The sequence below is a fragment of the Abramis brama genome, assembly GCF_963993115.1.
Source record: "Abramis brama genome assembly, chromosome: 21".
Lineage (NCBI taxonomy): Eukaryota > Metazoa > Chordata > Actinopteri > Cypriniformes > Leuciscidae > Abramis > Abramis brama.
Genome location: NC_139983.1, coordinates 13,996,667 through 14,115,158, shown reverse-complemented (window position 1 = coordinate 14,115,158; position 118,492 = coordinate 13,996,667). Strand labels below are relative to the sequence as shown.

Here is a 118,492-nt window from a genome sequence, read left to right as displayed (position 1 = left end):
CACCCCGGTCTGCCAGTCCAAAGGCAGTGCCAGAGTATTATATTATATTAATTACATTATATAAAATATATATATAATATTCTATAATATTCTAATATACTTAGAATATATGAACAAATTTATTTAATTCAATTATAAAAATGTAAAAAATATACACTATACCAGAGTATTATATTATATTAATTACATTATATAAAATATATAAAATGTGTGTATGTATACATACAGTAGATGGGTATAGATCAAATGCATAATCACATAATTAAAAAGTATAACAAGTAATTATTTTAATAAAATTAAATACAAATGATAATCATGAGAATATACTTAGTAGTCAATAAAATATAATGCAATGTAATGTAATATGATAGATGGATATTGGATAATATAATAATATTGCCTATGAATACATACAATTAGTTATATAAAATAAAGAAATTACAGTAAAGAGAATATACATTATATACACTATACCAGAGTATTATATTATATTATATTATATTATATTATATTATATTATATTATATTATATTATATTATATTATATTACACTACATTATGTACACACAACTACTACATGCTAAAATGAGCAAATTAACACTAACTACAGTTGTTGGAATGCCTTAGTTCGTGCTATTATTTGTTTTGTAGATAATTCATAGGCCCTTTTGTATTTATATCACGCATCTGCAGCAGAAAAGCAGTGTGTGTGTGTGTGAGGAAACCGTACTGCTCTGACGTAATTTACAACTCTCTCTCTCCTCGCTCTGCATCAGCGTGTGCGTGTATGTGATGATGATGCTCGAATGTTACATTGTAGCGCTCAGTTCAATGTCATGCGTTTCCCGCCATTGACGGCTGGCTGGCTGATGTAGACCAATGATAACCGCGTCTGTTATGAATCGCTCATTACCCTAAGAACATTGATTGTGTAGTGACTAGTGAATCAGGTGAACAGTACTTTCATCTCCAAACGGTGATCGACACGTATAGAGAAACGGAAACAGGATGATGGGTTTACATGAATTTATATGGATGACAGGTATACTGATGGCGCAGGATCAGGATTTTTGATCGAGACAGTGGGTGAAGATGGCGACTGGGACGGGCTGGCAGCCGCCGTACAGTATCAATCCTCCCGCTGCTGCTGCTTCTGGATCAGGCACCAGTCCATCCTCCACAACCAGCCATTTACTCTACGAATCTGCCCTGACCATGGACTACTCTCAAGATCTGCACCTGAAGATGAGTAAAAAAATAGCACAACTCACTAAGGTTGGTATGATCGCATTTGCTCATATTTTAGGGAAATCGTCTGAATTTTGATTGGTTTCTCAACTTTAACATGAATACACTGTATTCTGCATGATGTTTAATCCTTATCCCCCATAGAGATGATGCCCTACATATTGCAATTTTTTAACCGCAGTGTTTTTTTTCCCTCCTGCAAAAATCTGTTTATTATCCCAGATAAGATTCGCAAGCTCTATTTAATCTGTTTAATTTCTATAAAACAACGTATTTTACATAATCAGTCTAGATTATTAACATCCACGTTTATCAATACTGCACGTGCCTTATTCATTTTTACTTCTGATTTCATTTCATTCTTCATGCCCCAACACGAGAGCAATCTTTGCTTTAAATTCAAGACATTGCGTGTTTTCCATTCACTGTTTTTGTTTTGGGTCCCAGACCTCGATGTATGCGTGAAAACAACCAAATTAACCTCTTATTTTCCCTTTCAGATGATTTTCATTTATTCTTTCGATGTAAACAAAATCCAGTAGGCATGCAGATACAAGATTTTACCACAAAGTAGGCATGCATTTCACAGAAATGTGACTCTTTATTCTAGTGATGTTGTTTGTGAACACAGCAAATACTGTTTACTATGCTATACTCTTTACACTAATAAGATAAGGTTAGCTTGTGAAAATTGCATTTATTTATGAGATCCCATAGAAGTAATATAAGGACTTTTGGAGCATGTTATGGAATTGAAATTGCATGTGTTTATATCATACGTTTCTCTTAATTCATGCAGTATAAACATGATGATTAAATGTTAGGTGTTTTCGAGCTATTGAAATGCCCTCTGGTTCTTTTTTCTTTTTTTCAGGCTCCGACCATTTTAAATGCACATGATCTAATCCATGTGGTATTTTTAAGAAAACTAAATCAAGAGCTTAGTTTCATGTGTTTTAAACTGACAGGGAATGTATTAATACACTGACTAATTAGACTAGGTAGGGCTACTTTGCATTACCACAGTTGTGCAGAATAGGGAGTCCTTACAGTATGTTAATAACATGGATGCGACAAAGGAATCAATTAAAGATGAAAAGGAGAACAGCAGCGAGCGAGCAGCAAGTGAAGACGGCTTGCTTTGATGTGCAACTCTTTAAGCACATGGAAAAAGAGTCATGATTATGAAATGCTTGGCTGGAAAAACTGTTGGCACCTAAAAGGAAAACAGACTCTTGTTTATTAATTAAGAGTTTGGTCTAAATCAGAAAGAGTTTTATAGAAATACAAGGAAAGTGATTTGGTTTACAGGAGCTCTGAGGACTATCATGCATGCAAGAAGGTACATAACAAAAACCTCTAGTCTAAAAAATAATAATTTCAATATTTGTACAGGAATGTGCAAATTGGATATACTGTAGTGCATTGAAACAGCATAAATATGAATATATGTCCTTATTGGAGTGCAGTTTTCCTCTGTTGCAATCTTCTTATGTCTGTTTTAGTGACAGTGATGCACAATTTGTATAGGAATATAACAGATTCAATGATGCAAACTTTATCAATTATGAGACGAATTCAAGTTCTGCAATAAAGCAGCGCATTACACAATAGTGTCATTATTCACCTTAAGTCAGTTTATTATTGATTCAATTCATTTCAGTAATAGTGTCCGTGTTTCAAAATCCATCAAATATGAAACAAACTTGATTCAGCTATAACCCTTAAATGCATGAATGTTTCTGGATCTCTGCCTGTCGCGATGATATAAAACTCTCCTGATATTAGAGTAACAAAAACAGAAGAATAAAATAAAGCATATTTTGTTACCTTTTGGAGCTTGGAAGAGTTCAGTTTGAGCAGATGTTTTATACCATCATCACTGTCTCCGTCAGAGCTCATTTCCCAATACATTCAGCATCTGGCTCATATTCACCATCTCAAACATATTCTCAAAACTCATTTTCAATCAGTATTTTGATCGCTGACAGCTTTTTCACCAGATCCACTATCAAGTGACAGTGACACTAATATATGATTTTGTTCAGTACTTGTTCTGCAGTAAATCACTGAGCCATTTCAAGTTTTGCTGATGATATTTCCTATTCTTTTGTTTTCTGCCTGCAGTAACTATGAGTGAAACATCTCTTCATTGTGTATCAGACATTGCCAGTCATCAAAGAATCAATTATTGTTGTGCAGAAAAAATATATTTACAGACACTGTTACACACCTTGGGTCATTAGCAACCCTATACAGTTTTTACAATTTTTAATAATTTTATTATTTTTAATGAATAATGAATTGATTGAGGAATACTAAGAAGGTCGATGTCTAACTTGAACTAAATGAATGAGGAGGAGGGTAGTGAATGATGTCCCAGGTCACTAAAGACTTGAGGTATGCATTTAAGGGTTAAAGCAGTTCAGAAGACAATAGAGTAATCATACATCTCAATTCAGTTCAAGTTTTCACCAAAACTTCACCCTAAAATTAAAATTCTGTCATTATTTACTCACCCTCATGTTGTTCCAAACCTGTATTTTGATGAATGTTTCAACACTTTTTGTTCATACAATGGAAGTCAGTGGGGTCCAAAACAACACTGGACCCCATGAACTTTTATTGTATGGACAAAAAACACTGATATTTTTCCAAATATCTTCTTTTGATGAACTCATATGTGGAATATTCCATTTAAAATAAACTCAAATTTCTTACTGAAGCTGCTTTTTTCAGCAAACATGAAGAGCGATCACATAATCACAGATTTTAAGGGTACAGCTAATGATAGATTTTTAGAGGGACTGAGATGAAAGACAGAGTCTGTCCAGAAATGGCTATGGATGTTCTGCAGCTGCATAAAAACTGATTCTTCATCCACCCATGTTTCTCATAGGTCATTTACGCCCTCAACACGAAAAACGACGAGCATGAAGATGCCATCCAGTCTCTGAAGGAGGCCCACGATGAGGAGGTGCAGCACATCCTGACGGAGACTCGAGAGAAGATCTTTCACTACAAGAGCAAGATCGGGGACGAGGCCGACCTGAAACGGCGCCTGCAGTCCCTGGAGGAATCCGTGGAGCTGCACGAACACATGAAGCGCCAAGCGCTGGCAGAGTTCGAGATGTACCGTCAGCGCATGGAGGACACGCAGCTCTGCACGGAGGCCCAGCACACGCAACGCGTGGTCTCCATGTCCCGCGAAGTGGAGGAGATGCGGCACGAGTTCGAAGAGAAGCTGCGCTCCTTCAGCCAGGTGCAAGCCCAGTTTGAGCAGGAAAAACGGCGGGCATTGGAGGAGCTCAGGTCAGCTCACCGACAAGAAGTCCAGGAGCTTCTGGAGAGCCAGGAGAACCAGAGTGCATCCTCAAGCCTAGAACAGGAGAAACTGGCCGACCTGCACCGCACAGAGCTGGAGTCGCTCATGGAGCGTGTGGAGGAGCTGACGCAGGACAAGGTTCGAATGGTGGAGGAGTACGAGGCCAAGCTGAGCAAGGCTCAAGGGTTCTATGAACGTGAGCTGGAGGCCATGAGGAGAACGCAGCAGCTCACCACAGAGAACCTGCTGGCCTGGAGGAGGACGGAGGTGGAACTGAGGAAGGAGTTTCAGGCGCAGGAGGCGGCGCTTCAGAGGACCCTGTGTAAACTCCGGGCCGAACTACACAGAGCTCAGGATGAGGCGCGAGAGAGCAGGGACAAGACCAACAGACTGCAGGCGTCTCTTAACAATGCAGAAGTCACAATTAAGGTAATGATTTGAGCATTTTCAGTCAACGGAGATTCATTGAAGGGTGCTTCTTCAAGGGTGCAACTTCAACTTGTATGGTGTTATTAAAACTGTCAGAATTTGTTTTTATTTGTGTTGTATTAAAGTCATATTAGAATAGTCTTGGAAATGTCTTACAGTGTCTTCATGATTTAATTTGATTACATTTTATTGTATATTTGATTGTTTTACCCTTTCTCCAAACCCAAAATTTAAATCTATTAAATCTCTAAATCTATCATAAATATGACACATTTTTTAAAACTATAATCTAAACAAGAAATGAAATAAACAATTCAATGTACACCATTCAATGGTGGATTTAGTTGATCAAAAATATAGTAAAAACAAAATGCAGTCAATAACAAACGATAATAAAAACAATAACAAAAATATTACAATTGAAAATAACTTTTTTTATTTTAACACAATTTAAGATATAATTCGTATTATTCTTTTTTTTGGAAACGTGATACTTTTTTCAGGATTTTTGGATAAATAGACAGATAAATAGATTTTTTAAAAAATAGATTTTTTATTTTTTACTGTACCTAAAAATAGTAGGACATAGTAGGGTAATGTGATGCATGAGCTAAAGACAATTAAAATATTGTGCATTATTTCCCAAATGTAACTTTGCAAAAGTGTGAAAATAATATTTAGTTGTGTTTATTTGGAATATATAAAATGCCAGCTATGAAATTAGGACAAAAGACACAGCTGTATTCCAAAATGTTTAAATTTGCATTACACAGTGCTATTAAAAACAATACATAATTTGAGATGTGGTGGAAATTAAATAGTTTGTCATGGTTCAGAAAAATGACAGAATTCTCCCATGATGCATATGCATTTATGTACAGTATACTGTACATTGTTGGTGGCCAAATGACATAAAGCATGAGTGTTAAAAGGGCCAAAAGTGGCAATACTCTTTAAAATGTATTGGGTGCTTATTTTAAAATGAAAAGAAACAAACAACATTGAGATGTGCTTTATAAAAGATAATAATAATGCATCTCAAAAAAGTCATTTGAGTTTATTTTTCTTTGACAGGAGTTACACAAGCAGCTGGAAGAGGCCATACAGGATGGAGAGATTTGGGTGATGCAGCTGAAAGATACAGAATATGAGCTGGATGGGAGCAGAGATCGAGTTCAGCTGCAGGCCAATGAAATCCTTCACAAAGCCAGTGAGAATAATGTCATGACCAAATTACATTTTTCTTCAGCATATGACTGTGAATCACTCAAGCTGCAATGTGAGGTTTTTTTTTTTTTCAGAGAGGTTACAGTTTTGTGATAGCTTGGCAGGGATTGGTTTAGCTCTGAATTTTCACTTGAATGCTGCTCGGTTTTTGTATTTGCGATTGTTTCCTTCATATCCACAAATATGTCATAAGGAAGAATGAATCTAACAAAACACCTCATGTGTTTCATTAACAGGTCAGATAGGATCTCTTCAAGCAACCCAAATGAGCCACGAGGCCACTATCAGGGACCTTGGCTCCGAGCAGAACCGGCTGAAGGAGAAGATCCTACAGCTGGAGGAGGAGAGAGAGAGGCTTCAGAAACAGATTCAAACACTGGAAGAACAACAGCATCAGAAGATCCTCAATCTGGAGAAGGCAAGTTATTCTTCACCTTTTTCTTTTTCTTTATAATGGCAGAAGGGAGACAGGACTGAAAAGCTATTTGGAAGCAATTACTTGCAGAAATGTTGCAGTAATTACACTACCGTTCAAAAGTTTGGGGTCAGTAAGATTTGATTTTGAAAGAAATGTATACTTTTATTCTGCAAAGAGGCATTCAAATGATCAAAAGTGACATTAAAGGAATGTATTATATTACAAAAGATTTATATTTCAAATAAATGCTGATCTATTTGTCAAAGAATCCTGAAAAAAAATATGAATCACAGTTTTCCACAAAAATATTAAGCAGCACAACTGTTTTCATCATTGATAATAATAAGAAATGCTTCTTAAGCACCAAATCAGCATATTAGAATGATTTCTGAAGGATCACGACGCTGAAGACTGCTAAAAAATTCAGCTTTGCATCAAAGATTAATTACATTTTTTTGTTTTTTTGTTACAATTACAAAAATTACATTTACATGTACATAATTAGACACTTTTATCTAAAGTGACTTACAGAAGACTTACAAAATTACATTTTAAAATTGTTTATAATAATGTTAAAGTTGTTTTAAATTATAATAATAATTTACAATATTATTTTACTGTACTTTTGATTAAATAAATAAATAAATGCTGCTGTGGCGAGCATAAGAGACTTCTTAAAAAAAAAAAATTTTTTAACCATATGTAATGCTTTTGTATGCTAATTTACTTTAACTTTTAATGTCCTTTTATAGGCTACATTGATGCAATATGACACATTCCCTTCAATATTCAATTATTGCTTTATCAAGATTATTCGATTTTTTACATTTAGTCTCCCCTAATCTTGAGCGTTTGGTAACATCCCTGGGACTGGATCTATATAAGCATACAAACCAAATCTCATGTATACAAACTGTTGCTAGCATTTTGAAGTCAGTCACTGCCAACTGGGAACAATTATCAGGTATTCAACACAAGATATCGAGACTTGACAATGTGTAAATGAAGCTGTGCTATTTTGGCAGACGCTTCGTGAGGAAAAGCAGAGCTATGAGATGGAGTTGGCACAAATCAGGGACAAATACGAGGAGGAAACGGCCTGTCTGAAAGACAGCCAGGCAGAATCCTTAGAAGAACTCAAGGAGAAACACAGAGTCCAGCAGGAAAGTGCTCGCAATGCCGCTGAGAGAGAGAAGAACCAGCTGCTCAGTGTAAGAACATATATATTTTACTATGGGTGTAGTGCTTAAGCTTGTGCGTTTGTTTATATGAATTCAGATCTACTCTGAGCTTTACGTGTTTGCTTTATTAGCGGTTTCACTTTAGATATTCCCTCCCTTGTGTTCTCTTTTGCTTTTTGTTATTCTCTGTGTTCTGTTTAATAAAAAATAAACTGCAACGACTTAATGCAAAACAAATGAACAATATGAATATTCAGTCCTACTAAACAAGACTGGTGGATTATCACTGTTCCCAAACCATCTATTTAAACCCTGAGAGCTATGCTAAATTACATTTTCTGCTCCTCGTTGAGTGGTGTTGATTATGCAAACAGCCGTTTCTCAGTGCAATGATGACAATGAGATAGTGATATTTTTCCCACTGTTTTTGTGATGCTTCATACAAATAGCTCTCAATCATGACAAATATTGAGACTAATCTTCTTGTCATCTCATGACAATCACGGCAATTTATTTTTTGAAAATGTCTCCGTGCTCAACAAAGCTCTTTTACAGCTTCTGTGTAATTCGATTGAAAAAAGACTCCATCTGTCTTCAGCAGATTGTCCTCCTGTCTGGATTCACCTCTCATTTCAGTGCTCTGCTATGGCTTTTTTGAATGTTTTCTTTTCATTTTTACTCTCCCAGGAGATGAGACAACAGTTTGATATCCGCCGTCTGTCATTGGAAGAGCAAAGAAACCACCTGCAACAGCAACTGGAGACCATACGAGAGGAACTCACTACCAAGCTCAACATGGCCAACCAAGAGGTTTATATTAACAATGGTTTATATTTTTTGTTTAGATTCACTTTTCTGCTGCGTTTCCTGCTATTTTAAGTCAGTGTTCTTATAGTTAAATTTAAAAAAAAAAAAATATATATATATATATATATATATATATAATATATATTATTATTATATTTTAAGTCAAGTCGAATGATATCCAATTTTCTCATATTGGCCATTTTGGGCGTCGGCCATTTTGAATTTTGTAATACGCATTAGCGTATCCTTACGAACCCCAGTATGGGTCATCGGCACAATGCCCTGAAGGAACCTGAGAAGTTTCGAGCCAGCGCCACCTAGTGGTAAAATCAAATATTCATATGCTTATAACTTTGGATTTGGTTGACATATTTTCACGGGAGTCATCTCCTTAGATTCCTGAATCCTTGCCGAGTCCAATGATACCAAACATGTTAGGTTTCACCTTATGGTTTGTGCAGCATTGTGATTTAGCGTTTAAAACTTTTGTGAATATCTTCGAAACCGTTAGTCCGATTGAGATGAAACCACTGTAAGAAATTTGGAAACATAGGTCGCTGGCAATACACTAATTCCCAAATGTCAAAACTTTTATGGTGTGTTCACACCAAACACGAAGTGTATATTCGCATTGCGTTACTCGCTCTAGATTACTTGCGGGATGTTTTTCTTGTTTTTCGCGTCACTCGCAAATAAAAACATCCCGCGAAAAGGAGTGTGTCGTCATCATCATCAACAACAAGTGCCAAAAAAAAAATCCAATTAAAGATTAGATGAGATTAGATACCTCTTCTCCCAGAGGTAATTTTTTATGTGCTCATACACATAAATGTCTATAACTCCAAAACTAAGTAAATAAGATATTTTCACCAAATTTGACACACAGATGTATGGGCTCACTCTGAGGACACATTAAAAAAGCGGTGGAACTGCGCCACTTGGTGGTGCTATAATTTAAAAAAATGAAATTGCCACTAACTACAACACATTATTCTGACATAAATTGCTATATATCATAGCAATGAAACTCGGTATGTGTCATCGGCACCATGCCCTGAAGGTACTCAAAACGTTTTAAGACAGTGCCACCTTGTGGTCTAAAGTTATAATGAAATTAAAAAAATGCTAATAGCTATTGAATAATTTTAGCTTATTGTAATTAAACTGGTCTGAATAGATTCCTTGGTTCCTGCTGAGAACATAGATACCAACTTTGCCATATTTTGCCAATCTTCCTGTCTTCCATTTGAATTTTCTTTCAAAACCTGTTTTTTCTAACTCCTCCTAGACTGTTTGTCTGATTTTCACCAAAATTTAATCATATAATTTTCAGACCATGCTGGCAATAAGTTATGGATTACGTGTCGATAGACGAAACTGTTTTTGTTTGCATTTGTTATTGTCACCTCACTCTGACCACACCACATCAATTTGGTCACAGCGCCACTTATTGGTCGAAAGTGAAAAACCATTAAATCATCACTAGTGACTGTATTTATGATATTTCAGCCTAAAACCATCTTAAAATGTATTTAATTGCTCGTTGTTGCAGTTGGTCCATCAGGCAGGATGGAATGCGTTAGAGTTTAAAGAGAAAAGCCAAAACACCACAAAATTCATTGCTAATGCTTGTTTTTTCAACAAAAAAAGATTTCACTTCCTGAAGAATAATGTCTTTTGTAATATTTAAATAATAATTAATTTATTAAATTAAATTTCTTCTTCTCTCAGGTGTCCCATTTAAAGGATCTTGTGAAGGACAGTGAAGAAAATCTGGATTCTGCTGAGAGCCACATCTCCTGTCTTAAAGACAGCCAGGAAAAGCTTCTCATCGAGTTGGATGCCACTAGGGCGAGAGTGAGAGAGACAAGCAATATGCTCACGGATCTACAAGTAAAGCGCTCCACTTTCTTTTACTCCATTTATTATGAATTATGTGCATTTTGAGTCAGGCTCTCGTTTGATAGAAAAATAGAAGCGTTTAGAGATGTTGATATAAAATGTTCACGTTTTTTCACGCTTTTAGAAGTGTGGAAACCACTGACGCATCTCGCTGTTTAGAGGGAGAAGCGGGAATTCGGTGTGGCAATCACTGCAATAGGAGACGGATAATAGAGCGTGGCGGGGATCTTAAAAGAAAAATTAAGCCTCATTCAATTTTTAAGACAGCCGCTTTTGTTTTGCACTAAAGCCTGCGAAGTGGAGGAAGAGTCTAAAGATGCCATTTGTATAATCAGCTCTACTGGAAACTGCTTTCTCTCTTTGCTTTTTTCCATGATGAATCATTATCCACTCACAGGAGGAGATAGAAACCCAGAAACAGCAACATGAAGCCAGGGTCATCACTATCAAAACAGAGGAGAAACAGAAAATGGACAAAATCACAGAGGAGCTGGATCTCAAGTGGACCGATGCTCTAAGGTGCTGCACAAAACATACGAGTCATGCATTACTGTAGACAAGATGGAGCTAAAAACAGAGCGAGATTTTTCTGAGCACAGTGCGTTAAATTGAATAAACTGTGACTGTACACAGTGTTTGGTTTTTAGAGAGTTCACACGGCAAATCAAACCTAAAATAGGAGCAGTCTGTCCAGCATCAAAGCCTGTGACAAATCCTCTTACACAGCCATGCATTTGGATTAAAATATGCTAATTACAAGAGTAAGAGGTTAACATCGAATCGCAGAACAGCACACAGTATACAGTGAGCTGAAGGTTACTGAGACATCTGTGAGGTTCTTATTAACATTTACCATCTCACTTTTCCATGCTGTTTAAGTAATGCATTCTTGAATCTGTTTCAGTTGCTCTTTCTCTTTCTCTTTTTGGTTTCAGGGATGAGCTGAAGGGTCTTCGGGAAGAGCTTACAGCCGAACATCAGGCAGAGAGACAGGTGGCCCTGACACAACTTTCCCAGCAGAGAGATCTGGAGATGATGGCAGCCAGGGAGAGCTGGCAGAGGAAGGTGGAGGACCTCCTGGAACAGGTAACTGAAGGTCACACAGACCAGTGACTTTTTGTCATATCACCTTGTAGCCCAAGATTGGTTGCCCACTGAAGCTAAGCAGGGTTGAGCCTGGTCAGTACTTGGATGCCTTTCATTGAATAGTTCTTAAAATAACTATTTTTGTTCTCAGTGTGAAGAACATTTTAATAATAAAAATAACCCTTTTACCCTATAAAGAACCTTTTATGCAATGGAAAGATTCTATGGATGTTAAAGGATTAGTTCACCCCAAAATGAAAATTTCCTAATAATTTACTCACCCCAAATGCCATCCAAGATATCCATGTCTTTCTTTCCTCAGTGGGAGAGAAATTATGTTTTTTGAGGAAAACATTTCTGGATTTTTCTTCTAACAATGGACTTCATTGGTTACCATCATTTTTAAGTCCAAATCAATGCAGTTTCAAAAGTCTTTGAAGTGTTTAAACGGGCTGGACGCGATCACAGCTGAAGAAGAGGTTGTTATCTAGCGAAACGATAAGTCATTTTAAACAAAAAATTATAATTTATTGACTTTTTACCTTCAATAGTTCGGATTGAGCTGATCAACAAACGGACAGGGAACTACGTCATCACATTGAAAGGTCACGCCGGCGCCGGCAATACTATTTGAACTACTATTCATATTCATCAGAATGTTATTCATATACTATTCATATTCATATTCACTGAATACTATTACTATATATATAATGGCAAACAATACTATTTGAACTATCCTCCTACGTACGGTCGCATTGTAAACAGTGGGGCGGTACTTCTGCCGGCGCCAGCGTGACCTTTCAACGTGACGACATAGTTCCCTGTCCGTTTGTTGAACGTTTTTTTATGGAACCATTGATGCCAACAAAGAACCTTTATTTATAAGAACTAGTGCAAAATGCCCGTGCAAAATCAGTTTTTGTGTGTGTTTTTAGTAATTGTTGGTTTGGTGCCCGTGAAAGAGACTGTGAACGCATTGAATTCAGGGAGCAGGCTAGGTTACTACAAATGATGGCTGTGAATAAACTATAATATTCAGAAGTAAACAGTGTAGCTGACTGAGTGTTTATGAATACCACAACCTTCTTAGTGCTAGTGCAAAATGCCCGTGCAAAATCAGTTTTTGAGTGTGTTTTTAGTAATTGTTGGTTTGGTGTGTTTGAGTGCTCATTGTTACAATTACACAGCAAAAGTTCAGTGACATTTTTATTTGTGCATGGTAGAAAGCACACAGTGAACTCCAAGAAAACGCTATGCTTGAGGAAACAGTTTGTGAATATGCTACTACAAATGATGCCCGTGAAAGAGACTGTGAACACATTGAATAGGATATGTTTAGTTGGTGAATAGCATAGGCTACTATTACACAGTAGCGATAACTTTAAGCGCACCAGAATGAAATATAATATTCAGAAGTAAACAGCATAGCTGACTTACAGATTCAGTTAACATCCACAAATGAATAAGCGCGTCGATTCAGGGAGCAGTGCAAAGTGCCCGTGCAAAATCAGTTTTTGTGAGCTGATCGCCGTCAAAAAAGTTCAGGAGATATTCCTTAGTGATGGCTGATTTCAACAGTTTCAATATGATAGCATTTTGAAAAAAAAGTGTCATGAATTTATTGCATTTTTTGGGAAAAATAATCAGTTTTTATAATAGATCTTTGAAAATCCAAATCTGGATTTGAATTTTTTATGATATTATAACCTAAAGATGCTATGTGAAAGTTTGAAACAGAAAATAGTGGTTTTCATCATTTTTACTCAAATTAATCAAAATGGATTTATTACGTTCTGGAACCAAACTATAATATTCAGAAATAAACAGTGTAGCTGACAGAGTGTTTATTTTTAAACCACAACCTTCTTGGGGCTTCTTTGACCGATACAACCCTCTCATGTCAGAATGTTTATTTTTAAACCACAACCTTTTAAAAATGATATATTTAACGATATCTTTAGCATTTCTCATCCAAACAACGTCAAACTTGGTACTGCACTTACTCATGCCCGTGGCAAGACACCTGTCGAATTTAAAATCCATCGGACTAACGGTTCGAGAGATATGCGGTTAACAGACACACACACAGACAGACAGACAGACGTTTCTGTAATTTATAGATAGATGTATTGTCCACATTTTAGATTTTAGAGGTGTATGTACTTTTGTAAAAAATAAAATAAAATAAAAACATTTTCCAGAAGTACACTTGTTTTGTAGGTATCTTGTAGCATAAACAGTCATATAAACAATTGTGTTCTAAAACAAACAAGTGTAACAAAACAAACATTTGTAAGAACAAACAAAAAATGTAACTAAACAAAACAAACCATCTGTAAAAACAAAAAACATTTCAAAAAATCTAACAAAAATACAATAAATCAAAGCAAGTGTTTGTAAAAAAATAAAATAAAATTGTATTCAACACTTTTGTAGCATTTTTCCCCAGAAATACACTTGTTTTTCAAGTTTCCTGTAGCATAAACATATGTTCTTACAAACAAACAAACATTTGCAAGAACAAACAAAAAATTTAACCAAACAAAACATCTGTTAAAAAAAAAAAAAAACATAAATAAAACACAAATGTAGCAAATGTTTAAAAAAATCGAACAAAAATGTAACAAATCAAAACAAAATGTTTGTAAAAACCAAAATGTAGCAAAACAAAGGTTTATGAAAAAACAGGCAAATCTTCTGTATTTAAATTATATTAACTTGTGTAACTGGATCATTTATTAGGGCAAAATAATTTGCAGAGTACTTAATATATGTTGAAATGCATATATCAACGATCTAGTGTTTCTGACACCAATACCATGAGCATTTCTGAAGTTTTGTTTTTGCAGCTTAGTTGGAAACAAAGTCTGACTGGACTGGGAAGGGAGCTTTGCGTTTTGAACGTAGAGTATTATCTATTGTGTATAGTTTTTTTATTTTAAAAGATCAAGGAAATTCATTTTTTCCGTCATATATATCTCCTTGAATATATTAATTTGGAGTGGTATGACATCTGAGAACATAAGAATTCCCATTGCTGTGGTTCTTATTTGAGTAACTGTCAACAACTTTCATCAGTCATTTAGTTCAGATTGAAGTGATTTTCTTTTTTAAATTCTGATGCTTTCAAGTCTCTTTTGGTCTTGTGCAATATCATGCAAACTTGCGTGACTGAAAATTCTAGATTTTCCAAATACAAACACAGTCTCTAGTGTGCAGCCTCATTTCCCATGATGTTTTGCATGTTTGGCACTTTCTGTAATGTGACAGACCGCCTCCTGTACTCTGTCTCTCCGTCGCTCTCAAGAGCCATGTCACTGTCGCTTATGTCAAGAGCCTCCAAAAGTTGCTGCGTCAGACATCTGTCAGCATCTCTAGATGTGTGTTGTCTGTCTTTAGTGCTTCCTCTGGTCAGTGCCCTTTATATCATGTAAAACTAGGGATCTATAATATCAGTGATTTTATATTGACATTGGCCAATATTTGCATTTTTTAATTGTTTTGTTGTTGGCATCAGACCATAATTTTCATATGTTGTTGGCATATTTTTCTGTTGATATGAAAAATCGGGTCGATTTAGCAATATAGTGGGTGCATGATGCATATTACGATGTTATGATCAACTACACTGAACAAAAATCATTTTTATAAAATTATTCCTCCCCGGACCCCCCCAATACAGTAAAACTGCACATTTTAGAGTGGCCTTTTATTGTGGACAGCCTAAGGCACACCTGTGCAATAATCATGCTGTCTAATCAGCATCTTGATATGCCACACCTGTGAGGTGGATGGATTATCTTGGCAAAGGAGAAGTGCTCACTAACACCGATTTAGACTGATTTGTGAACAATATTTGAGAGAAATAGGCCTTTTGTGTACATAGAAAAAGTCTTCGATCTTTGAGTTCAGCTCATGAAAAATGGGGGCAAAAACAAAAGTGTTGCGTTTATAATTTTGTTCAGTGTATATGCTTTTCTCCGTTCTAAGTTCTAGAAGGCAGCTGTCTGACTCTGGGATGGTGAACGGGAACATGGTTTGTGTAACATTATCAACACATTATTAGCTGTTTGATAATGTGGTTAAGAAAAGACTATTTATATTAATTGCCAGTATATGTGCGTTGTTGTAAAGAGCATTATCATTTTGCAGCGTTTACCTCAGTAAGTTGGCTGAGTGAATCTCTTAGCTGGTGTGAGTGAGTGGAGGCGGGGCTAATTAGCATATTCATAGTTCCGCGTATACTAAATGAAGCAAGGGTGTAGAGTTACATTCAAGCTATTTTAAGGCATGTACAATGTTTTTTCACAGGAAAAAAAAACGTTTAAATATGTCATTTTGGTGATTAAAGATGAGTTTTAAGGTATCAAATTGACTACAGGCGGACTTTAATAAATGTATATCTTATATTTGACTTTTTTTACATTTAGCAAAATTTGCTAAATACATAATATTAATATATGATTTAATTATGATTAATTAAATATGCCAGTAATGGGCTAATGTTCAATAACATGAAATAAAATAAACAATATATTGACTTGACGTCTAAAGCAACATTTTGTAAAATATATTTGACGCCATAAATAAATTTATGTCTTATAAATGTCTTTATTTTGGCCACTTCGGAAATATTAATATGTGATTTAATTATGATTAATTTGATTAATTAATTTGATTAAGTCTTTTAATCAATTGACAGCCTTAATTTAAATGTTTATATGCCTGATTTGATTTAAATTCTATTTTTATCTTGTTTTTTAAGGGGGAGGAAGCAGTAAAAGTTTTTAATATCGACAATTAATTGGCCATAGACAATAATTATCAGCCAAAATTTCCATGAAGGGTGCATCCCAAAGCAATGAAGTCTCTGAGATACTATTAAGTTCATCTGTACCAAAGAGGTTACAGTTTGGTTTTGAAATCAACTTCAGTGTGGTCCTTCAACCTCAAATAATCCTGTGACCTATAAGTCCCTCGACAGTTTGTTAAGACAAATCTGTGTGTGAAATCATGTCTGGTGTAGTCCAGGCACTGAAGTCTGCCTTAAAAGACTCTTGCTTTGCTCTCATTTTATTACCTCCGTGTCTATTTTCGGCCTGCCGTTTGCTGCATGCGGAGATGTGCTCGCCATCTCCTGTTTATTCTCTTTCTTGGTGATTATCAAGACTTCTCTTTATTATTTCTTTATCTTAGGGCCTTATCTCATTTTTATGTATCAGTCACATTCTTTTGGTAGATAAGCCGTTTAGATTATATTACTTTTCTCATTTAGGGTATCCCTGGGGTAATACTACACAGCAGATCTGAATTAATATATTTTGCTAGCATAAAACAGGTAATAAAACTCAATAAAAAGGCCGCACCAGCAGTCAAAACGATTGTAATAGCATGTTACATGCAGTTGATGTCATATTCCATCTGTATAACAGGGCAATTTCTGAAAGGATTGCTTTTTTAGATTGCTCTTTGCATTTTTCAGTCTCAGTTTATTGACTCTTGTCCCATACTGATTGATTTAATAATAAATAGTTTTTATTCAAAATATCAGCTTTTTTTCCCCTGACTGTTGTCTATTTCACATTCACCCAAATCTAAGTCATCCACACTCCACAATTTGCATCTCTGAGGGATCTGGCTTCCGATCTCAGTCGTTTGAAGCTGTTCTCTGTTTCTGTTGTGTCAGATCTCTCTACTGAAGCAGAGCCTGGAGCTACAGATGTCGCAGTCGAAAAGCGCGCTGCAGCAGTTACAGGCGCAGTTCAGCCAAGAGCGCGATCACCTGGCGCAGGAGTTGCAGGAACTGGCACTGGAGCATCAGCACAGAGAGTGCCGTCTGCAGGACGCCCACTGCTGCGCCTTGCAGGACATGGAGGACGCACAACAGATCGAGCTTAGGGTACCTACATACAAACACAGGCTACACAGATGCAAATTCACACACAATGACATGAGCATGTGGAGTTACACTTCTGGGGACGCATTACAGAAAGATCCTAACCTTAGAATCCTATCTTATCTGTTTGGTAACCGTAGCAATTTCAGTTAGGACCTAATTTAGGACAAAAGCTATTACAAAATGACATTTATTAAAGCAACACCAAAGATTCTTTTGTACCTTAAAATAATGTTTCCAAAATCGTTTCAGTGGTTCATCAAGTCGTAACAGGGTGAACGGCACTTCTGCATTCGCTTTGCGACCCTCTATTGGCTATAACCGCACTATGCAAGTTTGCCAGATCGGGTCGTGTTTCTGTAGTTCGAATGAGACATAAGAAACTACAAATTTGACTTGCTTTACGGCAAGCGTTACAATAGCAAAAAAATAGCTAGCAATGTCATTATTTTGTTTTTCTTCGTTTCTGATGCCGCAATACATCATACTTTCATAAAATCATGCAACATACTCTACCTTGTCTGTGGACATCGTTATTTCCAAAGCCGGTGCTGGATAAACAAATAGCGTGCGTGCAACGGTTGGCTGCGGTAGGCTAAATTATTTACGACAGCGGTAATGGACAATTCCGCTTTCAACCTGTAGGGGGACCGAAGAGGAAAAGTGCTTTGGTGTTGCTTTAAGTGTATAATCTTATCTTAACTACAGATAGGAAAAGAGTATTACAGAAGCATCCTAACTCGACAAAAAATCCTAAAAACTGTCTTAACTTTAGGACAACCCCAATGGTGTCCTAACTTCAAAATTATTTAAAAGCCAACTGTAAAAATCACAGAATAATAGCCCTGTCTGAGATTGACGTCACATTTATTAACGATACAAGGTAAAGAACAGCGATGTTTGATGGTGGAAAGACTTTGTGAACACCCAAATGATGTGCTGCACTTTGACAACAAAACTACAGACTCCTATGAAATATACTGATAGGCTTTGCCTTTTCTATCGAGCTTATCAAAACAAACAAAAAAGCACCACTTATTTTGTTTTTCCATTTTAATCTCTAGAGTTTTTCCGTTTTTGTGCGTCGTTGGTTGCTTGGTAACAGACCTCAGAGCTGATTACCGAACTCCATGGAGGGGTTTAAGATTTCATAACTGCAGATAAAATGAGATTTTGTAAGATAGGATAAGAATCCTAAATCAACTTAAGATTAGCTTCTGTAATACAAATTTGTGAAAAATCCTAAATGAATCTTAACTTTCTAACTAAAGATAGAAAGTTTCTGTAATTTGCCCTCTGTTTCCCAAATAACTCTGATGTCATGCGCCTTTCATCAATTATGGACACTTGCATTAGGGCTGGCAATGTTAACGTATGCGATTAAAAACAGCTATCAGAAAATAAAAAACAAATATCTATTTTTAATCTATTGACAGCCCTATTTAATATGTAAGGATTTCATTTGTGTATTTAAAATGTAAAACAATGAATATACATAGTTTTTTTCCCACCACACTGTCATTTCCAGCACATCATTGGAATGTTTCCTGAAATATCTTTGGACATTTTTGGAATAAAATGGCTAAATCCTTTGTCTCGCTAAGGCTAGTTTCATAGCACAAATTTGATGTATTCTAAATAAACATTAAATAATATTGTTCACACTTATTAGCATAATTAGAGCTTGATTGGAAATGTTCACTTGATATTTCCTTTTTTGTTTTTCTTTACACATCATGTTTCAGAATAAATATTAAGATGGTTTGATCTTTGTCATAGTTTTTAACATTATATATAACTTTATATTAATATTTTTATGTTGGATTTTGGAGTTAATAATTAAAAAAAAAAAATCTATGCATAAAAGCTTTTTGTGTCCTTCATATAACAAAAACATAGATTATATCAATAATGAATATCAAACTCCATACTGTTCACAAACATGCACACAGCTCATTGATTATACACTACCGTTAAAAAGTTTGGGGTCAGTAAGAGTTTTTACTGTTTTTGAGAGAAGTCTTACAGTATATGCTCACCAAGGCTGCATTTATTTGATCAAAAAATACAGTAAAAATGATTATTGTAAAATATTATTATAACTTTATTTCTTATAATTATCACTGTTGAAAACAGTTATAATATTTTTGTGGAATCCGTTGATAAATCAAATCCAGGGTTATTTGATGAATAGAAAGTTCAAAAGAACAGCCTTTATTTGAAATTGAAAAATAATAGTTTCTTTCTTTCTAAAAATCTTACCGATCCCGAACTTTTGCACAGTAGTGCACAATACCTGTTTTTCATCTAGACATGATGCCTCCTGCCTGTCATCCTGTATTGATCGTCACCTTCATTGTGTCCTCTTCCCCTTCATAGTACATGTCTGTTTCCTTTACTCTCTGGATTTGTCACCCCTGCATTATCACCCCACACTGAGAATCTCCACTGTGCATGACATCCAGATGGTAAATTACCCAACTTTTTGTGCTTCCTTACCGTCTACACACATTATGAATCTGAAAACATGTTTCTCATCCAGGAAACTGCAGCTGTTGTTTCATTTAAAAATTGTGCGTTACACAGAATATTTTAAGATGGAAAGCCCAGACATTTGAAGCAGACACGTGATGCAGAGTCTAACGGGCTTTTCTTCATCTTGCGCTGCGGCCAAGAAAGAAGCTTTTTTTAAGCTGATTTGGCCACATTTCGGATTACCAAGTAATGGAAAAAAAAAAAACATTAATAGTTGCTTTCATTTCCGTTCTTTTATGTCAATCCTTGAGTGACTTTTTGGGTGGACTGTTTAAATGTCTTCTTATTCCTCCCAGACGTGGCATAAAGAGAAACTATCCATAAAATAGCAGTGTCAACAGTAAAACTGGATGATTCTGTAATAAGATGATTCTGTATGGCATCATCTAATTTCTAACTAACCCACTATGTTGAAAGTCTTCTTAATTTTTTTTCTTCTTCCCAAATTTCTGCAATGAATTCAGTGGATAGTAATACAGTATGATGATCATCTCCCTCTTAAAATATAAAGGCATCTGTAAATATATAGGCTACTATACTAAAAACTAGTAGTAAGAATAATATTATATGGATAACATGTTTAAATACTATTAAATAATTAACAAAAGCAATTATTACAATTAGAATATATTAGACATCAATTTTTTTTAAATTATTTTTAAAACTATGGCTCTTAAAAGAATAAAATTAGCATGATTCATCTCAGAATTTTACATTGATAAGAATGTTCAGCCTTCGAGATGTAACGACGTTGATGTCATCGTAACATTATAAACTAATTTGTGTTCATTTTGACATTCATTTGCACATTTGTGATTGGTCTTTTCTTTCCTACTTAAATGTACATGACAGTTCAAAAATTTGTCAGTATGATTTTTTTGGAAGAAATTGTTATTTTCATTCAGCAAGGAATGCATTAAATTGATCAAATGTGACATTAAAGACATTTATAATGTTACAAAAGATTTCTATTTCAAATAAATGCTCACTGAAAAAAATGATTCATTGACTAGTTGAATTTACTAAAAAAAATTATGTTAATTGGATCCACATAATTGATTTTAGCTACATTTAAACAAATGCATTACGTTGAACTAATTCAGCTTAATGTATTTGTTTACATTACATCAGCTTAATTCATTGAATTTACTAAATGTTTTTATCGTAAGTGGTTCCACACAATTGATTTTAGCTACATTTTAACAAATGCATTAAGTTGAACTTAGTAATGCATTTGTTTAAATGCATTTTAATGCATTGTTTTTTTTTAGCAAATTCAACTAAGTCAATGAATCATTTTTTTCAGTGCTGTTAAACTTTCTGTTCATCAAAGAATCCTGAAGAAAATCAGTTTCTAAAAAAATATCAAGCAGCACAACTGTTTTAAACATTGATATTAATTAGAAATGTTTATTGAGCATCAAAGTTTTTTTTAAATTGTAATAATATTACAGATTATTACTGTTTTTATTGTATTTTAGATCAAATAAATGCAGCCCTTCTGAGCATAAGAGACTTACTGACAAAAAACACTTACTGACTCAATTTTTGAATGATACTGTACATATGTTTTCATACGCAGAAAAAAGCGGCATTTCAAAAACCTAAGCTTCCCTAAAACTTTAACATTGCTCTTTTCCTGTCTTGCAAACTCTACTATTTCCTTCATTAAATGCAAATCTGTTTCCTCATTGACACCTTTTGTTCCCTTCGCATCATGCAGCATCCATATGCAAAATATGGTCTTTAGTTTTATGCATTGCATGTGTGATTCAGTCTTTTTAATTTTGCGTAGGATCTGGAGGATCGCCTAAAGCAGGAACAGAGAGAAGAGTTACACGCTTTGAGAGAAGCCCACAGACAGACCCTGGAAATCCTTCGGCAGCAGTCGGACCAGGAGCTGCAGACGCTGCGCTTTGAGCTGGAGGATGAAGGCAAAGCCATGCTGGGTGAGTCATGCGCTCAAATTAACTACATCACCACACACCAGCCTACAAGATTTGTGCCTTTTATGGGGTCATTAAAGTCTTGTAGTATATTCATATGCACTGTTATCATGAAAGTAAAAGTCATTTTCACAGCCTTTTATATCCTAAAGCGACTCACAGTGCACTTATTACAGAGGAAATCTGTTTGCTCTAGGGTATGATTATAATAGCTTATAAAGTAGGGGCTTGAACCTACAACCTTTTGTTCACCACCCCAAAGCCATTATACCACATTAGGCTCTTAGTAGGCTCTAAATGCAAGAAAATAACTGTAAGGAGGATTTGTTTTTGTGTGTGTGTGCTATAGCTTCCCTGCGGTCAGAGCTCAATCATCTCCATGCCACTGCCATCGAACACCTGAGACAAGTCCACTTGAAGGAGAACAATGCCGCCAAACGAGAGCTGGACGACACTATTGAGCGCTGCAAAGAACATGTGAGCATTTTTGAAAGTTACAAAGCTTGATACATCAATGCTAAACCCAACAGGCAGACTTGATGGATGTAGACTCTTGATTAATTTCAAAATGAGAAATATATTTTGATTAATTTTTTTGGTCAGTCTTGCATTTTGTAAGAAGTAGACCGCCATACAGTACATGAAATGCATCATCTCCAATTTTCAGCCGCATTGTTTTTAAAACCTTGTATTTTTCTAAACAAATAGGAAAATAGAATATTTTAATATGTTGTGCATGTATGTGGTATTTTTGCCCACAGATGTACAATATTTGAGAGATAATTTATGTCTGATATAATCAGTGTTGTTATCGAAGGAAAATTGTTTTCGTTAATTGAAATAAAGCGGGAATAAAGTAAAATATAAATATTACATAAAAAAAAATTAGACATTGAAATTGAAAAAGTTGAAGTACTAAAAATAAAAATATATTAGTTTAAAATTAAAACATGTTTAAAAAAAAGCTAATTCAAAATATTAATTAATATTAAAATAGTATTGAAATAATACTAAAATAACATCGTTTAGAGTTAGTGGTTTGTTCAGACCTCTTTCATCATTTACTGTGGTTTCAAACCTTTATGACTTTTTCCTTTGGAACATATTTTGATAAAAGCATAAGTCTTTGTATTCAAGACATAGTTATGGTTTCTAACTATAGTATAGAGAGGCTTGAAATGGATGGCAGGCCATTATAAAATGTCTCTAAGCTAAGCTGCACTTTACAGAAATTTGAAGAATAACCACAATGAATAAAGTATGAGGTACTGAGTTCTGAATTATGGGAGAGCTCTTACCGTGACTTTCACCTCTTTCCCATTTTCATATTTGATTTATAATCTCCCTCCCTGTCTGTGTCTCTAATACTCAACTCATAGTCTCACTCTCTCTGGTTCATTTCACTTCAGCTAATACTTCAGCACAATTGAATCTCTTTTTATGTGACCTATATGCATATTTTGAAAGCCCCTGGGTCTGGCACAAAATCTTCTAATGCTTTTTTAAGAGAATCATTCCAATGCAATGGATTTATGAAAACTGCATTTGATGCCTTGTTGAGACGCACAGTCATCACTCTGTTAAAGTCTATCTGCTCTTTTGGATTTTGTGGATTGCCTCTCCAGGAACACGACCTTCTAGGGCGTTTATCTGACCTGAAGCAGGAGGTGAGCTGCAGAAGGAACCGGATCGCCGATCTGGACCATGAAATCCACTCGCTCAATGAGACCATCAGCACCCTGACCAAAGAGCTGGAGCTCAAAGGGAAAGAAGTTCTGCGGGTGCGCAGTGAGGCCAATATGCATATCAGGTACCAACTTTTTAACACCATCTGAGGATATATTAACGTTTTATGAGTCTGTTTTAACTTCTAGAATTACAGGACTGTCAGTTACGTGACTTGGCAGTAAGTGGACATACTTATTGAGACAACCTGAAAAATGGGTTTTCAATTAAACTTGGCTGCATGTACGTTTTTTTTTTAAAATATATATATATTTTTAAACCAATGCTACCTGACTAGAGAAAACAGGGAAAAGGGCTGTTGTCTTCCCTTTTGCCAGATAGGTAGGAAAACTTCAACACCCATAATGCTCTGGGCATGTTGCCGTCCAAGGCCACTCCCACCAGTCTGTTATGGATACGCTTGACCAGAGTCAAATACCGCCTTGCATAGTAGGAAATACGTCTAAGCAAACTTTTGGTCATGATGGTGTCGACTTGTATAGTTCCTGGGTGCAAGAATTCAAAGAGTAAACGTTTAGCGGGAGTGATTTACTTTCGGTTTCCAGTGAAATCTGAGAAACCTCCGTATTTGTTGTCAACATTTCAAACTGGATGACCATGAACACAGTGTTTTAAGTTAAATGGAGGGGAAAAACTGAAAAAATTGCCGTGAAAGCCCTGGAGCTGTCAAACTAAATGTGAATTTCTCATTCCAGGTAAAATGAAGAACGAGTAAACATTGTTCATTTACATATACTGTACTACTGATATTGTAACAATACAAAGCAGGTTGAAATTTGATGAAGTTACACTTTAAGACCAAACTTAAGCATTAGAATTCCTTCTTAACCACAGATGTTTAATGAATTTATTGGGTTGTTTCAAATATTTAGTTTAGTAAACAAACCTTTAGGAAACCTGTTTCCTTTGTTCTAGTTTCCCGCCAGTCATTTGTTACCATGGACATTCATTAACGTGCACACCTGACTGTAGTTGGTTCATTTCCAATGTAGTTTCTATTCCTTTGTCGGGTATTGTGTTCACGCTGTCACGTTGCCTTCTCATCGTGGATTACCTGTGTTTGTTTTGTTTAAATAAATACCTTTTTGTTTATTAGAACCTTTAAGACTTAGAACCTTTAAGGCCAGTAAAATGCCAAAAAGGCCAGAAACATAAAGGAACAGGAAATTGTGGCACTCAAGGTAATACTTTCGTGTTAAGGTTAGAGTACAAATGGTGAACATTACCGTCATCCCAGCTTTTAATAGCCTCATTCTATGCAAAAGCGAGCAACAGACATCTTCTGCGTGTGCAGAATCTTTTTTGGCTTTCATGAGCTATTAAATTCTAAAATCCTAAAGGTCAGTCTAGCTGAAACAGAAGCTAATTTAATATGAGAGGAAAGCGGATGGAGCTGTTTCCCACGCAGGAGTCCAATGCCCTCAGGCAGAGCTCTCTTCTCTTGATATCATCAGCTGCATTCTTCTGTTCCGGCTGTATAGAAGTATCAAGGTCAGTGGAGGTGTCTAGCTGATACAAACAAACAAATTTCCTTTGGTTTCATTCAAATGAGGATCTAATTTATGGCACACGAAAAGAAGAGTTTCTTTGGGGAACTGAGGGAATTTGTTCTAATAAATAATGGAGTTTGTGCGCCTCAGATTTGTATTTGTTGCCCAACTTATTTTCTCTATTAGAAAAACCATTTTGATAACCTTTCAGTGAACAGTTCTTAAAAGTCTTATAAAGAACCTTATGTAAAGGTTCCATGGATGTTAAAGGTTCTGATGTTAAAGGAACCATAGGTGCCAATAAAGAATATAAATAAATATATATATATATATATATATATATATATATATATATATATATATATATATATATATATATATACACTCACCTAAAGGATTATTAGGAACACCATACTAATACTGTGTTTGACCCCCTTTCGCCTTCAGAACTGCCTTAATTCTACGTGGCATTGATTCAACAAGGTTCTGAAAGCATTCTTTAGAAATGTTGGCCCATATTGATAGGATAGCATCTTGCAGTTGATGGAGATTTGTGGGATGCACATCCAGGGCATGCAGCTCCTGTTCCACCACATCCCAAAGATGCTCTGTTGGGTTGAGATCTGGTGACTGTGGGGGCCATTTTAGTACAGTGAACTCATTGTCATGTTCAAGAAACCAATTTGAAATGATTCGAGCTTTGTGACATGGTGCATTATCCTGCTGGAAGTAGCCATCAGAGGATGGGTACATGGTGGTCATAAAGGGATGGACATGGTCAGAAACAATGCTCAGGTAGGCCGTGGCATTTAAACGATGCCCAATTGGCACTAAGGGGCCTAAAGTGTGCCAAGAAAACATCCCCCACACCATTACACCACCACCACCAGCCTGCACAGTGGTAACAAGGCATGATGGATCCATGTTCTCATTCTGTTTACGCCAAATTCTGACTCTACCATCTGAATGTCTCAACAGAAATCGAGACTCATCAGACCAGGCAACATTTTTCCAGTCTTCAACTGTCCAATTTTGGTGAGCTCGTGCAAATTGTAGCCTCTTTTTCCTATTTGTAGTGGAGATGAGTGGTACCCGGTGGGGTCTTCTGCTGTTGTAGCCCATCCGCCTCAAGGTTGTGCGTGTTGTGGCTTCACAAATGCTTTGCTGCATACCTCGGTTGTAACGAGTGGTTATTTCAGTCAAAGTTGCTCTTCTATCAGCTTGAATCAGTCGGCCCATTCTCCTCTGACCTCTAGCATCAACAAGGCATTTTCGCCCACAGGACTGCCGCATACTGGATGTTTTTCCCTTTTCACACCATTCTTTGTAAATCCTAGAAATGGTTGTGCGTGAAAATCCCAGTAACTGAGCAGTTTGTGAAATACTCAGACAGGCCCGTCTGGCACCAACAACCATGCCACGCTCAAAATTGCTTAAATCACCTTTCTTTCCCATTCTGACATTCAGTTTGGAGTTCAGGAGATTGTCTTGACCAGGACCACACCCCTAAATGCATTGAAGCAACTGCCATGTGATTGGTTGATTAGATAATTGCATTAATGACAAATTGAACAGGTGTTCCTAATAATCCTTTAGGTGAGTGTATATATACTGTATATATAGTTTTACATGTGTTAACGGGTTTTGTTTCTACATAGGGCTCACGAACAGGATCTATCCAAGCGCCTTGAGAGGGAGATTGACGAGCTGAACGCTTCTCATAACAGAGAAACCCAGATCATGCTGTCAGATTTTAACAAAGCTCAGGAGCTGCTAAAAGACAAGATCTCTGCTCTGCAGATTCTGTGAGTCCCTTGATCTCCGTTACAGATTGAATATCAAATTAAATTGAATTTCAAAACACATCATTTTAATGTAATATTCTTATGAATATTTCAGAGACAAAGACAGCTAGATGAATCACTTTAGCTCTGTTCCAAAACCAAGCGAGCTGCCTTGCTGTCTAGCACAGTGTAGGACTTCTAAGGCTAAAATGGTACCTTAAATGTAATTGCTTCACATGAGATGAGACCTCAGCACTCCACCCATGAAGTTCTACGTATTGTTGATACTTCTTATAGTATTGAGCCATTAGCTTAACAGCATGCTAACGTCAAATCACACACATTGATTAATGTGGTGGTGGTGGCGCAATGGATAAGACACATGCCTTTGGTGTGAGAGACCTGGGTTCGAATCCACTGTGAGACACCAATGTGTCCCTGAGCAAGACACTTAACCCCTAGTTGCTCCAGAGGCGTGCGACCTCTGACATATATAGCAATTGTAAGTCGCTTTGGATAAAAGCGTTGGCTAAATGAATAAATGTAAATGTAAATGTAAATGTTAAAGTAGTGCCTTACATTTTTTAAGTACAATCAACTTGGCTATTTAAGTCATTTCAACTTAAATTACATTAAACTGACTTTAAAAAAACGAGTTGAATCTTGTATATCTAACAAAAAAAAGTTAAACATTGCTTAACTTATTTTGATGAGTTAAAGTTATGGAAAAATGTGTGTTATAACTTATTGGTCATATCATTTTTTATAGGAACAGATAGGGTCACTTTTGGCCCACAAACGATGGACGTTTTGATTGCAATAGAGTCTGATGTTAGCATGTTGCTTAGCATACAAAAATACTGTACATAACTTATAAAATATTAGGTGAAATGTTTAAGTAGATTGAACTGTTGCCAGAAGTGCCTGAACATTTTGGCTTGGAAGGCAGCTTGCTAGGTTTAATGCCAGAGCCATTGTTCTTACTGCAGTATAATTGTTAATGTGTATGTGTGCGGGGTGAGCAGGTTGGAAGGTACGGAGGAGAAGTTCAGGAATAGAGAAAGCCGACCGGAGGACCTCCAGGTGATTGCTGATCTCAGAGAAATGGTGTCTGAGAGAGAAACCCTGGTCAAGAAGCTTGTGGTAAGCGTTCACAGCAATGGGTCGCAGAGGTACAGCACCACATTAAAAGTGATATGTGTACTACTGTACTACTTCATATGTGTTTTTTTTACATGTCTTAAGACAAAAGTCAATATCAGTTCATTGATTTTTCGGTCTGACTGTGCCTCCTTTGTTCCAGGATGACAAGAAGTTTTATCAACTGGAGCTGGTGAACCGAGAGCCTGGCTTCAACAAGGTGTTCAACACCAATCCCAATGTCGGGGTCATAAACCCCCTTATAAAGGTTAGAGAGAGATACAGCCACACTGATAAAAGAGTACCACATAAACTGGATTTGATCTGATAGTAAAAAAAAAAGCACAAACCATAAACCTTTTTAAAAGCACTCCATCTATACAGTTCATGGAATCCATGAATATAATAAAAGAATACTTCAAAGGATTTGCCGTATGGGAAGTGTATTTTACACAGGTACCGCTGGAATGGGATGTTCTGCAGAGACTATTTATAGCCTTCTACTGTTCTTTTAGTTGGTCTAACTTACTTTCTTTCTGTTGCATTAGTTGTGTTTGTGCATTTGTCATTGTCTGTGTCTTATATTCTTATATCCATGTTCAAACATCAAGTTCTACCCTGCTTTCCAAGTCATAAGCTCTGTTCCAAAATCTATTGTGCTTCCTACATAGACAGCATCCATCCTAACCGAGATAAAACATTAAAGATTATCCATTCAAAGCACTCTACAAATCTAATCATCACGCAAAAATTGTTCCACACTGGAGATATATATAATACCTGGAGAAAACTATCCATTAGCATCTACCCAGTTCCACTAGAAATTGACATTAGCATGTTTTTAACGCTGCAACACTCATCTGTGATAGTCAATTATTTATTAGATATATGAAATATATATATATATATATATATATATAGATAGATGTTGATATATATTTTTAAAAATCTTACCCTGAACTTTTGAATGATTAAAAGTTACTTATGCTCACCATGAAGGCTGCATTTATTTGATCTAAATACAGTAAAACGGTATCATTGTGAAATGGTAATACAGTTTAAAATAATAAATTAATTTATTTGTGATGACAGCTGAATTTTCAGCATCATTACTCCAGTCTTCAGTGTCACATGATCCTTCAGAAATCATGCTAATATGCTGATTTACTGCTCAAGAAACATTTCTTATTATTATCAATGTTGAAAACAATTGTGCTGCTTAATATTTTGTGGAAATCTATGATACAGATGTATAGATAACAGTATATTTATAACAGCATGATGTAATTTTAATTACATCAAACAATTTCGTTCTGTTTTCCACCAATACTTTTTGTATTCAATTAAACATAAGTCTATTTATAATAAACATTTATTTCACCTAATCCACCATCTTATTTATTTTACATTTGACACGCACTTTAGCAATTTGTGTGTTTTCTGGGAATCAAACCCATGACAGTAAAACTACATAAACTGATTCATTTAATAGTTATCTTTTGAAACCGCCTTTGCTTCAGGACTGCACATGCGATGCCTTAAAATGCCGTCCGGTTGGGTAGCTCAGACTAGGTTTTGTAACAGGGCTGTAATCTGTCATTTCTGTTTCCTGTCCACATTCAAAATGATGTCCATTACCTTGTCATCATTTAGCTTAAAGCTACAGTTCGCCACAATCCCTTTCTGTGTGTGTCCTTTTAATGTAGCATAAGTATAGAAAACCTGCGAACAGTTTCGCCAGCTCTCCGAACCTAAGCGTTGTTGGGGCAGAAGGGATGGCGGGCGTCTCCGTCCCGCCTGCTTGCCTAGAGTCTGTCCCCAACTCCCCCATTCACCACCATGAGCTCAGGTCTAACAAACCTCAGCCCCCTCCGACCCCTCCGCCTCAGGCTGACTCCACCCGGAGGTGAGATTGTCCTCACGAGAGACATGCTTAAACCACAGAACTGTCTTGCCATTGGTCGGATCACACAGTCTCAGTCCTGTCCTGCAGTAATGGTAGACAAACCGTCAGTCTGTTGTGTTGATTAGACGTTTTAATACGAGAACACGGCCATTTGTGTCCGGAGTGAATTGTGGGTATGCTCATCTCACTCTTTAATGCATCTTGCCGGTGAAAGGCACACGTTAAAAATGTTTGTATTTTATGCTACTTTGTGTGCATGATCGATTGTGCGTAGCAATTCTGTTTCAATGTCCTTATTGTGGCAAGTTTGGCAAGAACATTATCACAAAGCGGACTGAAAGTTCACGTAAACTGTGTGTGATCACACAATGGCATTGGAATGTCAACGCGAGCATGCGGTTGATGTCATCACATAGCAGTCACGAGTATGCCTCCGCCCATTAGCTGTACTCCGCCCTTCACATCTCATGCATTTTGTTGTTTTGTGGTTTTAAAATGAGCCATTCAAATGATGAACGGCTATTCCTGGTATTTCTGTCCATGTTAAAATCAGGCATAGGAACATGATGTACACAGCTGAGAGACGGGAGATAATATTAGAGCGTTTCTGGTAGAGGGGCATATTTTATTTATCATTTCAAAGGAAACAGTTCAGCATGGCGCCTGTGATTCTTTGATGCTTGAACAAGGAGAGCAGTTTCCTATTGGTCAAGAGACACTGCTGTAGATACAGATGTCAAATTTTAGGATTATTCTTGATGTCACCAAAAAAGCAAAGGTCTATAGTAATGATGACTCTATAGAAATAATGTAAATACACATGGACAGTAGCCACCAAAAGTATTTAGACTCTTATAAGAATTGGATGTATTGCCACACTTTTAACTGTCTGAATGTTATTACAGATGATATAAAAATATAATTTTTCCATAATTAACTTATTTTTCTGAAATAGTGTATGCAATTACTTTAACCCAAAGTTAAAGAATGTATTTAATATTGCCTATTTGTGTCTTATTTTGTGTGATGCATTGTAAAAACTTTATGAACCCAGCTAACAGGGAACATTCTCAGAACTTTGGCTAACATTCAAGGTTCTCTCAAAGTAATGAAGAAACGTTCTTTCAGTAACATTAATAGAATGTTCATTCAAAGTTATCTGACCTTTAATAATGTTCTCAAAATGTTAGCAAAAAACATTGTTCATGGAATGATGTTTTTCTGAAACGTTTTAGTTGGACTTTCATCTAACTTTTTTTTAAAGGTTACTACTTCACAACATTCAAAACTAACATTCCTGTAATGTTTGCAAAGTTATAAAATGGAATGTTCACTTACAACATTTAAAATACTGGACATTTTGAATATTCAGGGAACATTCAGAAGTAATGTTTTCATAACTTAATGGGAACACTAGCAAAGTATTCTTAGAATATATTTTAATATTTTAAATATCTTTCTTTAGTACAAATCCCACTTCTAATCTATTGCAATGCCATTCAAAGTGTGGCTTAAGTGTCCACATACTTTTTGCGGCCACTGCACACAAATATAGCTTTTCTTAGATGGTATCGTCATGCGATAAAATAGCAACTCAATGTGGAAGTGTTTGATCAGGATGTTCAACTTCACTTTCCTTTAATGCTGCTGCAGTGTAACTGGTTGTGTCTGACTTTTCTGTGTTTTGTGCAGCCCTCGTAAGACTGAGGATTCAACTGTAGCACCAAAAGAACAGCAACCACAAGAGCTATTTTCACAGTACTTCTCCTTTTAAATTTTTCAAGACACTCAACTGAAGAGCATGTGAAACTGCAGTTTTCAATAGTCCATTTGTCTGTTCTTGATATCTCACTGTGAGTTTGTTATTTTCCCTTTTGATATGGGCATATACTTGATTTAAAATGAAATGCACATTCATTTCATATACTATTCATAAGTCTTTTCTGGATGGACTAAAACTGTTGGAATACCAATGTCTTGCCAGTTTTGAAATAAATTGCACAGACACTTATATATTTTGTATTATCCTGTCTTGTTACGAAAGAACAAACCAAGTGCGAAAGAAAAAATAATTTAAATAAATATAACAGCATGGTAGCAGGACTGCATGTCTTTGAACTCTATTCCCGCCATTCACAGAATTTTCTGTGATTTATGACACAATGCTTGTTTTCACTTATACAGTAGGGGGTGCTATTAAACATCTTCTGAAAGAGTAAGGACTCTCCGGGTCAAAACACAAGCGATAGAAGCATTGCTTACACATGTGCACTAACGCGATCATCAAACATTCAACAACTTATAAATCAAAACTGCCTAAGTTTACTGAATGAAATGTCGACCCAGGAAGAGGTATGGGACTGTACAAGCTTTGGGGGTGTTGATAGACTCGGGCTGCGTCCGAAAACTGATAAATGCTGCCTTCGGAGTTTGGAAGGCATCAAGGCACGTCCGAATGCAATGTTAGTTTCACTTCCTGTCTCCTGAGATACCTTCATTTGATCGATTTCTGAAGGCAGCAATGTATCATTCGCTGCCTTAATATCCCACAATCCTGTGCTTTCCATTCTGTGACAGTTGAGCTAGAAAAATAAAGATGGCGTCTGAAAGTTGCGGCTGGTCGTCAGTTTGTGTGTAAATGTATATTTCTGATCAACGTTTTCCACTTATGTAATTTCTAGCGAGGAATTACTATTGTACTCATTAAATATTATAGTTTTCGGACGCAGCCTCGGTCTACTCGGTCCGTTTTGATTATTGTTCTAAATCCAAACCAGACGTAGTCTTTGACAAAAACGAAATTTTCTCAAGTTTTGATTAAAAAAAGGAATGAAGCTTGAATAAAATGTTTTGTTCGTTTGTTTACCTCTTTCCCCGCCAGCATTAAAAAAAAAAAAAAAAAAAAAAAAGTTGCCAGCCTCCGCCAGCATTTTTTATTATTTATCATTTTCACCTAAATTTCATGGCCCCCAGAATATTTTGTTTTATGAGTAACTGACCATGCAATGTATCAAAAAAAGAACAGACCCTCTGCTTAAAAAAAAAAAAAAAAGCTTCACACATTATTTTTTCATCAACACTTGAATGTGGGTAAGTTTCATTAAAAAAAAGCAACGATTTGAACAAAAGGCTGAGAAAATCGTGTTTTTGTCAAAGACTACAATGTGCATAAGCAATGCTTTTATCACTTGTTTCTGATTCTTTTTTACCTGTTTTGATCCAGAGATTCTGTACTCTTTCAGAAGACACATAATAGCGCCTCCTACCGTATAACAGTGAAAACATTGAAAGATGGAAAATTTCGTCATTGGCAGGTAAAGAGTTAAAAGCAGAAGCTCTGTTCTTTTGATATGTTGTATGTTCAAATATTCATATGACAAAATATTCTGGGGGTGATGAAAAGTTTGTGAAAATGATCAAAATGCTGGTGCTGGCAACAACAAAAATTGGCAGGAAAAGAGTTACCGGAATAGTTTACCAAAAAATAATGTTTTTTTTCTTTCTGTACCAGCATTGTTCATAGTGACAAGCTGTCAAATAGGACAAAATTCATAATATTTGCATTATATTTCAAGTATTCTGAATACTATCTGTGCATGGGAAAAAGTTTTTTTTTACTTTTTTTATGTGTGTGTTCGTGTGTGTCTCAAGTCATTTACTCAAGTCACAGGTTTGTAAGGAGGGAGAGTATAAAGACTATTTTGTAGGTGAACTATCCGTTTAAATGCACTTTAAATACTTTATACAGCACTTTTTATGGTTTTCCACTGTACTTTCAGTGACTTCAACAGGATCTGCACATGGTTTATTTCTCGCAACTTTTGTTTAAAAAATTCAGTCAGTTAGAACATTTAAAACAAACATTCTTTTTATTGATTGTCCACATTTAAAAACATCCTTAAAATCCCCCTTTTTAGCTCTCTCTCTCTCTCTCTCTCTCTCTCTCTCTCTCTCTCTCTCTCTCTCTCTCTCTCTCTCTCTCTCTCTCAGATCATGTTCACAGGAAGCGTAAACAGTAAACAGACAGAGCGTTTAAGTGTAATTTACCTCGGTGCCAACATGCTCTGTTCCTCTGCATGTGAATAATATATGATTTCTGGCACTGACCTATAAATTTTGCATTTCAACACAACAATTACGAAAATGTTGTTTTCTTTGTGGGGATATTTACATAAATGACTGAGGGGTTGCTGTCCTCTTGTAGCCCACCCTTGGGAACAACTTTAGTCAGTAATTACAGCCATTTTGATGTTAATTCTTTGTCTTTTTGAACAGTTCAGATGACTGCTTCCTTATGGGAGGTCTGCATTCATATACGAAACATGAATCTGAATTTACCTAATTTTGGATTGGTCAAATATATGCTTATTGTTGTAGGAAGAATGCAACAAACATAAATAAAAAAATAAAAAAAAGCAGTGCCCTCATATCATCAGGAATCTGACATGCGCTGTTGCATCGTCATCGGTAGTACATTTTCAATTCCCTAAAATCGTCTAAGATCTTGTGCAGCTCATCTTGTGATTGGCCGGTTGTCATCTTTTGGTGTCACATGAGCAAGACGATAATGTAGATGAGCAGCAGGCAGATGAGGATGAGGGAGAAGTTGATGATGAGATCTTGTAGGTTGCGCTTGGTCTGCGGGTTCACTTCGATGTTGGACGCCCTGCGAATCGCTGAGCGCGTCATGTGCTGCACCCTCTCCATCCTGATGTAAAGACGGCAGGCTAGTGGAAGAAAGACGGATGGAGATTGCGGTGCTGTGGTGTTCTTGTGGTGCTTTATGGGAAAAGAAAGAAATTCTATTTTAAGAGGATGTGATACAAGTTTTAAAAATAACAATATAGCAGCTGAATAGACTTGTAAGTATTATCTTTGTCCTGATGTGGGAGGCTCAATCTTTATTTAACCTTCTGATGCATGATGTTCACTACAGTGGACATCACAAGCTTTTTGTAACCTTTCAGATTGTGATGTTACAGCCTTACCATAATTCTGTATCACTGTCCTCATGCTTTTTGTATTTTTAACCCTCATTCTCTCCTCGGGTCATTTTGACCCGAAATTATTTTTTCTTTCAAATTGAGTGTTCATCGGAATGGTCCAAGACCTTAGGACTTTTGTTGCATTTTTTTTGTCAAAAAATAAATAGAATCTGGCACAATCCAGAACAAACACAAATACAAATGAAGGCATGAGACTATAGAACATACCCAATGCAGAACACACTCACATGCATACACACACACATACACACATATACAATCAAAATGGCTGATGCATCATACCACTATTTTGATATTTACTGCTATTTTTTGTTGCAATAGAGAGATGTGCAACTCTTTTAAATACATAATTTTGGGGATATATATAGGTGAATGTTTTTTATATAAAAACATGCATAAAATAAATAATCTTTTTTTCGGGACATACATATTTTCGGGAAGAGGAAATTAATTTATTTATCAAATAAAATTGTTGCATTTTATCTTTATATATTATAATAAATTTAATTTATTTCTTTATACTATATAATTGTTCTATATTTATTTAAAACATTAAGGAATGTATTCCTATAATATCAAAATAAAAAATTTTGGTGAGAGAAAAGGTTTATATGTATATTATATAATTGTTAAATAAACTGTATTGTACAACTGTACAAAAAATAATATTTATTTCTTTAAAACATAAAGCAATTTTTTTCCTTTTTCTTTTCCTTCCTAATTTAACAACTAATAATTCATGTATAAGGGGGTTAATGCAATTGATCTACAAATTAAAGGAAATTAAAAATGCCATGTACTGTAGATATAACAAATACCCCTTAGCTCTTTATTCATAAAGGATTCTTTAATAACAATAACAATGGGAACCTTACAATCAGATTATGTAATTGTTTTTATTCATATTTGTCTTGTATATTTGCCAAAGTGATCTGATTAGCATGAACACTATATAGCAGCACTATAGTTTAAAAGATAGTTTAAAGAGCATTCACTGCTGTACTCTTGTACCCTCTTTAGGGCACTCGTGTTAAAAGCTGTGAAGGACATGTATTCGTCAGTGACAGCCACTTGTCTAACAGCTAACACTATTCTCTTATCAACTGGCTCCAGATATATGTGCTCAATACCTCCAAACTGCACATGCTCTGGACTTCGCCAAAAGATCACGTACAGTCAATCGCGTCACTTTAAATGTTGACACTTCTTTAAATTATATTACAGTCAACCATTGATTGTTGGTGCATTCTTTCGGGTGCTCTTTCTCATTTACTGATGTACGGGTTGATTATATTCCAAGTAAGACATTCCTGAATAATTTTCCAGGAACAGCATTCCTATTAACAAAGTTAATTGACCATTAAAAAGACAATGGTGGTGTCTTTCTCTATCGGTCTCTCTATCTTGCTTATCCAGCCTCGGGGGAAAAAAAAGCATTTCAGAGGGAAAATGTCAGTGCTATAACGTATTTGGATTGAACTAGAATTACAGAGACCCTGTGCAGTCCTTTAGTGTTGGATGAACAAACATTAGCTAGATGACAAAAATAAAAATATCAAACCAAAAGCAGAGTGGGTCAAGACTTAACTTGATCTCATTTTAAAGCCACCAAAAGTCAGTATTTATCAGGGCAGGGTTTGCATTCCAGTCCTGTGATCCAGAGACTATTATAACTGCTTAGCTGTAAGTAAACACTAGCATCTGTGATCTGACTGTATTGAAGTTGAATACAAAAGCAACTAGATTCGCCTTTTATTCAATTTCAAAAGACTATACAAAAGTGTACTGGTTGCGCAGTAAAAATAAATCGAATATCATCAAAGCACATTTTTATTCCCGTGAACCTACACTCTTTAAAACAAAGGTTCTTTATTGGCATCGATGGTTCCATGAAGAACCTTTCATATCCATGGTACCTTTCCATTTCACAAAAAGGTTCTTTAGATTATTAAAATGTTCTTCACACTAATTAAAAACTGTTCACTGAAAGGTTCTTTGGAGAACCAAAATGGTTCTTCTATCCTTAAGGATCCTTTATTTTTTAAGGGTGTATATTACAGTTCTTCATCAAATTATTGTTTGACTTTGACCGACTGTTTTCTGTTTACTGATTTGCATGCAAACAAATTTTATGATAGTGGTATTCCAGTACAGGATGCAAATGTTTTTGGTGTTCTTGCTTGACGGATCATCCTCTATGTCCTTCAGCATTGATATTTTTCATCTCTTCCGCTATTTTCTGATGTTAACCACATGCAATGACTAGCAAATCTTCAGAATATTACTATTTTAATATTATACCTAATTTTTAAATATTATTTTAGCTGTGATAGTGAATAGTTCAAGGGTTTTCTTCAAGTTTAAGTTTCAAGTTTCTTACCCGTTTAAATGGCAGCCAAAGAAAGAAGCAGTCCTTTTCAAATATAAGGAAAATTGTGAACCAGCTGGAAAATGTTGGATGTCGAAACACAGGCTCTCAGGACACGCTACAAAGTTTATAGGAGGAACTGAAAGGGGTGGGGAAAACAAACGGGAGGGCGGTAGATGCAAAGGGAACACATCCCCATCTCAAGATCACAGGATGGGCCTGTTTGTAGCGACTCCTCCATCCAGTGTTTGTTGTGATGACACACGACTGATGAAGGAAGTCAATGCTGGATCATTATCCTTCCAAACTCTAGTTTATAGTAAATAGAGAGGAGTGATAGAGCAGGACTGTTAGATTTTGCTGTGAAACAAATAAAAATGTATATGTAATAAAACAGAATGAATCCAAATATGACTAATACAAAGGTAGTTTAAGGCTCAAAGCTTTATCACTGTCTAAGGAACATAAATATTATTAATTATTTTAGCCATATTACATTTTTTCTCAAAAAGTGCCTCTGCTTTGCTAATATTCCCTTTCCTGCAGTGTGTAATATAGCTGTTTGTGAATGTCAAATGTCTGCAGTTTTGAGATCAAAGTGCACGATAAATAAAGCTATTGGCCCTGTCCCAAATGGCGCACTTCATGCGGACTTTCGGTCTCGTGGACTTGAATTGCGCGTGCTCGCTGAGTCTACGAGTCCGTAGGCCGTCCCATTCAGCATTTTACCGCTCTGAAGTGTGCTCAGCAGCGCCCCCTTTGTACCCTTGAAGCGGTCTTCTGCGAAGCCCGCATAGAAGCAGGCTCCACGCACTTTAACTACCCAGGAATCCTTGCGAAAGGCCAATCAGACAACAGATGGGAGGAGATTTCACTCACGGATAATTGTTGACATGGCTGAGAAGAAAATATTACGGTTTTTATGACCTAAATGTACATTTTACCAGTTGTTACCTACAGTTTATACAAACATTATGGTCATCGACCACCAGTGGTTGATGTCTCAAACATAATAATAGCGCGTTTAATTATACGATCGCATTATGATTCATTAAATAAATAGAACCGAATGTCAGGGCTTTACTGAGTCATATGTAAACATAGTATGAATATTGAAACCTGTAAATTGAAAAAAAATATGTTTAAATTATGTTTTAAAATTGTAATCTTAGTTCAAATGGAACATTATGTAGCCTATTATTATGTACAACTGTAGGCTATACATCCTTTAAATAAACATGATATATCTATTGTTTAATGCCCAGGTGATATGCACAATATCAAAATATAGAACTGTAAAATTAGGATGTGTAGATGACATGCAGATAAGACGTCGGAGCGCAAAAATGTGATTTCTCCTGGCCAACAACCAGGCCGTTATTTCCGGCGTGCCGATCGAGTCTGTCCCAAAAATACCTCTCAATGCGCCCTCGTGGACTCGCGCCAAGGGCCCTATAGGTCTGCACTACATGACGTCACCAAAGTGTGGACTCTGAGGAAGTCCACAAGTCCGGAGTGTGCCATTTGGGACAGGGCTAACGTCTCCTAAAGGAAAGAATCGATTCTGAACTGCTGGAACGAGTTGTCATTAATTCCTGTCTTACTTCCTGTTACAAACCTACATAATAATGTAACACATTTGCATAATTCTAGCCTATGGTCCTTCATTGGCTGCCCACGAACAATGTCTAATTTGACCCGCCCTCAAACACTGTATTTGCAGCTGAGACGGGAAGAGTTTGGTTTCAGGTTGTCGACATGTTGAGAAGACGCTGTTTCCAGTGCTGTGAATCCATTTGCAGGCACTTCAAAAGGATGAAGACTCGTGCTGGAATTGATATGGTAAAACCAACGCCATCATTCGTATCACTGTGTATCAAGCACTGAGGAAGCCTCCGGAGCTGAAATTCAGACACAGTAACAGGCTTTTTGTTTCCGACATTTGCTGTAAATGGTAGACCAATCACAACAGACTGGGCCATCTGACCAATCAGAGCAGAGTAGACCAATCACAACAGACTGAGCCATCTGACCAATAAGAGCAGAGTAGACCAATCACAACAGACTGAGCCATCTGACCAATCAGAGCAGAGTAGACCAATCACAACAGACTGAGCCATCTGACCAATCAGAGCAGAGTAGACCAATCACAACAGACTGAGCCATCTGACCAATAAGAGCAGAGTAGACCAATCACAACAGACTGAGCCATCTGACCAGTCAGAGCAGAGTAGACCAATCACAACAGACTGGGCCATCTGACCAATCAGAGCAGAGTAGACCAATCACAACAGACTGAGGCCCCGTTTACACGTACATGGTTATTTTGAAAAACGGAGACATTTCTCTTCGTTTGCGCCCTTCGTTTACACGCAAACGGAGGATTCGCCAATGAAACCGATTCTTTCTAAAAACTCCGGCCAGAGTGGAGATTTTGAAAATCTTCGTTTGCCCGTTTGCATGTAAACTGAGAAAAACGGAGTTTTAGGCAGCGACGTCACAGAATGTGACTATTTTCGGGATTCTGATTGGCTAAAGTGGGCTTGAGCTTCTCGTTACACTGCCACCTACAGGTTTGGCATGCTCTTGACAGCATATACACAGGTTCGTGTGCACAATGTTATTTTTGAAAACGAAGAGGGGTGAAATGTCCGTTTATGAAAATAGCCATCCACGTGTAAACGTAGCCTGAGCCATCTGACCAATCAGAGCACAGTAGACCAATCACAACAGACTGACCCTTCTGACCAATCAGAGCAGACCAATCACAACAGACTGAGCCATCTGACCAATCAGAGCAGAGTAGACCAATCACAACAGACTGAGCCATCTGACCAATCAGAGCAGAGTAGACCAATCACAACAGACTAAGCCATCTGACCAATCAGAACAGAGTAGGTCTCAGAAAGAAGGGGCTTAGAGAGAGTGAATCTTCGAACAAAAGGTTTTTTAGAATGAGAAATGAGGTGATGTGAAATGAATATTATGAGAATATTAAAGTGTATTTTGACTTTTAATGCATGTAAATCAATTGTAGGAGACCTCCGAAACAAAATTAGGAACCTTTAAAATACCATAATAGGGGCACGTTAATGAATTTACTAATATATTTATTTATTTATTTTTATATTTATTTATATACAATATAGTTTTTACAGTGTGATCATTATGATATAACATCCTGAAAAAAATATTTTCATCACTAACTTACATAAACAATTATATATATATATATATATATATATATATATATATATAATATAATTATCTTACATCTTATTATTACATAAACAATATGATTTTACATGTGATCTTATAACATGCAAATGTAAAGAAAGTTCCTCAAATGTAAATGATGATGCATGTTCACATTTATTCTGGGTTTTAATACATGCTGTTTGCATGAGTGATTTTATGCAAAACTTTTGGGGCTCGTATCAATTTCAACAGCAAATATATTTTGAAAATTGCTGTAGGGGATACGAAACTAAGATTGTTGATGCTGAGAAAAAAACAACAACAATAGGGCCGTGCGGAGACTCCTTTGTGTTAAGGAACTTTGCAGGCTTTGGAGAACCTAAATCAAGCACAGGATAAATATTTGAAAAGCACACTGCTCTTATCTAACAGCCAAGGGATGCGTACAGGAATGTGTGCTGGATGTGTTTTCCCTGGACTTGACTTTTGCTGTCTTTGGCATGCCTCCACGTCCCGCCATGCCGGGGCACAAGTGTGCGATTCCACAGCGTAAGCCCTGGTAGCTCTGCGGCCTCTTCTACAGTAAAACTACAGTAATGAACGAGAAGGTGTCAGTGCAATGATGAGTCATCACAGATGGATGAATTAAGCTCAGGATAAGGCCGACTTTTATCCCATCCTGCTATAAAACCCGAAACACCTCTAGAGTATTTATCAATCACTCTCTGTGGATTTACTTGATGCTGATTGCTGGTTAAACGCAGTTTTAAAAAAGGAATAGGGCTCAGGATGCGCAAGAGATCATGTGGTGCGTGTTTGTTTTTGCTCTCGGTTTTCAAAGCTTCATCTGTTTTCTCACAGCTGCAGAGAGCAGAACTTGTGTCAGTCGTCAGTGAAGATGCAGAGGACCCATCATCATCCAGTGCTGTCAACACCTCTTGGTTATAGCAGATGGATGGCTCTGAACAGAAATGTCAGGTCAAGGAAGGTGCAGCTTTTCCACAGGATAAGGGATGAGGCCTGCGTCGCGTGTCTGACACGTAGCAATGACATTCTGCAAAGGTGGCGTCTGGTGCGCCGTGGCAGAAGAGGCCAAAAGATTAAGTTCTGGGTGTTTACACGGGTTATTTCCACAGGGGTTCACAGCTTTGGTCTGAAGCAAAAATGCTGAAATGTTGATTTATTAGAGCTTTGTTGATCCATGTTTCAGACTAATGCTTTGCTTCAGGTTCTAGATTTGATACAAAAGTTTCCTTGTAAGGGCTAAAACAAACATATTTAATTAGTAACTATTTATTTTATTTAAAATGTTCCAACCCATTAGGACCCAAAAATGTATATTATGAAATATTATGAAAAAAATGATTCGTTGAATTTAAAAAAAAAAATGATTTTAAGTGGTTGCACACAATTGATTTTAGCTAACAAATGCATTAAGTTGAACTTAATCAATTTTAGTTCAGCTTAATGCATTTGTTTAAATGTAGCTAAAATCAATTGTGTGCAACCACTTACCATAAAAAAATTTGATTAAATTCAACGAATCATTTTTTTCAGTGTATATACACTGTTCATGCGTTTTAAGAAATTCATATTTTTATTTAGCATGCAAGGGTGTGTTAAATTGTTCAATAGATATTTATAATGTTACAAAATATTATATATTTTATATAATTGCTGTTGTTTTGAACTTTCTATTCATTAAAGAATCCTGAAAAAATGGTTTCTACATCCAAGATACATCCTGCATCATGGTTTCTACAAAAATATTAAGCAGCACCACTGTTTTCAACGTTGAAAATAATAAGAAATGTTTCTTTTTAAATGTTTCACAGGTACTGAAGACTGGCTGATGAAACCTGGCTTGGTTACACTTTATTTCAATGGTCCACATTAGATATTCTCCTAACTATCAGTAACATGTCAACTAACTCTCATTAGAGTATTAGCAGACTGTTCGGTTAGGGTTAGGCGTTACGTTTCGGGTTAGTAGAATAAATTGACATATAGCTGCAAAGTTACTTTAGTCAGAAGAATTACTGGTAGTTGACATGTAGTTGACAAGTTACAAGTAGAATGTCTAAAGTGTGCCATCGTAATAAAGGGTTACCATTATTGCCATCACAGGATAAATTACTTTTTAGAATATATTAAAATAGTTCATTTATATTGTAATCCAATTTCGACAGTATTGCTGTTTCTACTGTATTTTGCATGAAAAACATCTTACCCCAAACTTCTGAACTATATAATATAATACTTCATGTTTTCTTCATTGTTGTCATTTTTAACTTTACAGTTTGAATCTTACATTTTGGGACCCATTTAAGGATTAAAATTGTATTAATATGGCCATAAACTGCATATATCTAACAAAAAATCCAAATTATGAACATTGTCTGAACAGAAACATTTTGCTTTTTTGGTTACACTTTATTTTTAGGTGACATAGTATGTACTTAAGTAAGTACTGAGTAATATTAATTAACGTTACTTAAGGTTACAGTTTGGTTTAGGGTTAGTTACTTGTGCATAATTTACTGTTATTACTATGTAGTAACATGTTTTTTAAAGTTTTTAAAAAGGTGTCTTAAAATGTAATTCATTTGTCCTCTCGTAAGTCCATAATTTAGTGCATACAAGTCATTGTATTTGAAACAATGTTTATTCTCGCTGCAAGTGAATCTGTTTAATCTAGTCTGAGTCATTTCCCTACATAACGTTTTATCTAGTTATGGTTATGGATTTTAAGAATGAGTGCATGTCATGCAAGCTGCCTCGTATAGCTTCCTTCTACCATGTGAAATGCTATGATGATGTTCAACTAAAATAGATGCACACAGCCTTTGTTATCAACATCAGAAGATATGAGAAGCGTGCTCTCGTGCCTTTTAAAAATTTGATGAGCCTATTTATTTTCCATCGCTATATGGTTTGTTTCATTTTATTTTTTGCATTTAGCATTGTTTTTTCCCCTGCTGTTTCATCATGTAGTGGCACTAGAAGTGAATTATTACATCCAGGCCGAAATTGGAATTGAATGAGATATGTTATGAACATGAAGAAGTGAATATCTGCGTATACGTGAGTTATTAGCAGGGTTTTCAGGGACACAAGCAGACAGATTAACACAGCTCTGTAAATTAAAAAGCTCTCAGGAGGGATTTGGAGTGAATGGAGAATGCCTTGAACTATTTTTATACACGTGCACATTCACATCTGCCCTTATAGGGGAACTGAGACACAGCTGGACACAATATTTACTAACCAAGAGATTGCAAAATAAGCATTTCTTCATGATTATATTACTCTAATTATTGGTTACTTTTAATCAGTTGCAGTAAGATGTTTGTCAAAGCACCGCGAGTCTTATTCTAGGGATTTTCTTCAACCGCTTGTTGGATATTGCAAACAAGGGTCTCCCAGAATAAACTTCCTTTGTTCCCACAAATCCTCCACACTCTAAATAAAACTTGCACAGCGATCTTAGCATGGCTGTGGTGGGCTGATCCTGGGAGAATCCCCCTAACCAAACTTTCACTGCAGTCCCGCAGCTCATGCAAACACTCCCAGTCTTACGTGTTATAGCAGGTGTGAGGGATTTTCAAACATTTGCAGAAGCATGACAGACCTAGCTTTAAACGTGTTTAGAAAATGACCTCACGGGTGCTTGATTATAACAACTTCCGTAAAAGTATATGCTGCCAGTACATTTTTGTTACATCAAAATATGATAAGGATGGCCTGTCAAAAAGCAGGGCTCTGTGATGATATGAATGTATAGTATACACTTCTCATGTGCCACTCATTAAAAATGTTTCCCCAGACCTCATGAATTTAAGCAGCGGGCCTGTGAAACAGTGTGGAATGAGTGTCATGCTGAAGGGATTGGCCTTGGCTCAGAGTAAATCCAGATTATTAATCCATTGATTCTCGGTCTGGACAGTGCTGTCGTCGTCCTGTCTTGGATTGTATATATATATATATATATATATATAGTTTAGAGTCAGTATTATTTTTTATTTTTTTTAAAGAAACTATACTTTTATTTAGCATGGCCACATTAAATAAATCAAAAGTGACAGTAATACAACAGATTTCTATTTTAAATAAATGCTGATCTCGTTTATTCATCAAATAATCCTGAAAAAAAGAGTATCATGTTTTCCACAGAAATATTAATCAGTTTTCAATATTGATAATAATTAGAAATGTTTCTTGAGCAGTAAATCGGGATATTAGAATGGTTTCTGAAAATTCAGCTTTGATCACGGGAATAAATTGCATTTTGAAATATATTTCAGTAAAACAGCTATTTTAAAATGTAATATTTTACAAAATTACTGTTTTTACTGTATTTGATCAAATAAACACAACATTGGTGAGCATAAGAGACTTCTTTCAAAACATCAAGAAATCGTATATATATTGAAGTTAACGTGAAACAGCATTCACAACTTACATCACTTTCATAATTCAATATGTTTATGAAAATATGTGTGGAACTTGATTTTATCCATCTGCATTGGGAATTGATTGGATTATAAAAAGTAGGTCCTACATAAAATTAAGTCTGCAATTTTGACTATTGTGGACAATTAAACTGCATTCATAAAAAATATTTTATTTTATTTTACTATAGGTGACAACAGTTAAAAAAGAAAGACTATTAAAAGGTAAATGGGGTCAATTCTTATTGACTCATCATGCTCAGCTACTGTACATACACATATGCATAAATCTTACCTATAATTGACATCAAATTGTTTCATAGATGGCATTTACTGATATCGCATCATTGGGGTCTCAAATACCAAGCAAATAATACATCAGTAACGCTAACTCTAATATTCATGCTCTGCTCTTTTGATCTGCCTGTGTGATATTTTAGGCCTGGCGAGGAGACAACTTGGACAAAGACAGTGGAAAAACATTTCTGCTATTTATAAGGTCTGATTAAGATTCAGAGCTTCTCATGTGATAAAAACATAAACAAGTACATCTAGTTCATTGTCACATCACAGGGTCAGTCACAGGGGGCTTTGTGGATTTAAAGAGCAGCCCCTTCTCAACGGGACCGGCAGCTTAATTAGACACATCACTGAAAGTCCTCTTGTTTTCAGACATCATGGTCCTCCTGCCTCATGCATGTTTTGCATGCTGCATGCATGCATTAACCCACAAAAGGCAAATGATCAAAACCACTATCTCTACTTTATAATCAACATGAAGGGAGTCCTGGTCCTCAGAAAATGTCAGCTTGTTTTTTAGGTTATATAAGCAAATCTCTTTTGTAAACACGGAGCGTTTTTGAATCGTTAATGTTCTGTAAAATGGAGCTTGAGAAAAATTTGTAAAGATGAGGGATATAAAAGAAGATATTTTGAGATTATTATTTATTTTTTTGTCCATTTTTAGGAAGTCAATGATGACCAGAACTGTTTGGTTCCCAGCATTCTTCAAAATATCTTCTTTTGTGTTCCTTTGGAATGCCATACGGGGAAAATTATGGGAAAAGTTTTTTCAGGTGGGCTTTCCTTTTAAATAATGCCTAAAGCCCACAAACTAAACTGAGGCTTCATCTGATATCGCATACTATCTTGGAACTTATTTTGAATAAGTAATTACTTCGCAACCACTAAAAAAGTGTGTAAAAAGAATGTAAATACTACATCTGCCACTATCATGTGACCACCAGTGTCAGTTGCATCGCTTCACTGCCATTCACAAATCCTCTCCCGTGGCCTCATGGGATAGTAAAGTGTCCATATGCACACTTCAGAATCTCAACGGAAGTAGTAGGTCATCCGGGTACTTTTTGCCTACTCTTTTACGAGTACTGTGAATTCGGACATACTTCTTTTGTCTTATACTTTTTTTCACCAATACATATATATGGAAGTATGGAAGGATTTTGGAAGAAAAAGTGTAAAAAATGTATAAAACAAGTTATATGATCAATAAGTCATGACAACATATGTTTTTACATTGCTTTAACTCTTCAAAATAAGTTGAGCAATTTTCAACTTTTTATAAGTTATACAAGATTCAACTAATTTTTTAAGTCAGTTTAATGTAATTTAAGTTGAAAGGACCTACATCCAAGTTGATTGTACTTAAAAATTTAAGGCAGCAACTTTTTTTACAGTGTAGATCAGAGAGAAAAAATGTCTTATTTATCTCCATTCTGGATGAGACTAGGAATATATATTTACTAAAAAATGATATATGTGTTGTTGGGACACAGGAAAGACGTGTGGTGTTTACAATAAATGTACCGAGAAACTGACTTATGCATGTAAGCTTTAGCAAACCAATTGTACAAGGGGTACTACTAGAAATTATACTGTAAAGATTGATAAATATATCTTATCATGCATACATAAAAATACACATGATATCTCTGACTTTAGTTAAAGCAAAGGTTTTGTGAAGTATCGCCACCTAGAGGGGAAGTCAGGTAAAACACGCATTAGCTGAATGAAAAACATGCTGTTTGATGCCACTGAAAATCATTTAAACCAGTTTAGTTTGTAAATATCATACTGTAAATGTGATTTTTGTTTAGTTTATAACTAACTTATTTTCAGCATGACAGATGATGTCAATAGGGCTTGTAAACCCATTGCTTTAAGCTGAATGAACCTCATGCTGTAGAGTACAACCTGGTTCACTACATTACTATTCTCAATCTATACTTGTATGGTTCTATATATTATCTTAGATATCTGGCACTAAATACCTTTAACTGCAACAGTAAGGCACCAAGTGTACTTTGTTATTGATAAAATTCACACTTTTCCTTCATTTGGAACCGATAGCAATTACACTTTAACCATTAAATAAACACTTCCTTGAATCCATCTCCAACAACTATAAAGATAAGAACTTCTATACTTTACAGCCAAGTGACCTTCAGTCTGCTTAATCTGTCTGCATGGTTATCCGCCAATGATATATGACACATACTTCGACGGTATTCTTACGAAACACCTGTTTCTGTCTGCTTTCTTGTTCGACACACCTGTGCCACACGGACCAGGTGACCACAGACTTGGAGGGACTGTTAAAGGGCCACCATGATTGCGTGTTACTGATCGATATTTTAGGTTTTTGGGAATATCCCTACAGTCATGTGAACATTTAAGCTGTAGCTTCAGGGTGTGCTTTGGTTCCAGAAGTTCGGTGCATGTGAAATGGAAAAGATTTATGGCAAAAGGAAGGAAATTGCAGGTTTAAAGTTTGTTTCAGCACTACTATTTCTGCTTATTTGTCTCAGAGCCTCATCATGTGATGAATGGCTTCTTGATGCCTCAGTTCACCCCATGGTAAGATTCTTAAGATTTGTTCATCTGTAGTCTGGAACAGTATTGATTTTTTCCCCCCCTCAATTTACTTGTGCTAATGTCTGAAATATTGTAATTGTAGACAGCCAGAAGTGGCTTCAAACAGTGTACGGATGCCATTTGCCAAAGTGAGTAGGACTACTGCCAAGGTTTTGTAATCAATTTACAACTTATTTGCTTCTTTCACTTCGGTTTCTGCCTACTTATTGGTTTACAAACATCTACAATCTTCCTGTCTAGATGTTGTGTGTCAGCTCGCAGCACCTTATTCAACCTGGATTGGATCTCATAACATAACTATGAGCTGGGAGTCCCTGAATCAGTCTGATGTGGTGTATATTCTTCAGTGGACCGGTCCTAGTCTGTCTGGGATTTGGGCACAAGCAGAGGTACTGAATGATTTTATGTTTATATTTGTAATATTGATGACTAATAATTATTTGTTGCATTTACATTATTATTGAGTGAAATACAGCATCATGCATTTGGAAACAAAGAATATTCAGGTTATGTTTAATTTTAAAAATCAAAAGAAAAAACAACAACATATTTTTGCATCTATAAAGGCTATTTTATGACCATTAAGATATTTTGCATTGTGACATTATTTCAATGACAACTTCTCCCAAATCTGCCCTACTCTGTTCATAATGATTAACATGATTTTTTTTAATCATTAAAATTAGCTTAAATTCAATTCAGTATAAAGATATTAATGTGATGTATAAATGTATTTTATATGTAGTTAGATTTGTATAATTTCTCTTATGCTCACTAAGTCTACACTATAAAAAAAAGTTGCTGCCTTAAATTTTTTAAGTACAGTCAACTCAGATGTTTACGTCATTTCAACTTAAATTACATTAAACTGACTTAAAAAATGGTTGAATCTAGTTAAACTTATTAATTGTTTTGAAAATTGCTTAACTTATTTTGATGAGTTAAAGCAACGTAAAAACATGTTGTCATAACTTATTGATCAAAACTTGGCATGAAATATCACCGGTACATTTCTTTACAGTTTGTTTAGATTAATCATTTTGGCAATGCTTTGTTTTTTTCCTCATAGAATGTTACAGAATCAACATACACCGTCAAACAGTTGGAACCTTTTACCTACTATAAGTTCAGGGTTTGGGCCGTGACAGCAGAAATACACGCGTGTTCTCCAGCAAGCCGTTGGTTCCAAACAAACCCTTTTGGACGTAGGTTAAATCAACAATTGATCAACAGTCTTTTTGCATTATGTTTCAAAATCAGTTGTTTAAAATGTTTCTCTTCCAAAAGTGCCCTCCAGCCCGTCCATTGAGAGTATTGAGAGCGTGTCTGGACAGAGTGTGGAGGTTCGCTGGTCTCTACCCGAGAAACCAGGAGGACTCATCTTGGGCTTCAACCTCAATCTCACATCCAATGAACAAGTCATCAGTGTCGCAACAGGAGGAAATGTATTCTTCAACACATTCTACCCAACGATCCATAACACTACATATAGGTAGTGTGCATACACAGTCTCATTTTTATAGTTATGCATTTTAAACTTTAATGCAACATAGAATGCAATATACAATGCTTTTAAAGGGTTAGTTCACCCAGCCATGGAAATTCTGTTATTAATTACTCACCCTCATGTCTTTCCAAACCCATAAGACTTCGGTTCAAAATAATCTCCAAACGCGAGTTCGTGCGTCAACTCAACTGTCAACTCACGTCAACTGTTGTGTTGACTTAAGAACAAATGTTGCTGTGTGAACGCACTAATAATTTGTAAATTATGTTGTTGTTGTTTTTGCGCAAATAAAGCACTTGTGTCACTTCATAAAATAGTCACATGGATTACTTTAATGAAGTCTTTGCTACCTTTCTGGGGCTTGGAAGTGGTAGTTGCGTAGCTGTCAACAGAGGGACAGAAAGCTCTCAGATTTCATTAAAAAGATCTTCATTTGTGTTCCGAAGATGAACGAATGTCTTACGGGTTCGGAACAACATGAGGGTGAGATTTTTTGGGTGAACTATCCCTTTAGGTAGGCCTATACATTTTTACATTTCTGTGCACCCTTGGGATTCCAAACCATGGGCTTGGTATTACTTGCAGTTTGATGTTATTATTTTTTGTTGATATAAAATCATGCTTGTACTTACTGTGACTTACACAGGATCTCAATAGCTGCTGTAAATCAAGAGGGCCAGGGTTCAGTTGCTGAAGGCAGCATAACAACGCCAGCACAAGTTGGTTAGTTTAAGCTCACAGTGAAACTTTCCTGCAAAGATGACCCTAATTTTGCCAAGTATAGGATGCTTTCTTGGATTTAAAAAATAAAAATAAAAAAGTCCTGGAGCAACATTACTTTTGCTACAATTGTAAATTAATAATAAACATGTTCTATTCTAAAATATTTAGTGATATTTTTATTTCTGCAATTTCTTGTATTATAGTCTACAATTTGGTGATTTAAAAAATAATAATTCATATAATAATAATACATTATAATAAAGTATTATTTCACTGTAAATATAGGCCTACATTACCGTTCAAAAGTTTGGGGACTGTGTGTTTTTTTAAAAGAAATTAATACTTTTAATCAATAAATTGATCAAAAGTGACAGTAGAGATCATTTATAACGTTACAAAAGATTTCTGTTTCAAATACATCTTTTGAACTTTCTAATCAACAAAGGATTTTGAAAAATTCGGGTTCCACAAAAATATAAGACAACACAACTGTTTTCAACATTGATAATAATAAGAAATATTTCTTAATAATCTCTCTATTACTGTATATTATTACCTATACTAGCATGATTTCTGAAGGATCACGTGACACTGAAGAGTGGAGTAATGATGCTGAAAATCCAGCTTTGCCATCACAGGAATAAATTACATTTTAAAATATATTAAAATATAAAACAGTTATTATTTTAAAATGTAGTAATATTTTACATGGTTAGTTTTTACTGTATATTTGATCAAATAAATGCAGCCTTGGTGAGCATAAGAAACTTCTTTCTGCCATAATCACGTTTTGTCATCGTCATTCATTTGTTTTCACGAATTATGTTCAACTATGCACTCATTATCACCTGTATGTTTGCTCAAGTATTTGAGTATTGTATTTTGATGTATTTGAGCTCTGAACCTTCGTCTTCGTGCACTTTATACAACACTAGTTGTGACACTTTCAAAGTTTTTTGAAAAAAACCCCAACTTTTAAATATTGGCACCAACACTGAAAAAGCACATCAATTTCCTTTAAACCAAACTTAAAATCTGAGGATGTTAATCCAAGAATTACTTGGCGAAATCACGGAAAGCTTCATGCAGCCGAAATACTTCAACTCTTCTGCTAATGTTTCTCAATGCATCGTGTTTGCAATGACTTGAAATAAACAATCGTATCGCTTCGTCTGTGATGCTTTTCAGAGCAGAATGGAGGCCGCTGGGTCTTTGCGTCCAGATGGAACTCTTTAAGGATGAGAGAAGAGGATGCAGGTTTCTTCACTACAGCGCTGTGTCTCTCAGATAGTCTAATCCAGAGCAACATCACAGGTCCATTCCTCTGCATATCATTACATTTTTAACATCTCCACCATACAGGAATGCCCATAGGAAAGAAGAATCACAAATGAGAGTATACTTCAATATCTCAGTTGTTTCTCATAGACAGTAAGAAGATACTGAGAAAGACCCAAGTAAACTAAAGTGTATCCCATTTCACAAAAGACCAAATTATCTGAGTTATACTACACACAATAGCTCTATACTTTATCAACAATTACCTGCATGTTTATTTATTGTAATGATTTAAGAGGAACAATGATACAAAGTTGATATTTAAATTTAAAGTATAGCTTTGGAATAGCAACCTTTAAAGGTACACTGTGTAGTTTTTTAAGTATTTAGCTAAAATCAATGTCTTTATTCATAAATATGTCATCATTGGTGTAAAATTACCTCTGCCAATGATCTGACTTCTCCTCGTAAGCAAAGAATTTCTTATCTTTATTTACATTGGACGGGTAAGTCCAAGGAGGCTTCCATGTCGTTCCGCCATTTTGAAAAACTATAATAGCAGAGAGACAAAAAGCACTAGCCTACCTCAACGCGTTTCCATTCAGAGCCAGCGTCACGTGACTGAAAGCAGCTGAAACGGACAAGGAGATCAGTGAGAGGCGCTTGTCACTGCCCCGGCAAATTTGAAAGGCTGCACTGCACGGTACTTCATAATGCAGGATCATACTTATGCCGAGCCACAGGAGAAGGAATCCTCGTCGCCAAAAAAGCGACGTCCTCTCCCTACCGTTGAATCACCTGATGATGATATCTAACAATGCACATACATCGAAAAATAAACGAATAAAGAATGTATCACTTCTAATTAGCATAGTTCATGCTTTTTACAGTCTGTGATTCATACTGTAACATTCGTTTGTTTGGTGTGTGTCAAGTTGCAGTTTGTTTGAAATAACGAACCTCATCACCTGAAAGAAAACTCGATGAAGTGCTATTGGAAGACATGTTGTCATAGCTTCTTGGTACATAACGGCCACTGTGTTGCAATTGAAAAAGCGAGGCGCTAGTGAGCACTATTCGTTTGAATGCAAAATACAATTTCACTGCTAGATGGGAGAAATTCCTACACAGTGTACCTTTAAGCAATACGAATTTCCTTTAGACGTAGATGGTCCTTGCTTTCTGGCCTCTCATTGTTTTTTTTTTGTTTTTTTTACAGGGGTGGCAGTGCACTACAGTTCCAACCATGTCTACTTCTCTGAAGGGACTCGTATCTGGTCGAAAGGGGCTGGAAATCTGACTGACCACTCAGATCTCAAACTTCTGCACTCTGCCCCGCTGGAGGTCACAGCACTGACTGTAGACTGGCTTTATCAGAGGATTTACTATGTTTCCAGTGGAAGGGTGTGTATTTATCGTTTATCGCACTTTAAAAACAACATTTAAATGTTCTGGAACATCCTACCCCATAGACTCCCATTGTGCATTACAATTTGCACATTGTGTGTATTTACCTTTAAATAGGGGCTAAAATGACAATTTAGACAACTCTAAAGATAAACATCATATCAAATTTCATTTTTTTTACAAAAAAACCCAATATAAGCATATATAAATTTTACTTGTGTTTACAAACTAAAAAGCAATTCGAAATGTAACAGATGCCATACAGAGAGATGAATTAGTTTGAAATTGGAATTTTATTTTAATGCTGTCATCAAACTTTATTTCCCACAAAAATCAAATGCAGGTCTACTATTGTGGATTGGATGACTGTTCCATTCCAGTGGATATAAATCTCAACCTTTCCAGTGACATTGTAAATATTATTGCAGATCCGTATAATGGGTGAGAATCATAAACATTATTAAATACTGTTTGGTTAAGCTTGAATGTAAATCAATGTCTCAAAACATTGTATAAACCCTCTGCATTACAGTATTTTTTTTTATCATATCCTTTAGAGACAAGATTTTAGTTTATTATTTTGTTGGTTTTATAGGAATAGTTCACCCAAAAATGAAAATTCTGTCATCATTTACTCACCCTCAGGTTGTTCCAAGCCTGTATGGAGTTCTTTCTTCTGTTGAACACAAAAGAAGATATTTTGAAGAATGTCGGTAACCAAACTGACTTACATAATATTTTTTTTTCCATACCATGGAAGTCAATGGGGCCCATCAACTGTTTGGTTACCCATATTCTACAAAATATCTTATTTTTGTGTTCAACAGAAGAAAGAAACTCATACAGGTTTGGAACAACTTGAGGGTGAGTAAATGATGACAGAATTTTCATTTTTGGGTGAACTATACCTTTAAGTAAAGAGTAATTTAATAAAATTGAAAAATTGTATTGTCAGATGGCTGTTCTTGCTGCTGAGCAGTGGAATATACCGTTGCCCCCTTCCAGACGTCTCTGGCCAACAACATGAGATAAGTCACATCGTAAAAACACATTCGGTCTCCAACTTTGTGGTCAGTTTCCCCAATAAGAGACTGGTTTATCACGACAAAAGTGATCAAACGCTCAACGCCACATCTATGGATGGATTATTCCCCATTACGCTGTACAAAAACATTAACTTTGAAGCAAACAGCATTGTTTATGAGGATGATTTCTTCATGCTCACCAATGGATATGCACTTTATAAACAAGTTGGCCAGAGTCAAGTGGCCACCTTCAATGAATTCGCGATGGACTGTGATGCCATCCATATTCAAAATGATGGATTTGGTAATCTCTGTGATCTTAGCGCATCCGCGCAACCTTATCCTGTGCCACGAAAGCCAAGACATCTACAAGTCCTGTTTGGATCAGATAAAGCCAATGTCTATTGGGATAAACCTGAAAATATGACTGGTGCAAGTGAGTGAGACCAAGTTAATAGCACTATTGGGTTTTTTATTAGTAGGTGACTATTTTTTAAAATATTTTTTATTAATTTATTAAAGCAAGGTTTATTGGTTTAGATTAAATTTTGCTAAACATTACAATTGCTGTTGTCCATTAAACAAATGCAGTTTTGTTCCACACAGGTCCATCTGCCTGGCAAAATTGGACTTATGCTATAAACTGCTCTGTGAATGGTTTGGTCGTGATGAGATTTAGTGGAAAAACTGGCACACATGTAACCGTCCCAGATCTGCAGAGCTCACAGCGGTACAGCGTCACAGTCAGGGCTTGTTCTCCTGCTGGATGCTCCAGATCAGTCTCATATGAAGGAACAACTCTTCAGCCTGGTGATTATATTGATGCATTTTATCATTTACTTTAATGTTTTTAAAATGGCCACTACATAAAAGTCATCTTTGTTTTCAGCCGATGAGCTCCCATATATTGCTGCTGCAAGTGATGATGAAATATGGAAGCAAGATTTGGAGAGCATTGAATTAATGGAACCAATAGTGTCTTATATTGGAGATGTGAAAGGTAAGAAACCAGAAAAAATCATATATAGACCATAACAGTGGACCCAAAAGGTATTTGGACTCTTTTGAACAACTAAGTCACAGTTTAAAAAAAATAATTTTCACTGCATTAGATACAAAATATCAAACTATGTGGCACCTGTAAATAAATTATGCTGCACCTCTCAGATCTAACTTCACTTTCTGAGGCACTTTTTCCAATATTTTTTAACCTGTTGGTCCCACACAAGTGTCCTAGCAGAATAACCACAGGTGTGTAGTTCATTATATTAACCATAAACGTTCCATAGACAGTGTTGGGGGAAACACATTACACATTCAGCAATGCAAGTTACCATATCAGATTACTTTTTCAAGTAACTAGTAAAGTAACTCATTACTTTTAAATTTACAAAAAAATATTTGAGTTACTTTTTCAAATAAGTAACTCAAGTTCAACCATATAAATAAGCAAAGATGACCTTATAATGTAAAGAGTGCTGAACTTTCTTCTCCTGCATCTTATTCTTCTGCAATCCAGATCAGCCGCACAACTAAAAGTTTTGTTTGAGCGTTCAATCACAATGAAACAATCAAAAGTAGTTTATTTTCTTTTTCTTTTTATTTATTTGCTGTGGGTCAGATGAGGGGCTATGGAGCCCCTAAAGGGACAAAAAAAATAGGAGATGGGAAGAAAACTTATCTTTTAATGCTTTTGCGTTCTCTCGCAAATATTTTGTGTTCCTCTGAGAAACTTTGCTATTGATTGCAAAACTTTTCAGTTCTTTGCGAGCGAACTCAAAGTTTTTTGGGTGAACGCAACACAAAACTTTACTGAGAGATTGCAAAAACAGTGACATTTTTTTTCTCCCATCTCATATTTTTTCCATCACCATGTTTCTTTAGGGGCTCCGTAAGGGTCTGACTGTTTAAAGGAAATTGAAATTGGAAAGGGATGTTTGTAGTGTTTTATTGTGCTGTTTTCTGTTTCTTCAAATAAAAACACTTAAAGTGATCCCACATTACCTATTCTACCTGTTGTTATTGGTTTTTTTACATAGCAAGTAGCCTACATTATGATATGTGATCTCATTTAGAGCAATCCCATTTGGTAATATTAAAAATGGTGTATCTGGGTGATCCAATCCAATTTTGCTTTGAAAAATTGGCACAAAAGTAAGATGGATTACCTTATCCTGGATAGAAATAATATGGGATTTCCAAATCCAGACAGTTCTGATCCAGATTAAACTTTTTAACAACTGCGCCCTGGTGTGAAACCTTTATTGGGTTTTTTTTATTTTTGTTTTTTAATATTATAAAACAAACAAGGCGCGAGACCCGCCCAGGTGAGAAAAGCAATACGCAAATGCTTTAGGGAGTTACTCAATTTTGTAATGCAATTTTAAAAGTAACTTTCCCCAACACTATCCATAAAGTTTGACAACCAAAATGTGTCGAAGACCTTTTGCCTTCTTTTTGAACAATATATTTAATGTTTCATATTTTGAAACCCAACAAACATTTTGTGATGTGTTCTTATTGATAAGTGTGCTTGTGATACACTACCATTCAAAACTTCGGGGTCTGTACATTTTAAGTCTCATTGAATTTTCTTTATATAAAAAAATACATTAACATTATGAAATATTATTACAATTTAAAATAAATGTTTTCTATTTTAATATACAGTGAGGAAAATAAGTATTTGAACACCCTGCTATTTTGCAAGTTCTCCCACTTGGAAATCATGGAGGGGTCTGAAATTGTCATCGTAGGTGCATGTCCACTGTGAGAGACATAATCTAAAAAAAAAAAATCCAGAAATCACAATGTATGATTTTTTAACTATTTATTTGTATGATACAGCTGCAAATAAGTATTTGAACACCTGAGAAAATCAATGTTAATATTTGGTACAGTAGCCTTTGTTTGCAATTACAGAGGTCAAACGTTTCCTGTAGTTTTTCACCAGGTTTGCACACACTGCAGGAGGGATTTTGGCCCATTCCTCCACACAGATCTTCTCTAGATCAGTCAGGTTTCTGGGCTGTCACTGAGAAACACGGAGTTTGAGCTCCCTCCAAAGATTCTCTATTGGGTTTAGGTCTGGAGACTGGCTAGGCCACGCCAGAACCTTGATATGCTTCTTACAGAGCCACTCCTTGGTTATCCTGGCTGTGTGCTTCGGGTCATTGTCATGTTGGAAGACCCAGCCTCGACCCATCTTCAATGCTCTAACTGAGGGAAGGAGGTTGTTCCCCCAAATCTCGCAATACATGGCCCTGGTCATCCTCTCCTTAATACAGTGCAGTCGCCCTGTCCCATGTGCAGAAAAACACCCCCAAAGCATGATGCTACCACCCCCATGCTTCACAGTAGGGATGGTGTTCTTGGGATGGTACTCATCATTCTTCTTACTCCAAACACGGTTAGTGGAATTATGACCAAAAAGTTCTATTTTGGTCTCATCTGACCACATGACTTTCTCCCATGACTCCTCTGGATCATCCAAATGGTCATTGGCAAACTTAAGACGGGCCTTGACATGTGCTGGTTTAAGCAGGGGAACCTTCCGTGCCATGCATGATTTCAAACCATGACGTCTTAGTGAATTACCAACAGTAACCTTGGAAACGGTGGTCCCAGCTCTTTTCAGGTCATTGACCAGCTCCTCCCGTGTAGTTCTGGGCTGATTTCTCACCTTTCTTAGGATCATTGAGACCCCACGAGGTGAGATCTTGCATGGAGCCCCAGTCCGAGGGAGATTGACAGTCATGTTTAGCTTCTTCCATTTTCTAATGATTGCTCCAACAGTGGACCTTTTTTCACCAAGCTGCTTGGCAAGCAGCCCTTTCCAGCCCTTTCCCCGTAGCCCTTTCCAGCCTTGTGGAGGTGTACAATTTTGTCTCTAGTGTCTTTGGACAGCTCTTTGGTCTTGGCCATGTTAGTAGTTGGATTCTTACTGATTGTATGGGGTGGACAGGTGTCTTTATGCAGCTAATGACCTCAAACAGGTGCATCTAATTTAGGATAATAAATGGAGTGGAGGTGGACATTTTAAAGGCAGACTAACAGGTCTTTGAGGGTCAGAATTATAGCTGATAGACAGGTGTTCAAATACTTATTTGCAGCTGTATCATACAAATAAATAGTTAAAAAATCATATATTGTGATTTCTGGATTTTTTTTTTTTTTAGATTATGTCTCTCACAGTGGACATGCACCTACGATGACAATTTCAGACCCCTCCATGATTTCCAAGTGGGAGAACTTGCAAAATAGCAGGGTGTTCAAATACTTATTTTCCTCACTGTATTTAAAATGTAATTATGTAAAAAGTTACTTAAAATAAAAATATTTTGTAACATTATATATGTATTTACAGTCACTTTTGATCGATTTAGTGCACCTTTGTGGAATAAAAGTATTAATTTCTTTAAAAAAAGAGAAATCTTACCGACCCTAAACTTTTCAACAGTAGAATACATTCCACTTGTTTTAAAATATTTTAGTTATATAATGCAATAAAAAACTATAACTATAGAACATCATTATGCATCCCATATTTCACAATGCAACTCCCTATAAAACAAGGTCAATAGCATGTTCTTCTTTCGTGATGAGCAGGCATGGATTGGTATAGCTCCACAATCTACTGGACTAACAGTTCGGGACACATTAACTGGATTGAACTGGGTAATCAGTCTCTGAGTGTGATGACAATGCCATCGCCCATGAATGCTGAAGCGCTGGCCTTTGACTGGCTGGGACAGTATCTATACTGGAGCTGCAACTCAAATCAGGTATGCTTTTAAATTAAGTCATGCTTGAATAAGTGAAATATTGAAGACATAATGAACAGAAGCTACTAATCCTTTATTGATTTTATATGAACTAATTGTGAGCCATCTTGCATCTCTTATCAGATATGCCGAGGGTCTCCTGCATCTGGTCATGGGGTTGAGATATTTCTTCAAGCAGAGCAGAAGATTCTTGGTTTGGTGATTGATTCATTGAATGCTGCCATCTACTGGACCACTGAAACATCAGTAGAAGGCTGTAGACTGGATGGAGAAGACTTCCAGCTCCTGGATAAACTGAGTGTGTTCTCAGGGAAGGAGGTGAGGACCTAATATACACTGCTAATACACTACCATTCAAAAGTTTGGGGTCTGTAAGATTTGAATAGTTTTTTTAGAAGACTTTTATTCTTACTGGGATATAGTGAAACTATATAATAGTAAACAAATAATATTGTGAAATATTATTACAATTTTAAAATAACTGGTATCTATTTTAAAAAGTTATTTATTCTTGTGATGGCAAAATTACATTTTCAGCATCATTACTCCTTCATGATCCTTCAGAAATCATTCTAATATGCTGATTTGCTGCTTAAGAAACATTTCTTATTATTATCAATGTTGAAAATAGTTGTGCTGCTTAATATTTCTGTGGAAACCATGAAACAGTTTCTTCTGGATTCTTTGATGAATAGAAAGTTCGGTTACACTTTATTTTAAGGTGTCTTTGTTACACAGTATTTATACTGTAATATTAATGAACTACGTGTACTTACTATAGGGTTAGGATTAGGGTTTGGTTTAGGGTTAGTTGTATGTAATTATGCATAATTTACTGGGTTACACTTTATTTTAAGGTGTCTTTGTTACACTGTAATTATACATTTAAGTACTAAGTAAAATTAAGCAACTACATGTACTAAAGAGTTAGGAATAGGGTTTGGTTTGGTTAAGGGGTTAGTTGCATGTAATTATGCATAATTAATAGTTATTACTATAGTAACTACATGTAACACGTGTAAAAATGACACTGTAAAATAAAGTGTTACCGAAAGTTCAAAAGAACAGCATTTATTTTGAAATAGAAATCTTTTGTATTTAGTCTTTACTGTCTTTTTAGATCAATTTAATGCATACTTGGTGAATTAAAGTAAGAATTTCTTCTTCTTTTTATTAAAATCATACTGACCCCAAACTTTTGAACGGTAGTGTACCCATTTTACATACACACCCTGTAGACTCTTGAGTCCAGCCTCAGCGAAAAGTTTTATTTCACAGACGAAAATCTCTAAATTATAGGTCGCTGGTATCACTTTGAATGTGATGGAAGGAAATCTGTATTGGTTGGTACAGGACGGCTCCCTGTTGAATCTTTACAGAGTCAACATCAGTCCTCTCAGGTTGGTACATATACAAATGTTGAACAGCTAGATCTCATTAATGAATGACCAATTTGGCTCATAATAATATTTTCTTATTGAATAAATTTAGTTTTTTAATGATTTGCATAAATTCGTCCATTTGCTTTAACTTTAAAGGACGCAGAAGTCTAAAGTGGTGGAATTTGCAAGATGGACCACATCTCAAATCTCATATCATCAAGTGGGCTCCTATAGCAGACGACTTGTTTGGTTGGATGAGAACAAACAGCTCAGGATTCAGGAGTTGAACCAAAACAACAGTGTCCTTATGTCTTCCAGCAAAACACTGACAGCGTTTTCTGTTGTACAGCAAATGCTGAAACCTCTTCCAGGTCAGCACTGTGTTAACATATCATATGTCATTTTGCTGTATGTGATTATCATAATCATTTTGTGTCTTTGTGTTTGTATCCCAGATGGATTTGTATCTCCTCCTTTAGTTATTCCACCTGCAGTTTCCAAAATTGTTCTTGAAGGGAATGACAAATTTTTTCAGATACGCTGGGAACCCAGCAGTGTTGACTACGGGACAGTGATTTATTGTGTAGTGTCTAAGGAACTGTGGAAAAATGTGGAACAGCTTCAAAATGTACTACATCGAATTTTGTTTATTATTGTAAACTAGATATTGTAAATATCTTTAAAAAGTACTTTAAAAGAAAACAATGTTTCAATGTTTTATTTTTTTGTGTAAAATGTATTGATGATGTATTTCCAACACATTTCTGCAGAAATACCCCACCAGATATTGTCACCCTGTTAATACGTTTTCCGAAACTGTCATAAACGTCACACGATTCAAACCAGGAGCCAAATTTAACATCACCATAACACCCTTTTCATATTGGGGTAGAGGGGAATCAACACAAACAACTTTCATTACTCCTGGTAAGAATGCTGCATCATTGAATATATATAAAGCAGATGATTAAGAAAAAAAATACATTGCATACCTTCCATTTTAATGAAAATGTATCTAATAGAAAAAGGCATTTTAAATGCACTGTGGTTGTCATCGCAGGTACTTCAGACACTGACATGACGTTGATTATTGTGATTGTATCAGTCGCTGCTGGTTTTACACTGATTATTCTCATCGTCGCAGCAGTCAGTAAGTACACAAATGACACAATTCCCTTTTATAAAAGACAAACAAAGGAAAACAAAGGAAATTGCCAAGTCAAATCACCCTAATCTACATCTCTTTCCCTCTTCCCCCATTCTTTCTCTCTCTCATGCTAAGATCACCAAAATTCACCCAAAAATCTATATGGTTTCATGTGAATAATTATCATACACCACTATACATGTCTGGTATCATTTGAAATTTCTCAGTGTGACTGGTACAATGGTCTCGTCTCCAGAAGTAAACCAAAAGATAATTAAGTTTTTAAGAGTTTAGAGATATCTTGCTTACAGAGGAGGGTGGGTCTTTCATATGGCATCCTGCCCTCAAAAGGTGTAAACTCTGAATGCAAATTCCCATTGTTAGTAAATGTTTCCATGTGAAAGAAGGGTCTGTCTCGATCTGAGTCCTTAAAGAAATGCCACAAGAGGCTTGGCGATTTGAATAGTTCAGTTTAGCCCGTAATGCAGGGTTAGGGTTAGGGTTAGGGTTAGGGTTATGCATTATGAATTTTTCTAGTGTCAGGTTTGCATCTTTTCTCTTTATTCCAGAGCATTTGATGTGTATGTAATGGCATGATACATTAACCTGAGCATTAATAAATTGTAACGTTTGGATTTATTCAGACTTACTCTGAAATGATTAACTTTAGTAGATAACTTCGTAACCATTGTTACTGCAAAGCTGCGTCCAGGGTTAAGTACATACTAGATCTCAGGTTAGATGGAGTATGGGATGACACATCTGGTGAGATTTTAGATTCCTGACTAACTGCTTGACTTTAACTAAGTTGTTAGGCTAGATAAAAATGCTATTGAGGTATAGCAAGCATTGGAGCAGCATTATTTTAATGTACTAGCCCATAACCTCTGGTTATTGTTTGGGCTCTAACTAAGTTGTTATGTAGGCAACTGTATGGGGGCTACATGGGTACGTTTTAACAATAGCAAGCATGGGCGGCATTGTTAAATTGCTTTAGTCATAACCAAGTTATTGATCAGACTGGTAAGTTTGTGATCGTGGGCCCGCAAAAAATTAACGGCCGGTGTGAGGACCCTGTGCGACTTTGGTACCCGAGTGAATGGGGATAAGGCTTAAATAGAATAATCAAATGTGCTGCTAAACTATATGACCAATAACCAATTGGCATTCCAACCTAAAAGACAGTACACGCAGTTAACCTTCACCCACTTATCGGAAACTGTCTTTGGACCGATTGAGCAGGCATATCAAATATATGAAAGTACAACATTTACTTCTGTTTTGATGTAGATGTGCAACATTTACTTCCCCTGCTGTTTTGATGTAGTTTGGCACAGACGCCGTAAGAAAAAAGATCATGGGACAATTACACAAACCGATGTGCACATCCATCCAGATGTGGAGTTGGAGTATATTCGAGGTTTAGTTGGTCTTGGGAACGCCTGCTTTGCCATCAGGTACACGTAAACATCACTTACAAACTAAAGCTTCATTTTAATATGATTTTGTTGCATCTAAAACCACAAAAGTGTGTTAATATTTAAACAACTTTCCCCAGTGCCAAACCTGCCCAGGGAGAGATTGAGTCACTTCCCGTGTTTCCTAGAGAATGTCTGAAGCTCCAGAGGTTGTTGGGTAGTGGTGCTTTTGGAGAAGTTTATGAAGGTGTTACAGTTGGCAACCAAATCACTGGAGTTGTGCCAGAGAGGAGAGTGGCTGTCAAGGTGCATTTGGTTTAAACTGTTTAAATGTTCCACTTTAAATAACATATATATATATACATATTTACATGCATACATACAGGTAGGCTGTTTCAGCAAATAGCCTACCGATTGCAATCATGATGTCTGACAAATCAATCTCTTCACAGACACTGAGGAAAGATGCCAGCGACTATGAGAAAACAGAATTCTTAAAAGAAGCTCATTTGATGAGGTAAAAGGAAAATTTGCTCAAAGCATCACACTAAAAATATGATTATAATAGGATACAATGGTGAACAACATATGATGATGATGATGAGGCACCCTGGCCTAGAGCAAATGGCAATGTTTGTGCTGGGGTCTGTTGTTATTCAGTGTTTTGGGAGAAAATAAAATCTAAACGGGCGTTTTACCCAAGGGGCTCTGTTTTACTCTATTGATTTACACTGTTCAAAATTTTGGGGTTGGTTTTGTAAGAAGTCTCTTTTATGCTCACCAAGGCTTCATTTATTTTAGCAAAAATATAGTAATATTGTGAAATATTATTACAATTTAAAATATAACTGTTCTCTGTTTTAAAATGTATTTTTTTCTTTGATATCAAAGCTGAATTTTCAGCATCATTACTCTAGTCTTCAGTGTCACATGATCCTTCAGAAATCATTCTAATATGCTGATTTGCTGCTCAAGAAAAAAATCATATTATTATCAATGTTGAAAAGAGTTGTTCTACTCAATATTGACCCAAAACCTTTTGAACGGTATTTTGTTTGTCCGATTATTTGGAGCACATTTATCATGCATGGTTTTGTGTTTGTGGCTCTCCAGCCAGTTTAATCATCCTAACATCCTGCGCTTGCTCGGAGTGTGTCTGCTAAACGAGCCGCATTACCTCATCCTGGAGCTGATGGAAGGAGGAGACCTTCGATCTTACCTGAGAGGAGCTCGTCCTACCAATGTTAGGCTTTGCTTTCAAATATACTGTATGACATGCTTATTTACTGACAGCACTAACACGTTCTTATGACTCATAGACCCACAAAGAGCTACTAAACCTCACCAGCCTTCTGGACGTCAGTTTGGATGCTGCCACTGGATGTGCTTATTTAGAAAGGATGCACTTTGTTCATAGGTAAAGATGTGCTCATATACTGCTAATGCATTGCTGGAGCGCATGGTGCTCACAATGCCAAGGTCATGGGTTCAATGCATGAACACATACAATGTACACTTTGAATGCAATGCAAGTCACTTTGGATGAAAGTGTCTGCCAAATGCATTTAAATGAAACTACTTTCAATGGTTCGTGTACAGGGATATCGCCGCAAGGAACTGTTTAGTGTCAGTAAGAAGCTACACAGACCCAGAAAGGGTCGTTAAAATTGGAGACTTCGGATTGGCCCGTGATGTGTATAAGAACGACTACTACAGGAAGAAGGGCGAAGGTCTGCTTCCTGTTCGCTGGATGTCACCAGAGAGTTTAACCGATGGCATTTTCAATAAATATTCTGATGTCTGGTCAGTATCTTGAGTATTAATGTTGACTTATCTAGTAACATGCATATTCCAATAAATATGTTTTCCTATAATTTGCTTTTTCCAGGGCATTTGGTGTGCTCTTATGGGAGATCATGACTTTAGGAAAGCTTCCATATCCCACGTACACCAACCAAGAAGTCTTAAGCTTTATCAGTACAGGTGAACGACTGCCTTTACCAGCAGGATGTCCACAGAGATTGTAAGTGTTATTAGTAGGTGATTTCTACAAATACATGTTATAAATTGGTTGAATGCGAAAATAAAGATATTACGTGCTTTGAATGAATATGGTAAAAAGCAAAGATTACATTTCCATTTTATTACTGCTTTTTGTAGGTATAATCTGATGATGAGCTGTTGGAGTAAAGAACCGACCGAGAGGCCAAACTTCCAGTACCTTGAGGAAATCCTGAGTAAACTGAGAGATTATGTGGAGGATAAAAGAGCAAACCAGAATGGAGCTGAAGGTCACGTGAACCAAGCCTACCAGGAAGATGGTGTGATTTTATATCAATATAAATATCAATATAATCAAAAAATATTAGCTTTATTTCATCATATAAAAAGGAATAAATGTTATGAATCTGATTCATTTGTGACTCATTACATGTACCTCTTGCTGATTTTCTCCAGAGGAGGAGGTCTGCACTGGTGTCGATGAAGATGAAGTTCTGGAAACTGTACTGTCTCCTGTGCTCAGCAACGAGGGACTGAATTACTTGATGTATCGAGCTGAGAGCCCAGACAGTGTGCGAACAGACACATCGACACCCACTGAAGATAGATAAGACTATAATTGCCAATGTGCTTTTGAAGTCACTGGCACCTCAAGTTTGCACAAAGACCTGTGAGCTGGACCTCACTTTTGTAATCTTCTTCCTTGTAAATATTGTATTATAATAAAATAATAATAAATATTGTACTGTTTAATGTATAATGTTGAATGATTAATAAACAGATATCAATATTCTGCAAAACAGTTAGATCTGTATTCGCTTAAAGAAATACCAGTACTTGAAATTTTGCAACTGATTAAATTGTTAACTGGTTAAATTATGCAAACAGCAAAATAATAGCAATGATAATTTTATGCATAATGTGTAAAGTGAATGAAAAATAAAAAGGCATTATATCAACACTATAAAAAACAACTAGATTTGTATTTCCTAAAAAAAAAAAACCTAGACACTGGCAAAAGCACTGTTTCATCCATCTGTCATTTTTGAGATTTGGGGCTTTTTGGATTTTCCTAAAGTGTTTTCTCAGACTAATGGAAAGAAAACATCCAAAATACACTTTTAAGACCCTCTCACCTTTTGACTAATTTGTAAAAAAAGAAAAAAAAAAGAAACAAGAATTTTGAACCTGGCTTTATTCAATGTTCAGATTTTTGTTCTAGAAATGTATGCAAATTAGTGCATATTTAATTAGATTTCTCATTTGCATATTAAAACATTTCCGAAAAATATTGGGGAAGTACATCAGGGAATCTATTTTTTTTTTTTTTTACCCTATTCACCTGGAGTGTCTTGCCTTAAATTGGTTATATTGTGCAAACATAAAATAGCCTAATACATTTCATGTATGTATATATATATACACACATATACACATATACACATATACACATATACATTAAATGTATTAGGCTATTTTATGTTTGCACAATATAACCAATTTAAGGCAATTGACAGAAATATTCAGTGGCCATGGGATAGAAAAAGAAACGGCAAAATCAAATAAAAAATAATTTATTTAAATTAAAATTGTTATCCTATTGTTATACTGTGAAATGTGTTATTAGGCTATTTTATGTTTATATATTATATTTTTTATGTCAACAGATTAACATTTATTTCACGACACCGCCCCTTTCCGACGTATGGTCCTCGCGTGTCACGTGACCGCCGTCGGTGGAAGCAGCATGGCGTGTGTGAGCGCGGAGCTCCTCCAAAAACTCTACTTTATTTGCACTTAGTTCGTCTTTATATTCAATCCATCAAAGGCGACGTGCACGTATTGAAAGCTGGAATAACACTCGCAGCATGGACGAAGGGAATAAACTCCAGTTCCCGTCCCTACCCGCCGCCAAAGAAGAGCAGCTGGTATGTTATGAACATTAGCGCAGTGCTAACAACTGCTGGATCACAGTCACTCTTCAATATGTCTGTTTTAAAGCATTGCCTGTCTGACTAGTATGTGTCAGTGCATGAATAAATACAGAGGTCTTTGCTGTCATTTTAATGGATAATATAGCTCTTTAACTCTTTGCGGTGAGCGGTTAGCTTGTACATTCAGTGGCAGTGTACAAGAATAACAACAACTCAGAAATCTGCAACATAGCTCATTACAAACGACGACCTGGGTAGTATGTGTTATGATACGCTGAATAATGTGTGAATAATCCGATAAATGAAACGTATTACCCTTTATTTATACGTTTAGACACTACCAATCACATTACTTGTCACTAACCTCCATTACGAGACTAATATTGAGTATAGTCAACTACAACAAAAAATAACCCATTTAATTGGCAATATACTATTTTTTTTAAAACTTTAATCTTAATAAAACGTACATTTCTAAATAATTAAAGTCTTCTGTGGAAGCATATTCTATGCACACACAAAGACTTGGCCAATGCATTGCAAGTGTATGATCCCTATTGTATGCATACTTCAATCAAGTGCCTTCTTGCTCCCATGCTTTATTTAGGTCTAACTTGAGCAATAAACCTGACAGAAACTGATTAAGTGAGAAAGTGTAAACCTTGTTTAAAAATGTCTGTCAAACCGATTATTAGTAGTTAGATGATGATAAGTTTTGTTCCTGTATTGGGCTGCAGTTTATGGTGATACTTTTCTGTTTTTTTGTTACTGTAAGAATGCTTTTAAAAACTGATAATCTGATTTTACAATCCCATTTCTGCAGGATTGGGCGTATCCAATGAGAAGAGAGATGCAGGTGATCATGAAAATAGACTTTGCACATGATTGTATATCATTATCTATTGTTATGGCTTTTGTACAGTACAGGATATTATTTTGTTAGTACAAACATCCAGTACTTTTGCATGTTTTTGCTATTTATTTTTTACTGTCAGCACCTTCAATATAATTTTTTTGAAAATATTTCAAAATATGCAGTTTCATATCTCATTCTCATCAAATGATCACTTTTTCCACTTTTACTAAAACTACATCTGATGTACTGATTTAGGAAATCCTCCCAGGCTTGTTTCTTGGGCCCTATTCAGCTGCTATGAAGAGTAAGGTACTGTAGAGATCTGTTCTCATGCATCATGATGAAAATAATCTGTGCCCGGTTTCCTGTAATAATTCATCCTCTCTTTCAGCTCTCAATGCTGGAGAAGCAGGGCATTACTCACGTCGTGTGTGTCAGACAAGACATTGAGGCCAACTTTATAAAGCCAAACTTTCCCCATAAATTTAGGTATTTCGATTTCTGGTAGTCCTTTGTTCTATGCACATATGCGAGTTGTACTCAATATAAAGGTCCACTATTTCTAACCTCTGGTTTACTTTACTTCTTTGTTTATAGGTACCTTGTTTTAGATATAGCAGATAACCCTGTGGAAAATATAATTAGATATTTCCCAATGGTAAGCTGGCCTTTATTTATATAGTTTGTTATAAATGCTTTTTATTTGGTGTGTGATACTTTTGTCTAATTATGATTACCTGATTTTCTCTCTGTAGACTAAAGAATTTATTGATGGATGTTTAGAGACGGGGGGTAATGAATGTTTTTCCATATTAATCTTGTGTAGTAATGGCAGCATTGATACGAGTACAAACTTTATACTAAATATACATTCAATACTAGATTTTCTCATCCATCTTGCACATTTTTGTGTTGCAGGAAAGGTACTTGTTCATGGAAATGCAGGGATATCAAGAAGGTTCATGATCTTTTTTTATTATTTATGTTTATAAAAATAATTTATTTTGACTGTCTCTTTTTGGATTTTTTTAAATTATTTTTAAAAGAATCACTTTTGGGGATGTGGTTTGATTTTACTTAATGCATCTAATTTATTTTTTATTTTTTTCAGCGCTGCCTTAGTTATTGCCTACCTTATGGAGACATTTGGTGTAAAATACAGGTAATAGAATTTAACAGTTCACACATTTCCAAAAATATTAATACATGATAATACGAGTTTGACTTGAAGCAAGTTGTGGATGCACTGATATGAAAATTTTGGCCAATGCCGATAATTTTGGCCAATACCGATAATTCTTAATATTTGAAAGCCGATAACTGATATATTGGCTGATAAATCTAAATCCAAATTTTATTTTATTTTTTCTGATTACTAAAACAAAAGTCTCACCATTAAATCCATATCCCAAGCACACAATTATAATGATGCTCTCATTATAATTTTATGTAGCCTATATGACAGACTTGCCCTGCACATGTTGCAATTAACTGTATTTTCCTTTTTGAAGTGATTTCAATCATATTTCAAGCAATTCAATATCATCATGGTGAACAGTGCACATCTGAAGTGCCTCAGCTGAAGGAAATAATCCATTATTTATCAGCTTTAATATATCTGGCAAATTTTCTTTTCGGGCTCATAACGATAACATTAAAAATGAGAATTTATCGGCCGATACCGATATGGTGGCCAATATATCGTGCATCCCTAATTGTGTCATATATTATATCTTTTCAGGGATGCCTTTAGTCATGTACAGGAGAGACGGTTTTGTATTAATCCCAATGTTGGCTTCGTTCATCAGCTACAGGTATGATTTTAAAGTAATCTCAGCATTAATAATTCATTCAACATTAAGTGCTATAGCTGTTTTATATACAAACATGCATAATAAATGTGTGTTCTTTTTGTTTTCATCAAGGAATATGAAGCAATATATCTTGCAAAGCTAACCATCAAGATGATGTCACCCATTCAGTTGGGCAGGTCTTTCTCCATCCAAGCTGGGATGCCAGGTAAGAGAACAATATTTTATGGCCCAGTGGTCATAGTCAGTTTGTAATAGTTGAATTATTTCTACTAGTGATGCATAGTATAACAGTACCGTATCCAGTCCCTCTAGGATTTTGCATTTCTGTGATCGCAGAATTGAACGCAAAATCAAGCAAACTCTGTTTTTTCAAGCAATTTTTCTAAATTGCCACAGATCTCCCGCAGATTTTCGACCTAGACACGTCGTGTGACGTCATCATAGCGCACATTCAGCCAAAGCCCACTTCGAAGTAGGCTATATGCGTTAAATCACTAAACTTCTGTTTGTGCCGTTGCTTCGGCAATGCATGTCACTACCAGTCAGTCAACCACCGCAACCCCGCTCACGCTGAAAGCATCCATTTTCTCTCTTTCTCTTTCTTTCTCTTTCTCTTTCTCTTTCTCTTCTCTCTCTCTCTCTCTCTCTCTCTCTCTCTCTCTCTCTCTCTCTCTCTCTCTCTCTCTCTCTCTCTCTCTCTCTCTCTCTCTCTCTCTCTCTCTCTCTCTCTCTCTAAGCGTTATAATGGAAGTCAATGAGTATATTTTTTTGGAAGTCCATCAAAGCGCATCCATCCATGATAAAAGTGCTCGAAACGGCTCTGGGGGGGGTTTAATAAAGGCCTTCTGAAATGAAGCGATGCGTCTGTGTAAGAAAAATATCCATATTTAAAACTTTATCGACTAAAATAACTAGCTTCCTGCAGACGGCTGTACGCAAGTCGACTTGCACTAAAAGAGCAACCCTTGAACTTGACGCACAACGTAATGACGAACGCGGTTGCCCAGCCCTGTTTGTTTGAACCGCGAGAGGCGTCAAAGCTTACGCTACTCCTACATCCTACGTCATACATGCGTCACGGGTTACTCTTTTGGCGTAAGTAGACTGTTTGGTGTTACATTTGAAATAAAATGTTGAAATTTATAATTTTTAAGTTACTGTTAAATCTTTGGCAATTCTCAAAATGAATATTCGTTTTTCATACTGTGCATTATAATGTTGCAATGCCTAAATTCATTAGTAGCATTTACAATGATTGTTTTTAGTGTTTAGAGCTAACTTTTATTTTGATGAAATAGTGCAGAATTTTCTATCTTGTTCTTTTATTGTATATTGTCAATTTCTTTGCATTTATTTGACTCTGTTTTTGTTGTTGGCTTCATTTGATTAATGGTTGTTAGTAGTAACTCATTCGTTAGTCACTTCAGATGAAAACATTTGCTAAATAAAAATCTGTGGTGGTGGTGATAAATTATATGGTCTATTGTACTATAAGACTTGAGATGTGTTATTTGTAGAGGTGTGAATCTTTACTTGATTCAATTTGATTACGATTTAGAGGGAAGCTATTCGATTATAACATGATTCTTGATGCATAATGTATTTAACAAAAACATTCAAGAAATAATAAGAAATTGAATAATCAAATGTAAAAATAATCAATCTTAAGTGTATTTATTACAAATAAATAGATTGTTATTAAAGCTACAAAAATGTTTCAGTCAAAAGCAAGTGATATACGCAACTTTTTATATATATTACACACAAAAAATGTACTTGCAATAAAACGGTACATTTACATTTTCACCTGAGATTTGGAGCCAAATTACAGGGGGGAGAAAATGACTTAAGAAAGATGGCATCATCATTTTATTTTTACGCAGAGATTAGTAGGTCTATTAGTTAAATCTGTTTAGTTTAGCAATCTTTGTTGCATTTATATGCCAACAGTGAAAGTTCAAAAATGGGAAAAAGCACTTCTAGTGTTTTTTGTCCCAAGTTTGTATGCCTGTAACTCAAGAAGTATTAAAATATATAGCTTAATATCCTTTTAGATTTGGGTTCTTAATAAACATTTATTTTGGTATCTTCATTTTAAAGGTCCTATATTGTACAATGCTAGAGATATGGAGATCTTAATGTTGGCACCATGAGTAAATTGGTCAATTGCACACATTTTCAGTGGTCAAAAAACAAATGTGGGTCACTTTGCATACAGTTGATATTTTTTTCTTTTAAAGAGGAATATCTGAACAACAAATAATGTTGAAACTAGAAATGTATCTCGTATTTTTGTAGAAATGTATCTCGTTAACCTGTGATGTAAATCAAGCTTTCAGTGTTGTTTATATGTCTATGTGGTGTTTTTAATGTGCTTTAAGACAAACCATGTGCATATTCATAAGTCAACACCATTGCAGAGTATTTTCTCCTTAAAACTGCAGTGAACCAAAGACAGTCTCTAAAACGCGGTTTGAAATCGCTGGTGTTGTGACGTCACAAACTACCTTGTAACCAATCACATCAATGGGTGGATCTCTGAGCTGGTGTGAGTGGAGGTGGGGCCAATTAGCATATTCATAGAACCGCATATACTAAAGGAGGCAAGGGTGTTGTTACATTCAAGCTATTTTAAGTCATGACGGATTTTTTTTTTTCAAGGAAAAAAATGTTTAAATGTCTTTGGTGATCAAGGATGAGTTTTAATGGATAAAATGACTGACTACAGGGGGACTTTAGCACAAATGCATAGAATATACCTGTCTGAGTGCCATAAATATTGTTTTTTCAAAGTTTGCATGCATGTAACTCTATAAGTATTAGAGAGATTTCAATATCCTTCTAGATTCTAATTATTTTGGTCTCTTCATATTTAAGGTCCTATAGGGTTCAATCACATAGATATTGGTATCCCAATGTGACTGCATGTTCAAATAGTTGAATTTTACCATTTTCAACAGTCAAAAACCAAATGTGGGTAACTTTTCAAATAGCTGATACTTATTGTGTTTAAAAAGGAAAGTCTGAAGAACAAATACTGAAACAAGAAATGCATCTTATTTCCCTCTTAAGTAAAGAGTGCCAAAAAATATATATATATTTTTAAGTTTACATGTCTGTAACTTAAAAAATGTTAAAGACATCTTAATATAATTTTAGATTCTTATTCATTTGAAACTTTTCTTTTGGAATCTTAATTTTTAAGGCCCTATATGGTTCAATCCCAGAGATATTGGGATCGCTGCCTATTTTAACTCTTGGTAGCTTCAGAAGCTGTTTAAATGAACAATATTCTTTTTGATATAATATAATAAAAATTCTTATAAATACATGTTTGAGAGCAAGTTAATGTGCCTTAACCATTTTCAGTGGATTTTTGGAACTCAGAGAGGTGTGTTGTATGCAGTTGTTTTGATAGAGGGGAACAAGACACATTTCTAGTTTCAACATTACTTATTCTTCAGACATTCCCCTTTAAATGCAACAAGTATCAGCTGTATGCAGAGTAAACTGCATTTGGTCTTTGACAATTGAAACTGTGTAAAATACAACAAATTCAACATGGAGCCGCATTGAGATCCCCATATCTATGAGATTGAACCATAAAGGATCTTAAAAATTAAGATTTTAAAAGAAAAGTTTAAGAACCAGAATCTAAAATCATATTGAGAGATCTTTAATACTTTTTGAATGACAAGCACGCAAACTTTGGAAGAACAATATTTATGGACACAGACAGGTATGTTCTATACAATTTGTTATAGATAGATAGATTGATGGTAGTTTTCTAGTTTCAACATTATTTGTTGTTCAGATATTTCTCTTTAACAGAAAAAAATATTAACTGTTTGCAAAGTGACCCACATTTGGGTTTTGACCACTGAAAATGTGTGCAATTGACCAAGATTTAACCAATAAGACCTACCAATCTCTGTGTAAAAATAAAATTATAATGCTGCCATCTTTCTAAAAATATTAACAAAATCAAAAAATTGAGCCGGTTGATTTGACACGGAAATGACCCAATTATATTCCACAGCTCTATTAAATTGTACATATTAGTAATATATGAAACTGCATTATTCTTAAATGCATTTGTTCACACTGTGACTGTGGGTGATTTCTTTCTTTTTTTTTTTCTACAGGAAGCCTAAAGCGAACACTAGAAGAGGATGAAGATTTTGGGAGTATGCAAGTTACAGCAGCACAAAATGGATAGGCTTTACTAAAAAAGTGCTTTACCACAGTGGACTTTTCTTTTTACATTTTTATTGGGATTAAAAATGTAAATATTTGTACAGAGGTTGGGAGGGAGAGACTGCTCCTCGTGACCCTTGGAGCTGGAGCTGGGGATGGTTTGATATTTTTTTTCTTTTTCCTTTTTGAGCTGTATGCACTGAAATTTTTTGCAGTTTTATAGTATTTAAAGCATTTTGCATTTGCAGCGGGACAGTATTGCAATAATGCACTTTTGATACTTGAATTACTGTTATGTTTATGGACAGATTTGGGTTGGGGTGAGGGGGTATCAAAGGAATGCGACTCACTGCCATAGAAATGAAATGGTAGGATGAATCAGTCGTAATGTAAGGAATGAATAAGGAAATACGTTTTGCCATAGAATTAACATCCCACTGCTCAATAAAAGATGGCTACTTACACGTGTTTTCAATGTTATCATTCCCCGGTGGAAAGATATGTGACTGCTTATGATAGAAATGTTGGGTGTGGATAGATTTCTAATGATAATCCAACTTCACTGAAATACAATATGAACTTAATATTTTATTGTTTCTAACCCTTCACCCACTTGTAATTCAATGCTTTTACATCAATTATAAAATGTAACGGTTATAAAAGGAAATATAACATCACTGCCACATATTTAGTTGTTGACTGACACATGACAAAGTATTTAGATGCCCTTTATTTGTCGGCTTTTAGTGCAAGTACAAAAATAAAGGCATAGCGTACAAAGATGTGCTTTCATTACATCAGGATATATTTCAAAATAATTTATTTTCCTTCAACTAGGTTTGACACAACTAATGATTCACCATCACCAGTGGCTAAGACGAGCCAAAACTGAGAAAATACATGAGCATAATAAATAAATGTAAACCATTTTTTTATATTAATGATCTCTACGTTGAAGATGAGTACCTGCAAGAGAAATTGAAATAAGATAAAATAGATTCAATACCGGACTAGCTCCTTGCATTAAAACTGTGATTTGAGTTTTGGTATTTTTTTTTTAAGCATAAAGCACAAACCACAGCATTAACATGAAGTAAAAGAGGGAAATATGCCTTAAACAGTTTTGTAAATTGTTTGAAACCGTTGAATTAAAAATGCTTTCACTATAACAAAAAAAAAAACATGTATAGAAATCTTTACATTAGAAAATATTCAAGTACATAAGCCCTTCTCCTTTAAAACAAAACAGAACACAGTGTAAACCACATAGTCCGTATATGATCAGATCTGATTTCTATAGCTTTCTCTGCAAGTGCTTGATGTTGACTTTTAGAAAGAACGTTCATGAATATGCACATTGTTCTGTCTTGCGGTGAATTCAAAATGCTTCTTTCACAATATTTTGTTATCGTTACTCGTCACCAAATGATCAAGTTTATTTAATTTTTTTGCTGGCTAAAAGTGAAAACTTGGAGGTAGTCTGATCTAAGATTCTCAGAGAATAGAACAGATCAAGAGTTCTAAAGCAAACATTCCGTGATGTTCGAGATTCTTTTGGATTCAGTCAAAGAACCGGCACTGCATGTAAGCCTCATCTGAAGAGGAGTAGCCAAACTTTTTATAAAATTCCACATTTTTCGGCGCACACTCCAGTGTTACTTTGTAGCACTGCAATTTTTTGCTGAGGAGAGTCAATGTTGATACCAACCTACAAAACAAACAAAATACGATATTCAAACATTCACTTTTGATACAGATGCGTTGAAAGAAAATACAGTATTCCTTAATCATGCAAAATTAGTGTTGTTAAAGTGTTTTTAAAACCCAAACTCACAGTTTTCCCAGCTGTTTTCCTCTGCACACATCACTCACAACCACTTCTTCCACACGCCCCCTCTGCCAGGACAAAAAAACTAAATTATATTACGTGTTATATGAATATATGCACTCTGAAAATACAGATTTAAAATGTATTAAAGTACCTTTGCACAAGCGTGGATGAATTTGTGCTCTATGATAAGTGTTGCCGTGGCAACAATTTGTCCAAGATTCGTGTCTTCCACCACTATGACATAATAGTCTCCAGATTTCTTCATATGTTCAAAATTTGCTGAAATTTTTTTTAAAAAGTGAGTTTTTTTTAATAGTTTATTTTAAAAAAACTAAAAAACATATAGACCTTATGTAGCCCCGCCCTCTTTTCAGGGCTGCGCTCGTTGTGTTCTGTCTTCCGGTTTGTATTCCTACAGTATGAAGGTAAGATCTTACGGATTTATGAATGAATCGCTCATTTTAAAATGACATTTGGTATGATATCCTCTTACATTACAATGCTCATGATAACTTTTGTAAACTCTACAATAAGTAAATGCACTTCACCAGCTAATTACTCTTCGACAGTGATGCCATAGAAATACGGAAGTTCAAACACACACACACACACACAAAGATGGCTGCACGCTTGTTTCTCTGGCACATAAGGTCTATATGAAGAACTGTGAGATGTTTTGAGTTAGGAACTTGCAGAACCTTTGAACTGTTCTTCTGTGACATCCCCAGCCACCGTGAGCTGTGATAAGACCTTGTAGAAGCCTACAAAAGGCATAAAGACAAACATTTAACATGATTGTTTGCACTAAAGTACTAAACGTGAGTGGGCAGACCAGTACCAGTACCTCTGTCTAGGTCAGCAGTACAGAGAGGACGGAGGACCAGACCTTCTCCAGGCTGAGACGGAGAAATGGGAGGCGAGAAGGAGACGGTGTTGCTGCTCCAGTCCAGCTCTTGGAGTAGAGAAGGATCAAACAGGGGCGTCTCGTCCAGCAACATTCCAGACGCCCTATAGTAAAATAAAATGGTAGACAAATTTATCACAGATCAGGACTCCCTGTCAATAAATGTGTTACTGGTAACATTTTATTTGGACTTTGACCATCCAAACATTTACAATTCAAAGTCAAACTTGTGTACAGCTGCAGGTGCCTGTGCATGAAATCATCAGACCTTCTGTAATAAAATACAAGACACGCTAGACTATTAGAGTTAACTAAAACCATAAATAAATTTGTTACTTTTTAAATAACGTTCACTAAAATATTAAAATAAATTAAAATAAATCAATATCATAGTCAAATAAGATATTTAAAAAATGATTTTTTTTTAGCTAGTTGCCAAAGGAAACAATTATCATTAAGTTGAACTTAAAATGAAACTATAAATAAATTTATACTACAGGGCTGTTGAATGCTTGAATCTGATTGGTTGAGGAACGTTCTAAGGTGTGCATTATTTTCAGGGAAACGCACAGCTAAAGTAGTTCCAGGCAGGTCTTGACCGCATTACAGTTCCATATCACTTCGCCTAGTTAACGGTAATAACGGAAAATAGGATACAATTCATAACAAGAAAAAAACATTTAGCCCCATGAGCTTGATCTGCAATTTTCAATGTCTAGCTTCACAATCAATGGAAACATGCAGTTTAATTTTAATAAATAAAGTATATAGGCCTAGTCCTATCTATAATCAATATAAAATTAAACTGAATATAGGCTAAATAAATGGATAGTCCTGCAGCACGGATTTTTATTGCAGATAATATAACAAATAAATAATTATTGATTGGCCTACTCGTTAAAAGGGCTTTGTGTTTCATTTATTTGGCTAGTCTACTGTCATCTGTCAATAATAGAAAAAAAGAATGAACGAATTAATTAAAACGAATTGAATTAATAAATAAATAATAATACTGACGCACATGCTTTTCTGTCTCATTATTGCAACATCTCTCTCTAATAACTGCATTAATAACTGCATAAAGCCGGGGACACACTTTAAGGCCGGTTATGAATGTAATTTGATACTTAAATGACTGATCATGCCCAAACGCGTGTTCAGCGCGTTCAGTCTGTGTTCAAAGTCGGTGTTTAAAATATGCTGCGATGAAAACAGTCAGAGAATGTGTCAGCTAGTCGTGTGTCCCCAGCATTAGTCTGCTATCAGCGGCTCAAACCTCCGTTACTAACTCTAAACTGACGTTTTGGAATTAGCAACGGAGGCATTGGATTAGATGCGTAAGAAATTAGTCCTACATACAAGAGCGTTTTAATGACAAAAACTTTACAAACGTCTTGAAATACATAATCTGAACAATGTTTCGAGGTGTGGTAACTGTAGTATAAGCGGAATAATTGACTTCAGGCCGTTGAATTATTAGAAAAATAATGCACACCCGAGGTGTAACGGCCACTCCGCTTCGCGTCGTGACCGCATTACCACCTCGGGTGTGCATTATTTTTCTAATAATTCAACGGCCTGTCGTCAATTATTCCTTACATAACCAAAACACTAAAAAAAATTGAAAACTTTAAAATTAAAATGGAAAATATAAAAAAAACATTAATTAAAATCATTAATCAAAACTATGATAGTATCTCAATGATAATAAGATACCTTATTATACCTATACCTTCTATCTTTCTTTTAGAAGTGTGTTGTAGTATTTGAGTAAATATAATTAGTTACTGTACTTAAAGGCTTAGCTCACCTAAAAATTTAAATTCTGTTTTTCACTGGCATGTCTCTTAGGTGTTCAGTGTTAATCAACTTTAAGCCTACATTCATTACGAGTACAATACTTAAGTACTGTTAAAATCAAATTAAAACCGCCGGTTTCACAGAGAAATCTTAAACCTAATCCCAGACTAAAATGCCTGTTTGAGCCGTTTTAACTGAAAGCAACTTGCTCTGATATCTTAAAATATGTCAGTACCATTGTTTTGTCTCAAGATGCACAAGAGTAATGTTTTTTTTTTAAAGGCACGTTTATAAAAGCTATTTAAATGTCCTAATTAAACTAAGGTCTAATCCTGGCTTAATCTAAGCCATGAAACCAGGCCAATAAGACTTTTTTTGGAATTGGTCACATGTAACTTCATGTCATTTTGTCTGTAAGGTATCTGAACTTTTACTCAAGTATAGTTTTCAGGTACACTTTACACCTGTTACAAATCAAAAATCCAAAGTATGACATCTTGTACAACATCCTTAAGTCTGTAGTCTAAGTTGTGTTCTCTGCATTTTCAAGAAAAGACAATATTTCAAGTAATGAAGTTTTTTTTTATCTCAAAGCAGTTTATGGCAGCCCCTAATAAATGAAACATTTAAATGACAAAGGTCACAATTCAGTGTAGAATAGAAAGTACATAATATCACGTCCAGGAAGTGATCAGATTTATTCCATATGCCTTTCATTGAAAAAAAAACCCAAAAAACCTACTGTTTTCTGGGGACGAAATCATCCCACATTCCCAATCTGTATCCCAAAATACCATCCATGTTCAATTAAATGATAAAAGAGCTCGCGATCAAACTGCTTTTAGATTCGTGTATCTGAGCTCGATTTGTCATTTACTTACGGAGACATTCGGATATTGACAGCGTTTGCTTTTCTAAAATGTTTGAATGAATCCTGGCACCTCGATTCCAGTAACAGTGATCCTCAATGTTCCAGCATGTCATACACTTCCTCCTGCGTTATTATTTTACACCACACGTATTCTAACGAGCCCCGCTTGTCACCCAATCACTGTTTGCTGTGGTTGGTCCGGTTGATAATCGACTTCTCAATTGTCCAATCGCAAACTTGCTGCAAGTACATCTGACCAATCATCGCAAATACTGATCAGATAAAGGGCGGGACCTGCGCGTCTCACCCCCTCCTCTCTCTGTCTGCGTGCGTGGAATATGACGTGGCGCGGGGTGGGTTGAACGGTTGAACGAGGGCGCGGTGCAATGACGTTCATATCCGTCTAGGGAAAGAAAAATATGTTTAGCAGGATAAACGTGAAGTTTATAAACTGGTTCTGTGATCTTAGACGTGTTGAATGTGAAAACTGACACCTTCTGGTTCGACAAGACTCAAGATTGAAATGAAAAGGTGTCTGTCAGTGTATTAGTTACCCACCGTGTAACCCACGGCAGTAAATAACTGTGGTAAATAAGTTAAGCCAAAATACTTCACGGTTAATACATATCGACACAGCGACAAACTGATAGGTTATGTAATACATGCACTTTACAGTGTGATGGCTATAATATAATGACATTTTCAATTTATATGTTACTTGCATAAATATTATTTCAGTCAGAATACACAGCTAATTTTGAATGTCTGTCAGATGGAAAGAATCAGCACCAGTTAACTTACTGGAATTCATCTCTCTTCCTTCACGTATTGATTTTCTCAAGTGTCTAAACAAAAATAAATAATAATATTTTAAAATGTTTTTAAGCAGATATATTCTGTAGGATGTGACTGTACAGAAAGGACCAACAAGAAATTTGAGAAGGAAACACCATTGATCGCAAATCCTTCCATGTGCCTGCACTATATAAGGTAGGCTATAATATCAAAACAGACCACAAAGCAGTCAATAATTCTAATAATTTGCCTCAATATTCCTTATGAAGGATATTAAAACATTTTAATACATATAATTATAAACCAACCATTCTGCTAATTTAATATTTGGAAATTCCATTTTTTTCCAATAAAAAAAAAATATATATGTTTTAGTTAATTTCTCTATTCTAACAATGCCATATCGAACATTTTAAAATTATTTTTCAAAGAAATTAGCAAATAAGGCTTAATGGTGTGGCTTGTCAATATGGTGCACACATTTAATTAAATAATGATGGTACATATAGACAAAGCACTTGTGACAACAGTGATTCCATAATGCGTCTCCAATTACTGCTTAAAAATGCTGCAGGCATACTTAATAAGCTCAATAACTTGCATGAAAAGGGAAGCCGAGAGACAGCAGGTATTGAATGAACCTTGCGGGAAATAGGGAGGCTGAGAGCACACAAAATGCCTGCAGAAAGCTGATATACTAGTTCACATGACTATACCATGGATCATTACATTGAGTGAGATACAAATCATTGAAATACAGTCTGTTTGTCTATAATGCCTGTACATGGCCGAAAAAATGAGACAGCAAATATTGGCCTAACATATTTTAATGTACATGCATGATTTATTAAAACAGAACAATGTAACATTGTCGCCCTATTTAGTGTGTGTGCATAAAATAATTTATGATGCTATATTTGTAAATCTTATAGTCGTTTTGGTCACACTTTAGATTAGGGTACAATTCTCACTATTCACCAACTATTAACAATGACCTTTGCCTCAATAAACTCCTAATTACTGCGTATTAATAGTTAGTAAGGTAGGCTAGTTGTTAAGTTTAGGTATTGTGTAGGATGTAGGGATGTAGAATATGGTCATGCAGAATAAAGCATTACTATGTGCTTTATAAGAACTAATAAACAGCCAATGTCCAAGGAATATGCATGCTAATAAGCAACTAGTGTCCCTAAACTAAAGTTTTTCCAGAATTTTCTGTTCACTCTTGTCATATGACCATATGAGTAAAATGCAATGTTTATGGACAAACTTCTGATGAAACTCAGAGAATAAGATTGTATATTTTAAATTAATTAGAGAATTATATTATGTCCCCAAAATTGATCTCAAACTAATTCAGTAGACAAAAAAGACCCTGGTCTTTAAAGCAATTTAATGCATTTGTAAAAGTGCAAAAGTAACCTTGAAATAAAAATGGACAATTCTTGCTTTTAATGGAATGTTGAATAGTATGCATTATAATTTATGTATCTGTGCACGTAATAATTATTTTTTTAATTGATGTGCCCTAGTAATCTTTAATCAAAACAACTTCCCCTCCCTCTTGCAGAGACATCTCTTCTTTTCTCTGATTATGTGTTTTTCGGCTTAAGGTCGGGATAACCTGTCACTCACACGAGATCGACCAATAGCAAACCACAACCATCCAACCAATTCCCGATTGACAAAATCCTAAATTTTTTCTTGTTCGAGAAGCCGTTTCACTCACATATTCGTCACAATAGGGAAGAAAAACAACTTTCCATTTCATGCCGACTTTTTATGCAAAGCAGTTGCTGAGTTGTTTTGATTGGATGTTTTTAATGTGTTGCTATGTGATTGCTTACTGGTTCAAATCAAAAGTGCAAAAATCTCTATTATATTTAAGTACCAACAATGTTTGTCTTAACACATCGGCATCTGCTATTGGTCGGTCAAATAGATAATCCTGTCCTCAAACTCACGCCACTGGTTGAGTCAGTGTTGCTATTTTGGGCTTGTCGGAATGCATAAACAAATACATCAAAGTTTTATAGCGCCAAAGAGACAAATCCATTTGCAAATGCTTTACTTTCTAGTATCTGCATACTAGAAAGTATTTTAATACTAACAAATCACACACTTTGGCTTTAAAATAACAGCAGACAATTTGATTTCTCTCAAAGCACTTGCTAGCCCATAACACAGACACCCAGAGCACCTCGACTGCAACAGCCGTTACAGAAGCCGTCCAGATACTGATACAGATCAATGGAGAGAACATGAACACTAGAGCCATGGAGCCAGAGACTTCCCGCTGATTTAATTACAGACTTTCCATCACTCAAAGAGCCACCGTTCTGAAGCAACATCAGTGGCATCTACACTTGAATGATGGTCATGCGATATTATCGGCCAGACATGTTGTGAACCGGTGCAGACAATGGAATCATTATGACTGCAGGAGTCTTTTACTGAGAGCCTTAAACTTCCTTATTACCATAAACAAGTCTTGGGGGAGGTGTTAAGACTGTACACTGAAAAAAAAGTGCTCATAAAATGAGAGTAAGGCTTGTATGGCTTTTGTCTTACAGTTTGACAATGCAATCAAATGAAAAATTCATGATGTCCATGGTTGCTCTGCTGTGCATCAGATCGATAGCACAGTAATAGCTGGCATATCTGAGACTTGCTTGGCAAGGTTCCCTCTCTTTGATAAACTGTGCCATGTTAATGGGCATACCGAGTTTCTGTCCTCTTTGTGGAGGAAGATGATTTTTCACTATAGGATACAGATAAAGAGGGCAGATTTGTGCACGTGTGATACAGGAGCTTGTTCTCCCAGTTGTCTGATCCCGTTACTTCTTCCAGCTAAACATGCTTCACTTCTGCATTGTGCGGTCTGGTGGGAATCCAAATTTAGTCCCAAGTATTTGATCGAAGCAGTACAATTCTAGTAATTCATGGGGAGGGAAGGTTAGTGGGGAATAAATGATGATTCAAAATTCACTATAAGAATACATTTTGATAATGATAATTAAAAGTAGTTTTGAATTTTATTTTATTCTAACACACTGTTTTGTTTGTTTGTTTGTTTTTTAGGTCAAGCCATCAACGGCAGATACACTTCTTATCAGTAAGTTTATTTTATTAATTTTTTTGCTCAAATGGGCCTACAAATGGTTTTGTAGTCCTTTTCATCCGCTTCCCAGAATGCATTGGGGCATGAATAATTATGGTTAACAGTTTTCCAGGCTATTTTGTTGTCATCTTGTGTAACCTCAGTATTGTGATTACTTTAAATGATAAGTTAGGTGATTGTTGCGACACTTTCAAACCTGGAACGATAATTATAAAGATAACTAGGTCCATATTAGCATCCTTACCAACATACAATATTGTTCTGTATATTGTTTCTCTGTGCTCTTATCGTTATAGTTGTGGTGTTGACTCTGTTACTCTTTTATATTTGGAACGATTTTTAAAACTATATATTTGTCGTTATCATTATCATCCTTTGTTTGTGGCAATGTTGTCTTTTAGTATTTTTTAAATTCTATAATAGTATTTCATTATATTTTGTATTTCCTTTTTAATATATTTTTTAAGTTAAATAATTGTATGTGCTTTTTTAATTCATTTTGTTTTTTAATATTTTTATTTCAGTTTTAGTCATTTTAGTACTTAAACTTGTTTATTTTAGTTTATTTCAACATGTATAATTCTCATTAGAAGTTTTTATTTATCCCTTAAGACTGAACAAATTAAATAAACTGAACAATTTACATACATCTCCTAAATTCATAATATGTCATAACATTCACTTACAATTAAAAAATACTTTCATAACATTTACTCACACTGTAAAAATACATGCAAAATGTCCTTTATTTATTTTTAAACATCCTTTATTTTTTAAGTTCTACAACAAGAAGGGAAAAGAATATTATAAGAGAAAGGACCGGACGCATAATAGTTCTTACATTTGTAAGACAATGAAGAGCCTCTACACATTGATCCGATCAACCTCTTTTAACAGATCACAAGAGAATTCATCACTCAGTTTCTAGCATGCTGTCCTGCTGGCCTCACACATTTGTGTGTAGAGTGAAAAAGAGAGAGTGAAAATGTATGAAAACAAGATGCACAGGATGCTCTGCTGAATAATGCATTGCTATACAGTGGCCTGCCTGTGATATTAAACAAAAGAGAGTAACATATTTTAATATTTGGGAATGATATCATCTAATGACTTCACAGCCATAATGAATTATTGAATTTATTTTGTAATCCATTTAGCAGGCCGGAACTGCATGCCTCTGATATTACTCTTGATATTTGATACTTTCTGGGTGGATGTGGACCCCTGGCCTGACCACCATCTGAAATGGGTGTCAAAAATTGCTTTTGCGCCAGGCAAATGTTTGCCGGATGTTCCCAAATTAAAGCGGGGCACATATCAATCAATAAATCAATGAAGTAGAGCTCTCAGTGTCTGTTAGGAAATTTCCCATTTCCTTCCTAACAAGGTTGCTCTCGTAAATAGACGTCCATTATTATTGACTAATTACATTTGGCTCATTGATTCATTGATGGTCAGTCAAAGTTCATGCTAAAAACTAATAAATTTAAAAAGATTTTAATGTTGTGGGCTTGTGGCTTATTTAAGAGATAGACATGTTTTTGCAAGTAAAACTAGCAGGTATAATATATATAATATATATGTATATGATAGTTTAAAACTGATATTGATTATACATCCTATTGCCTACTCATTTAAAATTCTCAATGTCATTTCTTCAGGGCAGCGTATTCATCGTTGTATATGCTAGGTTAACTGTCCATTGACAAAAGTACCTCTTCCGTCCAGTGAAGGGCAAGTATTCCTCTGAGGAATTGATACTTGAGAGGTTTTAAATAGGAGGGATGCGCTTCCTCCCTTCAGTTCATGCCGAGCTCTCACTGCACGAACTTCAGGCATGGAGAAATTCATCACTCCTCTGTGAGGACGTACGATTTTCCATCCTGCATTTTATTCTGAAGGTAGGATTTGATTTTTTTAAAATATTTTTTTTTATAAAGATACTGGTTGAATAGTTTAAAGTTTTCAGTTATTAGTTGTATGTGCGTCTGTTACTTGTATATAGTTGTTATATGTATATTTATATATAAAATAACAGATATCCTGAGTGCAGATGATCTAATGTATTTAATGTTTTTTACATTAATGTAGGAATTATAAAATTATGTAGACCTAAACTGCTTTACGGTGCCCATTACAGTTTTCCAAAATATGTAATTTTTTATTTTATAAAATGTATATGATATATATAAAATATATATAATTGCATAATAATTGCATGTATGTATGTATGTGTATATATATATATATATACACAGTGTATATATATATATATATATATATATATATATATATATATATATATATACATATTTAATTTTTAATATAATTTAATTTCCTAAATATTTAATTTATTTAATTTTAGTTATTAAATGTAAAATAGTTTTTAACTAAATAAAAAAAAGATTATTAGTCTATTATTTGAAGTATTTTTATATTTGTGAATAGAATCCTGTTTATTTCCTGTATATTTCCTGTATATTTGGAACTGTAATTGGATATGAATAGTCTGTGTCTGTACATCAATATACAGTGTATTCATTAATTTTGTAATATTTTATGCCTTTCAGTATGGAAACCTTAAATTAGATTATTAGCCTTGTAGTAGTAGCAGTAGTATTATTCCTCATATTTTTCTTTGCCAGTCGTAATTGATTTTCAAATTCTGTGCAGCACTTTTCTGAAAAGGGCCTGCAACAATGTCAGAGAGGAAGCCCAAAAACTCGGACACACGTCCCAAGAACCTGCGGAGCTGGAGTGCTGATAGTTACATCCGCAGTATTAAAAAACGGTCCCGAGGGTCACGCCATGAGACAGCGCCCAGAGGGGAAGATGGGGAAGGAACAGACGACCAGGGCGTACGCTCTGCCTCTTGTCCTCGGAGACGTCGAGAGCGAAAGTGCAGCTGCACGATCCCTGGAGAACCAGATTCAGACTCTCCTTGCAGGAAAGGTCTGTCCCGTCGTTCCCTGAGGCAGAAGTTTCAGGATGCCGTCGGCCAGTGTCTTCCTCTTCGCAACCACCACCACCACCATCATCACCAGTCGGGGTCCTCGCGCCCATTCTCTGTCCTCCTTTGGTCCAAACGGAAGATTCATGTGTCCGAGCTCATGGAGGACAAGTGTCCGTTCTCTCCGAAATCTGAACTGGCTCAGTGTTGGCATCTGATCAAGAGACACGGCGCTCACACCAAACCCGCTTTAAGCATCGAAACCGAACCCAAGGCTCCCTTGTTATCCTCCTCACCTCCAGCGCTCATTTCCTGGGAGGAGATCAACTCATCCGGGGCTTCTAGTCTGGATGACTGGGATCCGTCTTTTGCACATGGGGACGCCCAGTGCTGCGCCCACACTGACTACATCCTGGTTCCAGATCTGCTTCAGATCAACAACAGCCCCTGTTATTGGGGGGTCCTGGATCGTTTCGAAGCCGAGCAGCTTTTGGAAGGGCAACCAGAAGGAACCTTTCTGCTACGAGACTCTGCCCAGGACGAATACCTCTTCTCGGTTAGCTTCAGGCGTTATAGCCGCTCCCTCCACGCTCGGATAGAGCAAAACGGGAAGCGCTTTAGCTTTGATGGCCGTGACCCTTGCATGTACAGAGATTCCAGCGTCACGGGCCTACTGAAGCACTACAGTGACCCTGCCAGCTGCCTGTTTTTTGAGCCTCTTCTCTCTCGCCCTCTACCTAGGAACTTTCCGTTCTCTCTGCAGCACATGTGCAGGGCGGTCATCTGTAGCTGTATAACGTATCAGGGCATTGATGCTTTGCCATTACCCTACACTTTGAGACACTTCCTTAGGCAATACCACTATCGGTGCAATGGAGCTTGTGCTGTTTAAAAACCGTGACAGAAATGGGACTAAACTACATGTTGCTGGATTTGACGGATTGAAAGGCACAGTAAATGTATTCAGCACAGCATGGTGGACGTAGTTACCATGCAGCACAAAAAAAAAACAGTTCATGTTTCTAATGTAATCTTGTGCAAACCAAAGATATGCAGGACATTGGTTCACATTTTAAGTATTTTTTTGCAGGTTTTCAACTATATGAATTTCATTTCTGAAATAACATCATCTGTTATTATCATTTACTTTTTGTATGCAATTTTTACTTTTTGTATGCAGTTTTGTACCCTAGATCTTCATGATAAAACAGGGAATGAATAACTTTTGTTTTTTTTCCTATTGTAGTACTTACCAGATTCCACTAGATAGCAGACTTGTAAAACTGACTTGACAATTTCTAGCTACTACTACTATCTATTCATCTTGTATTTTAGAACTAAACAGTGCCTAATCCATATCTGTTTGAGTTGCAAAACCATGTCAGTATATTATTTCATAAATCTGTCCCGTATAACCACGCAGTCTTGAAGCAATTCAACCACATATTGTAGCTAAACATTTTCAATAAAACAAGCAATAGAATCAACAAATAGATTAAGACTGATTTGTTTCGCTGTGCTATGGTTTACATCACATCTCCTTTCAGATTATGTTTTATCATACAAGATTTCACTGGGTGACTATATGTGAAGTTAACTGGTATTTATGAATCTGGGTGCATTGATGTACAGGGGCAAAACCAGTAAACTGAGGGGCTTATATTTATTAAAAGATCAATAATATTCTCACTTTTTACAAAATGTGATATGATTCTCTCTTAGAAAACTGATTTACTCATGATCTGCCAAACCCATTCATGTTAAATATTTATGTTCGTCAGATGATAAAATCTTTATGAATTTAAAGTGAAGGATCTTTATCATGAACTCATAGCTTTATAGCTCATATACCATCGTGAAATATTAGAATAACCTCTATATAGACAAAACAACAAATGTTGCATTCATAATTAGCAAAATAGACACATTTTTCTACTTTTAACTTCCTTGTGGCTATTTGCTGATCACCATTTAGGTGATTTCAGATTTTAAATGTCTCAAAGATCCTTCTGGGAACAATTCGTCTTTAAAATGTAGGCAAATCCGGACACACGTCCACAAACAAAAAAGACAGGAACTAAATCATGCAGAAATGACATGCCCTAATGTGACCATTCATCTTATCATAATATTTGGTATTGCATTTCATTCTACAAGCAGATACAAGAGCTGCTTCCTTGAGTATCAAATTATTCAACAAACAGACAATGAGGATAATTTGTCTATTCTCTTGAAAAGGATTAAACGTACAACCCTAGGCTGTATTACATCATTGATGCTTAAGCCTCATACCAGACAGTTTTGCTTCAGGCAGATCCTATTGCTGTTAGCCATTTATTTTTTTAAGAACTCAAGCATTTTAAAATAATATTAACTGTGAGAAATGTTCGACTGATTCAATTATAACAATAAATAATTATTTAAAAAATACTTTTAATGTAGAACTAATATATCTGGAACGTCACTATACGTCACACGTTGGGTGGGGTCAAGACTCTGATTCAGCCAATGACATTTGGTAAAAATGAACGGTCCGTCCCACTTTTACACGTCACTGGTGTCAGCGCGGGAGATGTGAGCGAGTGTGGCGCTGAATACTGAGAATTACCGCCAAGCTAAAGCTGTAAGTACTGCTTGTTGTTTAAAACATTTATGCAGCATATATCGATGTATTGTTATTCGATTATAATCGTTTACTTTGACACTCGCATTCTCCCTTAGGATATTTTGTTTTTATTCCGCGGTTGTTGATCATTTTGCATGGACATCAGCTGTCTTAGAAGCACATTTGCCCTTCTTTGTTTTCCAAAGATTGTTTTTTTGTTGTTGTCTAAACTTGAGATAAAAATGAACTTACTTTTAGTAAAGGCTGATTATGTTTGCATCACAAAACAAAAAATTTGTCAAATGACGTTAATTTCTGGTTATGTGATCATGGTCATTCTGTTCCTTGAAGAGATCAAGAGAGATCAAGTAGGGAAGTTAAATTAATAAAAACAATATAATTTGTCACAATTCCCACTAGTTACAGATAATGTAAAAATTTTTTAAATATTTGGTTATATAAGTAAATTAGAATGCTGTAATTATTAGTATTATATATTTTTACATTATTAGTATATCTGCTATATTAGTATATAAGCAAATTGTGTATCAATGTGTGCAAGTTACATTAGACTATAAGACTTGATACAGAGTAATACTGTATTGCAATAGCACTGAGGATAAATGTATCGAATTAGTTATCAAATTAAATTATGCATTATTCCTGTATATGAAATGCTTAATTTCAAATATAAAATGAATTATATTTAAATTATATGTAATACTAATATATATTATTACACATGTCACCAGCAGCAGACATTGTCTGTCCTGTATCTGATTGTCCTCCTGAGAGCATCATGCCGTGTGAGAGGAAGCCCATGCGTTACGGTCACTCAGAAGGCCACACTGATGTCTGCTTTGATGATGAGGGAAAGTAAGTGACATCTTTTGTAATATCTCAAAACATACATTTGATTTCAGACTTAACAAATGGGCAATAATAAGATGCCTGTAATCTACTTTATGATCTTTCCCAGGTGTATTGTGACTTGTGGGAGTGATGGTGATGTCCGCATATGGGAAAGTCTAGATGACGATGATCCCAAGTCTATAAATGTCGGTGAGAAGGTCTACTCTGTAGCCTTGAAGGTAAGTTCACATTTGTTTTGGTGTGTTCTTTCACAGTGTATTATAAAAGCATAATTACATTAATAATGCTACAGAGAGTTTTCTCGTAAAACACCTGAAAACGGTCAATTAAATTTGAATCCTGTTAATTTTACTGCTATTTAAATGTCAGTGTTTATTTTTTCCTACAGAATGGAAAGCTAGTTACAGCAGTTTCCAACAACACGGTTCAGATTCACACTTTCCCTGAGGGAGATCCAGATGGCATACTCACTCGATTCACCACCAACGCAAACCACGTCACCTTCAACGCCAGCGGGTCAAGAGTGGCTGCCGGCTCAAGGTACGAGTTGCTTTCATTCCTTTACATGCTACAATCGTGTTCTTAAAGGGACAATTCACCCCAAAATTGAAATGGTCATGTCATAAATTACTGTAAAATGCTAAAAACCCATCTTTGGAAACAAAAATGAAGAACTTTTTAATGAAATCTGAGAGATTTCTGTCCCCCTGTTGAAAGTCTATTTACCCTAAACTCAAAATGTTCATAAAGAGATCATAAAACTAATCCATATGAACAGCTCAACAGTATTTGCTTGACAGTCTAGAAAAAAAACTTGGTTCTTGTGCATCAAGCAAGCATGTTTGAGCTTCTGTTTACCGAAATTAAATCTGTTCATCATTTAAAGCGATCGTGTCTCTTCAGAAGGCTTGGATTAAACTGCTCGATTTATAAGGATTTACTTTCTTCGAAAGACCTACGGGTTTGGAGGTTGAGTAAATGATGACCGTATTTAAATTTTTGGGTGAACTATCCCTTTAAGCATGTTTGTCTTATTTCCATGTTTTGTTTTATATGTATTTTTAGTAGCAGTTCTGTGTATTAGTTAAAATTGGTGAAATATGGTGAAATCTCACGGGTCATTTAATATTTGAGTTCTCCCATCTCCGTGCTTTTGTGGAGAGGAAACCACTTCGATTGTTGTATGATTAGTTACAAATGGCCGTTTGCCGGACATATGGATTGTTTTAAGTGGCTGCATCACGGATGAAGGCAGCGAGCATGTCACAGCATTGATTGAGCGGTTTTATCCCGCTGCCGATGCTTGAATATTGATGCGCTGGCAGCTGAGCTCCAAACAGGTTATTTGATTTTTTTTTTTTTCTTCCTATAGAGGTCGGAAATGAGTTTTCATTTATTTCCCCACTTCAGATCAAAACATCTACAGTGCCAATATGAGTCTCTGTTGAGCTGAAAATGGTGGAGGATGAAGGGGCTAATTTTGGCGTTCTGTTTTCCAGTGACTTCCTGGTGAAGATAGTGGAGGTGGCGGACAGCAGTCAGCAGAAGACCCTACGTGGGCATGACGCTCCCGTCCTGAGTGTGGCTCTTGATCCTTCTGATGAGTTCCTTGTGAGTGTCATGGTGCCTTTTTTAATGGTCAACAGGTGTTATGTTTTAAATGTGGCTAAATTAAGAATTGCTCGTGAATCCGTTTTCACTGTCATGTTTGCCGCATACATTACTGTTGAAAAGATTGGGGTCAGTCTTCTTTTTTTTCTTTTTTTTTTAAGAAAGAATGCATTAAATTGCTAAAAATAGTAAAGACATTAATAATATTACAAAATATTTCTATTTCAAATAAATGCTGTTCTTTTGATCTTTCTATCAAAGAATCCTGGAAAAAAGTCATGGTTTCCACAAAATAGGAAGCAGCACAACTTTGCACTTGAGCAGCAAATCAGCATATTAAAATAATTTCTGAAGGATCATGTGACACTGAAGACTGGAGTAATGATGCCTAAAAGTCAGCTTTGCCATCACAAGAATAAATTACATTTTCAAATATCTAAAAATAGAAACAGTTATTGTAAATTGTAATAATATTACATAGTAATTCTGTTTTTACAGATTTTTTTTATTAAATAAATACTGCTTTGATAAGATACACTTTCAAAAGCATTAAAAATCTTACCGATCCCAGGCTTGTGAACTGTCCTGTGTGTTGTTTGTGAAATTTAACATGTACTAATGAGTAATAATGTATTTAAAACGACTGTTGGGCCAGTATTGGTAATTTTGTTGTGCTGATGTGACTTCCTGACAGGCTTCCTCCAGCTGTGATGGATCAGTCACTGTGTGGTCTATTGAGTCACAGGTGAGGCCTTATCAGCTCTTCATTCAACAAAATACATGTACAATGGTGTCCAAAAGTCATAGAGCACTAATGAAAACGATTCTATATTGCATTTTGTAATTGTAACTTTTATTACATACCATAACAATTGAATAAACAAATCAAATTTAACTGTTAACTTTTAGTTTAGAAAATTTATTTAGAACTAATTCACATGGTGCAAAATAAAGCAGAAACGTCAATAGTTTTGCATTTTATATGAGCCTTTGTTTGTTCACTCCCAGATTTTCAGTGTGATCTCAGTGTTCTGGACCCTTCTGTATTTTGATGTAAAGCTAATCCCTGTTGTGTGTTTTAGACTCAAGTAGCTCAATGGAAAGTTCTCCAGAAGTCAAGTGATGTTAGCAATGCCAAGTCTCTCTGTAGACTTGCTTGGCAGCCTCGTTCTGGAAAGGTATTGAAAATGTCACGTTTATATAAGCTTTTTTTAAATTCACTTAACATTTTCAGGTTTCTCTCTTCGGTGGCTTCATATATAACTACTTGATGAGCACATCAGTCAATCTGTCAGTCTTGTAAATGACTCCTATCACCAGTTTCTTACAACAGTCGTGACATTAAGATGCATTTTCTTTTTTTCATTGTTGTATGTACTTGTAGCTGCTTGCCGTACCGGTGGACTTAACCATTCAGCTGTATGACAGAAACACATGGACACATGTTAGCACACTCTCTGATGAACTCATCACGCAGGTCAGTAGAAAACCATCCAGTAGTTTACAGTGGAACAGTTACTTATAAGAGGAATATGTCATTTGTGGGTGGTGGAAACCTTTATTAGCGTTACAATTGCGTATTAACCTTTCCCTTACTGTATCAGATGAGATAATGTACTGTGTGGTTAAAGTTGTGTGTTATATTGCAATGTTGTCATGAACAATTCTTTCCGATTCGTTCTCCTCCCCAGGTTTTTAATGTTGTGGTCTGGTCACCGTGTGGGAAGTTTCTGGCTGCAGGAACAGTTGGCGGAAACCTGTTGATTTGGGATGTAGAGGCCAAACTGTGTATCGAGAGGTTATAGTCATATTGATCTTAATATTATTGATAATTTTGGATGTTGAAACCCAGTGTTGGAGGTAACACAATCAATTACTTTTTCCCAAGTAATTAGTGAAGCAAAAAAGTTCTTCAAAAGTAACATAACACGTTACTTTACATAAAAAGTAACTAAGTAGCGTTACTTTTTAAGGGAGTAACACAATGTTGTAACGCATTACTTTTAAAGTAACTTTCCCCAACACTGTTGAAATCTGACTGTAAATATTGCATTGACCTTGCATTGAATATAACTGTACACAATATTGGTTGTATTTGAGGATGTTTTTAGTGGTGATGGTGTTTGTTAATCTTGTACCATTGCAGACAGAAACATGAGAAAGGGTTCACAGTGTGTGGGATGGCGTGGCATCCCTCAGGGGGCCGGATCGCTTACACGGACACAGAGGGCTGCCTCGGGCTCCTGGAAGACGTGTCGTCCTCTTCCTCTACCATCCAGAACACCAAGGTCAGTTGTACCCTCAGGCTCTCGCCTATTTTCCCCTGAACATACTGCACCAGAAATAGCATCACCAACGTAAAGTCATGAGTGTCATGTAACGGGATGTAACGATTCATTGTTATAACGAGATATCGCAATATAAAAATGCGACGATATGTATCGTCGATGTAAACAAAACGAGTTAGTTTTATCCAAGACACAGCTTACTGTATTTATAAAGTATAATTCACCCAAAAATGTAAGATGTTCTCACCCTCATGTCGTTTTCGTTTATCTTCCAAACATAAATGAAGAGATTTTTTTATGAATTTTTGGATGAACTAACCATTTACAGTTTGGGAATAGTCATTTTGTCACGCTTTCTTGCGATTAGATCGGAGCAGCACTCCTCAAAGCCAACATCATTTAAAGCGGCACTTCTCGAAGCGAAAGCATAACTTAACTCACTATATCGCGTTTTTAGTTTTGGTAGTATGATGATTTAAAGCATTTTAAATCTCTTCTCTTGTGTAAAAGAGATTCAACGAATGTCTGCATTGAAAACGCAAATGTACTGCGCTAGAAAAAAATTAACGTTTACAGAGTTTCAATAATAGTACTACATTAAACTACTGTTGTATAATTATGCAGTGGGGCAATATTTGTGGGTCCTGATAATGCCAAATGTACATTTTAGTATATGTGGTTCAAAGTGTTAGAATGTTAGGCCTAAAAGGGGAGGTAAGGTTTAGAGGTTAGAATCATTAGTTTAAAAGATAGTTTACTATCTTATCTATTAAAAATCCATCACAATAGTAATTCTGTAGTTTCAGGTTCAGAATCATGAATATTTTTATTCTGGTGTCACCACTGGTTTACTGCTTTACCTGTTCTGTTAGGTTTCAGTTATCCTAATTCTAATTTCATGTTGTGACACACCTAGTCAATTGTTAATATACAGAAGGTTCAATTAAATCTTGAAATATTGTAAATTCTTTATTAAGTGGTATGTACAACAATGTTATTGAAAATAATTAATGTTTTGAAAATAAATCTGTTATTTGAATTTAATTTTTTTTAAAATTTTGTTCAAAATATGCTGTTGGTCTACAGCAATGGTGTTGACTGATGAATTTGCACTTGGTTTGTCTTAAAGTATATTAAAAACACCATACAGACATATAAACATTAAAAAATTGATTTTCACATCAAGGGGTCTTTAACAGATCAAAAACAATTTATCAGTAAATGCTGAGATTAATAAATGCTGTAAAAATAGTTTATTAATTGATAATTCATGTTAACTAAGTGTTACCCAAAAATATATTATGAAAATATTATAATCTTAAATTATTATTACATCAGTTCATGTTCATTCAAATACTTTGAAATGTTATAACACATTTTCATATTCATACTGAAATATGCATGAAGTGCTGATTATATAATGTCTGTACATAAATGTTAATTTAAACGTGCTCCTTTTTTTTCAACTCATGTAAATGAATGTATAATGTTTTTTTTATGCTGATGTTTAGGCCACTGCAGCTAAAGAGACAAATGACTATGATGACCTGTTTGATGAGGATGATGACCGGATGCTGGACGAGGGCACGAGTGACTCGCGGTCTCCAGTGAAGAAACCCATCATGGATGACGATGACGACGACGACGACGACCTCATGCCTGCCACGGGCAGACCGCGGAACAGAGGGTCCTTCTTGGATGACGATGACAATTCTCAAGGTATGAGACATCACTGCAAAGCAAATAGTGTAGGAAGATACTTCAAGTAAAGCGCTTTAATTAAAGGTCAGATGTTTTGGTATCTCAAGATCCAGGCTCTGTAAAACTGGATAGACTTCCAGAGGAGGATGGCAGCAGTGCTGTTCTTCCTGCGGTGGGTCCTGCAGTGTCCCGTCCCATATACGAGGGTCCCATGCCATCACAACCCCAAAGGGCTTTCCAGCCGGGATCTACCCCAGTGCACCTCATGCATCGCTTTATGGTGAGGAGAAATCATACCCGTTTTCAAGTCAAGTCACCTTTATTTATACTTGAGATTATACAGATTTTATCAAAGCAGCTTCACAGTGATAACATGAAAATTAATACAACAAAGTTAGTTTCTAGAAGAAAATTGTGTCAGACGACAACTAGGGCTGGGTCGAGAAACGGACAAATACACATGAGATTATGTCAAAATATCATCATAAACACAGTCGGTTATGTCTTAAGTGAATGTAAACAAAAGTAAACACGTGTATAGTACATGGGATCTGTGCATTAGGTCTTAAAGTGACAGCACCCTATATATCTATATTTTATTTATAAAAAGAAAACTATGCAGTGCTATTTTACATTTGATTTCAATTTCTATACCTTGAACTTTGTTCTGTGGTGTTTGTTTGTGCTATTGCTAATTCATTTATTTGTTCTTATTTTATCACTGGCTGTTCACTTGTCTTTAATAATGTCTGAAATTTATATTAGTTAGTCTAGTTGTTTTTGCTGTGGTATATTTGTTAAAATCATAGGCAAGTGTTCATAATAAGTGTTCTTTAGGCTACTGATTTTTGTTCATGGTTTTCAGTTGCAACAGAATGCAAAAAGACACATTAAATGTGTATATCTAAATGTTTGACTTAAATGTTTCTTTTTATTTTATTTTAATTTTTACCTTATTGGAATTGAAACTGGGAATAACTAAAATTCAAGCGATACGGTACCAACCCTAACTACAACACCATAAACATAATATGCATTACAAATATTTAAGAACAATAATTTATTATTTTGAAAACACAATAATGTGCAAACAACAAGAACTGTACAACAACTTGAAGGGATTATGTTGATTTACTGTTAAATCAAATGTAGTGAAAGTAAATATTTTTGTTTTTATTTAATATGAGAAGGTCTTTTAAAGCTCCCTATGTTCCCTCTCAGATGTGGAACTCCGTGGGCATCGTCCGTGGCTATAATGATGATCAGGACAACGCCATTGATGTGGAGTTTCACGATACTGCTATCCATCATGCCATGCATCTCACCAACTCCCTGGGCCACACCATGGCTGATCTATCCCAGGAGGCCGTGCTGCTGGCCTGTGAGGGAACTGATGAGCTCGCCAGGTACAAGATCTCAGTAATCATAGCTGACTTGATTTCTTTAAGTTTAGACATTAAGTTTTTCATCTCTTTAATTTAGACATTTGCTGAATTGGATTTAGAGTTCTTTTTTTTTTATTCAACGGGTCAGCTATTACAGTAAGTTAGATTACAGTCAGGAGAAGCTGGTGTGAACCTTGCTCTGTAGACCCATTTCCCCTTTGTCCTGAATTGCTTGTCGTTGTTTGCGAAGCAAATTTGCACTTTGCCTCCATTTTTATTTGCATTACTACTGCCCATCTGTGAAATGCACTGTTTTTAAATGAATAATTAATTGCAACTGTTCTAGTGGAATAGCAAATAAAAGGGAAATAGCACATTTTTTGTGGAAAACGGGTTACACATTATTTTTATGATGTTATATTTTATATTATATAATTAAGATGTTCTTGTTAGTGTAATTATACATTTGTGACCCTGGACCACAAAATTGAGGATTGTATACATCATCTGAAAGCTGAATGAATAAGCTTTCCATTGATGTATGGTTTGTTAGGATAGGACAATGTTTGGCCGAGATACAACTATTTGAAAATCTGAAATCTGAGGGTGCAAAAAAAATCAAACAATTGAGAAAATCGCCTTTAAAGTTGTCCGTTTATGTTTACGATTTTGCTGCATTCACTTACAAAAATAAATATTTTATATATTTACGGTAGGAAATTTGCAAAATATCTTCATGGAACATGATCTTTACTTAATATCCTAATGATTTTTGGCATAAAAGAAAAATCAATAATATTGACTGGTTTTGTGATTCAGGGTCACATTTAAGTACTGAGTAATATTAAGAACATATACTTAAAATAGCGTTAGGGTTATGATTAGGGTTTGGTTTAGGGTTAGTTGCATGTAATTATGCATAATTTACTGTTATTATTACATTAAGTATATTTAACATGTCTAACAAGGACACTGTATTGATAGTGTTACTGGAAAATGTAACAATGGGACCGATGTTGTAACATAATCACACCCTGAAACTCCTTAAACATGATGACAAAGTATGAAAACTGACATAAATTAGAGAGAGAGTAAATATTTTGGTATAAAGAACAAGTAACATCGTAGAAAACAATAAATATTGTGTCATAAATATTTTAATAGAAAATCTTTTTTTTCCTTTCTCAAATGTCTAATTTTCACTATATTTTTCTCTCTAAACAGTAAGATCCAGTGTCTGCACTTCTCGTGCTGGGACACTCATAAGGACTGGATGGTGGATCTTCCTAAAGGCGAGGACGCGCGTGCCTTGTGTTTGGGTCAGGGCTGGGTGGCAGTGGCCACCAGTGCTCTGATGGTCAGGCTGTTCTCCATCGGTGGTGTGCAGAAGGAGATCTTTAGCCTGCCAGGAGCTGTGGTCTGCATGGCAGGACATGAAGAGCAGCTCCTCATAGTGTATCACAGAGGTACTTAATTGTCGCCTGGTTCAAATTAGTGAGCCAGTGACAAATATCTGTATCAGCCAATGGTTGTTTGTTCAAATCTGTATTGCATATTTAAATGATTGGCAAAGCAGTTGTAAATGAGAAAATATTGAAGGTACTTAAAAACAAAGTAATAACTTGTGAAATGCCACATCTGCAAATTACTCAAATGGAATAAATCCTTTCTTTCAACCATTAATACTAACAATATGAATTTGGAGAATTCCAATCCGAGCAGATTCTCCAAAATGAATCTGACTTTGCTTGTGCTTTTTGTCTGCAAATTGGTTGAGCTTGATTGTCATGTATGCCGTCAGGTACTGGGTTTGATGGAGACCAGGCCCTTGGCGTACAGCTGCTCCAGCTCGGGCGGAAGAGAAGGCAGGTCATCCACGGAGAACCGCTGCCTCTCTCACGGAAGTCCTACCTGGCATGGATGGGCTTCACTGCAGAGGGTGAGTCACCTTCTCCGGTTGAGCAGGAGTTACACACATACTTGCTCAAGCTCTATTGTATTCACTTCCTGCAGTTTGAATTTGTTTCTTTAAGGAAATTGAGAAAAATAAACAACTGCCTAGAGAATTTTTATGTAACCTTGACTTTAGCTTCAATTTCCTGATAGTTGTCACATGCTATGCACAATACTGTTCAAAAGATTGGGGTCAGTACATAAAAGTAAAGTGTTTTTGATCAAATAAATGCAGCCTTGGTGAGCATAAGAGACTTTTCAAAAACATTAAAAAACCTTACCAACCCCAAACTTTTGAACGGTAGTGTATGCATACAGACAGCCTCAATCAAAGCTAATAGACATGGACTAAAAAAATAATTATTTAATCCTGTGGTCCTGTGGTTTCTTTGGTTTACCTTTACCTATTTGAGTAGTGAATGATCATAACTCTTTTTGCAGGAACCCCGTGCTGTATTGACTCAGAGGGTGTTGTACGTATGCTGAACCGGTCCCTGGGGAACACATGGGCTCCTGTCTGCAACACCAGAGACACCTGCAAGAGCAAATCAGACCATTGTTGGGTTGTTGGGGTTCATGAGAATCCACAGCAGATCAGGTGCGTCATTTTCCTTTATTCACAAATGCCAGATCTCTATGGAAGCTTGTTTCCGCCCCAAAATAAAGCATTTTAAAAGATAATTGCGACTTTTTATCTCAGGATTGCGTGATATAAAATCGAAATTTCTAGTTATAAAGTCAGAATTGCATGATATAAAATCGCAATTGCATGTTATAACATCAGAATTACATGATATTAAATCGCAATTGCATGTTATAACATCAGAATTACATGATATGAAATCGCAATTGCATGATATAAAGTCAGAATTGCACAATATAAACTCGCAATTCTGACTTTAAAAATTGCAATTGCGAATTTATATCATGCAATTCTGACTTTATTTCTCGCAATTGCGAGAAATAATATCATGTAATTCAGATTTTATATCACACAATCCTGAGATAAAAAGTCTGAATTGCGAGATGGAAACTCACAATTGGGGGAAAAAAAAGTCAGAATTGTGAGATAAACAAGCTTCCTTAGATCTGTGACCCACCGTGTCTAAAGTCAGTGAAACTGGGAATCTTCCTCATTTGTCTCAGGTGTATCCCATGTAAAGGCTCACGTTTCCCACCCACCCTACCCCGCCCTGCTGTGGCCGTCCTGCCCTTTAACCTGCCTTATTGCCAGACCACTACAGAGAAAGGTCAAATGGAGGTATGGCCTAAAATCCATCCTGGAGTCTTGTCAAATTCATTTAAACTATAGTATTATGTAGAGTTCTCTACTAATATGTGTTTTATTTATTTATACATTTTAAATTGTTGGTCTATATTGTCTTAGCAGTGTTTCTTGCTGTTTTTTGCTCCAGAATTTTGTGAAATTAATGTTGTGTCTTTATAAAATAGGTTAGCTTTTAAAAACATGCATTGTTTCATTCTTTTTTTATGTTAATTTTATTTTATTTCCAGTGTTGCTGACCTGGACTAAAAGTCAGTTGTAGCCATCCCTGTCTTGCTAGTGCATTATTTGTCTGACACTTGATGTGGATCCTGAAATATGCAATTTCTTTTGTTAAAACTGTTTATTTATGTTTATGTTTTCTAGGAGCAGTACTGGCGGTCTATGCTCTTTCATAACCACTTTGGCTTTCTGTCATCCAGTGGTTATGAAATTGACAGCGAGGGTCAGTCTCAGGCCGAGAAAGAGCAGCAGGAACTGCTAATGAAGATGTTCGCTGTAAGTCATTCACGTGGCCAGAACAGGAAGTTAAAGCCTGGTTAAATTCAATTGCTTATGCCTGGATTGAATTTCACTGTGATTTCTGTAAAACAATTGTGGAATGTCATAAATCAGAACTCTGCTTTGACATGTGTATGTCTTATATTCAGGCTTGGCTTGCACATTTGATCAGATTTGTTTTAACGGTCCTTCCAGACATCTCACCATGTATTATGCTGTTTGTTGTCTGTTTGTGTGTGCGCCCGGGCAGCTGTCGTGTAAACTGGAGCGTGAGTTCCGGTGTGTGGAGCTGGCTGAGCTGATGACTCACAGCGTTGTGACGCTCGCCATCCGTTACGCATCTCGTTCCAGACGCATGGCCCTGGCACAGAGACTCAGTGAACTCGCCCTGGAAAAGGCCAATCAGCTGCAGGAGGAGGAGCAGGAAGAAGATGATGAGCCGGCCTATCAGAGGTTAGCACGGAAATCCGGTTGTTATATTTATATTAATTATAATTCTTACAGTTCTACTCCTGGAAATTAGATGTCTAAGAATTGTTGGATTGGTTGCAGTTTCTTAGAAACTAGTATTCTTGGTTTTTAAGCAGAAAAAGCTTATGAACTGTGGGATCAGTGTTATGCCTATTATCTTATTTATACTCTCCTAAAGGTCGTAAAACCTTTGTTTTTGTATCCAGCCCTAGAAAAGTTAAAAAAATCAACTCATATTTCTACAGTGAATACTTTTTTTGTAGTTATGTTTAGCTCAGTTGCAATGGTCTTTTTTTCCCCTATTGTGATGTATATCAGAGTGAAATGGCTTCTCAAACAAGAAAAAATGTAGGGTGTGACTTGATTTTGTCCATGGGGAAATGATTGGATGGTTTTGGTTTGCTATTGCTGTGATGTCATCTTGAGTGACAGGTTGTCCCGCCTTTGTGCCAGTAAACACATCGTCAGAGAAGAGATGTCATTCATCATTAATAATTTATAATAAATACTGTCATTGTCAATTTTGATTTCATGGTGACTTTAAAATACGTTATCTGCTTTGTGAATCCAATGTCTTTAAAATTATTACAAAAGTGAAAAAAGTCCCTTTCAATAGTCATTGGCAAAGTTTTGGGAACTCTGAATCAAATAACCTTAAAAATTATTGAAAATTGTCATGCCAACATGTCAAATGTTTCTGTATATTTAGACACACCAGTAGAGAATATAGAGGATCCAATAAGATGAGCAGCAGACAAGCACAAGTTGAGAATGGCTGTGAGGAGGAGGAAGAGCAGGAAGAATATCCACAGGAAGAGCAAATGGATGCAGAGGAGTCAACAGAGACCAGGAAACCACGTAAATATGCTGTTTTTTCTCCATACACATCTGAAAAGTAGTATATTAAACCAAATGCCCCATGCATTTCAGCGGTGTGTTTCTTGATGTTTGAAATAGAGGCTTTCTTGATCATTCACGTTACTTGTTTCAGCATGAGTCTCAAATACTGCAGTAGACAGCTTTAAGATTAAGAAATGTATTTTTTTTTATAAACCTGATTTAATTTGTTTTTGATATTTTGACTTGCCAGGTTTGAATCCATTCAAAAAAGGAGGAAAATCACCTGAAAGGCCCTCTCCCAAACCAGGCGAGTAGAATATTAAACCATTTCTATAAACGGAAAATTATAAAACTCAAAGGAATATGTAAAATAGTTCAAAACTGAGCATTTATAAACTATCAACTGCCAAATGCAACATTTTATTTTCAGTGTAGAAATAAAGGAATTCATTTTTGATTATCAAATTGCTACTTTTTTCTACATGACATCTTTATCTTTCTAATTGATTTAACAATTTTTCAAATGACTTTGAGTGGCATAAATGGCTGCCATGAGAGATGAGTGTCTGGTGACAATAAAAGTTGTGCTTGTGTGTCACAGTGAGCAGAGAAGGACGCGTGAACCCTTTCAAGGTAAGACGTGCACATTGTTAGTGAAAGTAAGCAAGCTCCATATACTTCTTGTGTTTCAAGAATACTTTACAGTATGCATTTTTACATTTACAGTATATATAAAAAATACATTTAAACTTACAGGTGTCTTGTGCAGAAAAGTCCTCAAGTTCTCCAGCTGGTCAGCCCAGGACGACTAATGTTTTGGACAGCATGACGATGTCCAGCAGAAAACCTGCAACTCTCAGCGGAACATCAAAACAGGGCAAAGCCCCTGTCCTGAAGCCCCTGGCACCCAAGCCAAAGTCCAAGGTACAGTGTATTGCTCAAATACAAATGTTCTCCATCCCTGTGGGGTCACACAACCTGTCTGACCCCATAAAACTCACTCTTAGCTCTGTCTGCAAGGGATGACCTGGTTATCTTTACCTCTAACAAATGTTCTGCTATCAGAACTAAACGATCTTAGAGTAAAATGTCAGAGGTGTTTTTATTGGTATATAAGCAACATTGTTTTTTAGTCAATGCACTGGACACAAAAATCCCATCTTGTACAAAACATATCTTTAGATTAGCCAAAAATATGTGAGATGCAATCATTTCTCACATTGAGTGCCATGCGCAAAAGAACAATAACAAAGACGACACAGTACACTGTCATATGGAGGTAAACACAGAGCTGAATTGAAAGCATGGGGGATTATTATTATTAGGAGGCCATGATTGATAAAGGCCAATGGAGGGAATTTGGCCAGGACACCAGGATTACACCCTTACTCTTTACAAGAAGCGCCATGGGATTTTTAACGACCGCAGAGAGTCAGGACCTCAGTGCAACGTCAAGTCAAATCAAGTCACCTTTATTTATATAGCGCTTTTTACAATACAGATTGTTTCAAAGCAGTTTTGAACGTCTCATCTGTAGGACTAGTATATGAGTAAAACATCTCACTGTCCCTCCACTGACTAACTTTGCTGCTAACGTTCATGCTCAATGAGTGACCAAAGAACTACCGCTATGTAAAGTCTTTGGAGTGACTCCCATCGGCGCAGAATTGTGACGAATGTTGATCTAGAGCTGCTGTTAAAGTTGCATGAATTCTGATGATGACTGAGGTCGCATTACAAAACATTAGACCTGTATCTGATTTAGGACCACATATGGAAGTGGGCCAAATCAGAAAGGAAAAGATCAGATTGCATGTGGTTTGTGATGTTCACACTGTTATGAAACACTTTTTTTCCCTGCAGTCTGAATGTAGCTTTTTTTTTTTTTGGTTCCTTGTTTTTAAGACCCAGGCCACACTGCTGCAGATGAGTGCCTCTAAAGGAAACAGTAAGAAACAGGAGGACAGCCAATCAGAAGCAGAGAAAATGAAACCAGTTCCTGCGGCTACACCTCCAGTATCAGCGGAGAATATCGAAAACAGAAAGTAAGAGACCGCAGCACCTTTAATTGTAATGATTTTTTTTTTTTTTTTTTACATTTTTCAAAGTAAAAGTATTCCATGTCAGATGTCATTGTTGCTCAAGTGTCTATAAATGATCAAATTTAGAGATGCACAATATACAATTTTGTATGATTGCTTTTATAATTCTTTTTATGGCTGTTAAAATGTGAGGGCAATAGTGTAAATCTGTTTTTTAACAGAAGCTCTTGTGCCAGTCTAAATTTAAATCCTGTATAGTATAAAATATAAGAACCTTCAGAATCTGGCATAGATGAAAAGTTTGCTATTAAATTCAAATTTCTATTAATTTAAAAAAACAACATGATATTGTGTTCCAATATTAGTTCAATCAGATTGAAGCAGATAATTAACACTGTTGATTGTGGTTGATCGATGTTTAATTTCAGTAATTGTATACATTTTATTTGCTTTTATTAATAAATATTGTGTATGTAATTTACATCCCACAATTACTCAAATGAAATTATAGTAAGTCATATGTCATTATTACTTATAATCAGTATTAATTTTAATTTCTTTTTTTTTTCTTTTTTTTAAATGGTAAATCAATCGATATTATCTGATGTCGAAAATCACAAAATATTGCCAGATGAATCAGTCTTTCGCTATTTGTTTTGGCTGACACCAGTGTGTTCATCTGTATGCTGTGGTTCCCTAATCAAGTAGCAGATGATTGATTAAGGAACTGTCAGTCCTTTTTAGTGGTTTGTTTACACTTGTCTGTAACCGGTTTACTCTCTTTAGGCCAAAAACCGGCTTTCAGCTGTGGCTTGAGGAGAATAGGAAGAGCATTCTCGCAGACAATCCTGACTTTGAGGAAATGGATGTTATCAAGGAAGGCATGGGGCGTTTCCGCACTCTCTCAGCAGAGGAAAGACTGGTAAGACATTTCATGCATGGGACATGTATTTACTTATTTCTCAAGCAAATACTTCAACCTGTTATTTAATCCAGGAAGGTTACTTGGGAATTTCCGTTTCAGTTTTCTTGCATGTTTCCTCGTTATTATGTAACAGATTTCATTCATGCACTCGTGTGTGTTTTTTTTCTAGTTCAATTTCCTCCAATTTTTTTATGCTCCAACTCAATTTATCCATGACAACACTGTTCATTAGCAAGCATCCTCCTGTTTTCTGATCTCCACTTACCTGTGTATATGTGTGGGCTTTCCAAACACTCATGCTCTCCGCCTGTATGAACAATCTGTTCGTGATCCCGCACCCACAGAGCCACTCAGTGCAGGACAGAATGACTCTTCACACACTCCAGCCTGGAGGGCGAATGGTTGGTACGACTGTTGCTCTGGAAACTCAGGCTGGGGGTGTGTGTGCCGTACTCATTGATCTTATGTTAATGACATGAGGGTGGCATTAGGCGGTGAAAGAGTGCGTTACAATGGTGAACGGCGTATATTGGGAGGGGGAAGGGGAGGGAACGTGCAGAAAGAGTCCCGGTGCTCATATGTGAAATGGGTCCGGTGACTCATCACGGTCATCTGTAAATGTTCACCGCCTTTGTTTACACCAACCGTGAACAAATGTGTTTGGTTTGGCAGTGGTTTGTCAGTCATTTTTAATTACAATCACTAAGGCTTATTTGAACGATGCAGTTTATTGCTTGTGTGTGTATAAAAATCCCATATCTTTTTCATTCAGAACTGGACGGAGAGAGCAAAGGGCGACTCGGACCCCAAGAAAAGAAAGCGTGAAGATGAAGCAGGACGAGTAGATGAACATACGGAGTCAGACGAGGGCAGTGCCAAAAAGAAAAAGTCACTGGATACTTCTGCTAAACTTTCTGCATTTGCATTTAACAAAGAATAGTACTTAACACAATTTAGTTTAATGCTTATATATTTTTTACATTTATATTTTAATATCGATTGGGGGGAAAACTTTTTAAAGTATTTTTTTTCATTGCTTACTGTGATTTTTGTCTAATAGATTAGCTGCTCATTTGTGATCCACTTGTTCTCCATAAATATTCTCAAGTTGGAGCTCTTTTGAAAGCAGTACACGTCTCTCTTCATTTGCATTTGAAATGAAGCAAAGGCTCTTTGTTAATAAATTTGCAAGATGGTTGATAACAAGGTCTCTTTGAATCTGGTGATACTCTGAATGCTGTGGTCTCTCCTACTTTATTTTTGTCTGCTTTGTACATATGTTGTTGTGTGTGAAATTTTGTACTATCATAATAAAAGCTAAAATGTTGTATTTTGAGTCTTGTCTGCTGTATTGTCTTTATTCTAAATGTTAGCTTGGCAAAAGTGCATAATGTTGAAAGTGCATAATGTTGCTTGTTGCACACCAGTGATGTAATGATGGGCATCCTTCAAATGTGAAATGAATGGTTTTCTGATGTTCATCTGTGGTCACTGAACTTTGCTTTTGCAACCGGACTGACATGAAATGAAACTGATCTGAACTGACATGTTACCAGCAGTACAACCTCTTGGTTGCCTAATGCATTTGACTTTAAAAACACTGATTTTATTTTTAATCATAAGAACAACCTCACCCAAAGGTCTAGTCAATCCCCTTGGGTGGTTTGATCTGCTCCAAGACATCACTTTAATGTGTAGAAGAGATCTCATCCTCTTACTAGATACAGGTGGCCTGACGCAAGCACGCCTCTCGGCCAATAGGAATCAGGCTCCGTGACGCAGTCTCTCCTGTGGACCAATAGGAACGCGTACGGATTAGCTCATGTTAATAAAACCCCCGGCTGCCTCTACAAAAGCAACGAGTTTGACAAGAGTATTATAACCGTTGAACTTCACTCAAGTTTTTTCTGTTACACCTTAAGCAGTGTTTTAAAGACAGATTAAAAGTAGCATTAAAACCGACTTTGAGGAACCCAAGCTGTCACTTTCAGGTAATCATGGAGCGCCCCAAACAGAAACAAATGAATCAAAATGAAAATGAAACAGATGCCGCGATCAATGGACACTTTGACAGCCGGGTGAAGATGCCCGGATGGAGCGCCGGTGGTGCCGCCGGGGACCCGAGCACCGTGTCGTCCCCCAGCGTGATGGAGAGCTGGCGGGAAGAGCGCACTCGCAGTCTGGAAGACAACGAAATGAGCCTGCCGAGCATCGCCGCGGCTTACACCACTATCCTCAGGGGTCTCGGGGAAGACCCGCAGCGACAGGGGCTGCTCAAAACTCCGTGGAGAGCCGCCACAGCCATGCAGTTCTTCACCAAAGGGTATCAGGAAAAAATCATTGGTGAGTTGCGAAAATGACTGACAGATGAAAAGCCGTGTGTACACTTTTTGTGGTTTACATTTGTTTTTAAGCACAATTCTTTTTTTTCCTCCTGAAGTTGAGATATTCTGAAGTGTCAGGGTGTTTTATTCTACTCTCGAAGATAAATAAACACGATAAAACGTTAACATATAAGTTAACATTCTGTTTTACAGTAGGCTACTTTACTTTCTTTTTATTACACTAACGTTCACAGATGCGTTTTTGGATTCAAAACCAACTGGACAGAGCGCGAGACAACAGGGGTATAAAAGTTGTTTTTACAAATGTTTACAAGTAGCCAAGTTCATTGAGTCAGATTTTTATTAATGAATCAGTTGATTTAGTTAAAAAAAAATGGTCTGAACTGACTCAATGTGGATCTGGTCATGGTTAACATCACACTGGAGGTTAAGAATGTTTGAGAAGATTTTCAATAAAAACTTAATTTAAATTTGGGTCTGTTACTCATATAAAGCTATCATATGACATCAGAAGACTTGGAATATAATGCACAAGTCATATGGACCACTTTTATGGTGGATTGAGTACTTTTTGAGACATCATACGCATTTTATGGAAAACATCAGCCAGTACATTCTTCAAAATCATGTCATGTATTTTCACAACGAAATTTGTATTTTCAGCACAATTTCATGGCAGTTTTTGTCATATTTTGGAATTGGTGGCTATGTACAAACTCATTTCGTACATTTCACTGACGGTTAGGTTTCAGGTGGACCTTCATGCTTATGTTTTTACAAATGCATATGCAATCGACCTCCTAAAATAGTTGTTTTAAATGAGATGCTTTGACCTAATTATGATGCAGAGAGTTTTATAGGCCACAGACCATTCATCTTTTACAGACTCAAGCAGTGTCAGGCATTTCTCATTAAAAGTATTTCCTCAAACACTTCCAGTTCCATCAATATAAATAACTGGCCCAACAGGTACTCCAGCTCAAAGCAAAGGTTTATCTTGCGTAATTGTTCACTGGTCACTCTCAGGCTGTTGTCTAAGTGGTTGAGCCAGGGTGCTGCCCACCATCTCAACACCAATAGCATCCCCACATAGAAAACAGCACATCTGGACCTGGTTTGTGTAGCATTTTTAGGGCCCATGCATGTGGAATATATTAATGTGGCTTTTTTACCCCCAAAAAACTCCTTGTTAAAGCAGGCTGCCCTCAATGACCTCAAAACACTTACATATGCATTGCTTGAACATGGTCCACAGGTCATAGATGGTAGAACATGCAATGTCACGGTGAATCGTGCATTTGCTAAGAATTTTCTAGAAGAAGGTCTTCGTCTTCGATGAGATTGGCTAAGGTTTGCACCACCCCTACAGCTTCTTGAATTGTTCTGGAGTAGTTTTTTTTTTTTTAAATCTCCAACAGAAAGTCATTTGCAGCGTTGGGACAGCTTTGATGCAGAAAACTAGTGAGCTCAGTGGGTTTGTGTGAGGCTGTGTTGCATTTTCATGTTTTTATGGGTGGTGGTTGGTGACTCATGAGTTAATTCTCTGAGAAAAGGAAGCTGTTGGTGCTTGAATGTTTTTAAGGAAATTAGGGATGCGCGATACATCGGCCAGCATATCGGTATCGGCCGATATATGTTCATTTTTAATGTTATCTTTATAATGTTATCATTATACTTATGTGCTTGGGACATGGCTTTTAATGGTGAGACTTTTGTTTTTGAAATCAGGCTTTTAAAAATTATATTTAGATTTATCTGCCAATATATCGGTTATCTGCTTTCAAATATAAAGAAATCGGTTATCGTTATCGGCCAAAAATGTTTATCGGCGCATCCCTAAAAACTTGAGCCATTTGTTGATATGCAATATGTATCACATTCTCAATGTTTTTCAATAATTTCGACCAAACAGCCATGGTAGACAAATAGATTCAAAATGTTAAATATAAGCAGTAAAATACAAATAAATCTAGTGTAAAATAACTTTTTATATTAAATTAACACAAGGAAAAAATAATTTATATAATAATATAATATAATATAATTTATACACAAATATATATAAATATAAAAAACAAACAGCAATGTTTACATATATTTTTACTTAAATATTTTAATATATAAGATATAACAATGCCAATGAAAATGAATAGTTGTATCTGTTTTGAACACCATTTTGCTTCTTAAAGGAGCTGTATGTAAGAAATGTATTTCAATTAATCATAAAATGGCCCTGATATGTCACTAGACAATAAGAAATCATGTTCATTTCATTGAGGGGGAGGGGGAGGGGATACACCGCTCTACAGTAATTTGAAAGTGATTGCAGTACCAGTTTTGGCCACAATCTTACATACGGCTCCTTTAAATTTATATCAGATGGCAATAAAATAGCTTAATGTGGCTGTATTTATACAGCATTCAGTTTTATACAAGCTGTATTTATGAACGTGAAATAACGATTCATTTTCCTGTTGATTAATCTATCGATTATTTTTCCGATTTATCGAATAATTTAACGATTACGAGATAGTAGGCTACATTTGAGCCTACTATAAACATCAATAAACATTTTGATGATGGAAATTAATAGTTGAATCTGTTTTGAGCACCATTTTGCAACTTTAATTTATATCAGATGCCAATAAAACAGGGCTGGAACTAAAAGATTATTTTTTCGATTAATCGCTTCTCGCACCCACGGCAGCTCGTACAAAACAATAAATGCGACCGCATTAAGCACAAAATATAGGATTTGATCTCTGTTAAAAAAAATTCTACACTTCAGATCTGGCTTGATATTTTTATAATAACGGCTGATCTTAAGCATGCCCGGGAGCCGCCATCATTGAGGAACATGCGTGAAGAATCGACGCATTCCACTCAAATTGACTAATTTGCTTAATCGAAGTAATCGGTGATACGTCGTTCCAGCCCTACAATAAAACACATCTGTCGTAATGCTACTCATGAGTCACAGACAAAAGGAAGGAAGGATTGTGAAATGAAGGAATTATCATTGCATTATTTTTTATGTATTATGTCATTATGTTTCCTTACAGTTTATGGTTTTGACATGGTCTCATGTCCCATAAAACCATTACAGGTCATAGAGACGAGTGATATTGCTCCAATTACAGCGGTTTGCACAGCTCAGTACGGTTTCTTTCCTGCATTACCCATCATTATGCTGTGTTGTGCCCTGCCCCCACTGGCTGGACGGATGCCTGTCTCTTATTTAAGAGATGGAGATCAAGCCAAGCCCTCAACAGCAGTAACATTACCCATAACCAGAGCTCTGCTTGTTGACATCTTCACAATTTCAATGGGTTTCTATGGTTACTTATTGTATTTCAAGTGTATGTTTGCTTAGTGTAAGCAAGTTTGTGTTTAATTGAGTGTGTGTGACGGTGGCAGCGAGGCTGAAAGATGACTTCGAGGAGATGCTGATTTGATTTCCTGTTCTTTTTTTCGGTGCCACCACCGTCATACGTGAGACCTTTTCGTGTGTTGTGCCTGTGCATTTGAGAGCGGCTGTTTGTTTAGGACGAGACTGATGACAGTTGTCTCTCGTAACAGCTGCTGCCCTCAGGTTAAACTCAACAGAGATGCTCAGATCAGCTACGTTTACACACTGCATGCGTATATGATCGGTTTCTGTAAAGCAGGCTGGTTAGTGGTGACCAGAATCAGTTTAAATATTAACAAACGTTCAGGGAACCATGAAACGACATGGAAATAACCAGTTTTATGAGGGATACTATCAGTTTGTCAGTGGTGGTTGCATAACTATTATTACTATTGCTCATTACCAGTTTTTAAATCTTTTTTTTTTTTCCTACAGACATCAATGTTACCTCAAATCATGCAGCTTTCTATGTGATCTGACTTGTGATTTTTGGGAAATCTGTGAAATAATTCCCAGAAGCTTAGATTTAAAGGAACTTAGTAAGATCTAGTGATCAGAATATCAAAGATACTCTTTTGAGACTCATAACACCCGGAAATCTGTGAAGTAATTCCCAGAAGCTTAGATTTAAAGGAACTTAGTAAGATCTAGTGACCAGAATATCACAGATACTCTTTTGAGACCCATAACACTCTTGCGACACCCTAACAACCAGCCACAACATGATGACGAGTTTTGCACGCACGAGTTTTGCTCTTTTTTTAATCAAGATTTTTTTCGAGTTAGATTTAAGTGCTGTCATACCTGTCCTGTGGTCATAAACAGCCTGACAAATGATTGCTTTCTGCCTTTTTCAATCACACAGTCAGTGCACAAAAGTGGCAACAAAGTCACATCTCAACAAAACCCTGAAGCTTTGCCGTCGGTTTGCCATGTTTCCACGGAAACCTTCCCCGAGATAGGCAGCCAGGAAATTAAAGAGCCCCACAAGAAAAGACAGTGCATTCTCAATAGATAAAATGGGATATGTTCGAGCAATGATTGAAGCTAAGAGAAATGACACAGGAAGAGCGCATGGGGTGAAATATAATGATTTCATGATGTCATATCGCTCACCTCATCTTGATTTGTTGTTGTGCCTTCTTGTAGATGTCCTGAATGACGCGATCTTTGATGAAGACCATGACGAGATGGTGATCGTGAAGGATATCGACATGTTTTCCATGTGTGAACACCATTTAGTTCCCATTTTTGGCCGGGTAAGACTAACCATTTCCCTTTTACCTTCATTAGCATATGTCACCCTTGCCATGCAGTTTTTATGACTATATTTGTGAGACACATTTTTTTGCATTAAATATGTAGTTTTAAAAATGAATTTGTCACACCTCTATCCTATAAGGCTTTTAGGATAGGTTATTAAAGTTCTTTATTTAATCTTTTTCAATTAAAATTTTATTTTATGATCAATTTATTAAAGTAAAATTTTACATTTTTTAAATTTAATATATTATAAAAAAATATATATTTTAATTTTATTTTTTCATTTATTATTATTACTTTTTTGCTTTTGTTATTTATTTTTCATTATGTATTTAATATCCAGGTCATTTTCAACCCCATGATCAAAAGAATAAAATATAGAAATGATTGAATTATATAAATTATTATTAAGAATTTATATTTTGTCAAAGAAATTAAGCCTATATGTTTGGAACTATAGATTTTTTTGCATTATGACATTATTTTCATAAAGCTTTTTGTAAGTCAAAAAATAGCACTCTCATTACTGTAATGTGGAATCAATACTAATATATTATTAAAATTGTTAAGTATATTGTGAAGCACTGTTGCTCAAGTAAGTAGTGTTGTAAGTCAATTTATGCTGACTAAAAATCAGAATGATTTTTATTTAACTTTGAATTTGGTGGCAAATGTGCTTAATTATCACGACAAGAAATGCATTAAAAATGGCTTTATTTATTATTATTGTGGGGTGAAATATGACCTGGACTTTTTTTTTAGAGAGAGTGATTCACCCACATGAAGGCAGAAACAGTTTTTTTTTTTTTTTTTTTTTTGATGCACCTGAAAAAACCTTGATGTGTAATCTGCCAATAACCAAGTTAATTAGCTATAATTAAATCTGGAAACAGGTAACGAGAACAAGCTGAAATATCAGATCTGAGTTCCACTGAAAAACAATGGCCACTTTTTATCCTCTAGGTTTGACATTTAGTACCTCCCTCGAGCTCATAGCACCGCAGGTGTCTGCCATTTAAGACAAAAGAGCCGCCGTCGATCCTGTCACGCCACAAATGGGCTACTGATGATAGACTGAGCCATTGATCAAGCGCACTGAACGGTTTTTTTTTCCACCACTTGCAATTTTGTTTGTCAGATGCTGTTGTAGGGCCGTGGTTTCCGCTTTGTCCCCCGCTGATAGCTCCCTATTCCTTCTCATCTATTTACCTCGCCTCTCTCTCCGCATCTGCAACAAGATAATGACTCGCCAATTTCTTTCAAAGAGGCGTGCGCCCGTTCTCTTTCATTTTTGGCCCTCTTGCTTGCGCTTCAGCGTCCTCCGTCTCCATGATTGTCCTCACGACACTCTTAGTGTCCATCACGAACACCGAGGCCAACAAGTGCGCTCTCTTACGCTAGAAACATACCTACCGTACAGCCGACGCACGTCTTACCCGTTGGTCTAAAGTGGATTTCGTCACAAAAAGCGCTGGTAAAGTTCGATTGATGCATTTTAGAGGATGTCGAGAGGAGTTCGCCGGCTCTGAACGAAGGCCAAGAGGTTTTTCAGTGACGCGCAGGATTATCGCATCAGAAGAGAAAAAAGAGAAAATTCTTGCATGTCTGTTGATGCTGCCCTTTCTCTGGGCCGTTTCATCAAATTGTTGGTGACATTTGAGTTTGATGGCGGAGAGGAGGGGAGGGGTGCGAAGACGCACATGTACAGATATGGCTCTCTCCAGCCACTGTTTTACTGTCTGCATGTTTTACTTTTCGTCTGATTCTGTGGCATGTAGCTTGCTAGTGCCAATATACAGTTTTGAAACAGGTAATCATGTAAAAAAAAAACGAGTTCTGGAAGAATTGTGTATATAACTCCCATGTTTTGCAGTTCTATCTTTCTGTTTGACAATGTGTGTTTTTCACAGGTGCATATAGGTTACCTTCCAAACAAGAGGGTTCTTGGTCTGAGTAAATTAGCACGGTAGGTTGAATACTCCCAGTGGCCGGTTGCATAAACTGCTTCGACTAGTCTTAAGTTAGCCATAAAAAAAATTATTTCAAGACTGGTCAGTTACTTGAAAAGGTTGATCGGTCTCATTTGAATCCGAAAAGTAAGACTGATTAGCCCAAACTATTTGCTAGTTGGTCAGACTAGTTCTTGAGACTGAGTTAGCGGGTATGTTTATGCAACTGGCCCCAGGTTTCTCACACAAAATGAATGTAAAACCTTTTTCCAAATCGACAAATCTTGTTTTTTTATGGGATGTTGCTGTGTTTATTACAAATGTTTCATCTGTGCACATTATTATTTTTATAAATTCAAGTGCCCTTATAATCTTCAATCAAAATAACTTCTCTACATCGGTTCACTGGCATGAGGGCGGGACAACCTGTCACTCACATGACATCACAGCAATAGCAAACCACAACCATCCAATTAATTCACAGTGGACAAAATCAAGCCCCGCCCTACATTTTTCTTGTTCGATAAGTGGTTTCACTCAGATATACATAACAATAGAGAAGAAAGGACATAACTTCCGTTTCATGCCTACTTTAATTATTTTTTTTAATTCTTGCTCGTTGTGTTTTCTCAAACATTGGCCTCAAAAAGTATTTGGACTCTTAAGCCACTTCCATCTTCCACCAGTCATTGCATTAGATAACAAAATAATTTTGAACACTAGTATGTGTATATAAAATATACAAGTTTCCACAGGTTTATAAACGCAATTAAACTCTTTTAATTTGACATAGTTTACCTTCTCAAAATGCGAATAGTCTATTATTTTATTCCTCATGGATCTTGATTGACGTAAACCAGAGTGAAATAACCAGAGGGCCTTGTGGCAAAAATGCCTTCAAAATGAACAAAAATGCCCCTGAAAATTTATGGGGGAAAAAATACCCCAATAAAGATTTCCGGTTTTCATATTTATAACAATGTAGTTAAGCAATAAGCTATCACACAAGCAAGAGTGCTGTTTCTCCCCGAAAATTATTTTGAAAATGTGATATTGATGTTATAGAACATTTAAACAACAAGTTAATATTAAGTAATTTACATTTTAGTCACATATTGTCTGTTTTTGCTCCTTCAACGAAAATAGTTTCAAACAAAGCCACATCAGAACCATTGCACGCGTCTTGCAACCCCGTTTCGTTCCTGAAAGAATCAGTGTTTTTTATCGAATTGATTTGAATGAATGATTCAACGACTCATTAAGCCAGTAATTTGCCGCCACCTACTGGCGGGTTTCTGCTGCGCTCCTCTCTGGACGTCGGCACAAGTGTAGGAGGCTCGTTTATTGCCTGCAAAAATACCTCAGTAGCCCGTTCTCAGGGATTGTTTGTTATGCTCCGTGGCATTGACAAGTTTAATAACATATTTTTTATTTCTATAGACTTTTCAATTTATGTTTAATTTATGTTTTTCTAGTGCAGTATCGAATCTTAATGGATCCCTTCAGGAGTATGCAAATTTATCGTGCCACAATGCAGTGTTTTTTTCAGTGAAATCAGCAGCATACGCTCGAGTGAAGGAGATTAATGGCTCTTTTCGCCTCAGGAATGTTGTTTGTGTGTGAAATCAAGATGCACGTGTGTGTGTGTGTTTGAAGCAGTGAGAGTGTAAGTGTCTGTAAGAGGATTAGACACAATGTGTGAGTGACAAAGAGAAGCTTGATCCAATTTGACCCCAATACCTGTGGCTTATCCATCTCACAATGTACTAACCGTAATACTACACTCTACTAATGAAGACATGACAACAGCAGTCATGTAACTCTTACCAGTACCACACACACACACTTAATCACACATGCACACACACACAGTTGCATTTCTGATTTCTAAAAGTGGTTATTGTTTCATTTTTACGGCTGTGGTTTGTAGACTTACCCATTTACCTTGTAGTTTAACGGATCACTGCTGATCAAATGGTCAAACATGATATTTGATATTATGTGCCAGCAGGAAAAATTCTACTCATTAGTATTAAATAGTTATATTTAAATATACAAAAATATAATCGTTAACCTATATCATTACCACAACAACTGAAATCTCTGAGCAATAAAGTTCATGTAATCAAACCACTATTACATTCAATGGAGGCATATTGTGTATAACTTACGATTAATTATTAACTATGTGTTATGCTTTTTGTTTTCCCCCAGGATTGTTGAGATATACAGCAGGAGATTGCAAGGTAAAGCTCTTTTTTCCTCCCAAACAAGCAATTCTAGCATGGAATATTATTCATACACCTTCCAAATCCTTGTGTGTTTCACTAATAGCTGTGAAACTTCACATTGACATATTGTCAGTAGTTCTGATCTGTCGGCTTCTCTTATTTCAGTTCAAGAGCGTCTAACTAAACAGATTGCGGTGGCCATCACTGAAGCTTTGAAGCCTGCTGGTGTCGGAGTGGTTGTTGAAGCCACGTACGTGAACATTCAAGTTCAACATTATTTTACAGTGCTATGTGTGACTAGAACTCAAGATTCATTTTCTCTCCTTTCTGTTCTCCAGTCACATGTGTATGGTTATGCGAGGCGTCCAGAAGATGAACAGCAAGACTGTGACCAGCACCATGCTGGGCGTTTTCCGCGAGGACCCCAAGACACGGGACGAGTTCCTGACCCTGATCCGGAGCTGATCTCTGCACTGCCAAAACTCTCAGACCAGCCCCCTTCTCAAACGCCTCAGCGACGAGGCCCTGCTGCTGTGTAACAGAGAGTCCCACCCGCCTCGGTAACACCATCTCTTCTCTGTCGCCTGTGTGTGTGTGTGTGTGTGTGTTTCATTGATTAAGGTTTAGTCAGTCGAGCTGCGGGAGCCTCTGTTGACGGGACTGTGGCTGTTTATGTTCTAGATTAGCACAATATAACCTCTCTAAACTAACAAGCACCAAACCCACCAAAATGTGTTTACATCTCTTTCCGGTCGGGTCACTTTTGCGCTCTATTAAACGCAATTGAGTTGCCAGACATACACAACAAAGCAGTTTTATTTTCACGCTTTTGAACAGGGAGGGACGTGGCATTCTGAATACTCAACTTTACTGATATAAAAAGTACTGACGAGGTGCCGCGGTACAGTAATGGTAATGAAAATCACCATTACCAAAATGCATATTCCTTGATATTTACAAGGTACTTGATTAGACAAGGTAAAGATTATTATGGTATTATAATGGTACATGTCCCAAAAGACATAGTATTACAATAGCACCACTTTTTTTTTAAATGAATAATCCCAGACAGGTTTTATTGTTGTTTTACTATGTGCTGAAAATGTATTATGTCTACGCTGTCTTATAATGTAATATTTAATATAATGTGTCCTGTGCATCAGTCAACATTTGTGCCCAAACCCAAAGTTCTTAAAGGGAGGGTTTACCCAAAAATAAAACTTCTATCCTCTTTTACTCACCCTCGTTTTGTCTTAACCCCTTAAAGCCTGACATTTGAAATAATGGTAAAATGGAACCGTTTTTTAGACAAAATCTAAAAGAAATCGAAATAAATAAAATAAAAGTTGTATATGTTGAGCATCCTATTTGATATTAATAGGCTTTATTGGCTCATATACAATAGTATGCTATAGTAAGAATATGAAACTCAGGCTCAAAGAGGAAAAAAACCCTACATTTTTGTCAAAAATTAGCAAAAGTTTGCAATTTGGTGCGGTTTCTGATTTTTATATGGATTGGTTGTAATGTAAATCAGTGAGATCTTTATAACAGTATAACACATATAAATATCACTTGTCAGTTGTCATTTACTCACCGTCATGTCACTATAAAAATTGTACGGCTTTCGTTCATCTTCAGAACACAAATGAAGATATTTTAAATGAAATTGAGAGATTTCTGTCCCTCCATTGAAAAGCTACGCAACTACCGCTTTGACGCCTCAAAAAGTTCATAAGGAGATCGTAAAACTAATCCATATGAATTGAGCGGTGGTCGTGTGGACTGAAATCTCTCGGCTCAACTACGACCATACACTTCACATCGCACATCCTGTGATGTTGCTATTGCGGATAGTCCATATATCGTGCAGGCCTAGTTTAAAACTGATGATTGAATGATGACAGAAGTTTGATTTTTGGGGTGAACTATCCCTTTAAGTGTTTATTATTGCTAGTATTTTCAGGTTTCGTGCAACACGATTATTTTTCTGTTTCGAATCAACTGTTGAGTCTGATGTGTTGGATATTACGTGATGAAGTGATAACCAGGTCCAGCCTTTTGAATATCCTGTCTGTATGGCCATAGATGTTGTTTACACTCTGAAGGTTATTTTTTTATTTCTTGGAAAAAGAAAAAAAAAGACCAAAGGTGAAAGGTCCAGTGGAGGTCAACATAGTATCTGATTTTGCACATTGTGGGATTCATGGAAAATACCGAACATACCTGTACTGATAAATGTGATCTTTGTAATTAAAATATGATTAAAAAAAGATGGAATAAGATTCTACATTTGTAGAACATATTTTGTACATTTACTCTGATGCATGTTTACCTGTCCTTGGGTATGTGTAATGTGTTTTGAGCATTATTGTTAGAATTTCAATTATATACTATGTATCATTGTAGAAAATTATATTAACCTCAAAAACGAAGGATGCTGTGGATTTACTGACACTGTTGTATTGCCTGTGACTTTTTATTATGACAATTTATTTGAGTTCGAATGAGTCGTGATGCTTCTGAAGACGCTACGAGATGTTCAGTGTCACATTAAGAACATGAGGACTAGTGTTAATCATGTGGCCTTCTTTAAACGAAAGACTCAGTCTTTCAAATACTTTACTATTGATGTTCATCATCATTTTCAGCTTAAAATAATAAATCTTGTGTAAAATATGTTAGCATGTTCTTGTTATTTTTTTTATTTATTTTTTTTATGTGGGGGGCTGTTAGAAAGCAACGGACTGGAAACGTCATTTATCATGTTACATAAAGATTGAGGGTGATTATTATTATTTTTTAATTATTATTATTCCTTGAATGAATTTGGACTCTGGAGACGGGAAAAGTGTGCTTATCGTGAGACGACAGCATAATAAAAAATGAATGTAGAAAAGGCTTCATTTCCTTTAGCTACAATATCCTATCTTTTATCATTTTCCCTCCTTTTTGATGTGAAAAAAATTACCATTTTCTTCTGCCCTAAAAGTAGTCAAGCCCAGTACTGAGTGATTTGTACAAAGTTAAGATTTTCAAGGTGAAAATGTTTTTTTATAATGATTTTATATTTCATCTATGTA

General features: G+C 36.0%; 8 protein-coding genes across 12 annotated transcripts; 6 read left to right on the top strand and 2 right to left on the bottom strand.

Moving 5' to 3' along the window:
* Positions 1-777: 777 nt before the first annotated feature.
* On the top strand, positions 778-32,080 carry fam184aa (family with sequence similarity 184 member Aa). 2 transcript variants are annotated; one of them, XM_084096878.1, is made up of 18 exons: positions 941-1,275; positions 4,148-5,002; positions 6,077-6,212; positions 6,466-6,647; positions 7,673-7,858; positions 8,516-8,638; positions 10,367-10,528; positions 10,935-11,056; positions 11,473-11,623; positions 17,313-17,525; positions 21,853-22,006; positions 22,353-22,480; positions 23,629-23,813; positions 26,898-27,044; positions 28,049-28,166; positions 28,327-28,431; positions 29,870-30,069; positions 31,762-32,080. In XM_084096878.1, the coding sequence occupies exons 1-18, from the start codon at positions 1,093-1,095 to the stop codon at positions 31,841-31,843; spliced, it is 3,432 nt and encodes a 1,143-aa protein (XP_083953004.1). In that variant the 5' UTR covers positions 941-1,092; the 3' UTR covers positions 31,844-32,080. The 2 variants fall into 2 exon arrangements, with proteins under 2 accessions (XP_083953003.1, XP_083953004.1); XM_084096877.1 differs by lacking the exon at positions 29,870-30,069 and having other exon boundaries at positions 778-1,275.
* Positions 32,081-33,919: 1,839 nt separating this feature from the next.
* On the bottom strand, positions 33,920-37,583 carry pln2 (phospholamban 2). Its single transcript, XM_084096879.1, has 2 exons — positions 37,456-37,583; positions 33,920-34,848 (listed from the first exon to the last, which is right to left on the bottom strand). Exon 2 carries the CDS (start codon positions 34,774-34,776, stop codon positions 34,618-34,620), a length of 159 nt encoding a protein of 52 aa, XP_083953005.1. The 5' UTR covers positions 34,777-34,848; positions 37,456-37,583; the 3' UTR covers positions 33,920-34,617.
* Positions 37,584-47,724: 10,141 nt separating this feature from the next.
* ros1 (c-ros oncogene 1, receptor tyrosine kinase) lies at positions 47,725-65,609 on the top strand. 2 transcript variants are annotated; one of them, XM_084097788.1, is made up of 28 exons: positions 47,725-47,969; positions 48,070-48,115; positions 48,228-48,376; positions 49,057-49,192; positions 49,275-49,479; positions 50,141-50,217; positions 51,406-51,531; positions 52,715-52,899; positions 53,246-53,343; positions 53,858-54,363; positions 54,534-54,737; positions 54,817-54,927; positions 58,536-58,711; positions 58,835-59,029; positions 60,011-60,111; positions 60,250-60,464; positions 60,549-60,721; positions 60,864-61,020; positions 61,154-61,243; positions 62,568-62,697; positions 62,799-62,964; positions 63,111-63,175; positions 63,772-63,901; positions 63,978-64,075; positions 64,258-64,461; positions 64,547-64,681; positions 64,819-64,979; positions 65,116-65,609. In XM_084097788.1, exons 1-28 carry the CDS (start codon positions 47,838-47,840, stop codon positions 65,268-65,270), a joined length of 4,326 nt encoding a protein of 1,441 aa, XP_083953914.1. In that variant the 5' UTR covers positions 47,725-47,837; the 3' UTR covers positions 65,271-65,609. The 2 variants fall into 2 exon arrangements, with proteins under 2 accessions (XP_083953914.1, XP_083953913.1); XM_084097787.1 differs by having other exon boundaries at positions 60,250-60,721.
* A 761-nt stretch (positions 65,610-66,370) lies between these two features.
* On the top strand, positions 66,371-73,922 carry styx (serine/threonine/tyrosine interacting protein). Its single transcript, XM_084096642.1, has 11 exons — positions 66,371-66,587; positions 67,417-67,449; positions 67,705-67,758; positions 67,841-67,938; positions 68,047-68,107; positions 68,205-68,241; positions 68,368-68,407; positions 68,561-68,611; positions 69,191-69,263; positions 69,375-69,468; positions 73,409-73,922. Exons 1-11 carry the CDS (start codon positions 66,528-66,530, stop codon positions 73,480-73,482), a joined length of 675 nt encoding a protein of 224 aa, XP_083952768.1. The 5' UTR covers positions 66,371-66,527; the 3' UTR covers positions 73,483-73,922.
* A 250-nt stretch (positions 73,923-74,172) lies between these two features.
* Positions 74,173-79,110, bottom strand: gnpnat1 (glucosamine-phosphate N-acetyltransferase 1). The gene is made up of 6 exons (XM_084096643.1): positions 78,877-79,110; positions 76,136-76,299; positions 75,990-76,052; positions 75,443-75,570; positions 75,295-75,356; positions 74,173-75,168 (listed from the first exon to the last, which is right to left on the bottom strand). The coding sequence occupies exons 1-6, from the start codon at positions 78,882-78,884 to the stop codon at positions 75,021-75,023; spliced, it is 573 nt and encodes a 190-aa protein (XP_083952769.1). The 5' UTR covers positions 78,885-79,110; the 3' UTR covers positions 74,173-75,020.
* Positions 79,111-79,767: 657 nt separating this feature from the next.
* Positions 79,768-105,548, top strand: wdhd1 (WD repeat and HMG-box DNA binding protein 1). Of its 3 annotated transcripts, XM_084096474.1 has the most exons (27): positions 79,768-79,856; positions 82,743-82,776; positions 89,090-89,213; positions 89,317-89,428; positions 89,599-89,750; positions 90,710-90,821; positions 91,516-91,566; positions 91,904-91,999; positions 92,206-92,298; positions 92,513-92,619; positions 92,968-93,109; positions 94,621-94,828; positions 94,918-95,090; positions 96,032-96,216; positions 97,420-97,661; positions 97,997-98,134; positions 98,590-98,746; positions 99,295-99,409; positions 99,800-99,931; positions 100,185-100,387; positions 101,115-101,263; positions 101,496-101,552; positions 101,847-101,878; positions 102,002-102,169; positions 103,151-103,290; positions 104,074-104,209; positions 104,985-105,548. In XM_084096474.1, the coding sequence occupies exons 3-27, from the start codon at positions 89,137-89,139 to the stop codon at positions 105,150-105,152; spliced, it is 3,345 nt and encodes a 1,114-aa protein (XP_083952600.1). In that variant the 5' UTR covers positions 79,768-79,856; positions 82,743-82,776; positions 89,090-89,136; the 3' UTR covers positions 105,153-105,548. The 3 variants fall into 3 exon arrangements, with proteins under 3 accessions (XP_083952600.1, XP_083952599.1, XP_083952598.1); XM_084096473.1 differs by lacking the exons at positions 79,768-79,856; positions 82,743-82,776 and adding an exon at positions 88,287-88,355; XM_084096472.1 differs by lacking the exons at positions 79,768-79,856; positions 82,743-82,776 and adding an exon at positions 88,292-88,355 and having other exon boundaries at positions 89,093-89,213.
* socs4 (suppressor of cytokine signaling 4) lies at positions 84,552-87,217 on the top strand. The gene is made up of 2 exons (XM_084096475.1): positions 84,552-84,683; positions 85,456-87,217. The coding sequence occupies exon 2, from the start codon at positions 85,482-85,484 to the stop codon at positions 86,622-86,624; it is 1,143 nt and encodes a 380-aa protein (XP_083952601.1). The 5' UTR covers positions 84,552-84,683; positions 85,456-85,481; the 3' UTR covers positions 86,625-87,217.
* Positions 105,549-106,061: 513 nt separating the features above from the next.
* On the top strand, positions 106,062-117,866 carry gch1 (GTP cyclohydrolase 1). The gene is made up of 6 exons (XM_084096062.1): positions 106,062-106,555; positions 111,116-111,225; positions 113,140-113,195; positions 115,393-115,424; positions 115,575-115,659; positions 115,748-117,866. The coding sequence occupies exons 1-6, from the start codon at positions 106,210-106,212 to the stop codon at positions 115,872-115,874; spliced, it is 756 nt and encodes a 251-aa protein (XP_083952188.1). The 5' UTR covers positions 106,062-106,209; the 3' UTR covers positions 115,875-117,866.
* Positions 117,867-118,492: the final 626 nt, after the last annotated feature.

Coding starts and splice junctions, on each gene's coding strand:
- fam184aa (XM_084096878.1), top strand. CDS start 1,093: ATGGCGACTGGGACGGGCTGGCAGCCGCCGTACAGTATCAATCCTCCC. Junction 5,003..6,076: donor ATGCAGAAGTCACAATTAAG/GTAATGATTTGA, acceptor TTTCTTTGACAG/GAGTTACACAAGCAGCTGGA. Junction 28,432..29,869: donor TCATAAACCCCCTTATAAAG/GTTAGAGAGAGA, acceptor CTTTTAATGTAG/CATAAGTATAGAAAACCTGC.
- pln2 (XM_084096879.1), bottom strand. CDS start 34,776: ATGGAGAGGGTGCAGCACATGACGCGCTCAGCGATTCGCAGGGCGTCC.
- ros1 (XM_084097787.1), top strand. CDS start 47,838: ATGGAAAAGATTTATGGCAAAAGGAAGGAAATTGCAGGTTTAAAGTTT. Junction 54,738..54,816: donor AGGAACAACTCTTCAGCCTG/GTGATTATATTG, acceptor CTTTGTTTTCAG/CCGATGAGCTCCCATATATT. Junction 64,462..64,546: donor AATAAATATTCTGATGTCTG/GTCAGTATCTTG, acceptor TGCTTTTTCCAG/GGCATTTGGTGTGCTCTTAT.
- styx (XM_084096642.1), top strand. CDS start 66,528: ATGGACGAAGGGAATAAACTCCAGTTCCCGTCCCTACCCGCCGCCAAA. Junction 67,759..67,840: donor CAGCTGCTATGAAGAGTAAG/GTACTGTAGAGA, acceptor CCTCTCTTTCAG/CTCTCAATGCTGGAGAAGCA. Junction 68,612..69,190: donor ACATTTGGTGTAAAATACAG/GTAATAGAATTT, acceptor ATATCTTTTCAG/GGATGCCTTTAGTCATGTAC.
- gnpnat1 (XM_084096643.1), bottom strand. Junction 76,053..76,135: donor TACTGCTGACCTAGACAGAG/GTACTGGTACTG, acceptor TGCCTTTTGTAG/GCTTCTACAAGGTCTTATCA. Junction 75,571..75,989: donor CACAGAAGAACAGTTCAAAG/GTTCTGCAAGTT, acceptor AAAAAATTTCAG/CAAATTTTGAACATATGAAG.
- socs4 (XM_084096475.1), top strand. CDS start 85,482: ATGTCAGAGAGGAAGCCCAAAAACTCGGACACACGTCCCAAGAACCTG.
- wdhd1 (XM_084096474.1), top strand. CDS start 89,137: ATGCCGTGTGAGAGGAAGCCCATGCGTTACGGTCACTCAGAAGGCCAC. Junction 94,829..94,917: donor TGACGATGACAATTCTCAAG/GTATGAGACATC, acceptor TGGTATCTCAAG/ATCCAGGCTCTGTAAAACTG. Junction 100,388..101,114: donor GATGAGCCGGCCTATCAGAG/GTTAGCACGGAA, acceptor CTGTATATTTAG/ACACACCAGTAGAGAATATA.
- gch1 (XM_084096062.1), top strand. CDS start 106,210: ATGGAGCGCCCCAAACAGAAACAAATGAATCAAAATGAAAATGAAACA. Junction 106,556..111,115: donor GTATCAGGAAAAAATCATTG/GTGAGTTGCGAA, acceptor GCCTTCTTGTAG/ATGTCCTGAATGACGCGATC. Junction 115,660..115,747: donor GGAGTGGTTGTTGAAGCCAC/GTACGTGAACAT, acceptor TCTGTTCTCCAG/TCACATGTGTATGGTTATGC.